The sequence below is a fragment of the Heterodontus francisci genome, chromosome 29 (assembly GCF_036365525.1).
Source record: "Heterodontus francisci isolate sHetFra1 chromosome 29, sHetFra1.hap1, whole genome shotgun sequence".
Lineage (NCBI taxonomy): Eukaryota > Metazoa > Chordata > Chondrichthyes > Heterodontiformes > Heterodontidae > Heterodontus > Heterodontus francisci.
This window is the reverse complement of record NC_090399.1, coordinates 22,362,366-22,506,544: the sequence shown is the minus strand read 5'-3', so window position 1 is coordinate 22,506,544 and position 144,179 is coordinate 22,362,366. Positions and strand designations below refer to the sequence as shown.

The 144,179-nt window shown below is 44.8% G+C and overlaps 1 protein-coding gene, 1 long non-coding RNA gene and 1 pseudogene across 7 annotated transcripts; all 3 read right to left on the bottom strand.

Annotated features, from left to right (window-relative positions):
* Positions 1–14,114: 14,114 nt before the first annotated feature.
* On the bottom strand, positions 14,115–20,211 carry LOC137346188 (uncharacterized). The gene is made up of 2 exons (XR_010968674.1): positions 18,848–20,211; positions 14,115–16,663 (listed from the first exon to the last, which is right to left on the bottom strand). It is a non-coding gene; the product is annotated as an uncharacterized lncRNA (long non-coding RNA).
* Positions 19,757–19,865, bottom strand: LOC137346354 (U2 spliceosomal RNA; annotated as a pseudogene).
* A 31,922-nt stretch (positions 20,212–52,133) lies between the features above and the next one.
* LOC137346187 (hepatic and glial cell adhesion molecule-like) lies at positions 52,134–134,189 on the bottom strand. 6 transcript variants are annotated; one of them, XM_068009577.1, is made up of 8 exons: positions 133,713–134,189; positions 119,465–119,657; positions 119,176–119,363; positions 82,579–82,878; positions 76,016–76,285; positions 73,564–73,656; positions 59,481–59,542; positions 52,134–53,828 (listed from the first exon to the last, which is right to left on the bottom strand). In XM_068009577.1, the coding sequence occupies exons 4-7, from the start codon at positions 82,856–82,858 to the stop codon at positions 59,499–59,501; spliced, it is 687 nt and encodes a 228-aa protein (XP_067865678.1). In that variant the 5' UTR covers positions 82,859–82,878; positions 119,176–119,363; positions 119,465–119,657; positions 133,713–134,189; the 3' UTR covers positions 52,134–53,828; positions 59,481–59,498. The 6 variants fall into 6 exon arrangements, with proteins under 6 accessions (XP_067865678.1, XP_067865679.1, XP_067865680.1 ...); XM_068009578.1 differs by having other exon boundaries at positions 119,176–119,314; XM_068009579.1 differs by lacking the exons at positions 119,465–119,657; positions 133,713–134,189 and having other exon boundaries at positions 119,176–119,373.
* Positions 134,190–144,179: the final 9,990 nt, after the last annotated feature.

Sequence of the window (144,179 nt, the reverse complement as noted above, 5' to 3'; positions counted from 1 at the left end):
CAGGATTGGTCTATTATTGCTGCACCAATTGAAGTAGGAGTCACAGGCATTTAAGACTTCTTCAACGTTTGGTGATGTTTCATCAATACATTGTCTTGCGATTATATCATCAGGTACAGCACCAATTAAATAGAATAATGTATTCACTTGCTCTGTTTTGGGCTCACTGTCCAACTTCAGTGCAATTCTATATCTGAGGAATCTTTTCCTCCATAGTACCCAGTTTTGAGTCTGATTGGAACCCTCATGACTTTTGAAACTCTCTGGAACTCCCAATTTTTGATCCATTTTTATTTATTTTATTTTTTATTTATTTAGAGATGCAGCACTGAAACAGGCCCTTCAGCCCAGCAAGTCTGTGCCGACCATCAACCACCCATTTATACTAATCCTACACTCCTACCACATCCCCATCTTCCCTATATTCCCCTACCACCTACCTATACTAGGGGCAATTTATAATGGCCAATCTACCTATCAACCTGCAAGACTTTGGCTGTGGGAGGAAACCACTAGGTGGCGCAGTATTAGCACAGCTTCTTCCACTGAAATGTCACTGTTTGCGACGTTAAGGCAGCTGCCAGGATTGAAGATGGCGCTGCTCAATTCATCACGGAAAAACAACTTAACCCAAAAGTCCCCTCTATCGGTCCCTCCTGCGCCCATCTTCTCACCATTGACTCCCCACTGCCTTCCCTTAAGCACTCGCTACATAAGAACATAAGAAATAGGAGCAGGAGTCAGCCATTCGGCCCCTCAAGCCTGCCTTGCCATTCAATAAGATCATGGCTGAATTGCTCCAGACCTCGTGCCAGCTCCTCATAGCCCTCAACTCCCCGAGATTTCAAAAATCTATCTACCTCCTCTTTAAATACTTTTAGTGATCTAGCCTTCACAACTCTCTGGGGTAGAGAATTCCAGACATTGACTACCCTCTGAGAAAAGAAATTACTTTGCATCTCAGTTTTAAAGTAGTGTTCGCTTATTCTGTAACTATGTCCCCTAGTTCGAGATTTTCCCACTTGTGGAAACATCTTCTCAACATCTACCCTGTCAAGCCCCCCCAGAATCTTGTACGTTTCAATAAGATCACCCCTTACTCTTCTAAACTCTAACGAATAAAGGCCTAACCTGTTTAACCATTCTTCATAAGTCAACCCCTTCATCCCAGGAATCAGCCGAGTGAATCTCTTTTGAACTGCCTCCAATGCCAGTATATCCTTTCTTAAATATGGGGATCAAAACTGTACACAGTACTCCAGGTGCGGCCTCACCAACACCCTGTACAGTTGTAAAAAGACTTGCCTATTTTTAAACTCCAACCCCCTAGCAATAAAGGCCAAAATTCCATTTGCCTTCTTAATTACTTGCTGCACCTGCATGCTAACTTTTTCTGTTTCATGCACAAGAACACCCAGATCCCTCTGTGCTGCACTTTTTTGAAGTCTCTCTCCATTTAAATAATAGTCTGCCTTTTGATTCTTCCTACCAAAGTTCATGACCTCACACTTTCCTACATTAAACTCCATCTGCCCAAGTTTTTGTCCACTCATTCAACTTTTCTATATCCTCTTGCAGATTCCTTATGTCCTATCACAACATGCCCTCCCACTTATTTTTGTATCGTCAGCAAATTTGGATATATTACACTCTGCCCCTCCTCCAAGTCATTAATATAGATAGTAAATAATTGAGGCCCTAGGACTGATCCTTGTGGCACTCCACTAGTTACAACTTTACAACCTGAAAAATACTCATTAATCCCGACTCTCTGCCTTCTGTGAGTTAACGAATCCTCAATCCATGCTAATACATTACCCCCAATACCGTGAGCTTCTTTCTTGTGCAATAATCTTTTATGTGGCACCTTATCGAATGCCTTCTGGAAATCTAAAGACACAACATCTACCAGTTTCCCTTTATCAACTCTGCTTGTTATATTCTCAAAGAACTCTTAACAAATTTGTCAAACATGATTTCTCTTTCACAAAACCACATTGACTCTGTTTGATTGCGTTAAGCATTTCTAAATGTTCTGCTATTTCTTTCTTAATAATGGACTGTAGCATTTTCCCAACGACCGATGTTAGGCCTCGCCATTTGCCCCCCTCCCTCAGCCACTCGCTGCAGACCTCGCTTGTGCTCCCCCCTCCTTCCCCTCCACTCGGCCGATTGTTCTCCACTGCTCACTTCCCCCCCACCCCCCGCCACCCTGCTCTCCAGCCTCTACCCCCTCTCTTCCCCCCCACCCTCCTCCAGACACTAGCTCCAGGCCGCATCACTTCCCTCCTCTCGGCCACTCACTCCCATGTTCCATCGTTCTCCATGTGCCGCCCGCAGAAGCAAGGTGGGCCGCGAGGGGTGATGAGGCGCGTAAGAGCGAGTGACCGAGAGGAGGGAAGCGGCGCAGCCTAGAGCTAGCGAATGGATGGAGGGGGGTGGTGAAGAGAGGAGCGGGGAACAATCAGCCGAGGAGAATGAGAGAGAGCAGTGGCGAGGTCTGGAGTGACCGGCTGTGTGTGTGTGGGGGGTTGGGAAGTGGTCAATGGGGAGAAGAGAGGGGGAGAAACTGGTGAGGCATGGAGCCAAGGGGGAGAGCAGCCAGTGGGGCAGAAGAGAGTTACTGAGTGGGGGGAAGCAGGCAGGGAGAAGGCAAGTATTGAGAATCAAGCTCCAGCCTCAAAGTGACTCATTCAGCCGCTCGATGATCACGTTACACGATGAGTTGGCATTACGCAATGACGTTTCCCCGCACATGCACCAATTAGTCCTGGCAAGACATAGACTGCGCATACGCAGCATCTCATTGAGAGCAGGAGACCGTTTGTCCATGTGCGCAGCTTGGAACACTCTGATGATGTCGATGGACCGCTGCGTTGTTAGGAGTCACTTTGTTTTTTTAACCAGTATTTCTTGATCATTAACACAATGACTCACCCGATCGCTTGCTTTTCAGCCACACTTCTGTTCTATGGAGCTTTTCTTTTCCTTCTAAGTTATGTAGTTTGTTTTTTTCTCTTCAGCTACTTGTTTTAAAAGTTTCTTCTCTTCTGGCTGAAGGATGATTGTTGCTTCAAATTTTCTCTTCTGCTCACCGTATTTTATATTTGGTTCTTTATGCTGCCACAGTATAGAGTCTAGCCAGAGAGGTTCTTAAACTGTTGTGTTTAAACATTAATCTTTGCTGTACAGTAACAATATACACTCCACAGTAGCCTCTGTGTCTCATTCAAAAGCCACACTATAACTGTTCTGGAGTCTCTCTCCCACATGATCTCTTACCTCATCCTGGTGGGCAGTAATCTTTACATTCTCTCAAGATTAATCCTTTGATACCCTTATACTACAGTGACCTTTCACAGTTCCTTTTCCAAATTTTGTGGGAGTCTAGATTGATTAGCCCCATCCAGGTTTATATATTTATTTATTTTAGAGATACAGCACTGAAACAGGCCCTTCAGCCCACCGAGTCTGTGCCGACCAACAACCACCCATTTATACTAACCCTACAGTAATCCCATATTCCCTATCACCTACCTATACTAGGGGCAATTTACAACGGCCAATTTACCTATCACCTGCAAGTCTTTGGATGTGGGAGGAAACCGGAGCACCCGGCGAAAACCCACGCAGACACAGGGAGAACTTGCAAACTCCACACTGGCGGTACCCAGAATCGAACCTGGGTCCCTGGAGCTGAGGCTACAGTGCTAACCACTGCGCCACTGTGCCAACCATTTATTGTTGTAAGATATTCATCCTGAGGAGGGTTTAGACAATCACCTTCTTTGTTTCAAGAGAAACCCATTCAATTCAGGAATGTCTCCTGATGGTTTCAGGATGGGCGTTGATGACACCTCTTAGTATCATTTTGTCATTTCAGACAGTGAGTCAGTTCTCGAATACACAGGTTAGGTCAGCTGACCTTCGGCGGCCATCTTTGCAGCCTATGTCCACTTTTAATTTCCACTGTGGTTCATTTAAAATAAAAGGAAATTTCAGTTCCAGAAAATTCTATGCTGGGCAGAGTCCACGTTTAAAGTTTTGAATGGGACATGCCTTTACTGGGCATGACAAAAGCATTCTTCAGCTGAAGGCATTCACGAGGGATTTGGATTATTATCTGTAAAAGAAGAATGTGTGGGGCTACAGGGAGAAGGACACAGTGTAGTGAAGCTTGAGGAGGGACAGGGCAGCTCAGAGAGCAACCTTCTGATTTCCGTGTTTATTTGCAAATGTGCAGACTACAGAAGATGCTGTCCAATTTACTCCTGAGTAACAGTGAGTACTGATAGCCTGTAACATAATTCTTAATGTAAATCTCAGACCATTAATGATTCTGTTTGTTGACCTCTGTCTGTATGTGCAATGCAATGAACGGGCAGCAGAGGGAAGTGCTGAGTGATTAGCTGGAAGCTTTTCTGAACCCTTGTTTGATGTTTTAATCTCACTGTGTTCTGAGCCTGAAACCACACTGGAAAAAGCTTGTCTGGGATTTAACATTTCATCTCTCCTGACATACACAGACATTGGCTCAAGATTTTCTCGACCATTTATTTTCAATTAAACCTGTACACAAAGACAACCAACAGATAGAGTAAAACTTGATTATAAATTATAAATGAAATATTTGTTGAGTCTTTTAACTGTTGAAGGAAAGCTGCAGAATCATTAGAGTTGCAAAAGTTGAATTTAGTGAATTATTAATAAGAATATATTACTCCAAAATCTGTAGATATCACAAAACTTGGAAGTATTGTGATCTGTGAGGAGAATAGTGATAAACTTCAAGAAGACATAGGCTGGTGGAATGGGTGGATACGTGGCAGATTAACTTTAATGCAGAGAAGTGTGGAGTGACACATTTTGGTAGGAAGAATGAAGCGAGGCAATATAAAACAAAGGGTACAATTCAAAATGGAATATAGGAACAGAGAGACCTGGGCATATATGTGCACAAATCGGTGAAGGTGGCAGGGCAGGTTAAGAAAGTGGTTAAAAAGACATTCAGGACCTGGGCTTTATAAATAAAGGCATGCGGTTCGGATGGAATTTCTCATTGGTGCCAGACACCAAAATCTCCCTCAGGAACCTCGGCCCCACAACCTGAGCCGTCTCTCAGAAATCCCCTCTGAGCCTTCCACTCTGTGTGGAGGGGTTTCCTGTATGGTCTGCTCTTGCACACCTCCACGTCTTTGTCCTCGTCGTTCATCGGGACATGTCATGGTGTTCCATCCTGCAATCTGGAGAAAGTGGGGGTCCCCAGTGGGAGGCTGTTGACTCTGGAATCTCCCTTTGTCCATTGGGGATTTGGTATGGAAGGTGTTTCATGCAGCAGTCCCATGCAATACATTTCTGCAGCCTGGAAGAGTCTGTGTTTCACATCTATGCAGTATGTGAGAGGTTGCAGCCCTCTTCCAATATTTGAGGGGGTTGCTCCTCAATTTCTCTCTGCATTTCAGTCCCACCTTCCAGATCTTTGGCCACGCAGTGAGGAGGGGAGTGTGTAGATGGAGGACCTCCTCGTGGCATTGCTCCTGGGTATGTCCAAGGTGGCCATCAACAGGTCCAGGCTGCGGGCAGTTGAGGTGGTCATAAGAACATAAGAAATAGGAGCAGGAGCAGACCATTCAGCCCTTCAAACCTGCTCCACCATTCAATGGCAGACCTGTGTTGCAAGAGGTTTTTTTTATTGAAAGCTTAGCATTCTGTGTGATTTGTTTTTAAACTGAGAAAAACAATTTTTCTGTGAACATTGTATGCTGAACCTTGGTGTTTGAACTGAGTAGGACAGACTGCAAGGCACCTGTTTCCATGCATCATAGCAGGGGAATGACAGGTCACATGACTTGACTGTTAGGGTTTCAGTTTCACTTTTGCATTGTGAAAGACCAATGAGCTGGATGGCAGCAAGCAATGAAATCTGGCTGGGACCTGCTTGCAGACCAGAGAAAAGACCTCTCCGTGAAAAGGAAGACTTGCATCTCTTGGAAAGAAATCCTACATTTGAGGTGTCGCTGTGGTCTGCCTGGAGAGAGATAAAGACCCCTGGAGAGGGAAAAGACTCAGGAAAAGAGGAGTTGCTACCATCTGTGGAGGAAGACTGCTTTTCAGAGAAGAAGCCCCTGCATTTGAAAGGTAGCAGATTCCTATTTCCTCCAGACTCTGAAGAATCCCTTCCTCAAGAGTGATTCCTGTTGCCTCTTGTGTTTTGGGAGATATTGAAATCTCAAGAAAGCTTCTATTGCATGACTGCTACTTCAAAACAAGCAAACCTGTTGCTACACCCTTTGCTGAAAGAACTGTGTGATGCCTGTTGCAGACAAATTGCCTTGAAAGCCTACCCATCACAGACTGCTCATCAACTTTGCCTGGAGAAACTCTGAGTGGCATCTAACTATTCAACTCTGGGACACCTCACCTTACCAGAAACATCCTACCAGAAAGTGACAAACTCAATCATTTTATTTTTTCCTTTTTATTCTTAAGAAAAAGCTATAAACCAAAACATCCTTTTGCCCTGCTTAACCTTATTTTTGAATGTATATGTGTGCGCATGAGGGTTAGGAAGAATAAGAAGTATTAAAAGAATCTTGTCACATATAGAGTTATCTCGTTATTGTTTAAGACTTAGTTTATCAATAAATAGTTAATTTTGTTGTTGTTTAACGAAACCTGGTTTGGTATGCTTTATTCTGGGGGACAAAATAGAGTGCTTAATTTGGCTATTTTCCAGTAGATGGCGCACTATACTAATTTGTTTTTAATTCATTCATGGGATGTAGGCGTCGCAGGCCAGCATTTATTGCCTATCCCTAATTGCCCTTGAACTGAGTGGCTTGCTAGGCCATTTTGAGGGCATGTAAGAGTCAACCACATTGCCAGACCAGGTAAGGACCGCAGATTTCATTCCCTAAAGGACATTAATGAAGCAGATGGGTTTTTTTTACAACAATCGACAATGGTTTCATCGCCATCATTAGACAAGCTTTTAATTCCAGATTTTTTTAAATTAATTGAATTTACTTGTGCTTGCTTTAATTTTTCTTCTATAAGGCAAAGGATTCAGTCATATGTTTGAATGAGAGTATTAAAATCTCAATCCCAATCCATGAAATTTACTATCAATTTTCAGAGCTGTTATGTTTGTGTATAGTGCAGGATTGCATACGCTGTGAAAAATGTAAACCATCTTTAATCAGAGGGAAGAGGAAATGCTTTTGTTTGAATGATTTTTAAAGAGATACTTCCTTGTGCAGTGCAAGCACAACAGACAAATTGAAGCAGATCAGGGTTAACTAGAATGATTACCTAAATGCTTCCTATTTTAGAAACTGGAAAATACAATGCAGATGCAGGAATTATGAATATATTCAATGACCCAGCCTCCACTGTGCACTGGGGAAGAGAATTCCAAAGATTTAACAACCCTCTGAGAGAAGAAAATTCCTCTTCATCTCTGTCTTAAAAGGGAGGCCATTTATTTTGAAACTGTGCCCCCTTGTTCTAAATTCCCCCACCAAGGGAAACATTCCCTCAGCCTCGACCCTGTCAAGCCCCCTCAGCCTCGACCCTGTCAAGCCCCCTCAGAATCTTACATGTTTCAATAAGATCACCTCATTCTTCTAAACTCCAATGAGTATATTTCCAACCTGCTGAACCTTTCCTCATAAGACAACCCCTCATTCCAGGAATCAGCATAGTGAATCTTCTCTGATCTGCCTCCAATGCAAGTTGATCCCTCCTTACTGTACGCATACACTGGGCATGATCTCACTAATGTCCTGTACAGTTGTAATAAGACTTCCCTACTTTCATACTCCAACCCTTTGCAATAAAGGCCAACATTCCATTTGCCTTTCTAATTACTTGCTGTACCTGCAATGCTAACCTTTTGTGATTCATGTACAAGGATGCTCAGAATCTCTGTACGACAGGATTCTGCAGTCTCCCTTCATTGAAGTAACATTCTGTTTGTCTATTCCTGCCAAAGTGAACAACCTCACATTTTCCCACATTATAATCCAGCTGCCATATTTTTGCCCACTCACTATCTATATCTCTTTGTGTCCTCCTCACAACTTGGCCTAACTGCCTGCCTCTCTTCCGCAGCCACGCTTATGCCCGAGCAAGGGAAAACTTTGTGTTTGCAGTACACTCCAGGCTTTCCATGACCAGTGGGCACTGGGGGGGACTGAAGTGCATCATCACTCTGGGAATGCCACTTTTTGGTGCTTTCTTTCTGTTACAGTAGATTATTAGGGCCCCTTTCAAAAGGGACATTTAGTTCCTCTTTATTGACAACCTTCTGGTTGGTTCAAATAAGCTATAATAGATGCATAGAGTACAAAAGCAAGAAAATGTGCAGTGGCGCAGTGGTTAGCACCGCAGCCTCACAGCTCTAGGGACCCGGGTTCGATTCTGGCTACTGCCTGTGTGGAGTTTGCAAGTTCTCCCTGTGTCTGCGTGGGTTTTCTCCGGGTGCTCTGGTTTCCTCCCACAAGCCAAAAGACTTGCAGGTTGATAGGTAAATTGGCCATTATAAATTGTCACTAGTATAGCTAGGTGGTAGGGAAATATAGGGACAGGTGGGGATGTTTGGTAGGAATATGGGATTAGTGTAGGATTAGTATAAATGGGTGGTTGATGTTTGGCACAGACTCGGTGGGCCGAAGGGCCTGTTTCAGTGCTGTATAATCTAATCTAAAAAAAAAATTATGTTGAATCTTTATAAAATACTGTTTTAGCCTCAGCTGGCGAAGTGTGTCCAATTCTGAATCCGCGCTTTAGGAAGATATGAAGGCTTTCGTGAGGGTGCAAAAAAGGTTCACAAGAATGGTTCCAGGGATGCGAGACTTCGATTATGTAAATTAGAGAAACTAGTGTTGTCTCCTTATAGAAGAGAAGGTTAAGAGGAGATTTAATCAGGGTGTTCAAAATCATGAGGGGTCAGAACAGAGTAGATGGATAGAAACTGTTCCCATTGGCTGAAGGATCCAGAACCAGAGGACACTGAGATATGGAGGGTGAATGGCAAAAGAAGCAATGGTGACATGAGGAGAAACTTTCTCATGTAGCAAGTGGTTAGGATCTGGAATGCACTACCTGACAATGTGGTGGAGGCAGAATCAATTGTGGTCTTCAAAAGAGAATTGGATAAGCACCTGGAGAAACCCGCACTACCCAGAGTACGGTGGATTCCGGGACATTGAGTAAATTTAAGGAGGAGATAGACAGATTTTAAATTTGTAATGGGTTGAAGGGTTATGGAGAACGGGCAGGAAAGTGGAGTTGAGGCTGAAATGAGACCATCCATAATCGTATTGAATGGCGGAGCAGGCTCGAGGGGCTGAATCGCCTACTCCTGCTCATAGTTCTTATGAAAAGAAATTGCAGGGCTGTGGGGAAAGGGCAGGGAAGTGGAACTAGCTGAGTTGCTCTCTCAGAGAGCTGGCATGGACATGACAGGCTGAATGGCCTCCTTTGTGCTGTAACTATTCTATGATTTTGGTTGAACTGATCTCAAGCACCAACAGAGCCAAGATCGAATATATTACACCAGCTCCCTGACTCCTAAATGATGAGACAGCAGGCGGCTGGCACCAATAAATAAAAGAAGCTTTCTGTGAGCATAATAGGTTTAATTGACTGATGGGGCTTTGAAATTCTCATGCTACACAAAGGATGTAACTAACCACTGAGAACTATTTGACATCACCATGACGAGGAATAATTCAGCTTATGGAAGAGGGGTGGATGATCCAATTGACTGAATTGCTGGGAGTGAAATTTGTCTACACAAGAACACAAGAACAAGGAGCATAAATAGATGATATGGCCCAGGGAGCCTGCTCCACCATTCAAAACAATCATGGCTGATCTTAGGATTCAACTCCACTTACCTGCCCGATCGCCATATTCCTTGATTACCTGAGAGACCAAAAATCTATCTATCCCAGCCTTAAATGTGTTCAACGATGGAGCATCCACGACCCTCTGGGGTAGAGAATTCCAAAGATTCACAACCCTTTGAGTGAAGTAATTTCTCATCATCTCAGTCCTAAATGATCGGCCCCTTATCCTGAGACTGTGCCCCTGTGTTTTAGATTCCCCAACCAGCGGAAATAATCTGTCAGTGTCTACTAATCCAGCCCCTTTAAAATCTCATATCTTTCAACAATTTCACCTCTCATTCTTCTAAACTCCAGAGAATACAGGCCCAAATTACTCAGCCTCTCATCCTAGGACAACCCCCTCATCCCAGGGACCAATCGAGTGAACCTTCGTTGGACAGCCTCCAATGCAAATCTACCCTTTCTTAAATTTTTCTATTTATTTCCAAAATATACTTTATTCATAAAAATCTGTGAAAATTACATTACCAGTTTCAAACAGCACCAAGTCAAAAAATACAAACAGTGCAAAGGTGATCAGTTTCCTATTATACAATCATGAGTTGCCTCACAACCCTCCCATTTCACATTTGTCATGCCAGATACATTTTTACATTATACAGGAGACAGAAATTTTCCGGATACAGTTCGAGGGGTTTCCCATGGATCCAGCCCCTCCGTTCAGCTTGGTGGGGGGACCTAACACTGTGGTCTTTCCCCATTGAGCCTTTGCTGCGGCTGCCCCAAGCTTTAGTGCGTCACTCAGCACGTAGTCCTGGACCTTGGAATGTGCCAGTCTGCAATATTCGGTCGTAGACTACTCTTTGCGCTGGAAGACCAGCAAGTTTCGGGCAGACCAAAGGGCGTCTTTCACCGAATTGATAGTCCTCCAGCAGCAGTTGATATTTGTCTCGGTGTGCGTCCCTGGGAACAGCCCGTAGAGCACAGACTCCTGTGTTACCGAGCTGCTTGGGATGAACCTCGACAAAAACCACTGCATCTCTTTCCACACCTGCTTTGCAAAGACACATTCCAGGAGGAGGTGGGCAACTGTCTCTTCCCCACCACAGCCACCGCGGGGGCATTGCGCGGAGGGTGCGAGACTTTGGGCATGCATGAAGGATGGGGAGGGCCCTTCTCACCACCAGCCAAGCTACATCTTGGTGCTTGTTTGAAAGTTCTGGCGATGAGGCATTCCGCCAAATGACTTTGGCGGTCTGCTCGGGGAACCATCCGACAGGATCCACCGTTTCCTTTTCCCGTAGGGCCTTGAGGACATTCCGTGCAGCCCACTGCCTGATGGATTGGTGGTCAAAGGTGTTTTCCCGCAGAAACTACTCCACGAAGGATAGGTGGTACGGCACGGTCCAACTGCATGGAGCGTTCCGCGGCAATGTGACCAGGCCCATCCTTCGCAACACCGGGGATAGATAGAACCTCAGCACGCAGTGACACTTGGAGTTTGCGTACTGGAGGTCTACACACAGCTTGATGCAGCCGCACACGAAGGTGGTCATCAGGATGAGGGCCACGTTGGGTACATTTTTCCTGCCCTTATCCAGAGATTTGAACATCGTGTCCCTTCGGACCCGGTCCATTTTAGATCCCCAGATGAAGCGGAAAATGGCTTGGGTGACCGCCACAGCGCAGGAGTGGGGTATGGGCCAGACCTGCGCCACGTACAGCAACAACGTGAGCGCCTCGCACCTGATGACCAGGTTCTTACCCACAATGGAGAGAGATCGCTGCCCCCACATGCTCAACTTTTGTTGTAACTTGGCTACTCACTCCTTCCAGGTTTTGGTGCACGCCCCGGCCCTTCCAAACCATATCCCCAGCACCTTCAGGTAGTCTGACCTGACGGTGAAGGGGACAAAGGATCGGTCAGCCCAGTTCCCAAAGAACATGGCCTCGCTCTTGCCGTGGTTAACTTTGGCTCCGAAGGCCAGTTCGAACTGGTCGCAGATGCTCATCAGTCTGCGCACGGACAGCGGATCTGAGCAGAAGACGGCAACGTCATCCATGTACAGGGAGGTTTTCACCTGAGTGCCTCCGCTGCCTGGGATTGTCACCCCTCTTATGCTCACATCCTTCCTAATAGACTCAGCAAAGGGTTCAATACAGCAAACAAACAAGACCGGGGAGAGAGGACAGCCCTGTCTGACTCCAGATTGGATCGGGAAACTTTACGATTCCCACCCATTGATTGAGACTGCGCTACTGATGTTTGTGCAGCGCAGTTTGATCCAATTGCAAATTCCCTCCCCAAACCCCATTTTGGAAAGCACGTCCATCATGTAGGTGTGCGATATCCTGTCAAAAGCCTTCTCCTGGTCCAGGCTGATGAGGCAGTTGTCCACCCTCCTGTCCCGTACATAGGCGATCGTATCCCTGAGTAGCGTGAGACTATCAGAGATCTTCCTGCCGGGTACAGTGCAGGTCTGATCAGGGAGAATCACCAACTCCAGAGCAGACTTGACTCGACTGGCTATGACTTTGGACAGAATCTTGTAGTCCACATTAAGCAGTGAGATGGGCCGCCAATTTCTGATTTCTGCCCTCCCCCCCTTCCGCTTGTAAATGAGGGTGATGATGCCTTTCCTCATGGATTCTGACATGCTGCCGGCCAGGAGCATACTCTCGTATACTTCCAGCAGGTCCGGGCCGACCCAGTCCCACAGGACCGAGTACAACTCGACTGGTAAGCTGTCACTTCCGGGAGCTTTACTCGTCTCGAAGGACTTGACGGCTTTTGTCAGCTTGTCCAGAGTTGGCGGCTTGTCCAGTCTCTCCCTCCTGCTGTCATCTAAGACCTCTGTGATAGATGACAAGAAGGACTGGGAGGCTCTGCGGTCTGTTGGCTTCGCGTCATACAGCCCAGCATAAAAGGATTAGCTGATCCTTAGTATGTCGGACTGCGAAGACGTTACCGAGCCATCCTCTTCCTTCAGGCTGCTGATAACAGAGCTCTCTCCGTGTACCTTTTGGAAGAAGTAACGCGAGCACGTCTCATCCTGCTCGATGGAGCGGACTCTGGACAGGAAGATGATCTTGGAGGCCTCAGTGGCAAAGAGCGAGGTCTGCTGGCTCTTCACCTCTTGGAGGTCCTCCTTGACCTCAACCCCCATTGACTGCAACCGGAGCAGATTTTGCATACTTTTCTGGAGTCGGGACATTTCCCTCCGTCTCTCTCTCGCTCTCTGAACACCTTTGTGGATGAAGAACCTCTTGATGTTCTCCTTAGTCGCTTCCCACCAGTGAACTGGAGACTCAAAGAGGAGTTTCACGGTCCTCCAACCTTTGTAATCCCTTTTGAGTTCCTCAAGGTTCTCTGGGGTCAGCAGTGTAGCATTGAGCTTCCATGTCCCTCTGCCAACCCGCTGGTCGTCCTGTAAGTGACAGTCGGCCAGTAAGAGGCAGTGGTCGGAGAAGAACACCGGCTTGACGTCAGTGGATCCGACTGTGACAGCACGGGACACAAACAGGAAGTCAATCCTGGAACGGGCAGACCCGTCCGATCTTGACCAAGTGCAGGTTTGCTGAAGACGTCGTGCAGTTTGGCATCTTTAACTGTTTCTATTAGGAATTTGGACGTCGCGTCCAGTTTGCTGTCGTCTCTGCCGGATCGTCCAGCCGCATCGATGATGCAGTTGAAGTCACCGCCTAGGATGACCGGCCTGGATGTCGCAGCAGCAGTGGGAGCTGCTGGAAGACGGTCAGCCGCTCGCTGCGTTGTACCGGGGCGTACCGGAGGGTGGATGATGGCTCCACTGGGATTGACCTTCAAGGTCACCTTGACCTGCCGCTTGCTGGTCCAAATCCCAAAGGGGTCCTTGACATCAGTGCTGCTGCCGGCCACCTCGACGTACCTGGCGAGAAAGGTGAGTACATCCACCACCGGAACATGGGGGTTGTAGAGGTGAATCGTCACCACCCGGTCCCGCGGTGACGGAAGCGTGAAGAGTGGCTCCGCTGTGAGGATCGACAGTGGCGCCCGGTCCCCTTTCTCCTTGAACGCCCTCAGGAACTTGATGCATCCCGCCACGTTCCGGAACGTCACGTCGAAGTATCCACTGCTGGGGAAGTCCTGCAGGCAGAAGACGTCTGTAGCTTGAAATCCACAGCAATCAAAGAGGATTTTCTTGATGAAGAAGGTGCGATCGACCGGTGCATCTCCTTCTGTGAGAAACGTAGCCCACTTAATAATAATTTACACCGTCAAACTCTGAAGAAGTAAGTTTATTTAACGTTCTTGCAAGATCGGGTGTCCAACAAGCAGGCACACCGATCAACATATTCAGTTCATGTTTATACAATACAAATCCATTTGTCCACGCCTTTATTTTACATTATTGGTTATAACGTATTATGACACTAAGCTATCCTATGGTTGCTACAGTCTCCTCCTCTGTTTACTTCTCCCCCTACTCTAACTTTCTAGCCCCTAACTCTTGTTTTTGTTTTACCTTATTTGGCTCTCCATTATGTGTTTTAACTTGCAGCTGTCAGCCTTTATCTTAGTGGGGCAGTTTCTTATTCACTATATCCTTTGTTCTAACTCTTGCTGTTTCTCTGTTATCTGCCTAAGCACAATTTTTAAGTGATGTACTGTCCCAAGATCTGTACTTACATACCCTTATCAATTCTCTTTGTCAGTGATGTACTGTCTTAAGGTCTCCACTTACAGACCCTTATCAGTTCACTTTTTCAGTGATTTCATTATGTTGTGCACAAATGACTTCTTGGTAACTTTCCACAAGCTGTAGAAACAACATTTCAGTATTTCTTATTCTCACAATTCCCCCTTTTCTTTTATTTAATTCTTGTTGTTTTCTACATACTGCGGAGGGTTCTCATATGTCCTCTCAAATCCTCTGAGCATTATTTCAGCCGCCTTTTCAATGTCTGTATTTCCGTTGATACTATCCAATTTGTCATTACCTAACAGGTACATACTCTCTTCCTGGCCTCTTTGTATTGACATCTGCTTCGGCAAAGCTGTCTCAATCAATCGCTGTGTCAGCCCTCTTACACAAGGAATAATACAACACCCGATGGCTATTAGTATTCCGACAACCATGATTAGGGAGGTAAAAACCGAGATTATCATGCCTTTCCATTTTCCAAACCAGGATTCAAGCCACCCCGTCAGGGAAGTGTCTGCTCCTGAATTTTCGACCATCTCCTCTGCTAAAGTTGTTAACCCTTGCAGTGCTCGGGTGATTGAACCATCGGGTGCTGTGTTATTTGGGATAAATGTGCAACATTTCCCTCCTAACATTATACACACACCTCCTTTTTCTGCTAAGATCATATCTAGAGCCAGTCGATTTTCCCAAGCCATTCTACTAGTGGCATCTAATTGTTCAGCTGTACCTTTTACCGCATCTCTAGTATAATTTATAAATCTTTATTGGTTGTAATAAAGATAATTTATCCAATCTACATTTTTGTTAATAGTGACCCACCAAAACAAAGACTCGAAACCGGCGGTTATTTGGTTTCGGGCCTTGAATTCATCAGGTACCCCTCTTGGGACCCCTATGAAATCCATGTATACCTGGTCGTCAAAAGAGTTCGCTATCGCTTCCCTTTTACCCCTTTCCCTCGTTATTATCTTTTGTTTCTCAAATGCCAAGGTGAATGGTATTGCCAATTGAACAATTGCGCATGTCCCCTTCCACTGGGAGGGTAGGGTCTGTCTCAGGATTTTCCCTCCGCAATACCACCATAAATCCGCTCTGGGAACATTCAATGATGAGTAGTTCCCTCCCCTGACTCTTCCAGTTACATCCTCAGTCTCTATGCATGACTTCAACTCTCCCATATTTCTGGTTAGCTCCGCACCGTATCGATGTACGCATGATGTGTGATTCACACTGGTGGCTAAAAATGAAGGGGGAGTCCTTGAATCTTCTTTCTCTAGGGGAGGGAACATTATTGACAAGGATATGCAAGTTTGAATACCCCAAGCCGTCTTATCCTGATATAGGGCTAACATGCATTCCATGCCCTTTCGGTCACGCTCCCACCCCAGCGGGAAAGGTACTACTTGAGCTATCGGTCTACCAGATGCACAAGCATAGCAATTGTTTTTGTTCCAACTTTTTAGAGGTAATTTTATCCATTCTACCCAGGCATTTGTGTCCCCGTAACCGGTTTCTATCTCAATTGTCTTTCTCAGGTCCTTTACCTCTATTATTTTTACTACGTTAGGATCGTTATGAGAGGTCCCTTTTAGTTTGTTAGATGGTTTACCAGTCTTATCTATTGTTACCTGAAAACAACATTTTAATTCACCTTTCTTTTTCCCTTCTCTAACTGTTACTCCAAACACCTTGTTGTCTAATTGGAAGTGGGTAATACAAAAACATCCAACCCATTTTATTTCCTGGCTACTTTTGAAAAGAAAGAGAGAAGGCACACAATATTACAGACAGTATTTCCGCGCTCGCGCCGTTATATTAAAAAAAAGGTTCGTTACGCAAAGTCTTTTTAGCTTTATTTTCAATGGTTCTTCTGTTAATTCGGTTGTCCAAGTTCCTTCCTCGGCCGGGGGTTGTATCGGCCCCTTGATTCTTGTGTAGTGGGTCCAACCTCTTTCTGCCGTTCTTATAGCTGTTTCAGTGGTTAGGAGAGTCTGGTATGGTCTTTCCCAGTTCAGTTGTAGTTTAGTCTCTTTCCACGATTTCACCAGAACCCAATCTCCTGGTTGGATCTTGTGCACTGCAAATTCGAGAGGTGGGGTCTGTGCTAACAGGCCTTGCTTCCTGAGGAATGACAATGAGGAAGACAACGCCAGTATATAGTTCTTTAGAAACGAATCTTTAGTTTCTAAGGTTGGCATCTTGCCCCTGGTTCCCATATAGGGTAATCCGAATAGCATTTCATAGCACATCTTTTCTAGGGGCTGTCCGAATTCTGAGTATCGCTATAGGTAAACATTTTGTCCAGGGTAGCCTTGTTTCAAGTATCAGTTTGGACAGGTGTTTCTTAAAGGTCTGATTCATTCTTTCCACCCGCCCTGAAGAGGGAGGGTGCCAAGGGGTATGGAAGTCCCATTGGATTCCCAATCCCCTAACTATTTCTTGTAATAGCTTCGAGGTAAAATGACTTCCTTGGTCTGAAGTGCTGTGGCTGCCACAGCTTGCACACACTCTGGCCATCCCTTTTAGCTATTCCATTGTGGTTTCTGCCACTTAAAATCAAAGCTCAGCAAAGCTACTATTCCTAACTTGGCTAGCTATATTTCCCATTAAGCATAGTGCCATGCCTTTCTGCTCACTTCCACATTCCCCCCCTTTATCATTCTATGATAACCTTCTCTCTCTACTGATCAACTTATATATGATTATTTATATTCACTAGGATTATGTGGATCTATTTACTCAAATCACATTTAAACAGTATAATATAAAAGCAACTATAAAAAAACTCAGCAACTGCTGAATCAGAAGGGTAGGCTGAGCCACCCTCTAACAAGGGGGCATGTATTAGCCTGGTCGGTATGTTTTTCATTCTAACTTTTCCCTAGGATTGTCATGTCTGGGTGATAAGAAGAGTGCTGTTGAAGTATAATGTCTCTCTCTCTCTCTCTCTCTCTCGCTGTACCAGCTGCAAGGCCAAGCTGCCTCTGCAGCCCTGAAGTTATGAAGTCATTTCTGATAAGCTGTCCCTCCTTACAGCACTGAAGCTAGCTTGTTAGCAATACATGACTGATTAATTGTTTCATCTTAAATGTTCCCATGTAATTCTGTTCTTAAAAATTCTAAAATCTAAATTCTGTTTTCACAGTCCCCCCTTTGATTCTTCAAAACATTTTAAAAAATCAATCCCTTGATCCCACCTAGGTGCCTTTAATGGTCTCTATTTGTCTAGAAACAGCCTTCAACACCCAGAGGGGTCGCACTCAATACGTCGCCTGCTTGTGCCATAAGAGGGGCCTGCGGTAACTCTGTAAAGGCATAAGTTTTGCAGGGGCTTCAACTACTTGTTTACAACAATGCCTTTTACTATCAGATTTCTAAGGTCTTTCATCTGGCCCCTCTGGCCGATATTATTGTTCTGCCACTGCGGGTCTTGATTAGGGTATTTCTGTTCAGCTGGTTCGTTTCCCCCTACCCCAGGAGGGTTTTCTCTTTCCCAAATTTTCAGGGGTCTTCTACGAGGACTTTCATTTCCTTTTTAAACACTCTTACCTCTCCTGACTTTAATGGTGCACTAACAAATCCAATTTCATTATTTCCTATTGGTACCTCTCTCAAGGTCATCATTGTCTTAGGAGACTCTCTGTCTCTATCGTCGTCGTTATCGTCGGGTTTAGGGGTGGTCCTTCTTGCTGTCCTTAGATCATATTTGGGTCTTTTTCTCCTTGGTTTTTGACTCTAAATCCCAATACTCCAACATCCGTCCCAATGGACTTTCTGGAGGGATGTTGCCGGCAGACTTTCCTTGTCTCCCATCGTCTTCCTTTTTAGACGATTTATTTCCCATGGTTAACTGAAGGGTCTTGTACCCTACGGTATTCACCTCCTAGCTGAAGGGTCTTATACCTTACGGTATTCACCTCCTAACTGAAGGGTCTTATACTGCCCCACAGTATTCACCTCCTAACTGAAGGGTCTTGTACCCTACGGTACTCACCTCCTAGCTGAAGGGTCTTATACTGCAGTACTGAGAAGGTCTTATCCTACAGTTAACCAGTATTCACCTCCTAACTGAAGGGTCTTATACCTTACGGTATTCACCTCCTAGCTGAAGGGTCTTATACTGCCCCACAGTATTCACCTCCTAACTGAAGGGTCTTGTACCCTACGGTATTCACCTCCTAGCTGAAGGGTCTTATACTGCAGGACTGTAAAATTCACTCCTCAAGGACTTTTGGTACTTAGAAGGTCTTATCCTACAGTTAACCATAAGTCACCAAGATAATACTTAAAAGTCATTTTTCTTACCTTGGTCCGTGCACGGAGTTGCCTGACTTCACGTGTGTACCTGCCGCACTAAATACTCGTTCAGAGTGACTTCCCTAGGATCATTTTCAGTCGATTACTCGGGTCCGCTACCAACGAGAGAAACAAGACCGTTTTTAAATTAACGGGACGCGTCTTCTCGTCTGTCGTCGGCCGCGGTCCCGGCAATGATGAAGAGATCCCGGACGAGCCCCCAATTGTGAGAAACGTAGCCCACTTGATAATAATTTACACCAAGTCAAACTCTGAAGAAGTAAGTTTATTTAACGTTCTTGCAAGATCGGGTGTCCAACAAGCAGGCACACCGATCAACATATTCAGTTCATGTTTATACTATACAAATCCATTTGTCCACGCCTTTATTTTACATTATTGGTTATAACGTATTATGACACTAACCTATCCTATGGTTGCTACAGTCTCCTCCTCTGTTTACTTCTCCCCCTACTCTAACTTTCTAGCCCCTAACTCTTGTTTTTGTTTTACCTTATTTGGCTCTCCATTATGTGTTTTAACTTGCAGCTGTCAGCCTTTATCTTAGTGGGGCAGTTTCTTATTCACTACATCCTTTGTTCTAACTCTTGCTGTTTCTCTGTCATCTGCCTAAGCACAATTTTTAAGTGATGTACTGTCCCAAGATCTGTACTTACATACCCTTATCAATTCTCTTTGTCAGTGATGGACTGTCTTAAGGTCTCCACTGACATATCCTTATCAGTTCTCTTTGTCAGTGATTTCATTATGTTGTGCACAAATGACTTCTTGGTAACTTTCCACAAGCTGTAGAAACAACATTTCAGTATTTCTTATTCTCACACTTCCTTGTCCTTCACGACGGTGTTGCGCACTCACAGGCCTGAAGCTCGAAGATTGGTTCTGGCCATTTTACTCAAAGCCTACCCAGGATCAAAAGGCAATGATGATGGTCTCTTCTCAACCAATTAAGCACTGATAAGAACAGATACTACACTTGATCTTAGCCAAAAGGCCGAGAATCTTATATCTTTCAATAATTTCACCTCTCATTCTTCTAAACTCCAGAGAATACAGGCCCAAATTACTCAGCCTCTCATCCTAGGACAACCCCCTCATCCCAGGGACCAATCGAGTGAACCTTCGTTGTACAGCCTCCAATGCAAATCTATCCTTTCTTAAATGTGGAGACCAAACATGCACATAGTACTCCCGATGTGTCCAATCTGTACATCAACAGCATCAGAGGGCCTCGTGGCTGCCCACTTTTCACTGCGCCTGATTCTTTTTCCAATGAACTCACCTGAAAAGCAAATTGGGCAGTGTAAAACACACTGCCAATTCACTGTGAGCTAGTTTCATGCTACTGGTGTAGATCAATATCCCTGCCTACCCACCCCACCCCCTCCTGTGTGTTTGTTCAGACAGAGGCCCTGTTTACCTACAAAATAACAACTGGTAGCAAGCTAGCTCCTGCTAATTGTCAGCCTTGGCTTAGTGTTGCATATTTACTTGAAGGTTGTGGATTCATATCTTAGCAGATATTAGAAAGTAAACAAGAACTTACATTTACTTAGTGTCTTTCACAAGGTCAGGACATCCCAAAGCACTTTATGGCCAAAGAAATACTTTTTATGAAGGGTAGTTATCGTTATCCTGTCGGAAACGTGGCCAGCAATTTGTGCACAGCAAGCACCACCAAACAGCAATGCAATATTGACCAGATAATCATTTGTTTTTTTATGATAAGTTGTGAAATAAATGCTGCAACTTTGCTGCTCTTCCTCAAAATTGTACTGTGGGATCTTCTTTTACCTCAAGTTTTACCTCTCCTCTAAGAGACAGCACCTCCGATAGTGCAGCCCTCCCTCAGTACTGCACTGGGAGTGTCAGCCCAGATTACGCATTTAAATTGCTGGAGTGGCACTTAAACTCACAACATTCTGACTCGGAGCAGAAGTGCTACCCACTGAGCCACAACTGACTCCAATCTCAACACAAAGTGGAAGAGGAATCCCTTCACTAATGGGGACACAGTATGGCTGATAAAGAAAAGATCATAATTTTGAAAAATAATAATAAATAGTATAGCTGCCCTGGTGACTATGTAGTACTTGTGGAGCTGATAAGCAGAATGTGTCTGTTTTGTTCCTGTTCTAACTGAAACCCCATGTTGTCACGAGAGGCCCTGTTGGGGTGGCCTCTTTAGATGCAGAACTAACTGGCTCAAACCATATGGTCTGCAGCAGTTTAGAAACCAACCGCTTTTGAGCATTGTGGTTTCAAGGCTGCTAATTCTATAACTGGATGTGTGGATGGGATACTGCTGGCTTGACTGCAGCCTCACTGCTTCTTAAAGGGACAACGCTGGTTCTCTGGGTATATAACACAGAGTCTGGTGTGGTCATGAATGGCACAGCCAGTTACATCCTTCCTGAGAGCGTAGAGTTAGCCTCAATGCCCTGGAGTTAGGAAGCAAGCCACTCCTGATTGCCATCCAGTGGTCCATGGATATGCACAGATTGTGGAGAAATGACAGGATTCGCTGTGCTGCCCCTCCCTGTGGCTATTTGGTGATATACTGGGAGGGGTGGGGTATAAGATGGGAGGAATTTTGTGTAGAGCTTGAACACTGCGTCAGTTGGGCCGAATGGCGCGTTTCTGTGCTGTAAATTCTATGTCACTCCGTGCCCCAGGGACGGTTCACGGCCCAGGGTGAGGAAGGCACAGCAGGAGGGGAAACACAGTTAAAAGCAGATATTTATGAAGTTCTTGGTGGGGAATAATGACTGTTGTGAATGTCAGAGAATTAGTTAATTCATTAGTTCAGCTTCTGGCTGACATTGGCAGCGTCATATAAACATCACGTGATGGGAAATTCCGGGATTAGATTAGATTGAGCATTTAGCGGTTTGCTCATTTCCTAGTTTTCCTGTCAGCCAGCAGAAAGCAGATTATATAAGGAAAGTGTTCTTTGTTATAACCCCAATCGGAGGCATTAACTTCTGCACCATACTGTTTAATATAGCTTTGTTAGAATCTTCATTGAAGGAACAAACACTGTGCTTGATAAGCATTTAAATATTGCTCTCACCTCCCGGGAAGCAGAGGAATATGGATCTGCTCAAAAACACAGTGCGTACAAAGTGTTAACCCACCAATTCCAGACACATCCGAGCCTCATGCAATTTCAGTGTAACCCCCCCCCCCCCCCACCCCACTCCCCACATACTCCGGGGGAGATTAGCAGCATCCTGCCACTCAAAGCAACAAAGCAGGAAGTGAAAATCAAGGGAAGTATCAGTATTAGCAGGAGTTGCAGTTAGAGGAGGAACACACAGGCTTGGGGGAAGTGAAAATGGATATGAGCGAGGATGCTAATCAGGCAGCTGTTTTATAACACCCCCAATTTTCATTTCCATTGCGGTGAACAGAATTGAATATTCGGTGGTTAGAATGTGGAAATCGCTGCCTGGGAGGAGCCTCGTGTGGAGCATTAACACTGACATAGACCAGTTGGGCCAAATGGCCCATTTCTGTTCTGTAAAATATAAAACAAGTGACTCATGCAACTCGGCCTATTTTATATCCCAATGAGTCTCCCAATTTCACCCAACAATCTGCTTATCAGGTCTAAAATGTAAAATGAGACTTTGGGGGAGGTGGTGGCACAGTGGTAATGTCACCAAACTAATAATCCAAAACCCAAGCTAATGCTTTGGAGAACACCACAACAGATGGTGAAATTTGAATTCAATTAATAATTCTGGAATTAAAAGGCTAGTGTAATGCTGACTATGAAACTATTGTGGATGGTTGTAAAAACTCATCTGGTTCACTAATGTCCTTTAAGGAAGGAAATCTGCTTTCCTTGCCTAGTCCATTTTAAAATGATGCTCTTTAACGCGCGACCAGCCATACTGCCTCGATTACTCCAGTGGAGGGAGGACTCCTGCTCCCAATGCCTCTGTTTGAGAACAAGAACGAGGGGACATGATCTTAAAATTAGAGCTCCATCATTTAGGAGTGAAATCAGGAAGCAATTCTTCACACAAAGGCCTGATGAACTCACTCTCACTAAAGGCTGTGAATGCTGGGGGTCAATCAGAGCTTGAGATAGACAGAGTTTTGTTGGGTAAGAGTATCAAGGGATGTGGGGTTAAGGTGCAGGTCAGTCATGATATGTGTGACAGGTACGAGCCGCTGAATGGCCTTCTCCTTATCTGGATTTTGATATGAGTGTAATCTCTGTTAGTAGTTATATTTCACTGTATTGGGGAAGCAGCAACAATCGACCGTGCACAGAACTCCGTGTCCTGGGCTGTGATGACTGGATAAAATAGAAGCAAAGCATTTCCTTTGTGGTGAGTGAAAGCACACCTCACCTTCCTGTCCTCTCCTCCCCTCCCCCACACCTCACCTTCCCGTCCTCTCCTCCCCTCTCCCACACCTCACCTTCCTGTCCTCTCCTCCCCTCCCCCACACCTCACCTTCCCGTCCTCTCCTCCCCTCCCCCACACCTCACCTTCCTGTCCTCTCCTCCCCTCTCCCACACCTCACCTTCCTGTCCTCTCCTCCCCTCCCCCACACCTCACCTTCCCGTCCTCTCCTCCCCTCACCTTCCCGTCCTCTCCTCCCCTCCCCCACACCTCACCTTCCCGTCCTCTCCTCCCCTCTCCCACACCTCACCTTCCCGTCCTCTCCTCCCCTCCCCCACACCTCACCTTCCCGTCCTCTCCTCCCCTCTCCCACACCTCACCTTCCCGTCCTCTCCTCCCCTCCCCCACACCTCACCTTCCCGTCCTCTCCTCCCCTCCCCCACACCTCACCTTCCCGTCCTCTCCTCCCCTCTCCCACACCTCACCTTCCCGTTCTCTCCTCCCCTCCCCTCCCCCACACCTCACCTTCCCGTTCTCTCCTCCCCTCCCCTCCCCCACACCTCACCTTCCCGTCCTCTCCTCCCCTCCCCCACACCTCACCTTCCCGTCCTCTCCCCTCCCCCACACCTCACCTTCCCGTCCTCTCCCCTCCCCCACACCTCACCTTCCCGTCCTCTCCTCCCCTCCCCCACACCTCACCTTCCTGTCCTCTCCTCCCCTCCCCCACACCTCACCTTCCCGTCCTCTCCTCCCCTCCCCCACACCTCACCTTCCTGTCCTCTCCTCCCCTCCCCCACACCTCACCTTCCCGTCCTCTCCTCCCCTCCCCCACACCTCACCTTCCTGTCCTCTCCTCCCCTCCCCCACACCTCACCTTCCCGTCCTCTCCTCCCCTCCCCCACACCTCACCTTCCCATCCTCTCCTCCCCTCCCCCACACCTCACCTTCCGTCCTTTCCTGCCCTCCCCCACACCTCACCTTGACGTCCTCTCCTCCCCTCCCCCACACCTCACCTTCCCAATCCTCTCCTCCCCTCTCCCACACCTCACCTTCCCGTCCTCCCCTCCCCTCCCCCACACCTCACTTTCCCGTCCTCTCCTCCCCTCCCCCACACCTCACCTTGACGTCCTCTCCTACCCTCCCCCACACCTCACCTTCCCAATCCTCTCCTCCCCTCTCCCACACCTCACCTTCCCGTCCTCTCCTCCCCTCGCCCACACCTCACCTTCCTGTCCTCTCCTCCCCCACACCTCACCTTCCCGTCCTCTCCTCCCCTCCCCCACATCTCACCCACCTCCATCCTCTCCTCCCCTCCCCTCCCCCACATCTCACCCACCTCCATCCTCTCCTCCCCTCCCCTCCCCCACATCTCACCCACCTCCATCCTCTCCTCCCCCACACCTCACCTCACCTCCCCTTCCGCTCCTCCCCTCCCCTTCCGCTCCTCCCCTCCCACCACACCTCACCTACCGCCATCTTCTCCTCTCCTCCCCTACACCTCACCTCCAGGTCCACTCCTCCCCTCCCCCCCCACCTCACCTACCGCTATCCTCTCCTCCCCTCCCCCCACACCGCACCTCCCACTCCTCTCCTCCCCCACACCTCATCAACTGCCACCCTCTCCTCCCCTCCCCCCACACCTCACCTCCCACTCCTCTCCTCCCCTCCCCACACACCTCACCTCCCACTCCTCCCCCCCCCCCCCACACACCTCACCTACCGCCATCTTCTCCTCTTCTCCCCTACACCTCACCTCCAGGTCCACTCCTCCCCTCCCCTCCACCACACCTACCGCTATCCTCTCCTCCCCTACACCTCACCTCACCGTCCTCTCCTCTCCCCACACCTCACCTCTCTGTCCTCTCCTCCCCTCCCCCCAAACCTCACCTCCCCATCCCATCCTCTCCTCTCCCACACCTCATCAACCGCCACCCTCTCCTCCCCTCCCCCCACACCTCACCTCCCACTCCTCTCCTACCCCACACCTCATCAACTGCCACCCTCTCCTCCCCTCCCCCCACACCTCACCTCCCACTCCTCTCCTCTCCTCCCCACACACCTCACCTCCCACTCCTCTCCTCTCCTCCCCACACACCTCACCTCCCACTCCTCTCCTCTCCTCCCCACACACCTCACCTCCCACTCCTCTCCTCCCCCCACACCTCACCTCCCCCTCCTCTCCTCCACCACACCTCAACTACCGCCACCCTCTCCTCCCCTCCTCACACCTCACCTCACCTCCCCGTCCTCTCCTCCCCTCCCCCACACTTTACCTCCCTGTCCTCTCCTCCCCTCCCCCACACCTCACCTCCCACTGCCCACTTCTCCACTCCCCAACACCTCACCTCCCCATCCTCTCCTCACCTCCTGCTACAACTCAGCTCCGGCACACCTCACCTACTGCCACCCTCTCCTCCCCTCCCCCCACACCTCAGCTCCCACGACCTCTCTCCCCACATCACATCCCCCCTCCCCCCACATCACCTCCCGTTCCTCCACACCTCATCTCCCACCGCCCTCTCCTCCCTTCCCCAACACCTCACCTGCCTCGCCCTATCCTCCCCTCCCTCTACCTCATCTCTACCCACTCTCTCCTCCCCTCCCCCACACCTCCCCGCCCCACCCTTTCCTCTCCTCACCTCACCTCCCCCCACACTTCACCTGTCCCCATCCTCCCCTCACCTCTCCCCCACAACTCACCTCCCTTGCCTACACCCCCTCCCCCACAATTCACCTCCCCCTGCCCACTCCCCCTCCCCCCAATCCTCACCTTCCTTCAACCTCTCCTCACCTCCTTCTACTTTCCCAACTCATCCCTTCTCCTCACCCTTTACCCACCTCCTCCCCTCTCCTCACCTCCCTGCAATGATCGCAGGGCTGACAACCTCAGGACGTCCCAAAGCATTTTATAGTAATTAAGCACTTGATGCCTCATCCCTATCCCAATGTTTGGCTGTCAATGTGTGCCCATGTTTTAGAGATGTTGGTTGAGGGAGAAATATTAACCAGGAAGCGAGAGATGACTCCTCTACTCTTCTTCAAATTTCATCATGGGCTCTAAGCTCCAGCTAATGCTCTCTCTAAAACTCACACAGCTGAGCATGCGCTCAGCAGCAGGAAGGAAACCCAACCCCCTCCACTCACCAGTGCTTTTTAAAAGCATCATTAACTACTTACAATCAACTTCTGATTTATTTCTTCTGGCTGTTCCTTTATTTATTTAGAGATACAGCACTGAAACAGGCCCTTCGGCCAACCGAGTCTGTGCCCAACCAAAAACCACCCATTTATACTAATCCGACATTAATCTCATATTCCCTACCACATCCTCACCATTCTCCTACCACCAACCTACACTAGGGGCAATTTACAATGGCCAATTTACCAATCAACCTGCTGTGGGAGGAAACCGGAGCACCCAGCAAAAACCCACACGGTCACAGGGAGAACTTGCAAACTCAACACAGGCAGGACCCAGAACTGAACCTGGGTCACTGGAGCTGTGAGGCTGTGGTGCTAACCACTGCGCCACTGTGCCGCCCTTTGTTTCTATGTGCTTGCTGCTTTCCACAGTTATTTCAAGTTGCAAAAGCCGACAGACAGTCATCTTTTTTTTTTATTCATTCACGGGATGTGGGCGTCACTGGCCAGGCCAGCATTTATTGCCCATCCCTAATTGCCCTTGAGAAGGTGGTGGTGAGCTGCCTTCTTGAACCGCTGCAGTCCATGTGGGGTAGGTACACACACAGTGCTGTTAGGAAGGGAGTTCCAGGATTAAAACCCAGCGACAGTGAAGGAATGGCGATATAGTTCCAAGTCAGGGTGGTGTGTGACTTGGAGGGGAACTTGCAGGTAGTGGTGTTCCCATGTATTTACTGCCCTTGTCCTTCTAGTTGATTGAGATCGCGGGTTTGGAAGGTGCTGTCGAAGGAGCCTTGGTGCATTGCTGCAGTGCATCTTGTAGATGGTACACACTGCTGCCACTGTGCGTCGGTGCTGGAGGGAGAGAATGTTTGTAGATGGGGTACCAATCAAGCGGGCTGCTTTGTCCTGGATGGTGTCGAGCTTCTTGAGTGTTGTTAGAGCTGCACCCATCCAGGCAAGTGGAGAGTATTCCATCACACTCCTGACTTGTGCCTTGTAGATGGTGGACAGGCTTTGGGGAGTCAGGTGGTGAGTTACTCGCTGCAGGATTCCTGGCCTCTGACCTGCTCTTGTAGCCACGGCCTTTATATGGCTACTCCAGTTCAGTTTCTGGTCAATGGTAGCCCCTAGGATGTTGAAAGTGGGGGATTCAGCGATGGTAATGCCGTTGAATGTCAAGGGGAGATGGTTAGATTCTCTTTTGTTGGAGATGGTCATTGCCTGGCACTTGTGTGGCGCGAATGTTACTTGCCATTTATCAGCCCAAGCCTGGATATTGTCCAGGTCGTGCTGCATTTCTACACAGACTGCTTCAGTATCTGAGGAGTTGCGAATGGTGCTGAACATTGCGCAATCATCAGCGAACATCCCCACTTCTGACCTTATGATTGAAGGAAGGTCATTGATGAAGCAGCTGAAGATGGTTGGGCCTAGGACACTACCCTGAGGTACTGCTGCAGTGATGTCCTGGAGCTCAGGTGATTGACCTCCAACATCCACAACCATCTTCCTTTGCGCTAGGTATGACTCCAGCCAGCGGAGGGTTTTTCCCCTGATTCCCATTGACCTCAGTTTTGCTAGGGCTCCTTGATGCCATACTCGGTCAAATGCTGCCTTGATGTCAAGGGCAGTCACTCTCACCTCACCTCTTGAGTTCAGCTCTTTTGTCCATGTTTGAACCAAGGCTGTAATGAGGTCAGGAGCTGAGTGGCCCTGGCGGAACCCAAACTGAGCATCACTGAGCAGGTTGTTGCTAAGCAAGTGCCGCTTGATGGCACTGTTGATGACACCTTCCATCACTTTACTGATGATTGAGAGTAGGCTGATGGGGCGGTAGTTGGCCGGGTTGGATTTGTCCTGCTTTTTGTGTACAGGACATACCTGGGCAATTTTCCACATTGCAGGGTAGATGCCAGTGTTGTAGCTGTACTGGAACAGCTTGGCTAGGGGCGCAGCAAGTTCTGGAGCACAGGTCTTCAGTACTATTGCCGGAATATTGTCAGGGCCCATAGCTTTTGCAGTATCCAGTGCCTTCAGTCGTTTCTTGATATCACGTGGAGTGAATCGAATTGGCTGAAGTTTGGCATCTGTGATGCTGGGGACTTCAGGAGGAGGCCGAGATGGATCATCAACTCGGCACTTCTGGCTGAAGATTGTTGCAAATGCTTCAGCCTTATCTTTCGCACTGATGTGCTGGGCTCCCCCATCATTGAGGATGGGGATATTTGTGGAGCCACCTCCTCCAGTTAGTTGTTTAATTGTCCACCACCATTCACGGCTGGATGTGGCAGGACTGCAGAGCTTAGATCTGATCCGTTGGTTATGGGATCGCTTAGCTCTGTCTATCGCATGCTGCTTACGCAGTCTGGCATGCAAGAAGTTCTGGGTTGTAGCTTCACCAGGTTGACACCTCATTTTGAGGTATGCCTGGTGCTGCTCCTGGCATGCCCTCCTGCACTCTTCATTGAACCAGGGTTGGTCTCCTGGCTTGATGGTAATGGTAGAGTGGGGGATATGCCAGGCCATGACGTTACAGATTGTGGTTGAGTACAATTCTGCTGCTGCTGATGGCCCACAGCGCCTCATGGATGCCCAGTTTTGCATTGCTAGATCCGTTCGAAATCTATCCCATTCAGCACGGTGATAGTGCCACACAACACGATGGACGGTATCCTCAATGTGAAGGCAGGACTTCGTCTCCACAAGGACTGTGCGGTGGTCACTCCTACCAATACTGTCATGGACAGAAGCACCTGCGGCAGGCAGATTGGTGAGGACGAGGTCGAGTATGTTCTTCCCTCGTGTTGGTTCCCCCACCACCTGCCACAGACCCAGTCTAGCAGCCATGTCCTTTAGGACTCAGCCAGCTCAGTCAGTAGTGGTGCTACCGAGCCACTCATGGTGATGGACATTGAAGTCCCCCACCCAGAGTACATTTTGTGCCCTTGCCACCCTCAGCGCTGCCTCCAAGTGGTGTTCAACATGGAGGAGTACTGAGTCATCAGCTGAGGGAGGGCGGTAGGTGGTAATCAGTTGCCCATATTTAACCTGATGCCATGAGACTTCATGAGGTCCGGAGTCGATGTTGAGGACTCCCAGGGCAACTCCCTCCCTACTGTATACCACTGTGCCACCACCTCTGCTGGGTCTGTCTTGCCGGTGGGACAGGACATACCCGGGGATGGTGATGGCAGTGTCTGGGACATTGTCTGTTAGGTATGATTCCGTGAGTATGACTATGACAGGCTGTTGCTTGACTAGTCTGTGGGACAGCTCTCCCAACTTTGGCACAAGCCCCCAGATGTTAGTAAGGAGGACTTTGCAGGGTCGACAGGGCTGGGTTTGCCATTGTCGTTTCCTGTGCCTCGGTCGATGCCGGGTCATCCGTCCGGTTTCATTCCTTTTTATGGACTTCGTAGCAGTTAGGCACAACTGAGTGGCTTGCATCTGACAGATGCTGAAGGACTTTTTGCTGACTTCAAAGCTTCTGCACAAACTAGTTGCTCCCATTTAGGAGTGCACGAGTTGGCTTTCCTCTTGGAATACAGCATGACCCTCAGAATGAACAGAGGACACACAGAGCAGGACAAGTTGCTGGAAGAGTGTGGAGGAAGGGAGAGAAGGGCTCTCAGCAGGGGACCATATCCACCCAGGGTGTTCAAGGAGCAATAAGTTGAAGCCTCTTCGACAGCACTTTCTGTGGTCTCTGCCACTTAGAAGGACAAGGGCAGCAGATGCATGGTAACACCACCACCTGCAAGTTCCCCTCCAAGCCACACACCATCCTGACTTGGAACTATATCACTGTTCCTTCAGTGTCGTGGGGTCAAAATCCTGGTTCTGATGAAGGCTCACAGACCTGAAACGTTAACTTTGCTTCTCTCTCCACAGGTGCTGCCAGACCTGCTGAGTTTTTCCAGCACTTTTTGCTTTTGTTTCAGATTTCCAGCATCTGCAGTATTTTGCTTTTATCAAAATCCTGGCACTCTAATCCTAACAGCACTATGGGTGTACCTACCCCACATGGACTATAGCAGTTCAAGAAAGCAGATCACCACCACCACCTTCTCAAGGGCAGTTCAGGATGGACAATAAATGCTGGCCTGGCCAGTGATGCCCACATCCCATGACTGAACAAAAAAAACAAAAAAAAAGTGTCATCATCCTGGTTTTTTTTCTCCTCGGGAAATATGTTGTGTGTCTTTAAGACAGCAAAGGATCAGTACTGCTTTAAGAATAAGCAGCCCTCAGGAGTTACCGAGAAGGTGCATTCTCGTTGCCTTAGATACAGCCATTCAGAGACTGTGAGTCAAAAAGTGCATGAGAAACATAGAAACAGAGAAATAAGGAGCAGGAGTAGGCCATTCGGCCCGTCGAGCCTACTCTGCCATTCATTATGATCATGGCTGATCATCCAACTCAGTAACCTCTTCCCTCTTTCTCCCCCATATCCTCTGATCCCTTTAGACCCAAGAGCTATATCTAACTCCTTCCTGAAAACATACAATGTTTTGGCCTCAACTGCTTTCTATGGTAGTGAATTCCACAGGTTCACCACTCTCTGGGTGAAGAAATTTCTCCTCATCTAAGTCCTGAAGGATTTACCCCGTATCCTTAGAGCATGATCTCTGGTTCTGGACTCCCCCATCATCGAGAACATCCTTTCTGCATCTACCCTGTCAAGTCCTGTTAGAATTTTAGAGGTTCCTATAAGATCCCCCCTCACTCATCTGAACTCCAGCGAATACAATCCTAACCGACTCAAATCTCTCCTCATACGTCAGTCCCGCCATCCCAGGAATCAGTCTGGTAAACCTTCGCTGCACTCCCTCTATAGCAAGAACATCCTTCCTCAGATAAGGAGACCAAAACTGCACACAATATTCCAGGTGTGGCCTCACCAAGGCCCTGTATAATTGCAGCAAGACATCCCTGCTCCTGTACTCGACTCCTCTCGCAATGAAGGCCAACATACCATTTGCCTTTTTTACCGCCTGTTGCACCTGCATGCTTACCTTCAGCGACTGGTGTATGAGAACACCCAAGTCTCCTTGCATATTCCCCTCTCTCAGTTTATAGCCGTTCAGATAATAATCTGCCTTCCTGTTTTTGCTACCAAAGTGGAGAACCTCACATTAATCCACATTATACTGCATCTGCCATGCATTTGCCCACTCACTTAACTTGTCCAAATCACCCTGAAGCCTCTCTGCATCCTCCTCACAACTCACCCTCCCACCCAGTTTTGTGCCATTTGCAAATTTGGAGATATTACATGTAGTTCCCTCATCTAAATCATTAATATATATTGTGAATAGCTGGGGTCCTAGCACCGATCCCTGCGGTACCCCACTAGTCACTGCCTGCCATTCGCAAAAAAGACCCGTTTAATCCTACTCTTTGTTTCCTGTCTGTCAACCAATTTTCTGTCCATCACAATACACTATCCCCAATCCCATGCGCTTTAATTTTACACGCTAATCTCTTATGTGGGACTTTGTCAGAAGCCTTCTGAAAGTCCAAATAAACCATATCCACTGGCTGTCCCTCATCAACTCTATAATAGTTACATCCTCGAAGAATTCTGGTAGATTTGTCAAGCATGATTTCCCTTTTGTAAATCCATGCTGACTCGCTCTGATTCCACCACTATTCTCCAAGGGCTCTGCTATAAAATCTTTGATAATGGACTCTAAAATTTTCCCCACTACTGACGTCAGACTGACTGGTCTATTATTCCATGTTTTCTCTCTACCTTTTTAAATAGTGGGGTTACATTAGCTACCCTCTAATCTGTAGGAACTGTACCAGAGTCTATAGAATCTTGGAAGATGACCACCAATGCATCCACTATTTTTAGCACCACTTCCTTAAGTACTCTGGGATGTAGATTATCGGGCCCTGGGGATTTATCGGCCTTCAATCCCATCAATTTCTCCAACACCATTTCTCTACTAATACTGATTTCCTTCAGTTCCTCCCTCTCACTAAACCCTGTTTTTTCCAACATTTCTGGTATGATATTTGTGTCCGCTTTTGTGAAGACAGAAACAAAGTATGCATTTAGTTGGTCAGCCATTTCTTTGTTCCCCATAATAAATTCCCCTGTTTCTGACTGTAAGGGACCTACATTTGTTTTCACCAATCTTTTTCTCTTCACATACCTATAGAAACTTTTTACAGTCAGTTTTTATGTTCCCCGCAAGCTTGCTCTCGTACTCTATTTTCCCCTTCTTAATCAATCCCTTGGTTCTCCTTTGCTGAATTCTAAACTGCTCCCAAACCTCAGGTCTGTTGTTTTTTCTGGCGCATTTGTATGCCTCTTCCTTGGATCTAATGCTATCTCTAATTTCCCTTGTAAGCCATGGTTTGGTTACCTTTCCCGTTTTACTTTTGCGCCAGACAGGAATAAACAATTGTTGCAGTTCATCAATGCGCTCTTTGAATGTTTGCCATTGCCTATCCACGGTCATCCCTTTAAGTAACGTTTCCCAATCCATCATAGCTAACTCGCACCTCATACCTTCGTAGTTTCCTTTATTAAGTTTCAGGACCCATTCTCATTGCTTTGGACTCAGCCATTCGGAGACTGCGATTCATAGGGTGCATTCTCATTGCCTTGGATACAGCCACTGGGACAGAGCATCAAGAGATACATTTGTTGCAATAATCTTTTGAACTGGCTTTTTAGTTGAAAACAGATTGTTCCAGCTGGACACATAGACAGTTGTATGTTCACACCTGAAAGCAGTGCTCTCAGACCAATTTAAAGTGAAGGAAGAGAATTTAGTCTGTTTATTTATTACTATCTCTCAAAATTCTAAAAAACGTCAAGCCAAAACAGAGATCTCTGATAATCTAAACTAAAAGAAGGAAAGTGAGACTGTGACAATCTTTTTATCGGGGGGCTTTGACTGGAGCAATCGGTCATAACATATTAATTGGGGGCTCATTCGAGATTTAAATCACATATTAATTGGGTTTCTTGGGATTTGAATCATCTCTTAATTGGGGGCTTGCTCGCAGTTAAATCATATTTAATTCAGTGGCTCGCGTCTGGGATCAGGATAAGACTAATCTGGGCGTCTCGCATTTGGAATCATAGTAATTACCCATCTCTGGGATAACATATTTATATTGGGGTCCTGCCTTTTGGCATCATATTAATTGCTCTCGAGTCTGGGATCATATCCATTGGAAACTCGATTGTTGGGATCTAAATCTAATGCTAATTACAAAGAAATAAAAGAACCAGGTCTCTTATATAATAAGGTACAGTCTATACCATTTTAATGGCTTTAGTGGTTGCAGTAGAGTTTTTGGGAAAGCAGAATGTTTCTCTGAGTTACTTGATACTTTAACTAAGAACAAATTAAAAGAATTGGCAGCAAAATTGGGGTTGGAATAGAAATCGGATGCCAAAAACGCAGGGATGATTGACATAACGGTCAAACATGTGGAATTAGTAGAAGAAGATAATGATGATGATACAGATGAAGACCAATACGAGGAACAGGGAAGGGAATATGAGAGACAAAAAAGTAGTAGGTCCGAGAGTAATGCAGAGGAATTGGCTAGGATTCAGTTAGAAATGAAAAAAACTGGAGCTTCAACAGTAAAAGGAAAAAGCAATAGCAATAAGAAAACTTGAATTGGAGGAAAGGGAGAAAGGCAGAGCATTTCGGAGAGAAAGTGAAAGAGAAGAGAGGGAACTAAAGTCAAAAGAGATGGAACTAAGACAAAGAGATAATCTTAATTCCAGGGAAAATTTGCATCAGGAAGAATCTGAATTTAGCACAGGACACAGTAAAAAGTTGTTTCAATTTAGATAGGCTCTTCCTAAGTTTGAGGAAAGGGATGTAGAGGCATTTTTCATATCTTTTTCAAAAATAGCCAAATGGGTGAAATGGCCAAAAGAAAGTTGGACATTGCTCATGCAGGGCAGACTGGTAGGCAGAGTTCATGAAGCTTATGCCATGATTTCTGAAGAGGCTTCTGCAGATTATCAGATGGCAAAAACGGCTATTCTCGCTGCATATGAGTTAGTCCCTCAGTTTCCATCAGAAGCTTAGGAACTTACGGAGATTGGCTGGGCAGACATATTTAGAATTTGAGAGGCTGAAGCACATGAATTTTGACCATTGGATACAGGCTTTAAAGATAGAAACCACATATGAGAACCTTCCAGAATTGATTCTCTTAGAAGAGTTTAAAAACACCATTCCTTCAGAGGTGAGAAGTCATATAGATAACCTGAAAGTTTTGAAAGCTAGGCAAGCAGCAGAAATTGCTGATGATTTTCAGCTTGTGAATAAGCAAGCCTATTTTGTCCTTCACCCACATAAACCCGAGAAGGATAGAAAGTGGGAGAATGAAAGGAAGGCACGTAGCCGGGGACAAGAAGTAACAGCTACGAATGCCCCAGGATCAGCTCCTCAGGTCAGAAAGGAAGGTGCTGAGGGTAGAAGTGAGGTTCGCAAGCCAAAGTGTTATCATTGCAACAAAACGGATCATCTTCGTTCAGAGTGCTGGAAACCCATTGGACTTGTTGGGGTACGCAAAGTTAGTGCAGAGGAAAAGACTCTGACTGAGAGGATAGCAGACCAGGCTATAGCTTTAACGACAGCTGTGAAGGTGAAACCAGATACTAAAACTAAAGGGAGTGTAGAGGTTAGAAACATAGACAATAGGAGCAGGAGTAGGCCATTCGGCACTTCAGGCCTGCTCCGCCATTCAAAAAAGATCATGGCTGATCGGCTAATTCAGTACCCTGTTCCTGCTTTCTCCCCATATTCCTTGATTCCTTTGGCATTAAGAAATCTATCTCTTTCTTGAAGAGATTTAATAACTTGGCCTCCACTGCCTTCTGCGGTAGAGAATTCCACAGGTTCACCACCCTCTGAGTGAAGAAATTTCTCATCTCAGTTCTAAATGACATACCCCGTATCCTGAGACTGTGACCCCTTATTCCAGCCATCGGGAACATCCTCCCTGTATCTAGCCTGTCTAGTCCTGTTAGAATTTTATAGGTTTCTAATAGATCCCCTCTCATTCTTCTAAACTCCAGTGAATATTGGCCCAGTCGACCCAATTGCTTCTCATACGTCAATCCTGCCATCTCAGGAATCAGCCTAGTTAATCTGCTTTGAACTCCCTCCATGGCAAGAACATGCTTCCTCAGATAAGGAGAGCAAAACTGCACACAATACTTCGATTTGGCCTCATCAAGGCCCTGTATAATTGCAGTAAGACATCCTTGCTCCTGTACTCAAATCCTCTTGCAATAAAGGCCAACATACTATTCGCCTTCCTAACTGCTTGCTGCACCTGAATGTTTGCTTTCAGCGAGCGACTGGTGTACAAGGACACCCAGGTCTCGTTGCACCTCCCCCTTTCCCAATCTATCACCATTCAGATAATAATCTGCCTTTCTGTTTTTTACAACCAAAGTGGATAACCTGACATTTATCCATGTTATACTACATCTGCCATGCATTTGCCCACTCACCCAACTTGTCCAAATCACATTGGAGCCTCTTTGCATCCTCCTCATAGCTCACATTCCCACCCCACCCCCACTCCCCCAGCCTTTATGTTGTCTGCAAACTTGGAAATGTTGCATTTAGTTCCCTCACCCAAGTCATTAATATTTATTGTGAATAGCTGGGGCCCAAGTACTGGTCTCACCTTTCCCAGAACCGATCCCAATGTCCCAGGAATCTGAATCCCTCCCCGCTACACCATTTCTCCAGCCATGTATTCATCTGATATCTCCTGTTATTTCTGCTCTCACTAGCACGTGGCACTGGTAGTAATCCTGAGATTACTAACTTTGAGGTCCTGCTTTTTAATTTACATCCTAACTCCCTATATTCAGCTTGTAGGACCTCATCCCTTTTTTTAAACTTATGTCGTTGGTACCGATATGTACCACGACAACTGGCTGCTTGCCCTCCCCCCTTCGAATGCCCTGCAGCCACTCAGAGACATCCTTAATCCTAGCACCAGGGAGGCAACATACCATCCTACAGTCTCTTTTGTGGCCGCAGAAATGCCTGTCTGTTTCCCTTACGATTGAATCCCCTATCACTATCGCCCTGCCATTCTTCTTCCACCCCTCCTGTGCAGCAGAGCCACCCATTGTGCCATGAACTTGGCTCTTGCTGCTTTCCCCTGAGCCATCTCCCCCAACAACATCCAAAGCGGTACATCTGTTAGAGAGGGGGATGGCCACAGGAGACTCCTGCACTACCTGCCTTCTTCTACTCCGCCTGGTGGTCACTCATTCCCTTTCTGCATTTGCAGCATTTACCTGCAGTGTGACCACCTCGCTAAACGTGCTATCCACGATGATCTCAGCATCGCACAAGCTCCACAGTGAATCCACCCGCAGCTCCAGCTCCGTTATGCAGGTAGCCAGTAGTTGCAGATGGATACACTTCCTGTACACATGGTCGTCAGGGACACTGGAACCATCCCTGATTTCCCACATAGCACAGGAGGAGCATATCACGGGTGCTACCTCTCCTGCCATGACTTACCTTTAGATTACTTAGTTACTCCCTTTAATTAAAAAATACTAATTACGCTAGGGGCCTCATGCTACTCAAAACACTACCAACTACAATCTAAAGTCCTTACCTTTACTTTAGAAGTCAATGGGCTGCAGTAGTATAAATAGTAGAAAAACTCACCTGAACCTACTTACCATTCAGCTGCTTCCCTGCACCTTGCTTCCCCTAGTCAGTAAAATCCCTCACACACAACTCACAGCCTCACTGTGTCCAAACAGCACTATTCTAAATAGTAATTATTAATAAATTACACTAATTAAAACAAAACCTTAGTAGTACTAACCTTATCACTGACAAGATAGCTATTTGAGGGTTTTAAAAAAGAACTTTCTCCCCCCTGATTTTTAAGCTATTTACAGGTAATAACAAAGAACAAAGAAGAGTACAGCACAGGAACAGGCCATTCGGCCCTCCAAGCCTGCGCCGATCTTGATGCCTGCCTAAACTAACACCTTCTGCACTTCCGGGGCCCATATCCCTCTATTCCCTTCCTATTCATATATTTGTCAAGGTGTCTCTTAAACGTCGCTATCGTATCCACTTCCACCACCTCCCCTGGCAGCAAGTTCCAGGCACTCACCACCCTCTGTGTAAAAAACTTGCCTCGCACATCCCCTCTAAACTTTGCCCCTCGCACCTTAAACCTATGTCCCCTAGTAACTGACTCTTCCACCCTGGGAAAAAGCTTCTGACTATCCACTCTGTCCATGCCGCTCATAACTTTGTAAACCTCTATCATGTCGCCCCTCCACCTCCGTCGTTCCAGTGAAAACAATCCGAGTTTTTCCAACCTCTCCTCATAGCTAATGCCCTCCAGACCAGGCAACATCCTGGTAAACCTCCTCTGTACCCTCTCCAAAGCCTCCACCTCCTTCTGGTAGTGTGACAACCAGAATTGCACGCAATATTCTAAGTGTGGCCTAAGGTTCTGTACAGCTGCAACATGACTTGCCAATTTTTATACTCTATGCCCCGACCGATGAAGGCAAGCATGCCGTATGCCTTCTTGACTACCTTATCCACCTGCGTTGCCACTTTCAGTGACCTGTGGACTTGTACGCCCAGATCTCTCTGCCTGTCAATACTCCTAAGGGTTCTGCATTTACTGTATACCTCCCACCTGCATTAGACCTTCCAAAATGCATTACCTCACATTTGTCCGGATTAAACTCCATCTGCCATTTCTCCGCCCAAGTCTCCAACTGATCTATATCCTGCTGTATCCTCTGACAATCCTCATCATTATCCGCAACTCCACCAACCTTTGTGTCGGCCTCAAACTTACTAATCAGACCAGCTACATTTTCCTCCAAATCATTTATATATACTACAAACAGCAAAAGTCCCAGCACTGATCCCTGCGGAACACCATTAGTCACATCCCTCCATTCAGAAAAACACCCATCCACTGATACCCTCTGTCTTCTATGACCGAGCCAGTTCTGTATCCATCTTGCCAGCTCACCTCTGATCCCGTGTGACTTCACCTTTTGCACCAGTCTGCCATGCGGGACCTTGCCAAAGGCTTTACTGCCAGAAGCAGCACTAGGCATCCTCAAAATGAGGTGCCAACCTGGTGAAGCTACAATGCAGGACTATCTGCATGCCAAACTGTGTACGCAGCATGCGATAGACAGAGCTAAGCGATCCCATAACCAACGGATCAGATCTAAGCTCTGCAGTCCTGCCACATCCAGTCTTGAATGGTGGTGGACAATTAAACAACTAACTGGAGGAGGTGGCTCCACAAATATCCCCATCCTCAATGATGGGGGAGCCCAGCACATCAGTGCGAAAGATAAGGCTGAAGCATTTGCAACAATCTTCAGCCAGTAGTGCCGAGTTGATGATCCATCTCGGCCTCTTCCTGAAGTCCCCAGCAACACAGATGCCAAATTTCAGCCAATTCAATTCACTCCACGTGATGGCAAGAAACCATTGAAGCACTGGATACTGCAAAGGCTATGGGCCCTGACAATATTCCGGCAATAGTACTGAAGACCTGTGCTTCAGAACTTGCCGCGCCCCTGGCCAAGCTTTTCCAGTACAGCTACAACACTGGCATCTACCCTCAATGTGTAAAATTGCCCAGGTATGTCCTGTACACAAAAAGCAGGACAAATCCAACCCGGCCAACTACCGCCCCATTAACCTCCTCTCAATCATCAGTAAAGTGATGGAAGGTGTCATCAACAGTGGCATCAAGCGGCACTTGCTTTGCAATAACCTGCTCAGTGACGTTCAGTTTGGGTTCCGCCAGGGCCACTCAGCTCCTGACCTCATTACAGCCTTGGTTCAGACATGGACAAAAGAACTGAACTCAAGAGCTGAGGTAAGAGTGAATTCCCTTGACATCAAGGCTGCATTTGACAGAGTATGGCATCAAGGAGCCCTAGCAAAACTGAGGTCAATGGGAATCAGGGGGAAAACCCTCCGCTGGCTGGAGTCATACCTAGTGCAAAGGAAGATGGTTGTGGTTGTTGGAGGTCAATCATCTCAGCTCCAGGACATCACTGCAGGAGTTCCTCAGGGTAGTGTCCGAGGCCCAACCATCTTCAGCTGCTTCATCAATGACCTTCCTTTAATCATAAGGTCAGAAGTGGGGATGTTCGCTGATGAATGCACAATGTTCAGCACCATTCGTGACTCCTCAGATACTGAAGCAGTCCGTGTAGAAATGCAGCAAGACCTGGACAATATCCAGGCCTGGGCTGATAAATGGCAAGTAACATTCGTGCCACACAAGTGCCAGGCAATGACTATCTCCAACAAGAGAGAATCTAACCATCTCCCCTTGACATTCAATGGCATTACCATCGCTGAATCCCCCACTATTAACATCCTAGGGGCTACCATTGACCAGAAACTGAACTGGACTAGCCATATAAATACCGTGGCTACAAGAGCAGGTCAGAGGCTAAGAATCCTGCGGCGAGTAACTCACCTCCTGATTCCCCAAAGCCTGTCCACCATCTACAAGGCACAAGTCAGGAGTGTGATGAAATACTCTCCACTTATCAGGATGGGTGCAGCTCCAACAACACTCAAGAAGCTCGACACCATCCAGGACAAAGCGGCCCGCTTGATTGGCACCCTATCTACAAACATTCACTCCCTCCACCACCAACGCACAGTGGCAGCAGTGTGTACCATCTACAAGATGCACTGCAGCAATGCACCAAGGCTCCTTAGACAGCACCTTCCAAACCCGCGACCTATACTAACTAGAAGGACAAGGGCAGCAAATGCATAGGAACACCACCACCTGCAAGTTCCCCTCCAAGTCATACACCATCCTGACTTGGAACTATATCGCCATTCCTTCACTGTCGCTGGGTCAAAATCCTGGAACTCCCTTCCTAGCAGCACTGTGGGTGTTCCTACCCCACATGGACTGCAGCGGTTCAAGAAAGCAGCTCACCACCACCTTCTCAAGGGCAATTAGGGATGGGCAATAAATGCTGGCCTGGCCAGTGACACCCACATCCCATGAATGAATAAAAAAAAAGTACTGCAGATGATGCAAATCTGAAATAAAGACAGAAAATGCTGGAAATACTCGGCAGCTCTGGCAGCATCTGTGGAGAGAGAGAAACAGACTTAATGTTTCAGGTCGATGACCTTTTATCAGAACCACGATGCTGAGAGGGTGTTTCTCCTGGCTGGAGAGTCTTGTACTTGGGTTCATAGTATCAGGATCTGGGATTGGCCATTTAAGTTGAGATGAGAAATTTCCTCACTGAGGGTTGTGAATCTTTGGAATTCTCTATCCCAGAGGGCTGTGGATGCTCCATTGATCAGTATATTCAAGACTGAGATTTTTGAACTCTAAGGGAATCAAGCTATATGGAGATCGGGTGAGAAAGTGGAGTTGAACTCTAAGATCTTATTAAATGGTAGACAAGCTTGAATGGCCATATGGCTTATTCCTGCTCCTTTTTATGTTCCTATATTCTTATTTTTTTCTCCCTGAACCTCAACGAGGAACATGTGTCTGTCGTCTGTGCTTCAGTAAAGACATTCTCACTGAAATCTACCACCTGCTGCAGCCACAGCTGCAACCTCAGAGCAGGGCAAGGACCATATTGACAGTGACTGTGAAGATGAACTTTGATACATCTGGTTCCTTCCAGGCTGGAGATGGAGATACTTTGCAATATTTTGCAGTTTATTGTCCACTGTTGCCTGAGTGAGGTCACTGATGCTCTATCCAAAAAGAGCTACCAAGATTTAATTCTCTCTTGCTGGAGACAAGCAGGCAAAGTGAGAAAATTGTTTGAGTGCCATTGACTGCAAGTATGCCAATTTGCGGGCACCACATGACAACTGCACCCCAGACTCCTAATCTCCTCCCCAACTCCTAACCGTCTGTTGGTTGAGGGAGAAATATTGACCAGGAGACTAGATACAACTCCTCTACACTTCTTCAAAATAGTGTCATGGACTCAATGCTCCAGCTAATGCCCTCTTTTAACCTCACAGAGCTGAACATGCATTCAGTAACAGGAAGAAACCACACCACCACCACTTCTCCTTACCCCGCCCCTACCAGCACTATTTAAAGAAATTATTAACAACTTTTCTGGTTGGTATCTTCTGGTTGTTGCTATGATTCTATAAGTGTTTGCTGCTTTCCACGGTTGCTTTGAGTTGCAAAAGTTGACAGCGAGTGGTGTGGTAGGTGCTGAAGACTTAGCTAGTTTCAAGACGTCTGCACAAACCAGTTGCTTGCAGAAGTGGGTGCACGAGTAGGCTTTCCCCTTGGAATACAGAATGACTTGAAGAATGAACAGAGGACAAGCAGAGCAGGATAAATTGCTGGAAGATGGAGGAAGAAGAAGAGAGAGCAGGGCTCTCAGCAGGAGGCCATATCCACCCAGGGTGTTCAAGGAGCAATACGTTTGAAGGGGACACAAAGGAAGGAAGAGGGGTAGCAGTATTAAGGAGAACATTATCACGCTGGAGAGAGAGGATGCCCTTGAGAGGGCAAGGACAGAATATAATTAGTTAGAGATAAGAAACAATAGAAGTACCATTACATTGCTGGGTGTACTCTATGTTACCAATTAGTGCGAAGGATATAGGGCAACAAATTTGCATGGAAATTACAGAGAAGTGCAAGAATTATAGAGTAGTTATCATGGGGGACTTTAATTATCCCAATATGGACTGAGATAGTAACAGTATAAAGGGCAGAGAGGGGAAAAAGTTTTGAGAATGTGTTCAGGAAAGTTTTCTATATCAGTATTTTTCCAGTACAATTAGGAAGGAGGCATTGCTGAATCTGGTTCTGGGAAATGAAGTGGGTCAAATGGATCAAATGTCAGTAGGGGAACATTTAGGGGACAGTGATCATAGTATCATAAGGTTTAGGTTGGCTATAGAAAAGAACAAGGTGCAATCCAGAGTAAAAACAATTAATTGGGGAAGGGCCAACTTCAGTGGATTGAGAATGGATCTGGCCCAGGTAAATTGGAATCAAAGATTGACAGGCAAAACTGTAACAGAACAAGGGCTGCCTTTAAAAAGGAGATAGTTCAGGTACAGTCAAGGTACGTTCCCACGATGGGGAAAGGTAGGGCAAACAGTTCCAGAGCTCCCTGGAAGACAAATGAGACAGAATAAGATGCAGCTGAAAAAGATGCGTATGATAGATGTCAGTTGGATAATAAAACTGAGAACAGCTGAATATAGGTCAGAGGGGAAGTGAAAATAAATAAGAGAAGCAAAGAGAGAGTATGAGAAGAGACTCGCAGCTAACATAAAAGGGAATCTAAAAGTCTTCTATAGACATATAAAAAATAAAAAGGTGGTAAAAGTAGGAGTGGGACTGTTTAGGGACCTAAAAGGGTTTTGCACATGGAGGCAGGGGGCATGTCTGACTTACTTTGCATCTGTCTTTATCAAGGAAGAAGATGCTGCCCAAGTCATGGTGAAAGAGGAGGTAATTGAGACACTGGATGGCCTAAAAATTGATAAAGAGAAGGTATTAGGTAGGCTGGCTGTACTTAAAGCTGATAAGTCACCAGGACCTGATGAGATATATTCAAGGATGCAGAGGGAAGGGTGGAAATTGTGGAGTCACTGACCATAATCTTCCAATCCTCCTTAGATACAGGGGTGGTGCCAGAGGACTGGAGAATTGCAGACATTACACCCATGTTCAAAAAACAGTCTAAGGATAAACTACAGGCCAGCTAATTTAACCTCAGTGGTGGGAAAGCTTTGAGAAACAATAATCTGGAACAACATTAACAGTCACTTGGACAAATGTGGATTAATTAAGGAAAGTCAGCATGGATTTGTTAAGGGCAAATCATACTTCATTAAGTTGTTTGAGTTTTTTGATGAGGTAACAGAAAGGGTTGATGAAGGTAATGTGGTTGATGTGTTGTACATGGACTTCCAAAAGGCATTTGATAAAGTGCCACATAACAGGCTTGTCAGCAAAGTTAGAGCCCATGGAATAAAAGAGACAGTGACAGCATGGAAACAAAATTGCCTTAGTGACGGGAAAGAGAGGATAGTGGAGTAGAAGTTGTTTTTCAGACTAGGGGAAGGTATATAGTGGGATTCCCCAGGCGTCAGTGCTAGGACCCCTGCTATTCCTTATATATATTAATGACCTAGTCCTGGGTATACAGGACACGATTTCAAAATTTGCAGATGACACAAAATTTGGAAATATTGTGAACTGTGAGGAGGATAGTAATAAATTTCAAGACAACATAGGCTGTTGGAATGGAGGAATAAGAGAAGTCTGAAGTGATTAATTTCGGTAGGCAGAATGAGGAAAGGCAATATAAAATAAAAGGTGCAATTCTAAAGCAGCTGCAGGGGCAGAGGCACCTGGGGGTATAAGTGCAGATATATCATTGAATGAGGCAGGGAAAATTGAGAATTGCAGTTACTAAAGCATATGGTATCCCAAGCTTTATGAATAGGGGCATAGAGTACAAAAGCAAGGAAGTTAGGATAAATCTATACAAGACCTATATTCGGCCTGAACTGCTGTATTGTGCCCAACTTTGGGAAGCACGCTTCAGGAAGGATGCAAATGCATTAGAGAAGGTGCAGTAAAGATTCACAACAATGGTTCCAGGGATGAGGAACTTCACTTATGTAGATAGATTGGAGAAGCTGAGGCTGTTCACCTTGGACAAGAGATTATAGGAGATTTGATAGAGGTGTTCAAAATCATGAGGGATCGGGACAGAATAGTTAAGGAGAAACTGTTCCATTGGCAGAAGGATCGAGAACCAGAGGACACTGATATAAGGTGATTGGCAAAAGAAGCATTGGCGACATAAGGGATTTTTTTTAATACAGCAAATGGTTCGGATCTAGAATGCACTACCTGAGAGTGTGGTGGAGGCAGATTCAATCATGGCTTTCAAAATGGAATTGAATAATTATCTAAAGAGAAAGAAAATTGCAGGGCTACAGGAAAAAAGCAGGGGAGTGGGACTAGGTGAGTTGCTCTTGCAGAGAACCAGCACGGACACGACAGGCCGAATGGCTTCCTTGGCTTAACCATTCTATGATTCTGTGAAAGAGTGTTCAAGTGAATATAGATTGATTAAGTGAGTGGGCTGGAAGGTGGCAGATGGAGTATAATGTGGGGAAATATGAGGTTATTCACTTTGGTAGGAAGAATAGAAAAAGCAGAATATTATTTAAATGGTGATAAGCTATCAAATGTTGCTGTTCAGAGGGATTTGGGTGTCCATATACACGAAACACAGAAAGTTAACATGCAGCTACAGTATTAAGAAGGCACTTATTACAAGAGTAAAGAAATCTTGCTGCAACTGTATGGTGCATTGGTGAGACCACACCAGGAGTACTGTGCACAGCTTTGGTCACTTTACCTCAGGAAGGATATGCTTGGTTAGAGGGGATGCAATGAAGGCTCACTAGATTAACTCCTGGGATGAGAGATTGAGTAGAATGGGCCAATACGCTCAGGAGTTTAGAAGAATGAGAGATGATCTTATTGAAACATGTGAGATGCTGAGAGGCTGATTCCCCTGGCTGGAGAGTCTAGAACTAGGGCACAAAGTGGTTGGGGTTGGTCATCTCAGACTGAGATGAGGAGCAATTTCCTCACTCAGAGGGTTGTGTCTTTAGTATTCTCTACCCGAGAGGTCCTTGGATGCTCAGTTGATGAGAATATTCAAGACTGATATTGATAGATTTTTGGACTCTTAAGAGAATCAAGGGATATGGAGAGCAGGCAGGAAAGTGGAGTTGAGGTCAAAGATCAGCCACAATCTTATTAAATTGCAGAGCAGGCTCAAGGGGTCGTATGGCCTATTTTTATGTTCTCCTACCTGAGAAACAGCAAGGAACAATGTGTAAGACATCACTATTTCAGTAAGGACATCCTCGCCGAAATCTGCCACCCGCTACAGCCACAACTGCAACCTTAGAGCAGGCAAGGACCACATTATCAATGACTGTGAAGGTGATCGTGCCGATGAAGATTTATGCGGTTGGAGATATTTGGAACATCTCAATTTGCCATCCACTGTTGTATAATGGAGGTCACTTAGGCTCTCTATTCAATGACAGCTGAATACATTTCATTCTCTCTTGTGTTATGCCCAGTACACGCATGTCCTATTCGTAACTTTAAACATGGATTATATTCAATACAGCATCTTCTGGAACTGAATTTTCCTTTTGTTTTAAATGAACTACAATGGAGATTAAAAGTGGACAAGGACTCCAAAGATGGCCACCGAAGGTCAGCTAACTTTCAGCATGTGTATTCAAGGACTTACTCACTGCCTGAAAGGACAACAGAATGCCTTCCAGGCTAAGTGGTGTCATCAATGCCCATTCTGAAACCATCAGGAGACGTTCCTGAATTGAAACGGTTTCTCCTGAAACAAAGAAGGTCTTAGTCCTTCTTAGAATAAATGTCAAAGGACAATGAACAGGATGAGGCAAATCAACCTGGGCCCCCACTGTATTTGGAAAAGGAACTGTGAGAAGTCACGTGGTGCGGCAGCCATGTTAAAATCTTTAAAATACAGACTGCGGACAAAGCAGCAAGCATACAAGGCAGTACCATCGTGCCTTAAAAGAACTGGAAGCTGTAACATCCGAACCTGTTCCTTCTCAAGTCCACCAGGACAGAAAACCAGCCCCTCAGTAATAAGTCTACAAGCAACTAACCTCGTGACCTGCTGAAAATCCCCCTCTTCGAGAGAATCTTGCAACAACTTTGATATACGATTCCAGCTATCGAATCCACCTAACTTCACTTCAGGAGTGAGAACGCCTTGTTCACCAGGCCCTGCAACACATGCCTTTTCCCCGAGGCGAGCCAAATCACGTGATTTATGAACTATTCCTTTGCTTGTAATTTGTAAAAGTGCACTATCCTTTTTAACGACTTTCTTTCTCAAGTGTGAGCAGTGAGTGAGTGATGTCACGTTATATTTTTGGGTTGAACATGTGAATAAATATAATCCTCTTCATATAAACCCAGGAAAAACATGCTGCTGGTTATTTAAATTGTCCACACACTCAGGGGTTGAGAAACACACCCATCTTCCTTGCCAAAAACATACTGATTACAGACAGTAAAGGGAAAAGAACTGGGGTTTCAGTTCTCTCTTAATTCTGTCCGTAACACTTGCCAGAGACAAGCAGCCTGAGTGAGAACCTGGTTTCGCTAGGATTACAAAAAATCCTGTGATGCAGTGTGTCACTGACGACACATCACTATGCAGCTTTGCCCTATATCAAGATGGAAAGGTATTCCATTCCCTCAGCGTCAACCTGGTGTGTGACCGTAGGCAGTAAATCATGCAGGTCAATGCCTGGTATCCTGGCAACAATCATGATGCTTCCACCCTGTGGCTGTCTGCTGTACCAGATGCATTTGAGCCACCACGACAAATCAGAGGATGGCTACTGTGTGACAAGAGTTATCCTCTGATGAGATGGCTGATAAATCCAGTGCACAACCCATGCATGCATTTATCAAAAGCCATAATGTCCCTTGGGTTTTGTGTGGACCCCTGAGGCGGGGTCGGAGGCAGTGGAGTAAAGAGTATTGAAATGGGTGGCACACAGGGCAGGGGAGCAGAGGAACTGTTGCCTCCCCATTGCTAAGTGATCTTCCGGGGGTGGGATATGCTGACTGCAGCGTTCCCGCTCAGAGGTCAATTGAGGCTCTTAAGTGGCCTATTAATGACCAATTAAGGACCTCTTGCTGCTGCTGCTGGGATCTTATCAACTGCCAGGGAGGGCGCCACTGCATGGGGAGGACACCTTGTAACATGAGGCAACCTCCCTGCGTGCTTTGGGGCGGGGGGGGGGGGAGGTCCCCCCTCTGTGGGCAATTTGTGGCCCACGAAGAACCACCTCCGGGAACCACTTTAACCCCCCTGGACACTCCTCACCCTGGACTGCACGTCCACCACCCCCCCCCCCCCAACCTCACCACTGCCTTCTGGACTTGCCCCAGCGACATCGCCTCACCTACCTCTGGTATGGGGCCTGGGTCTAAGGCCTCTGCAGTACCGGCAGCGGCCACCACTCCCGGTGGAGCTGCCGATACTGCTGAGATGCCAGCTCTCTGATTGGCTGGCAGCTCCTGAAGGTGGATCCCCATCTTTAAAGGGACAGGGATCCTGGCACAGGAAACTTAGAAGTTAAAAGACCAGAGGTTTGCAGTGGGGGAGTGTGGAAAAGCCGAAAAGGGGACTCCCCATCACCTCCCCCACCCTCTTTTTGGCCCGGCCCCAGGAGTCCCGTCTCCAGCACAAAATCAAGCCGGAAATGTGATAGAACATTGACATGCGCAAACATGAATCTGCTGCCTGGACCACTCTGGGGGAGTCCTGCAGAGCAGGTATCAAGATCCATGGTAGCCTGCTGCAAGCTGCGCAGCCTCATCATTATGAAGGACAGCCCTTACCACCAGCAAAATGGCGAGCAGCTAAGGAGCAGGAGCAGAGCATGAGGAGGAGGAGGAGCAAGGGAAAAGGCAACCTAGATAGTCCCTTTCAGCCTGACTGTCCACGAAGAACTGATCTGAGTGCGATACCAGTAATCAGAATCCCAATTCCCCATTCACCAACAATACTGTACCTTCCTGTCACTAACCATCAGTGTCGGCTTGATCTCAATGCAAAAAGCTACAACAAAATAAGCATTCCAAACCAAATTTATAAATGAAACCACGCCATATTACATACAATCATCAACCAATCACCCTTGTGTATTCCCTCAGTCTATAATCCATGAGCCTCTGCCTGTCTTAGTGCTCCTATGCAGTGCTACCCCAGTGGCTACAGCATGGTTGGTGGGGGCTGCTGACTTTCTGTGGAGAAGACTGCAATAGCCTTGGAGGATGACCTTGAGCAACTCTGGGCCTCGGAGGCCCAGCTGCGGACTGCACCATCTTGGCCTGGGCGGCAGCAGTCTTGGCTAGATGGCTGACCAACAACAACAAGGCCACTAGTGGAATCGCAGGAGTGGGAGCACAAATACTACTTTCCTGAGAGAGGACAGCAGGTTCGTGCTCCATAGAACCACTGCCACTACACTAGGGTGGTGTCTCAGCAATCCCAGTAATCTGTTGGAGGACAGGTTGCTGGACTGCTGTGATGTCCTGCAAGCCCCTTTGTGTACTAACATCCACAATCATAATGTCAGCAGTGTGAACTTGCATGGCAGCAAGCTCAACTTCCACTGCAGCACATAGACATTGGGTGGCTCCAGCTTGTGCTGCAATGGAAGCCGAGACATCGGCCATCGGATTCTGTCCAAGTGTGCGAATGGAGGTGGCCACTACTTGCATGCTGGAAAGGATGGGCTCCAATCTTCGCACAAAGCTGTGTGCCAAGTTGGTGCTGGACTCCCCATGCTCCTTAACTTTAACTGCAGGCTTTCTAGCAGGCTTCTCAATGCATAATTTTGTTATGCATAACCATTAACCTCCTTATGTGGGCTATCCCATCAAAAGGCTCATCTGAGTCCTCTGTAGTGGAGGCCATGTTTTAAAAAAAAATCAATTTGCAAAAAATGACATGAGGAAAAATGGTTAAAGTCTGGAATATGCTGCCTGAGAACATGATGGAGGCAGGTTCAATTGAAGCATTCAAAAGTGAATTGGACAGTTATTTGAAAAGGAAGAATGTGCAGGGATATGGGGAGAAGGCAGGGAAACGGAACTGAGGAGTTGCTGTTTCAGAGAGCCAGTGTGGACACAACGGATAGAACGGCCTCCTTCTGCACTGTAACGATTCTGTGATTCTGTATGTGACCTCACGCTCCGGTGAGTTAGTACCTAAGCTATCCTTTCCCCGTGCTCTGGCTGCAGCCCACTCATGCCATGCCTCACCATGTGCAGATCCTGCCTCTATGCTATCCTCACATGGCGTCAGCATCAGAACTGGTGGCCGCAAGTGTGAAATTAAGTGACGGTGCTGTGCCTTCATCATCACTGTCTTCTTGCTCTTCCTCTACCTGGCCAGGTTGCATCTCGTGGGCATCTGAAAGGAAAAAGGGTGAGGTTATGGTGCAGGCTGGAGGGAAATGAAGAAGTGCTTGGTTACAGCATTTGCAGTTGTAAATTAGAACAAATTGTGGGATGAGAGGGATGGGGGATGGGAGGATTAGATATGAGGATGCCATCCTCTTCGGTTTCAGCCCCGATGGTGGCCATGTACTCAGCAATGGTGGTCACGATAATGGCCAGCACTGTCTCCTCCATTGGGGTCAGAAGATACATGCACACCTGTACCACTCCAGTTAGTTCTTGCTGCGTCCGGTTATGCACCACTCTATCCTGCAAGAGAGAGGGAAGTGTGTCAGCGAGTCTGGTGCAATGTGTTTGGGTCATGTGGCTGCCATGGTCAAATAGCTGGCAGCGTGTGAAAGCTGAGAGATGTGGGTGTGAGGCTTGTAGCAGTGCTAAGTGTGTGAGGGTGAGGTGCAGCTATGAATGTTACTTATGAGTACTGAATGATAGAGATTGGCAGCTGAGCGATCGGAGTATGGAGGTTAGTGGTGCACTTGCCAGAATATGGCATTTGAAGAGGCATTCATTGACCTTGTGTGAAGTCATTCAATTTCTTGCAACACTGCACCCAGTTCCTCTGAGCTTGACTCCCGGCATTGGTTTCCATGGCTCTCTGCTCCTTACCTTCTGAGAGTGTGTCTGGAGGGCATCCTGGACCCTGTGGGTAAAGGACATCTCTTGTACTTTCCACCTCCTTTACCAAGGCTTGCAGTGCAGCTGAAAACCTTGGAGTCCATTCGTCCATGTTGTGCAATTTTACACTTGAGATTCACTTGCTGCACAATGCCAGCAGCTCCCCTTTAAGAGGTGCAGGGTAGCTTTAAGGAGTACAGGCTGGCTTTAACTGCTGTTAGCAAGTTCCGATTTTCAGCCTCCTACTAATCTATGCAGCTGGTCAACAGCACGGTTAGTTTAGTTCAGTTTTTTATGAATTTAGAGATACAGCAATGAAACAGGCCCTTCGGCCCACCGAGTCTGTGCCGACCATCAACCACCCATTTATACTAATCCTACACTAATTCCATATTCCTACCACATCCCCACCTGTCCTATATTTCCCTACCACCTACCTATACTAGGGGCAATTTATAAGGGCCAATTAACCTATCAACCTGCAAGTCTTTTGGCATGTGGGAGGAAACCGGAGCACCCGGAGGAAACCCACGCAGACACAGGGAGAACTTGCAAACTCCACACAGGCAGTACCCAGAATTGAACCTGGGTCACTGGAGCTGTGAGGCTGCAATGCTAACCACTGCGCCACTAGTCCTGCATGCAGGCAGAAATTCAAATGAGCAGCACTCCCAACCGTGCTGTGGGTGTACCCATCCCACACGGACTGCAGCAGTTCAAGAAGTCAGCACACCACCACCTTCTCAAAGGCAATAAATACTGGCCCAGCCAACGACTCCCACATCCCATGAACGAATTTTTAAAAAGACAGCATGAAGTTGGCATGCTGCCTCCATTATATTGAACAGTTGCAAGTTTATTCAGTTTTAACTATTCTGATCAATGGCAGAAGAATATTTTTAAGTGAAGTATTACAAAAGCTTTTGGTCGTTCAAACTTCCAAAAAAAATACTGTTGATTTACTTTGCATTTTCCAGCATTTGCATTATCCTGAATTTATCAGTTTAATCCCTGCACCTGTTTTCAGGGGCTATCCAATTTAGCCGCTTCATGTTCCAACAACCTTCTCTATTAATAAATTCACCCTACCTCTCTCTTTGTTCTTTTGGTGATATGACTAAATGTAAATTCTCTCGTTATTTATTCACAGCTCAATGGAAATAATTTTTGTAATTATCTTATAGGATTTCCCCTGCACTGACTGTGTTGTCATGAAATTATTTCTTCTGTGTGGTTCTCCTGTTTGTATTCTGGTGTCAGTATGTAATATGACTCTGAAATTTGCATCGTCTCTGGGAGACCAGTGATCAGTATACCAGCTGAGGAGATATTCTGCATCTTATTTGCAATTGCAGAGGTCGTTATCTGGTACATTTCCCAGGTCTAGTGGCACTTAGTAATTCAGTGAATAATGAGTCCTTTTTTGTTCCTAGTGTGTGTTTTCTGTGTGTCTGTGTCTATATATATTGGATTTGGAAATATAGTTGTTGTTCCTTCATCATCGCCACATCCAAAGCCTGCAACTCCCTACCCACAAGCACTGTAGGAGCACCCTCTCAAGCACAATAGTGATTCAAGGGTAATGAGGGATGGGCAATAAATGCTGGCCTTGTCAGTAACGTAGTTATGTCCACATCTCCTAAATGAATAAATAAAAATCTTTTTTGTCACCAAGCCACTTAAGAAGATTTGAGGACGGAGGATCAAAAATGTTGATCAAAGAGGTAGATTTTAAAGGTGTGCCTTAAAGGAGGAGCGAGAAGTAGAAAGGTGGAAAGGCTTTGGGAGTGAATTCCAAAGCTTAGAAGTGCGGCAGAGCAAGTAAAATCGAGGATGCTAAAGAAGCCAGAATTGGAGGAACTCGGGAGACGTCAAAGGCTTGTATAGCTGGGGGAGATTAAGAGATAGCGAGAGAGGGAGAGGTGAAGTCATGGAGGGATTTCAAAACAAGGATGAAAATGTCAAAATTGAGTCCTTGCCAGATTGGGAGCGAAAAGGTTGTAATAACAGGAGCAGTGCAATTAATGACAGGAGTTTAATTATCACACAACACAAAAAACATTATAAATAAATACAATACATATATGAACAGGCTTCAAAAAGCACCTGAATCTCAACATCCATTTATACTAAATTGTTGTACAAAGCCTTGCAGAACTGCAATCATTTCTGGGCACTGCACCTCAGGATTATACATTGACCTTGCAGGCAGTAAAGCACTAATTCGCCAGAATGTTACTGAAGTTAAAAGGGTTAAATTATCAGGAAAGGTTGCATGAAGCTTGGCTTGTATCCCTTAAGAAGTAATGGAGGTATAGAGTGGGGGAAGGGAATGGGTAGCAGGGTGCAGATATGAGGGGGAGAGGAGGGCAGGATGTAGATAAAAGGGAGAACAAAAAGGAGAGCAGGATGTAGATATAAGGGGGGAGGGGAATAGGAGGAGATATAAGCAGGGGAAGAGGAGAAGAGCAGGATGCAGATAAGAGGGAGCAGGAAACTAGAGGGATAATGCAATCTACATCATGTCCTGTCTGAACTCAATAGTATCATTGTGGTATGTTGTCTGAACCCACGAGTGTTAGTGTTGTATGTTAATCTGAACGTGGGAGTATTAGTGCTGTAAGTTATCTGAACTCAGGTGTGTTAGTCCTTTACATTATCTGAACTCAGGAGTATTAATGCTGTACGTTATCTAAACTCGGGAGTGTTAGTGCGGTATGTTTTCTGAACTCAATGGCGTGAACAGAGTGTTCTGATGAAAGGTCACGGACTTGAAATGTTAGCTCTGTTTCTCTCTCCACACATGCTGCCAGACCTGCTGAGCATTTCTAGCATTTTCTGATATTACTGTGAACACTCTGCATTGTCTGAATTCGAGTGTGTTAATACTGTGCTGATCTGAACTTGTGTCAACTTTCGGCAGTGTATGAAACTGGGACTGTACACAGTGTGTGTTGCCTGAACAGAGTAGTACTGCTGCAGCAAAAGTAAAAAGTGGCTGGAAATACTCAGCAGGTCTGACAGCATCTCTGGAGAGAGAAGCAAAGTTAACGTTTCAGGTCTAGTGGTACTGCTGAGTTGGTGGGTCAAAGAACACATCTCCGCCTTGTATGGACTTTGGTGTGCAGAGAATTCGAATATAATACAGTCCACAACTGGAGGAGATAAAGTGACACATTCCAGGATTGGTAGTGTCACCACTTTTCTTCATTAATTGTTAACAGTGGTATAACAAAACACAGCCAAAGCTGAAAGGATCTGATAGGGTAGACGCAAAGAATCTATCTCCGAAGGTTGGGGAATCATGAATGAGGGGTCAGAAGAGAAATCAGGAAGCACTTTTTCACAGAAAAAATTAGTCGAAATCTCGTACTCTTTCCCCAAGAGAGTGTGGGGAGAAATTGGAGCTTTCAATAAGGAGATTGATAGATTTTTTTTTAGGTTATTAAGGGATATGGAGCTAAGGTGGGTGGATGGAGTTAAGATACAAAGCAGCCATGATCTAACTACATAGTGGAACAGGCCCAATAACCTCCTCATTCAAAAGCAAATTACTGTGGATGCTGGAAATTGGAATTTAAGTGCCAGTAATGTAGGAAATGCTCAGCAGTCAGGCAGCATCTGTGGAGACAGCATTTACGCGTCCAGCCCGATTATTGTTTATTTTCCCGACGCATCCAATAGTGACAGTCCAATATTCTGAAAACTTTGGCAATCTGTTGGTGAAACACAGCATTCCTTGAGTTACTTTTATTTTTCCAGTTATTCTGCTTTACATATTGGGCCTAGAAGCATGCAATAGACATAGCTAAGCGATCCCACAACAAACAGATCAGATCAAAGCTCTGCAATCCTGCCTCATCAAGAGGTGAATTTTACGCCACCCCATAATATGGGATAAATGGAGCAGGAGGCTCCAACCCGCTCCCGCCTCCGCCACCACTTTATGCAGGGTGGCGGCAGCGGAAAACAGCCCACCTGGCACTTAAGGGCCTTCGCCCACTTCCATACTGATTTTACGCATGGCAAGCCAGTGTCCTGGACCCGAGAGAAGCTGCCTGACAAAACCAGGTGGCTCCCGAAAGTCCCAGGGGGTGCCCTCATGATCGGGCACCTTGTACCCAATGGAGGGCCGCCCCCACGACCCCAACTGCCCCCAAGAGCCAACACGCCCGCCCCCCCCACCCCGTCCACCCAACTGACCACCCTTGCCTCGCGCTCAGCCTACCGATTACACCCAGCAAGGCAACCAAAACTTACTTGCCATCTATGCTCCACGGCATCTTGACTTCTAGCTGGGCTGTAGTCCCAGCAATGGCCACCATCCAGGTGGCACTGCTGAATCTAGGAGCTGCCGGCCCACTGATTGGCCAGCAGCTCCATTAGGCAGGACTTTCTACCTCAAGTGGGTGGAAGTCCCGATTCAGAACAATTGAAGCCCAGTGACCTGCAAACTATGGGTCGGATCGCCACTTTTGAGTCGGTGGCCAGCTCCCGTCTGTCTCGGGTAAAACCCCGGCCCAAGTCATGAAGGTGATGGACAATTCAACAACTAACAGGAGGAGGAGGCTTCACAAATATCCCCATCCTCAATGTTGGGGGAGCCCAGCACATCAGTGCAAAAGATAAGGCTTAAAGCATTTGCAACCATCTTTGGCTGGAAGTGCCAAATGGATGATTAATGTCAGCCTCCTCCTGAACTCCCCAGCATCACAGATGCCAGTCTTCAGCCAATTCAATCCACTCCAGTAGATATCAAAAATTGGCTGAAGGCACTCTTCTTCTTCTTTGGCCTCCTTGTCTCGGGAGACAATGGGTAAGCGCCTGGAGGTGGTCAGTGGTGTGTGGAGCAGCGCCTGGAGTGGCTATGAAGGCCAATTCTAGAGTGACAGACTCTTCCACAGGTGCTGCAGAAAAAATTGTTTGTCGGGGCTGTTACACAGTTGGCTCTCCCCTTGCGCTTCTGTCTTTTCTCCTGCCAACTGCTAAGTCTCTTCGACTCTCCACACTTTAGCCCCGCCTTTATGGCTGCCCACCAGCTCTGGCGATCACTAGCAACTGACTCCCACGACTTGTGATCAATGTCACAGGACTTCATGTCGCGTTTGCAGATGTCTTTAAAGCGGAGACATGGACGGCCGGTGGGTCTGATACCAGTGGCGAGCTCACTGTACAATGTGTCCTTGGGGATCCTGCCATCTTCCATGCTGCTCACATGGCCAAGCCATCTCAAGCGCCGCTGACTCAGCAGGGTGTATAAGCTGGGGATGTTGGCCGCCTCGAGGACTTCTGTGTTGGAGACACGGTCCTGCCACCTGATGCCAAGGATTCTCCGGAGGTAGCGAAGATGATGGAATGAATTGAGATGTCGCTCTTGGCTGACATACGTTGTCCAGGCCTCGCTGCCATAGAGCAAGGTACTGAGGACACAGGCTTGATACACTCGGACTTTTGTATTCCGTGTCAGTGTGCCATTTTCCCACACTCTCTTGGCCAGTCTGGACATAGCAGTGGAAGCCTTTCCCATGCGCCTGTTGATTTCTGCATCAAGAGACAGGTTACTGGTGATAGGTGAGCCTAGGTAGGTGAACTCTTGAACCACTTCCAGAGCGTGGTCGCCAATATTGATGGATGGAGCATTTCTGACATCCTGTCCCATGATGTTCGTTTTCTTGAGGCTGATGGTTAGGCCAAATTCGTTGCAGGCAGCTACAAGCCTGTCGATGAGACTCTGCAGACACACTTCGGTGTGAGATGTTAATGCAGCATCGTCAGCAAAGAGGAGTTCCCTGATGAGGACTTTCCAAACTTTGGTCTTCGCTCTTAGACGGACAAGGCTGAACAACCTACCACCTGATCTTGTGTGGAGGAAAATTCCTTCTTCTGAAGACTTGAACGCATGTGAGAGCAGCAGGGAGAAGAAAATCCCAAACAATGTAGGTGTGAGAACACAGCCCTGTTTCACACCACTCAGGATAAGAAAGGGGTCTGATGAGGCGCCGCTATGCTGAATTGTGCCTTTCATATTGTCATGGAATGAGGTGATGATACATAGTAGCTTTGGTGGACATCCGATCTTTTCTAGTAGTCTGAAGAGACCACATCTGCTGACGAGGTCAAAGGCTTTGGTGAGATCAATGAAAGCAACGTAGAGGGGCATCTGTTGTTCGCGGCATTTCTCCTGTAGCTGGTGAAGGGAGAACAGCATGTCAATGGTCGATCTCTCTGCTCGAAAGCCACACTGTGCCTCAGAGTAGACACGCTCAGCCAGCTTCTGGAGCCTGTTTAAAGCGACTCAAGTGAAGACTTTCCCCACTATGCTGAGCAGGGAGATTCCACGGCTGAAGGTACTGCAAACTGCAAAAGCTATGGGTCCTGGCAGCATTCCGGCAATAGTACTGAAGACGCGTACCGCAGAACTAGCTGCACCCCTAGACAAGCTCTTCCAGTACAGCTACAATACTGGCATCTACCCAACAATGTAAATATTGCCCAGGTATGTCCTGCACACAAAAAGCAGGACAGGTCCAAACTGGCTACCTACTGCCCCATCATTCTTCTCTCAATCATCAGTAAAGTGATACAACGGGTCGTCAACAGTGCTATCAAGCAGCACTCAAACAACAACAACCTGCTCACTGATGCTCAGTTTGGTTCAGCCAGGGCCACACAGCTCCTGACTGCATTAGAGACTTGGTCCAGACATGGACAAAAGAACTAAACTCAAGAGGTGAGATGAGACTGATTGTCCTTGCTATCAAGGCAGCATTTGACCAAGTGTGGCATCAAGGAGCCCGAGCAGAACTGAAGTCTGTGCGAAGCAGGTGGAAAACTCTCCATTGGTTGGGGTCATACCTAGCACAAAGGAAGATGGTTGTGGTTGTTGGAAGTCAATCATCTCAGTCCCAGGACATCACTGCAGGAGTTCCTCGGGGTAGTGTCCTAGGCCCAACCATCTTCAGCTGCTTCATCAATGACCTTCCTGCAATCATAAGGTCAGAAGTGGGAATGTTCGTTGATGATTGTATGAAGTTCAGTACTATTTACAACTCCTCAGATACTGAAGCAATTCATGTCCATATGCAGAAGGCCTGGAGAACATTCAGGCTTGGGCTGAGAAGTGGCAAGTAACATTCGTGCCACACATGTGCCAGGCAATGACCATCTCCACAAGAGAGCATCTAACCATCTCCCCTTGAGATTCAATGGCATTACCATCGTTGAATTCCCCCACTATCAACATCCTGGGGGTTACCATTGACCAGAAACTGAACCGAACCAGCCACATAAATACTACAGTTATAACAGCAGGTAAGAGGCTGGAAATTCTGTGGGATGTAACTCACCTCCTGACTCCCCAGTGCCTGTCCACCATCTACAAGGCACAAGTCAGAGTGTAATGGAATACTCTCCACTTGCCTGGATAAGAGCGGCTCCAACAACACTCAGGAAACTCGACACCATTCAGGACAAAGCAGCCTGCTTGATCAGCACCCCATGCACGACCTTAAACATTCACTCCCTTCACCACCGACGCATATTGGCAGCAATGTGTGTCATCAACAAAATGCACTGCAGCAACTCACTACGTCTCCTTCGACCTCTACCAACTAGAAGGACAAGGGCAGCAGGTGAATGGGGACACCACCCCTCCAAGTTCCCCTCCAAGCCACACACCATCCTGACTTGGAACTATATCGCCATTCCTTCACTGTCGCTGGGTCAAAATCCTGGAACTCCCTTCCTAACACCACTGTGGATGTACTTACACCCCCAAGGACTGCAGTGGTTCAAGAAGGCCGCTCACCTCCACCTTCTCAAGGGCATTTAGGAATGGGCAACAAATGCTGGCCTTGCCAGCAATGCCCACATCCCAGGAAATATTTTTTTTAAAAGCTCCCAAGGTTCAGAAAGTGGGTGCAGCATGACAATTATTTAGGATTGGGGGAGGGTGGAAAAGGAGGCAGTATGTATCCTCCGCATGATCTGCTCTCTGGGTGAAGGGACCCTGTTCCTTCTCCAGTTAGCATCGTAGTAACATCAAATCAAGATTTATTCAGTTCAACTCATTTTAAGAACAGTTTATTTTCCTTCCACTTCCGTCAAATGGCAGAAAGCATAATTCAGTGGTTGCATGGGAGGGGAAGTTTCCCATTAGTTCTCGGTTCACAAAAGTTAATTTCACAACATGATAATTGTCAATGCATGTCACGCAACCTCTCTGGCCAAGACAGGGAACAGTATAAACTGTTCAGCCTCATTCCTGCATTCATAAAATTATTCTTAGCAATTTTCTTCAATTTAAAATTTCACAGTTTTTCTTATTTTTCCTGTCCCTTTCTCTCTCTTTATCTGATCTTTTTCCTTCTCTTTATTTCTCTTTCTGCACCCTAATTTGTCTATAATTCATCCTCCTTCCCCATCATTCCTCTGTTTCTTTCACAATCCTTAAATCTCAATGCTTGAGAAGATAGATAGAAGATAGTTTGCCCCATTGTTTACTAAGTTCCCAGATGCCCTGTTGCCCTCACCACTGCACCTTCAGGTTAGCAGCTCATAATTCCAAAGCTTTACCAAAAAAATTATATTTAAGCTGAAGGGTTCAAGAGAAAGTCTAACTAATGGCACATGACAGGAGATGCCACCCCCTCCAGCAAGATTTGGCCTATTATATATTTTTAAAAAAAATTTATTTAGAGATACAGCACTGAAACAGGCCCTTCGGCCCACCGAGTCTGTATCAACCATCAACCACCCATTTATACTAATCCTACATTAATCCCATTACCCTCTCACATCCCCACCTACCTATAACTAGGGGCAATTTATAATGGCCAATTTACCTATCAACCTGCAAGTCATTGGCTGTGGGAGGAAACCAGAGCACCTGGCGACAACGCACGCAGTCACAGGGAGAACTTGCAAACTCCGCACAGGCAGTACCCAGAATTGAACCCAGGTCCCTGGAGCTGTGAGGCTATGGTGCTAACCACTGTGCCGCTTAATTTAATAAAAAGTATTAACTAGTCGTTTCAGAGTTTCCCAGTCCTCGAAATGAGATGTAAAGGTTATCTAACAATATCCTACAATACCTCCACCTGAGAAACAAAAAGGGATACATAACTTTATCCTACAATACTTACACTGAAAGACAAACAGATATCTAACAATATCCTGTATAAAGCCTACTCTGAAAAGCCTTGGCTCCTACCTTCACTGGGCAGATACATAGCCAGGTCCCAAGAAGATGAAAGGGCCAGTGTACCCATTTCCCAGCCTATTAACAACATACTGTTTCACAGGTGAAAACATACTCAATGAGGCAGAGTTTAGTTAAGCCAGCACTGAAAGTGTTAACAGTTACTTGCCATCCTTTACGCATCTCGTCAACTTGCTTGTTTTCTCTGTTCCTCAAGCCCTGGTCTTCTTGCTGAAGGCAAATAAATTATTAATTATAGACTTCACCTCAGCTTCTGTTTTTCTTAAATGAATTTCTTTGTATGAATTTCAGTTTGATTTATCAAGGGAGTGTCTCTCCCGCCACCACCACCGCCCCCCACCACCACCTTTCTCATTGACACCACGTTCAAGAAAAAAAGACAAAAGGTCTTGCATTTATATAGCACTTTGCACCACCTCAGGACATCCCAAAGTGCTTTACAGACAACAAAAAACCTTTTAAATGCAGTCACTGTTGTAATGTAGAAAACACAGCAGCCAATTGACATTCAGCAATGAATTAAATGACCAGGCCATCATTTTTAGTGATGTTGGTGAGGGATAAATGTTTTCCTGAAGAGAGGGGAGAAATCCTCAGCTTTGCTTCAACATAATGCCAATTGATAAGGCAGACAGAAACTCAGTTTAAAGTCTCATCCAATAGACAGCACCTCCGACAATGAAGCCCCCCCTCAGTACTTTACTGTATCGGCCTAGACTCCGCACAAGTCCTTAGAGCAGGATTTGAACAGAGGACTTTCAGACTCTGATACCAGAGTGTTACCCACCAAGCCACAGCTAACAATGTGACCTGACATTGAGCCGTACAGATTAGAGAAGTCTCAGATGGACTCCCTATTTGTTTAAATTGGCTAAGGTTTGAGGCCACAAATGAACAAATCTCAGTGTCTAACAGCTTAGTGAGGAAACTATTCAACCAAGGTGTGAGTATGTGGATTGCAATCCAGTGGCTGCTGACAGCCAACTTATGTATACACAGAGTCAGGGCAGGAAATCAGATGTAGGTGTGAGGCTCTCATGGTCAAACAGTCCACCATCACTCACTGTGTAATCTCACACACATAAAGCCTTACTGGGGTGAGGTACTGCTGGAAGCTCTGTGTGGAACCAGACCTAACTGAGAGTGATTTCTGCAGAGCAGGTGTGGAAAGAGATGCAGTGGCTTTTAAAATAGAAACATAGAAAATAGGAGCAGGAGTAGGCCATTCGGCCCTTCGAGTCTGCTCCGCCATTCATTATGATCATGGTTGATCATCCAACTCAGTAACCTGTTCCTGCTTTCACCCCATATCCTTTGATCCCTTTTGCCCCAAGAGCTATATTTAACTCCTTCTTGAAAACATACAATGTTTTGGCCTCAACTGCTTTCTGTGGTAGCGGATTCCACAGGTTTACCACTTTCTGGGTGAAGAAATTTCTCCTCATCTCAGTCCTGAGAGGTTTACCCCGTATCCTTAGGCTATGACCCCTGGTTCTGGACTCCCCCACCATCGGGAACATGCTTCCTGCATCTATCCTGTCAAGCCCTGTTAGAATTTTAGAGGTTTCTACGAGCTCCCCACTCACTTTTCTGAACTGCAGCGAATATTATCCTAACCGACTCAATCTCTCCTCATACGTCAGTCCCGCCATCCCAGGAATCAGTCTGGTAAACCTTCGCTGCACTCCCTCTATAGCAAGAACATCCTTCCTCAGATAAGGAGACCAAAACTGCACACAATATTCTAGGTGTGGCCTCACCAAGGCCCTGTATATTGCAGCAAGACATCCCTGCTCCTGTACTCGACTCCTCTCGCTATGAAGGCCAACAAACCATTTGCCTTTTTTACTGCCTGTTGCACCTGCATGCTTACCTTCAGCAAATGGTGTACGAGAACACCCATGTCTCATTGCACATCCCCTCGCTTAGTTTATAGCCGTTCAGATAATAATCTGCCTTCCTGTTTTTACTACCAAAGTGGATAACCTCATATTTATCCACATTATACTGCATCTGCCATGCATTAGCCCACTCACTCAACTTGTCCAAATCACCCTGAAGCCTCTCTGCATCCTCCTCACAACTCACCCTCCCACCCAGTTTTGTGTCATCTGCAAATTTGGAGATATTACGTTTAGTTTCCTTACCTAAATCATTAATGCATATTGTGAACAGTTGGGGTCCTAGCACCGATCCCTACAGTACCCCACTAGTCACTGCCTGCTATTCAGAAAAGGATCCGTCTATTCCTACACTTTGTTTCCTGTCTGCCAACCAATTTTCTATCCATCACAATACACTACCCCCAATCCCATGCGCTTTAATTTTACACGCTAATCTCTTATGTGGGACTTTGTTGAAAGCCTTCTGAAAGTTCAAATAAACCACATCCACTGCTCCCCCTCATCAACTCTACTAGTTACATCCTCAAGAATTCTAGTAGATCTGTCAAGCATGATTTCCCTTTCGTAAATCCATGCTGACTGTCCGATTCTACCACTGTTCTTCAAGTGCTCTGCTATAAAATCTTTGATAATGGGCTCTAGAATTTTCCCCACTCCTGATGTCAGGCTGACTGGTCTCTAATTCCCTGTTTTCGCTCTCCCTCCCTTTTTAAATAGTGGGGTTACATTAGCTACCCTCCAATCTGTAGGAACTGTTCCAGAGTCTGTCGAATCTTGAAAGAACACCATCAGTGCATCCACTATTTCTCGGGCCACTTCCTAAGTACTCCGGGATGTAGATTACCAGGCCCTGGGGATTTATCGGCCTTCAATCCCATTAATTTCCCCAACACCATTTCTCTACTCATACTGATTTCCTTCAGTTCCTCTCTCTCACTAAACCCTGTGTTCACCAACATTTCTGGTATGATATTTGTGTCCTCCTTTGTGAAGACAGAACCAAAGTATGCATATAGTCGGTCAGCCATTTCTTTATTCCCCATAATAAATTCCCATTTCTGACTGTAAGGGACTGACATTTGTCTTCACCAATCTTTTTCTCTTCACATACCTATAGAAACATTTACAGTCAGTTTTTATGTACCCCCACAAGATTACACTCGTACTCTATTTTCCCCTTCTTAATCAATCCTTTGGTCCTCCTTTGCTGAATTCTAAACTGCTCCCAATCCTCAGGTCTGTTGTTTTTTCTGGCGAATTTGTATGCCTCTTCCTTGGATCTAATGCTATCTCTAACTTCCCTTGTAAGCCATGGTTTGGCTACCTTTCCCATTTTACTTTTGTGCCAGAAAGGAATAAACAATTGTTGCAATTCATCCATGTGCTCTTTGAACGTTTGCCATTGGCTATCCACCGTCATCCCTTTAAGTAATGTTTTCCAATCCATCATAGCCAACTCACGCTTCATACCTCCGTAGTTTCCTTTACTAAGATTCAGGACCCTAATCTCAGAATCAACTACGTCACTCTCCATCTTGATGAAGAATTCTATCATATTATGGTCACTCATCCCTAAGGGTTCTCGCACAACTAGATTGTCAATTATTCCTCTCTCATTACACAATACCCAGTCTAGGATGGCCTGTTCACCAGTTGGTTCCTCAATGTATTGGTCCAGAAAACCATCCCGTATACACTCCAAGAATTCCTCCTTTACGGCATTGTAACTAATTTGATTTGCCCAATTTATATGCATATTAAATTCACCCATAATTACAGATGTTCCTTTATCGCATGCGTCTCGAATTTCCTGTTTAATGCCATTTCCAACATCACCACTACAGTTTGGGGTCTATATACAACCCCCACTAACATTTTTTGCCCCTTAGTGTTTGTCGAGGTTCATCCCAAGCAGATCTGTAACACAGGAGTCTGCGCTCTATGGTCTGTTCCCAGGGACATATACCAAGATAAACATCGACTGCTGCTGGACAACCATCAACCCGGTGAAAGACGCTCTTTGGTCTGCCCAAACCTGCTGGTCTTCCAGTGCAAAGAGTTGTCCATGACCGAGTTGCAGACTGGCACATTCCAAGGTCCAGGACTACGTGCTGAGGGACGCACTAAAGCTTGAGGCAGACGCTGCAAAGACTCAATGGGGAAAGACCACAGTGTACGATCCTCCCGCCATAATGAACCGAGGGGCTGGAACCTATGCAAAACTCTTCGGGTTGCATGCACAAAAATATGTTTTTGCTGTTTAATGCAAATGTACATTGCATGTATAATAGAAATGGAAGGGTTGTGAGGCAACTCAAGTTCTGTATTGAAGAAAACTGATTTCTTTTCCACTTTCTGGAATGTCAACTTGGAACTGTTTTGAATTGTTTTGTAATGTATCTTTTTTTTTTACATATTTTTATGAATAAAAGATATTTTTGGAAAAAAAATGATTTCTGAAAATTAGAGGGAAAAGTGGAACAAGTAATGATTAAATAGGAGGAGAATAACCCTTCACAATTTCTCCTAGTCAGTGCCCACCCTCCACCTCATTAGGCTTTTAAATTCATTTTTGTACTTGTAAAACTAGCTTTTCGTGTTTTCTGTACTTGGACCCCTAAATTAGAATTAGAACATTACAGCGCAGTACAGGCCCTTCGGCCCTCGATGTTGCGCCGACCTGTGAAACCATCTGACCTACACTATTCCATTTTCATCCATATGTCTATCCAATGACCACTTAAATGCCCTTAAAGTTGGCGAATCTACTACTGCTACAGGCTGGGCGTTCCACGCCCTTACTACTCTCTGAGTAAAGAAACTACCTCTCACATCTGTCCTATATCTATCACCCCTCAACTTGAAGCTATGTCCCCTCGTGTTTGCCATCACCATCCGAGGAAAAAGACTCTCACTATCCACCCTATCTAACCCTCTGATTATCTTATATGTCTCTATTAAGTCACCTCTCCTCCTCCTTCTCTCCAACGAAAACAACCTCAAGTCCCTCAGCCTTTCCTCGTAAGACCTTCCCTCCATACCAGGCAACATCCTCGTAAATCTCCTCTGCACCCTTTCCAAAGCTTCCACATCCTTCCTATAATGCGGTGACCAGAACTGCACGCAATACTCCAGGTGCGGTCTCACCAGAGTTTTGTACAGCTGCAGCATGACCTCGTGGCTCCGAAACTCGATCCCCCTACTAATAAAAGCTAACACACCATATGCCTTCTTAACAGCCCTATTAACCTGGGTAGCAACTTTCAGGGATTTATGTACCTGGACACCAAGATCTCTCTGCTCATCTACACTACCAAGAATCTTCCCATTAGCCCAGTACTCTGCATTCCTGTTACTCCTTCCAAAGTGAATCACCTCACACTTTTCCGCATTAAACTCCATTTGCCATCTCTCAGCCCAGCTCTGCAGCCTATCTATGTCCCTCTGTACCTTACAACATCCTTTGGCACTATCCACAACTCCACCGACTTTCGTGTCATCCGCAAATTTACTAACCCACCCTTCTACACCCTCTTCCAGGTCATTTATAAAAATGACAAACAGTAGTGGCCCCAAAACAGATCCTTGCGGTACACCACTAGTAAATAAACTCCAGGATGAACATTTGCCATCAACCACCACCCTCTGTCTTCTTTCAGCTAGCCAATTTCTGATCCAAAGCTCTAAGTCACCTTCAACCCCATACTTCCGTATTTTCTGCAATAGCCTACCGTGGGGAACCTTATCAAACGCCTTACTGAAATCCATATACACCACATCCACTGCTTTACCCTCATCCACCTGTTTGGTCACCTTCTCGAAAAACTCAATAAGATTTGTGAGGCACGACCTACCCTTCACAAAACCATGCTGACTATCGCTAATGAACTTATTCTTTTCAAGATGATTATAAATCCTATCTCTTATAACCTTTTCCAACATTTTACCCACAACCGAAGTAAGGCTCACAGGTCTATAATTACCAGGGCTGTCTCTACTCCCCTTCTTGAACAAGGGGACAACATTTGCTATCCTCCAGTCTTCCGGCACTATTCCTGTCGACAATGACGACATAAAGATCAAGGACAAAGGCTCTGCAATCTCCTCCCTGGCTTCCCAGAGAATCCTAGGATAAATCTCTCTGGTCATCCACTGACTCTAGAATTTTGGCATTTAGAAACACATGATCCATCTTTCTTAGATCCAATGTAGATTATCTCAAACTTCCCGACATTGAACCCCATTTGTCGCAAGTTTTCCGCTCAATGTCCCTTTTCAAGTTTTTGCTCACATCTACACGGTTTACTATGCCACCTAACCTGGTGTCATTAACAAACTCTATTCTTTCTGTCAGGTCATCTATAAATAAAGTGAAAAGCTGAAACCCAGTACAACTCCCTGGGGCGATACACAACCAGACAGATCCTGCTAATTTGAGTATGTACCTACTACCTTTCTTCTCTGTCTCCTACCTCCTAACTAATTCCCTACTCGTGACAGCAGGTTGCAAAATGCGATATTTAATTCTCTTGCAGATACCAATTTTTATTCCCAGCTGCTCTGCTTCCCAGAATGTGCACTGGACATAGTGCCTCTCTCTAGCTACCAGGGCAGGCTTACTTACTGTCTGCTACATTTATTTGGTAAATTGTGTTGACGAAAACACGCCTGCTATAAGTGCTGTCGTCTGTAATACCTCTGACAAAACAGCTGTCCTCTGTAGCCAGCAGCAGAGAATGCGCCAATATCACTGAAAGCCCCAATTTACGGCCTGCTGATAAAATGTGAAAGTTGTAATCAAACCAATCACTTTTACTGTCAAGCGCTGCAATCCAGTTCCCAGCAATTGGTAATGAAAAAAACGAAACAGAAATAAAGAACTTACATTTACACCCTTAGGCTGTCCCAAAGCACGTCACAAGCCAGTGAAGTACTTCTAAAGTGCTGTCAATGTCTCAGGGAAACACGTCAGCCAATTTGCACCCAGAAAAATCCCACAAAAAGACAATGAAATGATTAATCGGTTAATCCAGTTTTCATGGTGTTGATTGGCCAGGACTTGAGGAGAACTTCCCTGTTTTTCTTTTGGTTAATGTCATGGGATCATTTACATCCACCTAAATGGGCACATAGGTCCTCAGTTTAACCTGTCAAAAGTCAACACCTCTGACAATGCTACACACTCAGTGCTACAGTCAACTGTCAGCCTGGATTGTATGCTAAAGCCCTGTGGAGCTTGAACAGAGCCCCTCATAAAATGTAAGGCAGTTTTTTCTCGTCAGTGTTGACTGGGAAATGATGACCAGCGCCTCCACGCTTCCCAACACTAAGGCAAATCTGGCCCATTAAGATTTTATTAATTTCCATTAAAAAAATCATTTTTTTTTAATACTTCTTCATTGGCTGTGCAGGTGAGTTTACTGTAAACACACTGCTCTCTGTATGTGTGTACATATAAATATGTGTGAATGTGTAGAGTGGGAAAGTCTAAGGGTAGTTTAGAAAGGAATCTTACTATCACTGCACATACTGTTGTGATTAAACACACAAACCTCACTACAAAAGGGATAAACTATGTGGAGAGATGTTCCATCTTTCACAAAGGGGGCTGGACAAAGTAATAAATGTAACAGATAAAATAAAGCTGCAATATTACCCAGACGATTTAAGGCACTGAAAAAGGACAAACTTGTTTTCCTTGAATGGGTTGCAATGATGAAAATCGCATTGATAATAGTTACTCTTATCCAATGCTTGGGTACATGGGAAGTAACAACTTAACTTCCCCATTCGTGAATTGTTAGATCAGTCTGTGGCCTGTATCTATTGGAAACCTCTTCCAATGCAGCAAGGCCCGCAGAACAGAATTTTAGAGCTCCCTTTTTTTTTTAGCTTTTTAACCTGTTGACTCATCAAAGTATCTAAAGTTCACAAGTCCAGCGTCGTTTGAAGAAGTGAAGCATCTGGACCTTACAATGAGTTCAGTTCAGTGAGGAATCACACTTTGAGTCAGCATATTGTGGGTCCAATCATATTCCAATCAAGGCTGACACTCCAGTGCAGTGCTGAAGGAGTGCTCCACGATCAGAGCTACCATCAAACTCTGAGTTAGCACCGATGACCTAAAAATCTTTGATTAATCCCTGTTAGAAGGGAACATCTTTTATTGTTTTACATTTAAATAACTGTTGAACACTAAGCTGATGAACATAAAAGATTCCACAACAATATTTTGAGAAAGAATGAGGGAGTCCTGTAGTATCTTACCCCATCTTTACTTAGATGTCAGCCTTGGCTCATTGAGTAATATTGTGGATGTGGGCAGCGAGAGCAAGGCCAGCACTTATCGACCATCGCTAGTTCCCCTTGAGAAGGTGGGTGGGGATTGTCTTCTTCTTGAACCGCTGCAGTCTGTGTGGTAAAAATGCTCCCACAGTGCTGTTAAGTAGGCAGTTCCAGGCTTTTGACCCAGCGATGAAGGAAAGGAGATATATTTCCCAGTGTAACTTGGAGGGGAATTAGGAGGTTCTGGTGTTTCAATGTACCTGATGCCCTTGATGTTCTAGGTGGAGGAGGTCATGGGTTTGTAAAGAGGTGGCGGCGAGTCACTGCAGTGCGTGCAGTGAATGTAGAAATAGTCCAAGCTATTAAAAAGAAAACAGGTAAAATATGGAACAGTAGGGTTGGGGGAGGGGCAATGAGTTCTGCACAGGTAGCCTTATACTCATAGCTTGAACTATAGATTGAGTCACAATGTGCCCAATACTAGGAGTATGTGATCTTAAGCAGTGAAGGTCAGAAAACTGGGGGGCCAAAGGCAAAGGACGCATCAGATTGTTGACGCTGAATCTCTCTGACCTGAAGGAGCTCTCTTTCAGATGAGAAGTTAAAGCAAGGCCCTGTCTACCTGTCAGGTGGATGTAAAAGATCCTGCAGCACTATTTCAAAGAAGAGTAGAGGAGTTCCTTCCAGTGCCCTGGCCAATATTTATACCTAAACCAAAATATAAAGCAGATCATCAGGTCATTGTCTCATTCCTGTTTGTGGGACCTTGTGTACAAACTGACAAATATTCAGCAAAGAGTTTAACTGTATCACCTGAATACTCATCACACATAAGGACAGAGTTTAACCTCACACATGCCAACTTTCATGACTTTACTGTCTTCTTCTTCTTTGGCCTCCTTATCTCGAGAGACAATGAGTAAGCGCCTGGAGGTGGTCAGTGGTGGGTGGAGCAGTGCCTGGAGTGGCTATAAAGGCCAATTCTAGAGTGACAGGCTCTTCCACAGGTGCTGCAGAAAAATTTGTTTGTCGGGGCTGTTACACAGTTGGCTCTCCCCTTGCACCTCTGTCTTTTTTCCTGCCAACTGCTAAGTCTCTTCGACTCGCCACACTTTAGCCCTGCCTTTATGGCTGCCCGCCAGCTCTGGCGAACGCTGGCAACTGACTCCCACGACTTGTGATCAATGTCACAGAACTTCATGTCGCGTTTGCAGACGTCTTTAAAGCGGAGACATGGACGGCCGGTGGGTCTGATACCAGTGGTGAGCTCGCTGTACAATGTGTCTTTGGGGATCCTGCCATCTTCCATGCGGCTCACATGGCCAAGCCATCTTACTCAGATGCGTGGAGGCTGCTCTTTTGAAACGGGAACAAAAAGTTTCAAATTTAAGTAGAAAATTGTTTTTATACTGCATGAAGCCCACTGTTTGATAGCTGTTGCATTCCACAGCAAACCAGGAATAATTTAGATGAGATTTACTGGTTTTTAAAATCAGGTCTTCTGGCACAATCCTCAGCAAATCCAAGTTTACTTTCAGCTGCAGCCAAGTTGCAAGTATAGACTGGGTGTATTGGGCCCAGTCTTTGTAATACACAGGGTGTTTACTGCCAGCTCCCATTCTCACTGGCTGCTGGAGTTTTAATGTGACAGCAGTAAGATGAGCAGGCAGCTGCAGCCCCAAGCACCGTCCAATTTTTTTTTAAAAAATAGAACATTACAGCGCAGTACAGGCCCTTCGGCCCTCGATGTTGCGCCGACCTGTGAAACCATCTGACCTACACTATTCCATTTTCATCCATATGTCTATCCAATGACCACTTAAATGCCCTTAAAGTTGGCGAGTCTACTACTGTTGCAGGCAGGGCGTTCCACCCCCCTACTACTCTCTGAGTAAAGAAACTACCTCTGACATCTGTCCTATATCTATCACCCCTCAACTTAAAGCTACGTCCCCTCGTGTTTGCCATCACCATCCGAGGAAAAAGACTCTCACTATCCACCCAATCTAACCCTCTGATTATCTTATATGTCTCTATTAAGTCACCTCTCCTCCTCCTTCTCTCCAACGAAAACAACCTCAAGTCCCTCAGCCTTTCCTCGTAAGACCTTCCCTCCATACCAGGCAACATCCTAGTAAATCTCCTCTGCACCCTTTCCAAAGCTTCCACATCCTTCCTATAATGCGGTGACCAGAACTGCACGCAATACTCCAGGTGCGGCCTCACCAGAGTTTTGTACAGCTGCAGCATGACCTCGTGGCTCCGAAACTCGATCCCCCTACTAATAAAAGCTAACACACCATATGCCTTCTTAACAGCCCTATTAACCTGGGTAGCAACTTTCAGGGATTTATGTACCTGGACACCAAGATCTCTCTGTTCATCTACACTACCAAGAATCTTCCCATTAGCCCAGTACTCTGCATTCCTGTTACTCCTTCCAAAGTGAATCACCTCACACTTTTCCGCATTAAACTCCATTTGCCATCTCTCAGCCCAGCTCTGCAGCCTATCTATGTCCCTCTGTACCCTACAACATCCTTCGGCACTATCCACAACTCCACCGACCTTCATGTCACCCGCAAATTTACTAACCCACCCTTCTACACACTCTTCCAGGTCATTTATAAAAATGACAAACAGCAGTGGCCCCAAAACAGATCCTTGCGGTACACCACTAGTAACTAAACTCCAGGATGAATATTTGCCATCAACCACCACCCTCTGTCTTCTTTCAGCGAGCCAATTTCTGATCCAAAGCTCTAAATCACCTTCAACCCCATACTTCCGTATTTTCTGCAATAGCCTACCGTGGGGAACCTTATCAAACGCCTTACTGAAATCCATATACACCACATCCACTGCTTTACCCTCATCCACCTGTTTGGTCACCTTCTCGAAAAACTCAATAAGGTTTGTGAGGCACGACCTACCCTTCACAAAACCGTGCTGACTATCGCTAATGAACTTATTCTTTTCAAGATGATTATAAATCCTGTCTCTTATAACCTTTTCCAACATTTTACCCACAACCGAAGTAAGGCTCACAGGTCTATAATTACCAGGGCTGTCTCTACTCCCCTTCTTGAACAAGGGGACAACATTTGCTATCCTCCAGTCTTCCGGCACTATTCCTGTCGACAATGACGACATAAAGATCATGGACAAAAGCTCTGCAATCTCCTCCCTGGCTTCCCAGAGAATCCTAGGATAAATCCCATCTGGCCCAGGGGACTTATCTATTTTCACACTTTCCAAAATTGCTAACACCTCCTCCTTGTGAACCTCAATCCCATCTAGCCTAGTAGTCTGAATCTCAGTATTTTCCTCGACAATATTTTCTTTCTCTACTGTAAATACTGACGAAAAATATTCATTTAACGCTTCCCCTATCTCCTCCGATTCCACACACAACTTCCCACTACTATCCTTGATTGGCCCTTAATGAATGACTCTTTCTCGGTGAATGCTGTTCAAGACATAAATGGCCTGGGGAACACATTAAAACTGTTTCCTTATGAACAACGTATTGAATACGAATGGGGCTGCAACAGTTAGTAAGCTTTTAGCGGTATGAGGCAGCACTTATCAGGAATATGATGGAAAGAGATACAGATTAAGGAAGGCACTTAGGCTTTTAGCAGAGGATAATTGGGTAGATAACTGGAACGGGGATGGGGTGGCTGGTTGCTATGATTTTAAAAAAAATATTCTTTCATGGGATGTGAGCATCGCTGGAAGGCCAGCATATGCTGTCCATCCCTAATTGCCCTTAAAATGGTGGTGGTGAGCTACCTTCGTGAACCACTGCAGTCCATCTGGTGTCGGTAAACTCATATTGCTGTTAGGGAGTTCCAGGTTTTTGACCCAGCAACAGTGAAGGCACATTGATACTGTTCCAAGATAGGACTGTGAGTGACTTGGAGGAGAACTTGCAGGCGGTGGTGTTCCCATGCATCTGTTGCCCTTGTCCTTCTAGGAGGCAGAGGTCACAGGTTTGGAAGGTGCTGTCGAGGAAGCCTTGGTGAATTGCTGCAGTGCATCTTGTAGATGGTACACACTGTTGCCACTGTGCGTCGGTGGTGTAGGGAGTGAATGTTGAAGGGATGGATGGGGTGCTGATCCAGCTGGCTGCTTTCTCCTGGATGGTCGCAAGCCTCTTGAGTGTTATTGGAGTTGCACCCATCCAGGCAAGTGGAGAGTATTTCATCACCCTCCTGACTTGTGCCTAGTCGTTGGACAGGCTTTGGGGAGTCAGGTGGTGAGTTACACAGTGCAGAATTCCCAGCCTCTGACCTCATCGTGTAGCCACAGTATTTATACAGCTGGTCCCGTTAAGTTTCTGGTCAATGGTAACCCCCAGGATGTTAATTGTGGCAGATTCGGTTATGATAACGCCATTGAACATGAAGGGGAGATGGTTAGATTCTCTTTTGTTGGAGATGGTCATTGCCTGACAATTGTGTGGCGTGAATGTTGCTTGCCATTTATCAGCTTACGGATGAATCTTGTCCAGGTCTTTCTGCAGGTCGACACAGACTACTTTAGTATCTGAAGAGTTGCGAATGGTAATGAACACTTTGCAATCATCAGCGAACATCCCACTTCTGACCTTATGTTGGAGGGAATTGATTAAGCAGCTGAAGATGGTTGGGCCTATCACACTCTTGCCGTGTAGTCCTGGGGCTGAGATATTTGGCCTCCAACAACCACAACCATCTTCCTTTGCGCTTGGTATGACTGCAACCTGTGAAGAGTTTTCCCGCTGATTCCCATTGACCATAGTCCATTTTGCTAGGACTCCTTGATGCCATTCTTGGTGAAATGTTGCCTTGGTGATATGGGGGGAAAAGTGAGGGAGGAATGCAGACAACCTTTTGCACAGTTTGTGTGACTGATGGTACGGTCTTATTTTTGTGCCATAAATTAAATTTTCATATCTAATGGATAGGAACAGCAAAGGATTTTACCCTGTTTTGTTATTTTATTTTGTCCCTCTTGTTTAGCCACATGATGTAAGTCATGTGAGGAGAGAAATTAATTTCCTAGCTCTGGCAGCTGAGTTTTGATCATTTTCATGACCTCCTTCTTTGCTGGCAGTCCGTATTTTATTTAGATTTACAATATTTAGAAATGTAGTAAGAAACTGGAGCACAAGAACTCACTTTATCCATCTAGTCAGGTCCAGTTTTGTGTTGCAAGTTATTTTCCTGTTGTACAAGTTTGAGATGTTTTTATTGATTTCTTCAATTTTGTGTTTGCGAACTGATGGTGATCATTGAGAACAAAAGGTTTTTGTAACGGAGAGAGAATTTTATTCGTAAAATCATAATATTATGGTACAGAAGCATGTAATTTGGCTTGCTCCAATGTTACAGATTCTTTTTTAAAGTTGGCCCTCTTACGTGCTGTTCAAAAGATGAGTTAAATACAAAAAGTATACGTTGTGTAAAGTAATCTTTCAAGTGATCTTAGGAAGCTATAATTAGAAGGCATAAATTGAACTCCACTGCTCTGAGTTGTAATTTTACTTAGGTCATATGAGTCTCCTCCCACCTATTTCATCAAACTGTTAGTATATCCTTCTATGCATTTCTCGATCCTGAAAGGGGGGGTAGAAGCAGATGTAATGGTAACCTTCAGGAAAACATTTACAGGGCTGTGGCGAAAGAGCGGGAGACTGTGACTAATTAGATAGCTCTAAGAAAGAACCGGTAAAGGCAAGATGGGCCGAATAGCCTCCTCCTATGCTATGCCACATCATTCTACTGTGGTGAGAGAGCAAATCCTTCACGTGCACAGGAACAACGGGTGGGATATTTTAAAACTTTTTCAAAAAGCATTTTCAGATGCAGTAATATCACTTCGTTAAAGTGATCTGACCCGTTAGGGATTAAATAAACCGCTAATGGTATATTGGTTTATGTTTGGGGAAAAAAACAAGATTTTTATAACTAATCTCTTGATTTTTTTTAAAGAGCTTTTCTCTTAGTTTATGAGACAATGGTTGGCATGTTTGTAACTGGATCACTGAATACTCACCACACCCGAGAACAGGATACAACAGGAACACCATCATACATACAATAGCAGCTGGAATTAATCCGAATCGAGCTCTGGGATTGGATTCATGACCTAAAAAAAAATGAAACAATTTGTCCTTGAAATAATCCATGTCAGACAGGAATATATTTTATCAATTATAATTGATGTGGATTTGGTGGATGTAAAACATTCAATGGCACGAGTTTGAAAAAGAGCAGGGTCATTCTCCTATATCTGACCACAGAAAGTTCAACTGCACTTAAGTGTCAGCGGTTAACTCGCTCATCTCTGAATCAGAAGATCGTGCGTTCAAATTCTACTCCAGAGTATTATAAACAAAATCTAGGCCAATGCATCCAGAGCAGTACTGAAGGAGTGCTATATTGTTGGAGATGATATGTTAAGTTTAAGCTCGGTTTGCCCCCTCAAGTGCACATAAAAGATACACAACTTCATTTTGAAGAGCAGGGGAGTTCTCCCGGCCAATTGTTATGCCTCAACCAACATCAATAAAAATCAAATTATCTGGTCATTATCTTATTGTTGTTTGTGGCCCCTTGCTATGCGTAAATTTGCTGCCGTGTATCCTACATTAAAACAGCGACTACACTTCAGAAGTACTTCACTGGCTGTAAAGCCTTTTGGGAAGTCCTTTGGTTACGAAAGGCACTATATAAATGCAATTTATGAAGGTACCAGAGGGCGCATGTTGTCTCTGAAACATTATGCCAGCACCAATCAGCTGGGAAGGGGAGAAAGAAAACGGCAGGACCTCAGATCAATGTCTGACCAATGAAATTATGGGGCAGTCATAATGGCGCCGTAATGACTACCCGGATTTCAAAATGCATTAAGGAGCAAAACAAGACACTTCATTACAAGGAATACAATCTTGTTCCTAAATATAAACCAAGGTACAAAACCTTGATTTGACCACTATGAGAGTACTATGCACAGTTCTGGTATTCATATTATAAATATATTTCTAAAGATGGATGGTAGGCCATCACCTATCAGGAAAGATTGAATATGCTGGGGCTCTTTTCTCTAGAAAAGAGAAGACTGAAGGGTGATGTGATGTCTTAAAGATGATAAAGGGTTTTGTCAAGGTAGATGTAAAAAAGATGTTTTCATTTGTAGGTGACATCAAAACAACAGGCCAAAAATATAAGATACTCAAATTGAATAGGGAATTCAGAAGAAATTTCCTCACCGAGGTTTGAATGTGAAAGGGCACGTTAGTTGGCAACGCAACCTCGAGGTAGTGCACTACTTGCACATGCTCAAATGCAGTGTCATTGGCTGAAACATAGGAACATAGGTTCAGGAGTAGGCTATTCAGCCCATTGAGCCTGCTCCGCCATTCAATACAATCATGGCTGATCATTCTCTATTGATCTATCTCTTAGCTTAGTAACCCAGTTCGCTTCAGCTAGCTCAGCTTTCATGCCCACATAGTTGCCCTTATTTAAGTTTAAAATACAAATCTTAGACCCACTCTTCTCTCTTTCAAACTGGATGTAAAATTCAATCATAAACGTGACCATCAACGATGTCTCAGGCAGCTGCCTGTAATAAAGATGGTGCTGCTCCATCATACACACAGATGTGAATAAACTCTGCATTGGCAAATAAAGTCTGTTGAAAAAGCACAAACCACCCTCCCCCGACCCCTAATGGCCACTTCTCCTCCCCACTCCCTCCACCCAACTGTTCACCGCTCGTTCTTCCAGTCACCCAATCTCCCCTGCCGCTCATTCCCCACCCCCACCCCTGGTTGGTCATTTGATGTGTCGTGACGTCAACGCACGCATACGCAGATTAATGCTGGCAAGTCTTCACGCATTCAGACATCAGTGATTGCTCTGCGCATGCACAGGTGGCATCGTCAGGACACACTGTGAATGTGAAACTTACTAAAGCCCGGTATAAAATTAAAACCCGACCCGGGCCCAACCCGACCACAGCCAACCCGAACCAAACCCGATCCCATGCCCTTTAATTTGTTTTCATGCCCGACCCGACCTGAATATCCTTCATCCAATCCGGTAGCAGGCTATTCCTGCAGCTGGAGTTGTGGGGAATCATGGGTATGCCTGATCCTGTGACTTCCCAGAAGCAGTGTCCAGCCTGACCCAACCCGAGCCTGAATGCTGGATTCGGAATTGCGACCCGACCCAAACCCAACACACGTAGTCGGGTCCAGTAGCCAGGCTTTAAAACTCACTACCATATGGATTGGTTGAGCTGAATAGTATAGGTGCATTTAGGGGGAAGATAAATAAACACGAGTGATAAAGGAAGAAAAAATATGCCAATGGGGTTAGATGAAGAGGAATGGAAGGAGGCTCATGTGGAACATAAACCTGGCATAGACAGATGGGCCAAATAGCTTGTTTCTATGTAATTCTAGCCTCAGTGTAATTCGATGGTACTCTGACAGACTTACCATTGACGAACAGCAGGTAGGTGGTGTTGTTTTGACTGACTGGGTTTGCGACAGTGCAGGTATAAGAACCAGAGTCCGATTTCTGTGCATTCCTAATGAGTAAAGTTCTGTTTCCATCTGACAGCCAGTAACGCTGGTCAGCTGGGAGTGTGACTCCTCCTCTGGTCCACAGAATGGAACTGGCTCTCCCTCTCTGCACCGCACAGCTCAGCACAACTGTGTGGTTCTCAAGGCTGAAGTAACTGGAGATGGAGGGTATGGAGAGAGGATCTGCAGAAAGACACAAACAGAGGATTTTTCAGTGAATGAATGAATGCACCAATTTGCAGTTGCACAGCATCTTTCATAACCTCAGGATGTGCTAAAGTATTTTACAGCTAATGAAGTATATTTACGAACAAACATACTAACATACAAATTAGGAGCAGAAGTAGGCCATTTGGCCCCTTGAGCCTGCTCTGTCATTCAATAAGATCATGGCTGATCTGTTTGTGTTCGAATTCCACACTCCCATCCACCCCTGAATAACCTTCGATTCTCTTGCCTATCAAAGATCCATCTCAGCCTTTAAAATATTCAGTGACCCCGCCTCTACCACATTCTGAGGCAGTGAGTTCCAAAGTCGCACAACCCTGAGAAAAATTGCTCCTCATGTCCGTCCTAAATGGGCGACCCCTAATTTTAAAACTGTTCCCCTTGCTCACCCACAAGAAGTGCTATCACTGTTTTATTGTAGAAAATGTGGTAGCCAATCTGCACACAAGCTCCCACAAACAGTAATCAGAAAATCCGGTTTAGGTGGTTGTTGAGGGATAAATATTGGCCAGGACACTGGAGAGAAATCCCCTGCTCTTTTCTGAAGAGAGCAAGTGAGGCATCAGTTTAATGTCTTACCAAAAGAGAAATGCTGCAGGTCAGAGAGATTCAGCATCAACTCTCTGACTCATCCTTTGCCTTTCTCCCCTAGGTTTGCTTACCTCCGCTGCTTAAGACCACATGCTCTTCGTACTGGGCACACTGTGACTCGATCTATAAATTCGAGCTATAAAGACTATCTCTGCGGAGCACATTGCCTCACATTGCCCAACTCTCCCTGTTCTGTGTTCTACTTGTTCTCTTTTTTAACAACTGGGACTATTCCCACATTCACAGGACACACTACTGAAATCTGCCACCGCTTCATTATAAACCCATGACTCCACCACTTAGAAAGTCAAGTCTAAATACTCGTTAACAGATAAAAGGTCAGGTGTCATAATAACTCCATTATGACACTGACAGGTCATATGAAGCTACGTTTAGTCTCGTAGTTTACCTATGGTTCGAAAAGCAGAGCCAGATGGTGGTTGGTGCTCAACGATCCTTGATCTCCCTCTCCCCATTTAATATTCTTCCTGTTTCCATTCCAAATTAAGGCTGATCAACATTCCCATATTGAAGGAAATTGATTCCATGCTTTTATATTTATTCTGTTGTTTTGATCATTAGAGAGTGACCTCTATGCATTGGTGGGTTAACATTGAGAAAACTGTCTCCCTTATCCTGTCAGCTGATGGGCAGATGCAGATTTTCATGCAGCCATGATTCTACTGCTGGAACATTTTACTATGTAAATGCAGGAAGCCAAAAGTACAGATTCATTGTCCTATCAGAACGGCAAAAGCACCAAATATAAAAGCACGCCTAGTTGCAAATGAGACCTGATGGCAGCATCAAGACTCCAGAAAAACTAGGTGTCCAGTGCTACCGGATCTCCAGACGATGAGACTATGTGAAAATGCCATCAATGGCGCTCCATCCCCATCAATATAAACCATCATAGAAACAGAAAGACTTATGTGCAGATAGAATTTGTTTGCTGCTGGAATGTGTGCATCAGGCTTAGCTTGCTATATGATACACTGCCAAATGAGATTATTCAAAATTCACAAATATTCCCACTTCAGAGGACATTCGAACAGTTAGAATCTGTAACATTGCCACTCTGCTGGGATAAAACTGAATGTGACTTTGATCAGTAGTTCCACAAATTATTGTTAATCTCTCAGCACATAATCCACGACATACTGCTCTCACCCAGCAAAAACTCTTTATTCCTTCATGCTGTCATAAAAGACCCCAAATGCCCATGTGTCATGAGCTGCTGTGATTTCCACCTCCCAATAAGAGCAACCAGGGTTAACTCGCGCAGAGCAGAGCACCTGAAGGCACAATAGATAAGAAAATAAGTTGTGAAGAGGATATCAGGAGGCTACAAAGGGATATAGATAGGTTAAATGAGTTGGCAAATGGAGTATAATGTGGGAAAATGTAAAATTGCCCATTTTGACAGGAAGAATTAAAAGGACGCATATTATCTAAATGGTGAGAAATTACAGAACTTTGAGATGCAGATGGATCTGGGTGTCCCAAGTGCATGAATCATAAAAGATTAGTATTCAGGTACAGCATGTAATTAGGAAAGCTAATGGAATGTTAGCATTAATTGCAAGGGGAATTGAATACAAAAGTAGGGAGGTTATGCTTCAGTTATACAGGATATGAGAGAGGCCACATCTGGAGTACTGTGTGTAGTATTGGTTTCCTTATTTAAGGAATAATGTAAATACATTGGAAGAAGTTCAGAGAAGGTTTAGACTAATACCTGGAATGGGTGGGTTGTCTTGAGGAAAGGTTGGACAGGCTAGGCTTCTACCCGGTGGAGTTTGGAAGAGTAAAAGGCAACCTCATTGAAACATAATGCACAGTTTTGGTCTCCTTATCTAAAAAAGGATATACTTGCCATAGAGGGAGTGCAATGGAGGTTCACCAGACCAATCCCTGGGATAGCAGGATTGTGTTATGAAGAGAGATTGCAGAAACTGGGTCTGTAGTCTCTAGAGTATCGCAAAATGAGAGGTGATCTCATTGAAACTTACAAAATTCTTACAGGGCGTGACAGGGTGGATGTGAATAAGATGTTTCCCTGGCTGGTGACTCTGGAACAAGGGGACACAGTCTCAGCATAAGGAGCAAGCCATTTAAGACTGAGATGAGGAGGAATTTCTTTACTCAGTGGTTGCTGAATCTGTGGAATTCTCTACCCCAGAGAGCTGTGGAAGCTCAATCATTGAGCATGTTCAAGACAGAAATCAATACATTTTTGAATACTAATGCCATCATAGGAAATGGGGATAGTGGGAAAAAATGGCATAGAGGTAGATGATCAGTCATGATCTGTATGAATGGCTGAGCAGGTTTAGTTTAGTTTAGAGATACAGCACTGAAACAGGCCCTTCGGCCCACCGAGTCTGTGCCGACCATCAACCACCCATTTATACTAATCCTACACTAATCCCATATTCCTACCACATCCCCACCTGTCCCTATATTTCCCTACCACCTACCTATACTAGGGGCAATGTATAATGGCCAATTAACCTATCAACCTGCAAGTCTTTGGCATGTGGGAGGAAACCGGAGCACCCGGAGGAAACCCACGCAGACACAGGGAGAACTTGCAAACTCCACACAGGCAGTACCCAGAATTGAACCCGGGTCGCTGGAGCTGTGAGGCTGCGGTGCTAACCACTGCGCCACTGTGCCAAATGGCCTACTCCTATTTCCTATGATCCTTTTTAAGATTCTGACAGGTCTCAACAGGGTGTATGTGGAAAGGATGTTTCCTCTTGTGGGAGAATCTAGAACTAAGGGTCATTGTTTAAAAATAAGGGGTCGCCCATTTAAGACAGAGATGAGGAGAATTTTTTCTCTGAGGGCTGAGAGTCTTTGGAACTCTCTTTCTCAAAAGGTGGTGGAAGCAGAGTATTTGAATATTTTTAAGGCCGATAGATTCTTGATAAGCCAAGGGGATGAAAGGTTATTGGGGGTAGGTGGGAATGTGGATTTGAAGTTACAAATTAGAACAGCCAAGATCTGTTGAATGGTAGAGCAGGCTCGAGGGGCTGAGTGGCCTACTCCTGCTCCTTGTTCGTATGTTTGTAAGTTTGCACTCTCAGCAGTTACATCTTTTTCCCATTGGTCCAATAGGGCTGCTGTACTGAGATCCAGATGTTATCCTCTTACTGTCTGTCAGAATGTCACCACCCTGAGCGGTATCGTGATATCTGTCCAAATATGGTTGCCTTCTGTCTTTTACAAAAAAGTTGTTAGGAAAATTTATATCCTATTCAGTAATGGTAATACTGCAATTTTTTACACAATTAATATATGCTGTGCCTTTAACAATAGAAGCAGGATACTTACTCATAAAGAAATAATGAGTGCAGTTTTGTAGGAAGCAGTTGGGGAAGAGTGCAGTATAAAAAGGTTAGCGGCAGATTCACAGCCTTGCAAAACTGCTCTCTGTAATCAGGTTGTAGATCATCAAACAGAGTCAGCAACTCAGTTTAACCAGACAGAAAATGCTGGAAAATGGGTAGTAGTAGCTACAGGCTTATTTTCATTTCAATTCTAACCCCTTGTAAAAGGTGCAGAGATTGTGCTGGAGTCAGCCAAATGCAACAGGGATTCAACAACTGGAAATAGCTTTAATGTTTTCCCCAAGGAGGTAGAAGCTTGTGAGAAATCAGACACTTCAGAGGCCTCTAATTATACTGAGAAATCACATCTCTCACCATTTGGCATGTTTGGTGTCATGATTTTTCCCTCTACCCAGGCAGTGACTATTGCCAGCAAGAATGCATCAAATGCAGCCCCATCACAGAGAACAAGTTCTTCCCTATTTAGGTTAATCCCTTAAATCCATTGAGTAATGTTGCAGCTTTATTTGAGCTGTCACATTTATTACTCTGTCCAGTCCCCTTTACAAAAGTTACAGCATTTCTCCGCACAGCTCGACCTGTTCTCAATGAGATTTGTTTGTTTAATCTTAGGCTTTAATTTAAACTGGATAAAATATATGTAGGGTGAAAATTAGAGGCTCACAAAACACTGCCATGTGTGTAAACTAGTTGTCCTGTTAAAGCTACCCTTACACATCCCCCCACCCCACAAATATTCATCTACATATAACGTGTTTACATTAAACTCACCTGCACAGCTAGTGAAGAAACACATAAATCAACTTGAACTTAATAAATTCGCATGGGGCAGGATTTCCATAGCAAAAGTGCAGGACCTGGTGACAAAATTAAGCACAAGTTGGCCCCCATTTATTACCCAGCTCTTACACCCAAAACTGAAGAGGAAAATTTGCCTTATAGTTCACAAAGCATTCAGTTCAGGCCCTACTACAGGGTTTCAGCACATAATCCAGGCCTATACTTGACTGCTGCACTAAGAGAGTGCAGCATTGTCAGAGGTGTTGAATTTTGGGTGAACATAAAAGATCCCATGACATTAATCAAAAGAAAAGCAGGGTAGTTTTCCTCGTGTCCTGGCCAATCAACACCATGAAAACTGGATTAACCAGTTATTCGTCACATTTGCTGATTATGGGATCTTGCTGTGCACAAATTGGATGCCATGCTTCCCTATATTACAATAGTGACAGTACTTACGTATTTCACTGGCTTGTGAAGAACGTTGGGTGCCTTGAGGATGTGAAATGTGCTGTATAATTGTAAGCTCTTGATTTCTTTCTTTCTACGATTCTGTCTTTATTGTTGATTGTACCAGTTATGTGAAGATTTTTGGGAACTGGATTGCAGTGCTTGACAGTACAGGGCACTTGGTTTGATTACAGCTTTCATGTTTAACCACGTTTAGGCCCAAGTTCAGACCTTCGGCAGTATTGGCACAATCTCCACTGCTGAACAAAGAGGACAGCTGTTTTGGCAGAGATATTACAGTCCCCAGCATTTATAACATATACTTTTAACACGATTTATCTGCTGCAAGTAGCAGATGGGAAAACCAGTTATGACAACAGCAACACTCCGATAACTGGAAAGGGGCATGAGTCCAACGCATGCTCTGGGAAGCAAGGAGGCTGTGAAAGGAAATTGATACCTGCAAGAGGTTTAAACATTGGACTCTGAGGCATCTCTTTGAAGAATGGAGGCAGAAAGCTGTTGAAGCTGTGCATCAACTAAAGACTTCAAAACTGACAATGCTAGATTTTTGTTAGGTAAGGGAATTAAGTATTATAGAACCAAGACGAGTAAATAAAGCTAAGTCCAGATCAGCCATGATCTAATTGAATGGCGGAACAGGCTGGAGGGGCTGAATGGCCACATCCTGTTCCTATGTTCTTTTGTTCCAAAGTGCCTGGAAATAGCCAGTCAGCAAAACAGCTGACTGTTTTGAGATTCAAGGTCCAAGTATGTGATCTGATGCACTATGTAACAGGACCAATTGGATCTACTGCGTCAGAAACAGCTTAATGTGTTGCAAGCAGCACCTTTGCAATTAGCTTCAGTGGAAATGACAAATGGTTCATGCCATGGTTTTGCAGTCCTGACAATCACTGCCATATGCTGAGATAACAAAGCAGACTCGCATGGCAACTAATGTGTCTGCTGAACAATATAAACAAATATATATGTTATGCAAACACCTCCACACAGACTCACCATGCCACGGTTTCTATGTAAATAAACACAAATGAAACAGGTACTTACCAAACACTGTAAGAGTTAGAATTCTGGTCCTGTTCGGTTCTAAGTCCACAGTCATTTTGTATCTGCCAGTGTCCGTCTCATGTAAATCTTTTAATAATAAGGATCCGTTTGATTTGCTAAATTCAATTCGATTCTGATACTGATCATGTATGAGTTGATAGGTTCCACCGTAATCTAAAATGGGAACAGTCCTACTGGAATCAGAGAATTCCCAGTGGAGATAACTAAATCCTTTATCAGTTCCAGGGAACAGAATGGAGGAACCTGTAGCAGTCACCATGCTGTCTTTCACCACCTGTGCTAAAATATAAATTAGTAAATCAGAACAGTTTATACAATGTAAGAGGAGAGATTTAACATTATACAATTTTTTTAGAAAAAATAGTCAGGGGAAAAAACATCAACAGACACTTGTAGAGGTTAATTAAGGATAGCCAGCACGGATTTGTAAATGGCAGATCATGCTTGACTAATCTAATTGAATTTTTTGGTGAAGTAGCAGAGAAGATTGATGAAGGGAATGTGATGGATGTTGCCTATATGGATTTTAAGAAAGGCTGGTTAAAAAAATTAAAATTGAGGCTCATGGAATAGGAGGGTCAGCATCCAACTGGATAAAAATTTGGCTTAAGGACAGTTGTAAATGATTGCTTTTCAGACTAGAGGATGGTAGACTGCGGTGGGACCTTTTTTTTTGGACCTTAGAATACAGAGTAGAAATTTAAAATTTGCCAACAATAGCAAACTTGCAGTGGCAAACAGAGGATGATATGAATCACCTGCAAAAGGACGTGGATAGGCTAACAGAATAGGCAGATAACTGACAGATAGAATTTAATATAGACAAGTGTGAGGTGATGTATTTTGGTAGAAGGGATAGGGTGAAGAAATATACACTTAATGGCGCAGTTCCAAAGAGTATACAGGAACAAATGGACCTGGGGGTGCATGTGCATCTATCTTTGAAGGTGGCAAGACATATTAAGAAAGAGTGGTTAGCAAAGCATATGGTATCTTGGGCTTCATAAACAGTGTCATAGAGCACAAAAGGAAGGTTATGCTAGGCCTTTATGAAACTCTAGTTAGGCACCAACTGGATATTGCATCCAGTTCTGGTCACAACACTTTAGGGAGGATATGAGGGTCCTTGACAGGGTGCAGAGGTGATCTACCAGAATGGTTCCAGGGATAGGAAAATTTTAGTTACAAGGATAGGTTGGAAAAGCTGAGATTCTTCTCTCTGGAGCAAAGGAGATTAAGGGAGATTTGATAGAGGTGGACAAGATTATGACAGGCTTGGATAAGTTAGGAAAGGAAAAAAATTGTTCCCATTAACTGATGTTACAAGGACTAGAAGGCACAGAGTGAAGATTTTGGGCAAGAGATGCAGGGGGAATGTGAGGAATTTTTTTTTTCCGCAGCGATTGGTAATGACCTGGAACTCACTGCCCACAAGGAAGGTGGAAATGGAGACAATCAATGATTTCAAAAAGGAAATTGGATAGCCACTCAAGGGAAATAAACTTGCAGGGCAACGGGGATCAAGCAGGCGAGTGGGACTGATTGGATTGTTGCATGGAGAGCTGGCATGGACTCAATGGCCCGAATGGCCTCCTTCTATGCCATAAATAACTATGACAAACAGTAGATGTGGTCAAAAAACTCAACTTCTCCCCTTGGCAACCAATGATGCTAACATTCCCCCTTCTCAGTTGGTAGCACTCTTGTTTCTGTATCACAAGATTCTAAGATCAAGGCTCACTTGAGAGCTTGAATATAAAAATCAAGACTGACTCTCCAGTGCAGTACTGAGAGAGAAATGTACTGCCAGAGGTGCTGTCTTTTGGATGAGATGTTAAATCAAAGCCCCACATGCTTGCTCAGGTGGATGTCAAAAATCCCATGGCATTATTTTGAAGAAGAGCAGGGGAGTTATCCCTGGTGTCCTGGCCAATATTTATCCCTCAAATCGACAAAAAAAAAAAAAAACAGCTTATCTGGTCATTATCACATTGCTGTTTGTAGGAGTTTGCTGTGAGCACACTGGTTGCTGCATTTCCTACATTATAAAAGTGACTACTTCAAGAAGTGAGTATTGATGAAAACAGACATTTTGGCGAAGTTTTTCATCTTGCACTCATTAGAACAATTCACAAGAATGCCAATGTAAGGGAAAGCAACAAATTTATACCTAATGAGAAGACAGTGTTGATTGGTTGGCAAGTGGACTCGGATTGGTAGAGGCGTTGCCATGGAGAATGCACCAGTTTATGGTGACTGACAGTTAACTGCCAAACTTTGTTTGAAATTTAAACCAGGCAGCTTGTCTCTGATTGGTCAAAACATTGCCCTGAGGAATGAACCAGCGAATGGGTGTTGTCGTGGTCCTGTGGTTAATTTTCTCCTGGAATATTTAAGAACCAGCAAGCTTCAGGAGTTATAGGAAGGTGCATTTTCATTACCTTAGAAACAGCCATTTGGAGTCTGCGATTCAAAGGGTGCATTCTCGTTACCATAGATACAGCCTCTGGGAGTGAGTATCAAGCGATACATTTGTTACTATTCAATTTTGAACTGGCTTTTTTTAGTTGAAGACAGTTTGTTCTAACAGAACACAGACACAGAGGACATACAGACAGACAGCTGTGGTGTTTAGCACCTGAAAAAGAGCTCTCAATTGTTTAAACTGAAGGAAAGGATTTTAGTCTGTTTAATTATTATCTTTCCAAGTTCTAAAAATAAGTCAAGCCAAAACGGAGATCTGATCTGAACTGAAGGAAGGGAAGTTAGTGTGTGACAATCTTTTATCCCTCAAAAACTCTAAAGTCAGCCTGATTCTATTGAAAGTGTTTGCAAGTGGTTAATAGTTGAAATTCGCTGGAGAAGGAAAGCATCACCTACTGCTGGAGTTAGATTATGAACTGTTCTACTATGGAAGAACCTTTTTTCAGCACCGGACGGCTGTGAGGATTTCAAGCAACATCAGACTGTAAATTTGCAAGGACTCTAATTTTTTTCTATTTTAAATGTGGTTTATATCTTCATAGTGTTTACGAATTTAGTTCTAATTAAATAGTTAATTTGTTGATTTAAAGACACCTGGTTTGGTTGGCCTCTTTTGGAGGTTAACAGATGGTACAATTTGGCTGGGTCTTTCGTTAATTTGGAAAGTTTTAAATGCACTGTTAATTCAATCCCGTCACTCCACAGATTGCCTAACAGTGCGTTTCTCCCATCACAATCAGAATCATATACTTTGACTGGGGGCTTTGACTGGAGCGGTCTGTGGTAACATATTTATTGGGGGCTCATCTGGGATTTGAACAACATATTAATTGGGGGCTCGCTCGAGATTTGAATCACACATTAATTGGGTTTCTGGATTTGAATCAGATCTTAATTGGGGGCTCGCTCACAGTTGAATCATAATTAATTTGGTGGCTCATGTCTTGGATCATAATCAGACTAATCTGGAGGGCTCACATTTGGAATCATAGTAATTACTTGTCTCTGGGATAACATATTTAAATTGGGGTTTTGCAATTGGTATCAGATTAATTGCTGTCGAGTCTGGGATCAAAATTTGACACTAATTACAAAGAAATTAAAAGAACCAGGTCTCTTGTATAATAAGGTACAGTCTATACCATTGTTATGGCATTAGTGGTTGTAGCAGAGTTTTTGGGAAAGCATCATGTTTCCCTGAGTGACTTGATAACTTTAACTAAGAACAAATTAAAAGAATGGGCAGCAAAACTGGGGTTGAAATTGAAATCAGGTGCTAAAAAAGCAGAGATAATTGACATAATAGCCGAACATCTGGAATTGGTAGAATGACGACAATAGAGATGAACAATACGAGGAACAAGGTAGTAGGTCTGAGAGTGATGCAGTGGCATTGGCTAGGATTCAGTTAGAAACGAGAAAACTTGAGGCAGAAAAGGAATTAAGAAAACTTGAATGGAAAAAAAAAAGCAATAGCAATAAGAAAACGAACTTCAGAGAGAGTGAAAGATGAGAGGGAATTTAAATTTAAAAAAAGAGATGGAACTAAGACAAAGGGGTAGTCTTAAATCCAGGGAAAATTCGGGTCAGGAAGAGTGTGAATTTAGATCAGGACCCACCAAGAAGTTGTTTAAATTTATACAGTCTCTTCCAAAGTTCGAGGAAAGGGACGGAGAAGCATTTTTCATATCTTTTGAAAAAATAGCCAAACAAATGAAATGGCCGAAAGAAAGCTGGACATTGCTCATGCAGGGCAGGCTGGTAGGCAGAGCTCATGAAGCTTATGCCATGCTTTCTGAAGCGGCTTCTGCAGAATATGAGATGGCAAAAAAGGCTATTCTCACTGCGTATGAGTTAGTCCCTGAAGCTTACCGTCAGAAGTTTAGGAACTTACGGAGATTGACTGGGCAGACATATTTAGAATTTGAGAGGCTGAAACAAATGAATTTTGACCGTTGGATACAGGCATTACAGATAGAAACCACATATGAGAACCTTCAAGAATTGATTCCATTAGAAGAGTTTAAAAACTCCATTCCTTCAAGTAGTGAGAACTCATATAGATAACCTGAAAGTTCCGAAAACCGGGCAAGCAGCAGAGATTTCTGATGATTTTGAGCTTGTGAATAAGCCAATCTATTTTGTCCGTCACCCCCATAAACCCGAGAAGGATAGAAAGTGGGAGAGTGAAAGGAATGCAAGTAGCCGGGGACAAGAAGGAATGCCCCAGGATCACCTCCTCAGATCAGAAAGGAAGGTGGAGGTTAGAAGTGAGAAGTGTTATCATTGCAACAAAATGGGTCATCTTCTTTCAGAGCGCTGGAAATTGTGAGGTAACCCCATAGGACGTGCTGGGGTACACAAAGTTAGTGCAGAGGAAAAGACTCTGACTGAGAGCATAGCAGACTAGGCTACAGCTTTGACGACAGCTGCGAATGTGAAACCAGATACTAAAACTAAGAGGAGTGTAGAGGTTAAGAATAAAATACCTGAGAGTTATACTGATTTTTTGTCAAAGGGGAGAGTAACTCCGTATCCTGTAAGTGAGGCAGAAGGTGTTAGTTTAGGCAGGCTTCAAGATCGGTGCAGGCTTGGAGGGCCGAATGGCCTGTTCCTGTGCTGTACTGTTCTTTGTTCTTTGAAAACCTATCATTATACTCAGGGACACAAGAGCAATCCAAACACTCTTGCTGGGGAAAGATATGAGGTTTCCACCAGAGAGCGCCTTGAACGCTAAAGTTTTAGTAAATGGAATTGGCGGGGAGTATATACCCATACCTTTGTATAATGTATGCCTAGAAAGTGACTTAATATCTGAAATAGTAACTGTAGGTGTTGTCCACAGTTTACCAGTAAAGGGAATTGATCTACTCCTAGGAAACTATTTGTTTGGATCAAAAGTATCAGTTTCTCCTATAGTTACAGAGGAACCAAGTGAAATTAAGGAAATGGAACAATTTCAGGAACAAGGTCCTGGAATATTTCCTGCGCATGTAAGTTACCCAAGCAATGGTTAAACATTGTCGGAGGTAAAAGGTGCACCAGAAATAGACAGACAGTCAAGTATCTGAAATCTTATTTGGAGATTTAGACAATCCAAATGAGATACTTAACAGATAATCAATCATTGCAGCACAGCAAGCTGATCCAGAGATCTACCAAATAACACAGACGGTTCTGTCAGAAGCTGAGGTGAAAGGTGTTCCGGAAGGCTATTATATGGCAAACGGGGTTTTGAGGAGGAAATAGAGACCACCTCATAGACCTGCCGCCAAAGACTGGACAGTTGTTGAACAGATAGTGGTACCACCTAAATATCACCAAGGATTATTAAGGTTAGCACACGACATACCTTTTTCAAGAGATAGGGGAATTCAGAAGACCAAGTCACACATAAGGAAACATTATTACTGGCCAGGTCTTACAAAGGATGTCAGACAATTTTGTAGGGCACGCCACACCTATCAAACAGTGGGAAAACCAGGGGATGACGTATTAGTTTGTTACCGTCACAGGGAGAACCAGTGAAAGCACGGTTCAGTGGCCCATATAGAGTGATCAAAAGTGTGGGTAAGGTAGATTACTTGATTGACACCCCTGATCGCTGGAAGAACCACAAGTTGTGTCACATTAATATGCTCAAACCATATTACCGCAGGGAGGAGGATAAGCCAGTACAAGTATGTCAGGTAATCGGGACTGTGGAGAAGGAAAAGGATAGTGAGGATACGGCAGAGGAAATTCTCAGATTGAACCTCCAACTAACCAATCAGTGCATGCAGAATGGCTAGGAAAATTAAACAATAGGCTTTTACACTTAAGAGGCAAAACAGCATGAAGTCCTAACCAGACAGATGTGTTGGAAGAATACGGTCAAATTCCTTTGACACCCCAGGGTAAGAAAAAAATCAGCTCCTGTTACACTGGACAGGGTTTTCCAGTGTCAAATGATGCCACATAGGTTAAGGGGCACTTGAGAAACTTCTCAGAATAGTAAACCCAGTAGTGGTCAGTGCTCCTAGCTGTGCAGCTCACCTGGCTAAGATAATGAACAATAGGGATACTTGGAAGGAAAACATGAAACAACTGGAAGACTATGCTTGTAAAATTGAGATGAGTTAATTTGGAACAACCTTTTGAAAATTTAAAGTTGAAATGTTCTGGTGGAACTTGTTGCTGTAGTCTAAACATTTTTTTTAGAAATGTGCATATCTGTAAATGTGTGAAAAAAAAGTTAGCGTTTTTTCAATTTGTCTTTTTTAACCCATTGTATGAAACACATTTCAGGAATGGCGTTTCATTCTGCTCGGGGCAGAAGTGTCATGGTAGGGTAGTCTTTTTTTCCGGGTATATGCGGTTTGCCTTTAAGGCTTGCAAAGGATCAGTATTGCTTTAAGAACCAGCAAGCTTCAGGAGTTATAGGCAGGTACATTCTTGTTCCCTTAGAAACAGCCATTTGGAAGCTGCGATTCAAAGGGTGCATTCTCGTTACCATAGATACAGCCACTGGGAGTGAGTATCAAGCGATACATTTGTTCAATTCAATTTTGAACTGGCTTTTTAGTTGAAGACAGTTTGTTCTAACAGAACACAGACACAGAGAACATACAGACAGACAGCTGTGGTGTTCAGCACCTGAAAAAGAGCTCTCAATCATTTAAACTGAAGGAATAGGATTTTAATCTATTTAATTATTATCTCTCCAAGTTCTTAAAAAAAAAAGTCAAGCCAAAACGGAGATCTCTGATAATTTGAACTGAAGGAAGGGAAGTTAAACTGTGACAATCTTTTATCCCTCAAAAACTCTAAAGTCAGATAAATTCTATTGAAAGTGTTTGCAAGTCGTTAGTTGTTGAAATTCGCTGGAGAAGGAAAACATCACCTACTGCTGGAGTTAGACTACGGACTGTTCTACTGTAGAACCTTTTTTCTGCCACAGACGGCTGTGAGGACTTCAAGCAACATTCTGTGAGGACTTCAAGCAACATTGGACTGTAAATTTGCAAGGACTCTAATTTTTTCTATTTTAAATGTTGTTTTATCTTCATAGTGTTTAAAAATTTAGTTCTTCTAATTAAAGAGTTAATTTGATGATTTTAAAGACGCCTGGTTTGGTTCGCCTCATTCGGGAGTTAATACATGGTACAATCTGGCTGTGTCTTTCTTTAATTTGGAAAGTTTAAAATGATATGTTAGGCGATCTGTGGAGGACGGGATTGAATTAACAGTGTGTTTCTCCCACCACAATCAGAATTGTATATTTTGATTGGTGGCTTTGATTGGAGCAGTCGGTTGTAACACCGTCACTTATTTTGTTTAATTGAAACAGGCCCAATGTGTGAGCAAGGAAGTTATGTTGAACTTGTGTAAGACACTAGTTCAGCCTCAGCTGGAGTATTGCATCCAATTCTGGGCGCAGCACTTGAGGAAAGAATTGACAGCATTGGAGACAGTACAGAAAAGATTCACGCGAATGGTTCCAGGGATGAGGAATTTCAGTTCTGAAGATAGATTGGAGAAGTTAGGACTGTTTTCCTTGGAGAAGAGAAGGCTGAGAGGTGATTTGATAGAGGTATTCAAAATCATGAGGGGTCTGGACAGAGTAGATAGAGAGAAACTGTTCCCCCTCATGAAAGGATCGAGAACAAGAGGGCACAGATTTAAAGTATCTGGTAAGAGAAGCAAAAGTGACATGAGGAAAAATGTGGTGGAGGCAGGTTCAATTGAAGCATTCTAAAGGGAATTAGACAGTTATTTTAAAAGGAAGAATGTGCAGGGTTATGGGAGATGGCAGAGGAATGGAACTGAAGGAGTTGCTCTTTCAGAGAGCCAGTGCAGACACGATGGGCCAAATGGCCTCCTTCTGCGCTGTAATGATTCTATGCTTCTGTGTACGTCAAGAAGTAGTTTATTGGCTGTAACGTGCTTTGGATGTTCGGTGGTTGTGAAAGGTGCTATTAAATGCAAGTCTTTCTTTTTTCACTCTTTAAACTGGATTAGTCTCTCCTTGGGAGACATCAGCTTTTCTCTAGTGCTCAGAAATGTTGATCCAATATAGTTAACATTAATATTAACTATAACTTTAGGCAATGCCAGTGGACATACAGCTGCTTCAGTATTAGACAGAGGCATCCAACAGCAAGAGCACCATCAGAACCCATTGTTGTGTGACTAAGTATCTGAAATACAACAGGAAACAAATAGAAATTTACAGCATGTATATCAGCCCCTGAAGGAGATAGTTGGGCTGTACAGTACATAAGACGGCCATTTAGGTCATCATGACTGCGCTGTGTCTTTGAAGGAACTATGCAAATTAATCCCACTCCCTTGACCTGCTTTGTAGCCCTGTACATTTTCCTTTTCACTATATGTCCAATTCCCCTTTGAAAGTTACTATTGAATCTGCTTCCTCCATCCTTCAGACAGTGAGATCTAGATGATACTTCACTCATCTCCACCTCCAATTCTTTTGACAATTGCTTCAAATTTGTGTCCTCTGGTTACAATCTTCTTGCTCGTGGAAGTAGTTTCTTCCTGACTACTCTATGAAAATTCCTCGTGATTTTGAACACCTCTATTAAATCTCCCCGACACTTTCTCTGCTCTAAGCAGAATAATCCCAACTTCTCTAGTCTTTCCACATGGCTGAAGGACTTCAGCCCTGGTACCATTCTTATAAATCCCCTCTGTAAGGTCAACCACCAGCAGTAGATAGAAATAGTGTAGAAATCTGCAGGAAGACTAATTGCCTGCAATGGATCTAAATGCACTATTTACTGACACAAACATAACTTTGTGTAGGACAATCCATCCATGTCAGCATGGAAAAAAGGAATAAAGAACAGGGATGCAATTACGATGTTACTCCATAACCAGATTACCAGTACAAATTAGGACGCAAGACCCAAAGTATTCCAACCCCAACCTCTCCTCACAAAAAAAACAAATTGGCTGTGAGGAAATATTGTTATGATCGTCTAGTCATGGTTTGTATTAATATTTAAGAGGTCACTTTTAGTTTTGGGGGAATTAAATGTGTAGCTGTAAGATAATTGATATCCAAAATTCAAAAAGGTTCCAGGACCACTCAAGCGATTTTATTTGAAAGATCTTTCCACGTGTCCTTACAAGGACAAAGTTAGAGACGACAGAGCCATAAAACAACAGGAGCTTATTTATTTGGGGCACTGTAGGAAGACAGTCTGGAAGGAATTGTCCTGTCATTGTTATCAGTACTAATTATTCATCTGGGTATCCAAAATCAAAGCGATGTTTTGGAGTTGGAAGTAATTAGCTTAAATTGTGAACTGGGACATCCCATGCTGCCATGGCGATAGATGATTCAGGGAGATGCCTGTTGGTCAGGTGTTTTTATCTCTGTGCTCTCCCATAGAATGTCTGTTAGCTTGGAAAGCTGCTGGACTCAGGTGCAGAAAGGCCAGAAGAAACCAAGGGTGTTTCTGATTTGAGTAAGGCCCATGCTCAAGCTGGGAAGTCTCGATATGTGAGCTATTGAAAAAGAGCTGGAGGGTTGCCTAGCCAAATGCTAGAGGGAGAATCCCCAGGAGATCTCAGACCTTGAAAAATATCTGAGAAGCTAAGGAAAATCGACGTGAATTCCTAAGAAATGCAGTACATTTGGATTGGTCCCAGGAGAAATAAATGAACCACCAAGACCCTGTAAAGTATAGGGAAACTCTTTAGGTAGAAGTCAAATGGGGGTGTTCTGTTGAGAGTTAGAGTTTAAAGTATGCATCTTCATGTTCCATTAAGATTTTAAGTTTAAAGCATGTGATTTCAAATTGTAATGTTAAGTTAGTAGTATTTTGCTTTAACTTGTAGAGAAAAGTTTTTGTTTAAAAATGTGAAATCTTGTTGCGTGATTCTTTCAGTAATAACTAGGAGTTTGAATTTCTTTATGTTACTGGCCTCTAACAGGGTTGCAACAATATGTACTAGATATATTGTACTGCATTCTTTATATTAATACATATTGATTGTAATAGAATTGAGTCAAACAGATCTTATCTGACAGAAGTTATAAGATAAAACTAGAGGGCATAGGTTTAAGGTGAGAGGGAGGAGGTTTAAAGGGGATCAAAAGGGTAAATTTTTCACACAAAGAATTGTGCGTATCTGGAATGAGTTGCCTGAGGAGGTAGTGGAGGCAGGAACAGTAGCGACATTTAAGAGGCATCTGGACAGGTACTTGAATGAGCAAGGCTTAGAGGGATATGGAATTAATGCAGGCAGGTGGGATTAGTATAGATAGGCATTATGGTCGGCATGGACGCGGTGGGCCGAAGGGCCTGTTTCTATGCTGTACGACTCTATGACTCTATATCAAATGTTGAAGCTGCAGGCTGACAAGTCTCCAGTCCTGATGGACTTCATCCTAGGGCCTTAAAAGCAGTGGCTAGTGAGACAGTTGATGCATTGGTTTTATCTAAAAAGGGAGGTAGAGAGAAAACAGGAAATTATAGGAGTGTCAGCCTGATGTCGGTAGTGGGGAAAATTCTGGAGTCCATTATCAAAGATTTTATAGCAGAGCACTTAGAGAACAGTGGTAGAAACAGGCAGAGTCAGCAAGGATTTACGAAAGGGAAAACATGCTTGACAAATCTACTAGAACTCTTTGACGATGTAACCAGTAGAGTTGATGAGGGGGGTCAGTGGATGTGGTTTATTTGGACTTTCAGAAGGCTTTCGACAAAGTTCCACATATGAGATTAGCAGGCAAAATTAAAGCACATGGGATTGGGCGTAGTGTATTGCGATGGATAGAAAATTGGTTGGTGGACAGGAAACAAAGAGTAGGGATAAATGGGTCTTTTTCCGAATGGCAGGCAGTGATTAGTGGGGTACCACAGGGATCGGTGCTAGGACCCCAGCTATTCACAATATACATTAATGATTTAGATGAGGGAACTAAATGTAATATCCAAATTTGCAGATGACACAAAACTGGGTGGGAGAGTGAATTGTGAGGAGGATGCAGAGAGGCTTCAGGGTGATTTGGACAAGTTGAGTGAGTGGGCTAATGCATGGCAGATGCAGTATAATGTGGATTAATGTGAGGTTATCCACTTTGGTAGCAAAAACAGGAAGGCAGATTATCTGAACAGCTATAAACTGAGAGGGGAATATGCAACAAGACCTGGGTGTTCTCGTACACCAGTCGCTGAAGGTAAGCATGCAGGTGCAACAGGCGGTAAAAATGACAAACGGTATGTTGGCCTTCATAGCGAGAGGATTCGAGTACAGGAGCAGGGATGTCTTACTGCAATTATACAGGGCCTTGGTGAGACCACACCTGCAATATGGTGTGCAGTTTTGATCTTATCTGAGGAAGGATGTTCTTGCTATAGAGGGAGAGCAGCGAAGGTTTACCAGACTGATTCCTGGGATGGCGGGACTGACGTATGAGGAGAGATTCAGTCGGTTAGGATTACATTTGCTGGAGTTCAGAAGAGTGAGGGGGGATCTCATAGAAACCTCTAAAATTCTAACAGGACTTGACAGGGTAGACGCATGAAAGATGTTCCCAATGGCGGGGGAGTCCAGAACCAGGGGTCATAGTCGAAGGATACGGCGGAAACCTTTCAGGACTGAGATGAGGAGAAATTTCTTTACCCAGAGAGTGGTGAGCCTGTGGAATTCGCTACCACAGAAAGCTGCTGAGGGCAAAACATTGTATGTTTTCAAGGAGTTAGATATAGCTCTTGGGTCTAAAGGGATCAAAGGGTATGGGGCGAAAGCAGGAACAGGCTACTGAGTTGGATGATCAGCCATGATCATAATGAATGGCGGAGTAGGCACGACAGGCTGAATGGCCTACTCCTGCTCCTATTTTCTATGTTTAATTTTCCAAAATTCCCTCTATTCGGGGAAGGTTCCATTAGATTGGAAAATAGCCAAAATACCTCATTTATTGAAAAAGGGAGGGAGATAGAAAGCAGGAAATTACAGGCCACTTAGCTTAACATCTGTCATAGGGAAAATGTTAGAAGCTATTATTATTAAAGATGTTATAGCAGGGCATTTAGAAAAAAAAATCATGGTAATCAGGCAGAGTCAACATGGTTTTGTGAAAGGGAAATCATGCTTAACCAATTTATTGGAGTTCTCTGAAGAAGTAACATGTACTGTGGATAAAGGGGAACTGGTGAATATACTGTACTTCGATTTCCAGAAGGCATTTGATAAGGCGCCACACATTCAAGGTTATTACAGAAAATAAAAGCTCACGATGTAGGGGGTAACATTTTGGCATGGATAGAAGATTGGCCAGCTAACAAGAAACAGAGAGGAGGCATAAATGGATCATTTTCTGCTTGGCAAGATATAACGAGTGGTGTGCCGCAGGGATCAGTGCTGGGACCTCAACCTTTTTGCAATTTATTATAAATGACTTGGATGAAGGGACCAAAAGTATAGTTGCTAAATTTGCTGATGACACAAAGATAGGTAGGAAAGTAAGTTGTGAAGAGGACATAAGGAGGCTACAAAGGGACACAGATAGTGTTAGGAGCAGGTGAGAAAGGGGTCCAGGGGTTTCCTCTCAGCTTTTGCCTGGTTTGGCCATAACAGGGTTTAATTTTTAAAACTCCGTGTTTTCAGCTTCCCCCTCTGTGAATCCTTGTTCACTGCTCTCGAATTGCAATGACAAAGAAATCAACCAGACAGGTTTCCTTAGATTTAAACAAGAAATGTGTAAGTTAATTAACCTTAAAACTCTTAATTCGGTTAAAGCTACTAGAAATACATGATGACATTAGCATGCACACACAATAAACACACAGGCAAATAGGGGTAGAGGAGGAGAATGAGGGGGAGAGCGAGAGAGAGATGGGGGGGTGGGGGGAGGTGGGGGGGAGACACCTTCCTTCTCTGTTGCCTTCAAATTGCAATCTCTTTTCCAACAATTCCGAGCACAATTCAAAACTCCAGATTGGCCAGCAGGTTAGTCATGTGACTAACCCCTTATTTGGAACAACTGGATTTTAAAGCTCTCAGTGGGGGCGTGTAGTGTTGCAGTGCTGTTTCTTACACAGACAAGATGTAGATCACCATTGTACACTGATTCTCTCAATTGAATCAGTGAGCAGTTCCCACTGCCTTTTTTTTTCCCCAACTGTCTTTTAGAATGCAAAACGAGCAGTCATGTTTCCATCCACTGTACTTTTAAACCGAGCTATTTCTTCAGTCCAGTAACCATTTAGAATTAATGTTCCATATGACAAAATTAACATGTCTCATTTTGGCAGGTGTGGTTTTCATGACCAGCAGTTAAGTGAGTGGCAAAGATCTGGCCAACGAAGTATAATATGGGAAAATGTCAAATTGTCCATTTTGGCAAGAAGAATAAAAAAGCATATTATCAATACATGCAGTTTTTCTTTACCATGTTGGATGGAAGATGAAAAGAAAGTTCAGTTTTTTCAAAGCCATGTGGATTAACACAAATTAACCATCCACAAAAAAAAAGAACTTGGGCAGAAACTATTTCAAATGTGCAGGAGCCACGATTTGGTGTTGCATTCGGGAGGGTTACAAGTAAGGGGACGGCACAGTGGCGCAGTGGTTAGCACCGCAGCCTCACAGCTCCAGCGACCCGGGTTCAATTCTGGGTACTGCCTGTGCAGAGTTTGCAAGCTCTCCCTGTGTCTGTGTGGGTTTTCGCCGGGTGCTCCGGTTTCCTCCCACAGCTGAAGACTTGCAGGTTGATAGGTAAATTGTCCCTCGTATAGGTAGGGGATGTGGTAGGAATATGGAATTAGTGCAGGATTAGTATAAATGGGTGGTTGATCGTCGGCACAGACTTGGTGGACCGAAGGGCCTGTTTCAGTGTTGTATAAATAATAAGCACTCGGTTAGCCTGTCTCAGAAAACACCTCACACCCATTGTGTTCGAAAGCCTCTGGTCTCAAGCACTGAAATGAGCCTTGCCTTGTTGCTCTGCATACAGAGTGATAAAAACAGAGCCACACCAGTCAGTCTTTTAAACCAAAGCTCTGAGAGCAAGCATTGGTTAGAATCAGAGGAAGAGTGCAAGAAGGTAGTTTGTAGATACTTTATTTAAGTCAAGCAAGATAACACACTGAGTGTGCTCACTGTTTTTATAATATTACATGAATATAGGTTGGACTGATTGAATGGAATGAGCTTTTGGCTCAGTGGTAGCATGCCAACCTCTGAATTAAAGGTGCAGTGGTCAGGTCCTACTCCAGACAAAGGCAGTGAGCAGAGCCGGAACTCAGACTCTGAATTCTGGATTGACATCCAGTTGAATATTCTGTAGTGATCACTTGGTCATGGTTGTGTTAATTTTCTAAAGGTCACTTTTAATTTGGGAATTGATTTTTTTTTTAAATACAAGACAAATGAAAGCACTTGGTGTGAGAAGCTAACAAACAAACCTGGAGTGGTTGCAAGTCAGAGTAGCCCATGCTTATTTAGTAAGGTATCATGAAATCCCAATATGCCAAAGGGGAAATATTAATTTCATACTTTTAACGGAAAAATCTTACAAGTAACAAAAAAAACTGGCAGCCAAGATGGCCACTGCAATTTATATTTGAAACACCAAAAGATCAAACTAGAGATGACAAGTCTCAACCAGCCTAGCCAGAACAATTAGATACTCTCAGTGATTAAATTACCTAGAATGGCCTGATCAACACAGTCATCAAAGCCATCTACACTCACTGATTTTGAAAGAGCCAACCCCTTTCTAAGTGTGACTGGCGATCTTGAGGCATGTTGCACCTTGAATCTCAGTGAAGATTCCAGAAAAACCTCATTGAAAAAAATAACTCCTTGACAGAGTCACGCTACTAGCCGGAATTTTACGCTGGGCAGACGGGAGCCGGACTCCGACATAAATGTCGGTGCTAAACCTGCTTCCGCCCAGCTTGGGGATCCGTCCTGTATTTTACAGATCCCAGGCTTTAACTGTCTCCAGGCAGGACTTCCAACCACTTGAGGGAGAAGGTCCCGCCTCAGTGAGCTGTCGGGCAATCAGCAGGCGGGCAGCTCTTAGTGTCAGCAGCGGTGGCCACTGTTGGGACTGTAGCCCAGCCAACCGAGGAGGATACCAAGGAGCCGGGACTGAAGGTAAGTTTGAGATGCCTCACCAGGGGAATCAGTCGTGCCCTGGTGAGGCTAGGGTGGTCGTTTGGGAGGGGGGGGGGGGGGGGGGTGGCGGGCGTCTTTCATCCCCGGGTTGGGAGGTGGGGGCGGCCCTCAATCAGGCACCCTGTGTCCGATTGCCAGGCACCACACACCCCCCCCACCTGTGTGCTGAAAGGCCAGCAGCTATAGCTGGATGGCCTTTCACGTCCCCAGCACACCCACTTGCTGAGGTAAAATACCGGTGGAGGCGGGTGAGGGCCCTTAAGTGGCCACTTAAGAGTCTTGATTGGCCTCGGGCGGGCGGGCCGCTTCTCACCATCCCACTCCCCTGCCGGACCTCCGTAAACTTGGTCGGAGGCGGAATCGGGGCAGTTAGGCCTCCCGGCACCTGCCGCTTAATTTTACACCGCCCCCACGCCACTATCTGACCCGCTGGGGTGGCGTAAAATTCCAGCCACTGCCTATGCAGCTCTGGAGAAACTGTCAGTTTTGGTCGCACATAAAGCAAACAGCTGTAACTGAAAAGCCTTCAACAAAGCAGTTCTCCCTTTCTCTGCCTCCCTAGCAAGAATCAAGATCCAGCTGTGACTGGGAACCCCCTCAAGCCGACAGACCACCACAACCTGCAACCAGGGGATGAGAATCAACCCTTCTTCTGCCTTCAGAATTCCTGAGCAATGCAAACCCGTCACCGTGCACATGGCCCAGCGAGGACTTCAGGAATACAATTTCAACTGAGGACTATTGAACTCACAATCTGTATTTAACTTCCATTTATTCCGAACTGTAATCAAACAACAAAATCCATTTTCCCTCTGTAATCTATTTGTTTGTGTGTGTGACTCTCGCGTGAATGTATGTGTTAATGTGTCGCATATTTTTAACTAGGTTAGAGTGTTGAGTAATAAACTTACATCTTTCATGATTAAGTTTAGTTTAGTTTAGAGATACAACACTGAAACAGGCCCTTCGGCCCACCGAGTCTGTGCCGACCATCAACCACCCATTTACACTAATCCTACACTAATCCCATATTCCTACCACAGCCCCACCTGTCCCTATATTTCCCTAGCACCTACCTATACTAGGGGCAATTTATAATGGCCAATTTACCTACCAACCTGCAAGTCTTTTTGGCTTGTGGGAGGAAACTGGAGCACCCGGAGTAAACCCACGCAGGCACAGGGAGAACTTGCAAACTCCACACAGGCAGTACCCAGAATTGAACCCGGGTCGCTGGAGCTGTGAGGCTGCGGTGCTAACCACTGCGCCACTCAAGAAAATCTCTATGATTGCAAAAGAACCAGATTAGAGGAATAAGAGTAGGCGCTCACTGAGGTGGTAAGTTCAACCACTGTGTAACAAAGGGATAAACCCTGTTGCGGTTAAATGAGAAAATGGGTGAAAGGGCAGCCTGAGACCCCCTCCTCACCTGCCGATAATAAAGGGGATAATGGGAGATGTGGAGTTGATGTGTTTGCAGCGATCTCAGTCACGGGTTTAAATATGATTTTGCAGAGCAGAGAGATTTGGAGTTGGAAATAATTAACTTAAATTGCTATTTGGGATATTCCACATGCACCACATTGCTAGAGAGAGGCCTTTTGGGTCATGCGTTTTGTGATCTGTGTGCCTGTTCACACAGTCAGTCAATCAAGTCACAGGCTTTTGGAAAGTGTTGGCTTGAAGGATATCAAAGTGAAATCTCAAGAGCTGTGGTACACTTTGGACTGATCCCAGGAGAAGTAAACAAACTGCCAAGATCCTGTAGGGTATAGGGAAATTCTTAGAAGTGGAAGTAACAGTCAAACAAGGGTGTCCGTTGAGATTTAGGCCGTAATTTTATGCTGGGCAGATGGGAGCCGGACTACGACGTAAAGGTCAGTGCCGATCTTGCTCCCGCCCAGCCTGGGGATCCGTCCCGTAATTTACGGATCCCCAGGCTTTAATTGGCCCGAGGCGGGACTTCCACCCACTTGAGGGGAGGAGGTCCCGGCTCAGTGAGCTGCTGGCCAATCAGCGGGCCGGCAGCTCTTCGTCTCAGCAGCGCCACCGGGAGCGGTGGCCACTGCTAAGACTGCAGCCCAACCGACCAAGGAGGAACGCAATGGAACCAGGACAGAAGGTAAGTTCAGGCAGCCTCACCAGGGGAATCAGTCGTGCCCTGGTGAGGCTAGGGTGGTCGTTTGGGAGGGGGGGGGGGTTTCTGGGAACGTCTTGGATCCCGACTGCCAGGACCCCCACACCCCTGGGGTGGGGAAAGGCCGGCAGCTATAGCTGGGCGGCCTTTCACGTCCCCGGCACACCCGCTTGCCACGGCTAAAATACCCGCAGAGGCGGGCGAGGGCCCTTAAGTGGCCACTTAAGGGTCTTGATTGGCCTCAGGCGGGTGAGCCGCTTCTCAACACCGCACCCCACCCCCCACCGGACCTCCGTAAACTTGCTCAGAGGTGGAATCAGGACGGTTAGGCCTCCCCGGAGCCTGCCGCTCAATTTTACGCCGCCCCCATACCACCATCCGACCCGCTGGGCGGCGTAAAATTCCGGCCTTAGAGTTTAAAGTATGCGACGTCATGTTCTATTATGATTTTAAGTTCAAAATATAAATGTTTCCAAATTGTAGTGTTCGGATAACAGTGTTTTGCTTTGTTTAACTCTTGCATAGTAAAGTTTTTGTTTAAAACATGAAATCTTGCAGTGTAATTGTTTCAGTAATAACTGGGAATTCGACATTCTCTTTTTAAAAATTAATGGTCCCTAACAGTAACAAACTGGGGGCTCGTCCAGGATTTTGGATCCACAGACTGGAGATGGGGATGCTGGGATTTGCTAAAGTTCAAGTAAACAAGATTTCATGGTTACTTTTACTGCATTTATTGGGAAGCAGAATAGTTTTGTCGATTGCTAGGACTTTTCTGGTGGGAAGCTTTATCCCTGAGTGTTTTGCAACAAACAAAGGTTAATTTGATGGCATTAGCAGAAGACTTGAAGATAGAGTTAAAAGTAGGGGCAAAAATAAAAAAGCAGAAATAGAGAGACTTTAGCACAGCATTTGGAATTTGAAGAGGAAAACCCATGTACAACACAGATTGAGTTAGCTAGGATTCAGGTGCAAATAAAGAAACTTGAAAATGGAAAATTAAATGATGCAACTCGAATTGGAGATGGAGAAAAGCAAAAACTTTAATTAGAGGTTCAAAGACAAAGGGAAGCAAAACAATCTGAATTGAAAGGAGAAAGGCTTTGTTTAAGTGGGCAAGGAATAACTGGTAGTTTGGACGATGATTCAAGTTCAATCCAGATGCAGGTTTAAAAAGGAGTATTCATCCGGTACCTAAATTCAGTGAGGAGAGGGTTGAAAGCTATTTTGTCTCATTTGAGAAGATTGCTACAAGATTAGCTTGGCCATGAGAAACATGGACCAGTCTTTTGCAAAGTGTTTAATAAGAAAAGCATTGGATGTTTATTAAAGTCTTTCAGAGGAATACTGTGCAGACAGTTAAAAACATGGTACTGAACGCATACGAGTTGCTTCCAGAAACTTACTGATTAAAATTTCAAAATTTGACAAAGAGACAGAAGCAAACTTTTGTAGAATTTATTCGAGAAAAAGAAATAACTTTTGACCGTTGATATCAATGAAACCTGAACAAAATTTTGGAAATGAGAGAGAGGTGTTGTTAATGGAGGAATTTAACAATCGTTAAAGGTATTAGGACACACCTAGGAGTCTGTAAAGCTTTTCTGTAAAGACGTTTGTTTTAGCTAAAGGCTATGATTTATCCCCTAAGGGGATAGATCACCTTTGTTTGCAAATCCACACAGAAGTTGGAGAAACAGACCAAATGCAGAACCAGTTTCTAAGTACAAAGAAGGAGATAGCAGAAATAAAAAGACAGACACCTCTCAAAGCAGTTTACAAAGAAAAATATCACAAAGACCAACATGTATTCATTGTCATAAGGTTAGACATGTAAAAGTAGAGTGTTGGATGCTAAAACTGAAAGCTGTAGCTTCAGTGAGGGTGGGTAAATTTTCTTCAAAGGATACTGCACCAAAGAGTGAGACTGGCGAGAAACCAGTACCATCCAATATATTTACAGTGGGTGCATATAGGGATGTTAAAGATTATGAGGGTTTTATACTTGAGTGGGAAGTCACTCCATTTTTGTCTAAGGAAAGACCCAGAAAATCCTAAGATACTTATTCAGCTCTGAGCTGAACATTAGGAAAAGATTTAGACTGTTCTTCAAAGAGTTTGCTGAATAAAAATGTATTGACATGGAGTATGGATGGAGGTTGTGTGTCCATCCCATTGTGTAGGGCGGCGCAGTGGTTAGCACCGCAGCCTCACAGCTCCAGGGACCCGGGTTCGATTCCGGGTACTGCCTGTGTGGAGTTTGCAAGTTCTCCCTGTGTCTGCGTGGGTTTTCTCCGGGTGCTCCGGTTTCCTCCCACAAGCCAAAAGACTTGCAGGTTGATAGGTAAATTGGCCATTATAAATTGTCACTAGTATAGGTAGGTGGTAGGGAAAATATAGGGACAGGTGGTGATGTTTGGTAGGAATATGGGATTAGTGTAGGATTAGTATAAATGGGTGGTTGATGTTCAGCACAGACTCGGTGGGCCGAAGGGCCTGTTTCAGTGCTGTATCTCTAATCTAATCTAAAAAAAAATCTAATCTTAAACTGTGATTTGTTGGGGGGGTTGGGTGTCTTAATTACCTGTTAGGTTGATTTTATATTCAGAAATGATCTTGCGGGGGAGATATGGTTGTGCCGATTCTGGAATGGTGGGCTGGTATGAGAACAGTATCTGTGGGTAAAGACCCTCCCGTATTTATAATCTCCTTGAGCCACAGAATAAATTAAACAGAGACATAGATGTATCCACACCATTAAATGGACTTTGCAGAGGCAGAAAAAGTACCTAAAGAATTTGAAATGAGAAGTTCTCCCTAACTTCAGACTAACCTCAAACGGTTAATGAGTCCCGACACTAAATCAAAAGTTCTTGCCAATGCTGATACAACACAAGGTACAGCAGCAGGAACCCATGCAAATCAACAGATTACAAAAGGTAATTTGAACCCCCAAAGTGAATGGGATATTATGCATGACAGAATCACAGTATTAGAAAAGAAAGTGGAAGTCCAAAAAGAAGAAGCTATCAACTCCACTCAGTTTTAAACAAGGCTTGTTCTGAGTGGGATCAAGAAAAACTGGTTGATTATAAAATGTTTAAAGATCAAATCAAACAGGGGTATCAAGCATTTTTATTTCAACATCAGGACAATTTGAACAAGCTTCTTAAAGTGGCTAAAGAAACAAAAAGGAGTTGTTTACACTGAAAGAAGCAATTTTAAAAGGGCCATCTCAAAGAGAACCCTGAATGTTTGAGTCTGCAGAATCGACTTAATGATAAAGATCCACATGTAGTTTAGCAGGAAAAAGATGGTTTAACTGTGGAATTAATTGGGACATTCTATCTGAACTTAAACAATGAAGAACCTGGAAATGTGGAAGAGAACAAAGTTCGGGAAGTGACAGTCTTTGAATTAGTCTGTTCAGCTGAGTTTGAAAATGAACATATGGATAACAATCAGGAATCTTCACTTAAAGAACCAAATGGACGGCAATTCACATCTACTGGTATGCCAGTATGTGGACTATCAGAATCATCACTTCCCCGAGATATGGTAAAATTACAATTTTTAAACACAGAAGAAAACTTTTAGAAAACACCACATGGATCATAGTTTCTGGTTATGGATTCAGCAAAGAAATACTGTCGAGATGGATTAGCTTGATTAACAATGGGGAAGGCTGTCATGGATATTACATGTGCTTTAATTTACACCAAGACTAAAATAATTTATAACATGCTATCCACTTAAACAACTACCTTATCACATCACTTTGGTGATGAATTTTCATATTTTTCCTAGGAGGAAGGCGTTAAAAACCATGAATTGGGTGATTGTATTAATATTCTAAAGGTAACTTTTAATTTGGGAATTGATTTTTTTTTTAAACGCAAGACAATTGAAAACACTTTGTTAGAGAAGCTGATAAACAAACCTGGGATGGTTACAAATCAAAAGGAGCCTATGTTTATTTAGTCAGGTTATAATGGGTATACTTGCATTGAAGGTGGTACAGGGAAGGTTCACTAAATTGGTCCCTAGGATGAGGGGGTTGTCCTATGATGAGAGGCTGAGTAAATTGGGCCTGTATTCTCCAGAGTGTAGAAGAATGAAAGATGGTCTCATTCAAACATACACTATTCTAAAGGGCTGGACAGGGTAGACACAGAAATTGTTTCCACTGGTAGGGGAGTCTAAAACACGAGGGCACAGTCTCAGGATAAGGGGCCAATCATTGAGTACTGAGATAAGCTGAAAGTTTATTCAACTGAGACAGGTACAATTCACAGTGTACCAAGAATTATGCTGACAACCAATTTAAGATTGTCAGTTGGGCTCGCAGTGCTGGAAGTAGTGAGAAAGAGGGGAAGGTCCTGTTCCTGGAGGGTAGCAGGAGGAGGAAGCATTTGTGCCTACTGGGAGCTACATGTATCAATACACAAGGCCCTGTTCTTTGCAAGCACAAAGAACATGTGCACGTATTGCACCTGTTTCGGCTGAACAAAATAAGTGACAGCCATTTGCTGGTTCATTCCTCAGAGCAATGCCTTGACCAGAGTCAAGCTGCCTGGTTTAAATTTCAAACAAAGCTTGGCAGTTAACTGTCAGTCACCTGTCATGGTCCTGTAGTTTTTTTTCCAGGAATATGTGGTTTGCATTTAAGGCTTGTAAAGGATCAGGATTGCTTTAAGAACCAGCAAACCTCAGGAGTAAAAGGAAGGTGCATTTTCGTTGCCTTAGAAACAGCCATTTGGAGACTGCGATTCAAAGGGTGCATTCTCGTTACCATAGATACAGCCACTGGGAGTGAGTATTAAGCGATACATTTGTTACAATTCAATTTTGAACTGGCTTTTTAGTTGAAGACAGTTTGTTCCAACAGAACACAGACACAGACAGCTGTGATGTTTAGCACCTGAAAAAGAGCTCTCAACCATCTAAACTGAAGGAATAGGATTTTTGTCTGTTTAATTATTATCTCAAAATTCTAAAAAAAAGTCAAGCCAGAACAGAGATCTCTGGTAATTTAAACTGGAGGAAGGGAAGTTAGACTGTGACAATCTTTTATCCCTCAAAAAATTCTAAAGTCAGTTTGATTCTATTGAAATTGTTTGCAAATCGTTAATTGTTGAAATTCACTGGAGAAGGAAGCAACATTCAGTGAGTACTTCAAGCAACTGTAAATTTGCAAGGACTCTAAATTTTTTCTATTTTAAATGTTTATATCTTCATAGTGTTTAAGAGTTTAATTCTTCTAATTAAAAAGAGTTAATTTGCTGTTAGCCTCATTCAGGGGTTAATAGATGGTACAATTTGGCTGGGTCTTTCTTTAATTTGGAAAGTTTTAAATATGTTAGGTGATCTGTGGAGCGACAGGATTGAACTAACAATGCATTTCTCCTACCACAATCAGAATCGTATATTTTGATTGGGGGCTCTGACAGGAATGGTCGGTCGTAACACAACGTAAACTGGTGTATTCTCCTTGCAATGCCTCTACCAATCAGAGTCCGCTTGCCAAACAATCAGCACTTTCTTCTCTTGCAGTATAAGTTGTTGTTTTCCCTTACATTGGTAATTCTTGCAGATTGTCCTGATGCGTGCAAGACGAAAATCTTCGACAATATGTCTCTATTTTCAGCAATACTCAAGTTCTGTATGACTAACTGACGATAAGTTAGCAGTGTTTTGCTTAGTTGAACACTAGTTCACTCAGGCCAACCACTGAACTGGCCATTGAGCTTCTGGAGAAGTGATTCCAGTGCCTGGACCTGTCGGATGGTACCTTCCAATACCCTCCTACAAAGGTCTCGATCATTATAGTGATCTGCAGCACTCTCCATAACATGCCCCTTATAGAAAGGTGTGGACCTTGAGGATACGGAGGCCCTGGAAGGAGACAGCTCATTGGAGGAGGTGCAGGACGTAGAAGAGGAGGAAGAGAGGCAGAGGGGGTTAATACTGAACAGAGATGCCCCTCCTACACGACGAGGTGGCCTCCTCCTGCCCCCTCCAGGAGTAGGACCTTCCCCTCTTTCTCTCCACTTTCAACATTAGATCCAAGTCAGCATTGATGAAATGAGGGTCTGTCCTGTCCCTACTGCCAAGCCTCCAGCTCCCCGTGATGCCTCATTCCCCTCTAGTGAACTGCAATGCTTTGGCACAAATCGCAGATCTCTTCCTCATGACAACCAGCGGCTTCACTGATGGGTGCCACGGGCGTCTACATGAACCCCACAAATTATCTGACCCACCTCTATTTCCAGCCTGATCAGCGAGAGGCAGCATGGTTATTAGCGAGAGGCAGCATGGTTTTATGAAGGGGAGGTTGTGTCTCAATAACTTGATTGAGTTTTTTGAGGAAGTGATGAAGATGTTTGATGAAGGAAGGGCAGTGGATGTTGTCTACATGGACTTCAGTAAAGCCTTTGACAAGGTCACTCATGGCAGACTGGTACAAAAGGTGAAGTCACACGGGATCAGAGGTGAGCTGGCAAGATGGATACAGAACTGGCTCGGTCATAGAAGACAGAGGGTAGCAATGGAAGGGTGCTTTTCTGAATGGAGGGCTGTGACTAGTGGTGTTCCGCAGGGATCAGTGCTGGGACCTTTGCTGTTTGTAGTATATATAAATGATTTGGAGGAAAATGTAGCTGGTCTGATTAGTAAGTTTGCGGACGACACAAAGGTTGGTGGAGTTGCGGATAGTGATGAGGATTGTCAGAGGATTCAGCAGGATATAGATCGGTTGGAGACTTGGGCGGAGAAATGGCAGATGGAGCTTAATCCGGACAAATGTGAGGTAATGCATTTTGGAAGGTCTAATGCAGGTGGGAAGTATACAGTAAATGGCAGAACCCTTAGGAGTATTGACAGACAGAGAGATCTGGCATACAGGTCCACACGTCACTGAAAGTGGCAACATATGTGGATAAGGTAGTCAAGAAGGCATACGGCATGCTTGCCTTCATCGGTCGGGGCATAGAGTACAAAAATTGGCAAGTCATGCTGTAGCTGTACAGAACCTTGGTTAGGCCACACTTAGAATATTGCGTGCAATTCTGGTCGCCACACTACCAGAAGGATGTGGAGGCTTTGGAGAGGGTACAGAAGAGGTTTACCAGGATGTTGCCTGGTCTGGAGGGCATTAGCTATGAGGAGAGGTTGGATAAACTTGGATTGTTTTCACTGGAACGACGGAGGTGGAGGGGCGACACGATAGAGGTTTACAAAGTTATGAGTGACATGGACAGAGTGGATAGTCAGAAGCTTTTTCCCAGGGTGGAAGAGTCAGTTACTAGGGGATATAGGTTTAAGGTGCGAGGGGCAAAGTTTAGAGGGGATGTGCGAGGCAAGTTCTTTACACAAAGGGTGGTGAGTGCCTGGAACTTGCTGCCTGAGGAGGTGGTGGAAGCAGGTACGATAGTGACGTTTAAGAGGCATCTTGACAAATACATGAATAGGATGGGAATAGAGGGATATGAACCACGGAAGTGCAGAAGGTTTTAGTTTAGACAGGCATCAAGATCGGCGCAGGCTTGGAGGGCCGAATGGCCTGTTCCTGTGCTGTACTGTTCTTTGTTCTTACTGTCTCTAAGTGGACAAGAAACTCGTCTGCATAGAAATTAAGGGATTACCCATTTGAAAATCTAAATCAGATTCCCATTAGAGGATGGTTTCTGACCCAAAACCAGACCTGGCTTCTGTTTCCCACCTCCTAACTAAAATCCAGCCCCAAATGCGCAATTCACACATTGAAATGATGGTAAATTCTAGTGGATATAAAATCAGGCATCCGATCCGCTCAGTTAATCTCTCACTGAATGGGTAAGGTTAAAATTACCCTCTTTACTTTCTTCCATCAATGAGTCCCATCATGAGTCTACTCACTCCGCAGACACCTTTCCAAGTACTTATCACTCAATGTGAAGAAGGGCTTCTTGACCTGTGTAAGAAATTTTCCTTTCGCTCACTACAACCTTCTACCTCTCACCCTCTGGAACAACCTATCTCTGCTGATTAATCTCTCCTGTTCCCTCCAGAAGCTCTGGTTTGAAAAAACTTATTTTCTTGGGCCTCAATCTGAAATCCAGAGCGGAACCCTAAAGGCGGTCACATGTTACCTTTGGCATGTTTCTGGCAGCCATACCGGTGCCAAATGTCGTGCTCTGCACTCCTTTGGACTCGACTAGGAAGGCTGAGAGGGGGGTTTTGACGCTTGGGCAACTCACAACCTCCATACATTCCACTCAGGCATGCGCCATGGAGAGGTCACTTCATAGTCACCTCACAGCGACCAAAACAACACGGAAGGCAACAGTTACGGGTTATAAGTCCAGCTCAATTGGCGCAGAGATTGGGCGCCATGGGTTGCCTTTGTCGGTGGGAGAGGTCATCGCATGTCACTGGACAGCTACCGCCTGCCTCAAGCCGGGCAGCCCCCGGTCAGAAAGGTTCTGTCCTGCCACAGTCCACCTGCTTCAATGGGTGCTTGGAGCTCAGGATCATTGCCCGACAAGTGGACTGTAACACAGCACCAAACAGCACAACAAAAAAAAAAAAGAAAGACGGTACCAGCCCTTCGTTTTACAAGCTGGAACGTCAGAACATTTGTGTCCTGACCTGTCGGAAGACCTTACACAAACCAACGACTCTCGGAAGACCGACCTCATTAACAACGAGCTCAGTGGACTCAATGTGGACATTGCAACACTTCAGGAGACACGCCTCCCTGCGAGCGGATCTCTAAGAGAGCAAGACTTCTACTGGCAGGGTAGGGATCCTGACAAACCAAGACAGCATGAAGTGGGCTTTGCTATCAGAAACTCTTTGCTCAGCATGATAGAGCCACCTTCAAATGGCTCGGAATGCATACTGTCCATCCGACTGCTCACCGCCTCTGGTCCAGTACACCTACTCAGCATCTATGCTCCAACACTCTGCTCCCCACCTGAAGTTAAAGACCAGTTCTACGAGGAAATCCATAACATGAGTAGCATTCCTAATACCGAACATTTGTTCTTGCTGGGGGACTTTAATGCCAGGGTTGGGGCTGACCATAAATCATGGCCCTTCTGCCTTGGGCACTATGGCATTGGAAGGATGAATGAGAATGGACAGAGACTGCTTGAGTTGTGTACCTATCATAACCTTTGCATCACCAATTCGTTCTTTCATACTAAACCCTGTCACCAGGTTTCTTGGAGGCACCCAAGATCACGTCGTTGGCACCAGCTGGACCTCATTGTCACAAGGCGGGCCTCTATAAACAGTGTCCAAATCAGGCACAGCTTCCACAGTGCAGACTGCGACACCGACCACTCTCTGGTGAGCAGCAAAGGTAGACTCAAACCAAAGAAGCTCCAAGCAGAAGGGCCACCCACACACCAACACTAACAGAATTTCTTATCCACAGCTGTTACATAAGTTTCTAAATTCACTTGAAAAAGCCCTTCAAAACACTCCTGCAGAGACAAAATGGGCCCACATCAGAGACGCCATCTATGACTCAGCAATGACCACCTTTGGAAAACACGAGAAGCAGAATGCAGACTGGTTTCAATCTCAATTTGAACAGCTGGAACCTGTCATAGCCGCTAAGCGCACTGCACTGTTGGAACTACAAGAAAACCCCCAACGAGTTAACATCTGTAGCACTTAAAGTAGCCAGAAGCGCTGTACAAAGAAAAGCCAGGTGCTGTACAAATGGCTACTGGCAACACCTATGCAGTCATATTCAGCTGGCCTCCAACACCGGAAACAGTGGAATGAATGATGGCATTAAGAGAGCTTTTGGGCCAGCCATCAAGAAGATCGCCCCCCTCAAGTCTAAATTAGGGGTCATGATCACTGACCAATGCAAGCAAATGGACGGCTGGGTGGAGCATTAGCTAGAACGGTGCTCCAGGGAAAATGTCACTGATTCTGCCCTCAATGCAGCCCAGACTCTGGCAGTCATGGATGAGCTGGATGAACAGCCAACAAAATCGGAACTCAGCGATGCCATTGATTCTCTAGCCAGTGGAAAAGCCCCTGGGGAGGACGGCATTACCCCTGAAATAATCAAGAGTGCCAAGCCTGCTATACTCTCAGCACTCCATGAACTGCTTTGCCTGTGCTGGGATGAGGGAGCAGTACCTCAGGACATGCGCGATGCCAATATCATCACCCTCTACAAGAACAAGGGTGACTGCGGTGACTGCAACAACCACCGTGGAATCTCCCTGCTCAGCATAGTGGGGAAAGTCTTCGCTCAAGTTGCTTTAAACAGCCTCCAGAAGCTGGCTGAGTGTGTCTACCCTGAGGCACAGTGTGGCTTTCGATCAGAGAAATCCACCATTGACATGCTGTTCTCCCTTCGCCAGCTGCAGGAGAAATGCCACGAACAACAGATGCCCCTCTGCGTTGCTTTCATAGATCTCACCAAAGCCTTTGACCTCGTCAGCAGACGTGGTCTCTTCAGACTACCAGCAAAACTACTAAGTATCATGACCTCATTCCATGACAATATGAAAGGCACAATTCAGCATAGCAGCACCTCATCAGACCCCTTTCCTATCCTGAGTGGTGTGAAACAGGGCTGTGTTCTCGCACCTATACTGTTTGGGATCTTCTTCTCACTGCTGCTCTCACATGCGTTCACGTCTTCAGAAGGAATTTTCCTCCACACAAGATCAGGTGGCAGGTTGTTCAACCTTGTCCATCTTAGAGCAAAGACCAAAGTACGGAAAGTCCTCATCAGGGAACTCCTCTTTGCTGACAATGCTGCATTAACATCTCACACTGAAGAGTGTCTGCAGAGACTCATCGACAGGTTTGCAGCTGCCTGCAATGAATTTGGACTAACCATCAGCCTCAAGAAAACGAACATCATGGGACAGGACGTCAGAAATACTCCATCCATCAATATTGGCGACCACGCTCTGGAAGTGGTTCAAGGGTTCACCTACCTAAGCTCAACTATCACCAGCAACTTGTCTCTCGATGCAGAAATCAACAAGCACAGGGGAGAGGCGTCCACTGTTATGTCCAGACTGGCCAAGAGGATGTGGGAAAATGGCGCACTGACACGGAACACAAAAGTCCGAATGTATCAAGCCTGTGTCCTCAGTACCTTGCTCTATGGCAGCGAGGCCTGGACAACATATGTCAGCCAAGAGCGACGTCTCAACTCATTCTATCTTCGCTGCCTCCGGAGAATCCTTGGCATCAGGGGGCAGGACCATATCTCCAGCACAGAAGTCCTCGAGGCGGCCAACATCCCCAGCATATACACCCTACTGAGCCAGCGGCGCTTGAGATGGTTTGGCCATGTGAGCCGCATGGAAGATGACAGGATCCCCAAGGACACATTATCCAGCGAGCTTGTCACTGATACCTGACCCACCGGCCATTCATGTCTCCGCTTTGAAGACATTTGCAAACGTGACATGAAGTCCTGTGACATTGATCACAAGTCGTGGGAGTCAGTTGCCAGTGATCGCCAGAGCTGGCAGACAGCCATAAAGGCGGGGCTAAAGAATGGCAAGTCGAAGAGACTTAGCAGTTGACAGGAAAAAAGACAGAAGCGCAAGGAGAGAGCCAACTGCGTAACAGCCCCGACAACCAATTTTATCTGCAGCACTTTGGAAGAGTCTGTCACTCTAGAAATGGCCTTTATAGCCACTCCAGACGCTGCTCCACAAACACTGACCACCTCCAAGCACTTACTCATTGTCTCTCAAGCAAGGAGGCCAAAGAATTCTGAAACAAAAACACCTCAGCTCCACATTTTTGAAATGACTCAGATTTTCTGTTACTGTTTTGATGGCGAGTCACTGACCTGAAACGTTAACTCTGCTTCTCTCTCCACAGATGTTGCCAGACCTGTTGAGTATTTCCAGCATTTCTTGTTTTTATTTCAGATTTCCAGCATCTGCAGTATTTTATTTTTATTCTCTGTTCCCTCCCTGGGAATCCCCTCACAGTCAATCCTGATTCCAGTAACTGGAACCTGGTTCCACCGGCTGGGAGATATCGAGGGTGAAATTCAACTTCGGGCACAATGTATCAATAAATACACGGATGAATCGGCCGCTAGTTATACACACGGTCCAATATACTTTCATTTGCAGATACGGGGAGCAGAAAGTCGTTCAGGGAGGTGGTGTAACGCGAGCGGAACCATACCAGACGCCCGTCATACCACACCCGATATTCAGCAACGAAATATCAGGCGGACGCCCAATTCCAAATTTTTACCCCAATACTCCTGAAGTTGAATTTTACCCCACATTGCCCCATTTTCGACCCAGTAAACAGCCCAGGTTCCTGTCTAGTACAACAGCGGACCCGACAGATATTTGGAGATGCAACTCGCACAGCGTTGCTGGCAGGGTTTACTTTGTTCCAGGCGGCCTTTTGTTCTTCATTTCAGTGAATCACTCTTTTCCATTTTTTCCTCCCGAATCTCTGTCACCGTCAATCAAGAAAAGTTTAGAGTTGGTTTTACCTGAAACTGAGTCGGTGAGAAGCTGCAAAATGCGCAGAAAACAGAGGAGAAAGGGCGTCATCTGGCTGGAAAACTGGCCGCTTAGACCCAGACTATAAATAACGGAGTGGACGGGAGGGGGCGGAGGAGGAGCTGGAGCTGCATATCGGAAATGTCACTCCATATGTTGGGATTTGGGAGGCGGAGGGAATGAAAGAAGCCGCAAGAGACGGGATTTAACCACAGGGATGAGAATTTTAAATGTGAGGTTTTGGGGATCCACGAGCTAATGTAGGTAAGTAAGGGCGGGGTGATGGGGCAACTGGACTTTTAAATGAGCTGAAATTTAAGGAGGTTGGAGACTGGTGAGGAAATTAATAGAATAGTCGCGTCTGGAAATTGGAGATGACGCAGAGGGGGGAAAAAAGAGATGGATTGAATGGGCTCGGTTCCCGATCAGTCTACAAAATGTTGGAACAATCGCACATAGAGGGAAATCGGGTTTTGTAGAAAAAGAGGAGCATTGTTATAAACAGAGGACAGAATCGTTACAGTGCAGAAGAAGGCCATTCGGCCCACCATGTCCGCACCGGCTCGATGAAAGAGCAACTCCCTCAGTTCCATTCCCCTGCCTTCTCCCAGTAACCCTGCGCATTCTTCCTTTTCATATAACTTTCTACTTCCTTTTTGAATACAGAATCATTACAGGACAGTAGTAGACAATATAAAAGTGTTCAAAGTTAAATTCAGAGTTGTTGTGGCCGGGTGGAGTGAGTTTGAGCTGATTGGCTGGATATTGCTGCATAGGGACTGAGTCTAAACATCTGGGAGTTTTAACACGTTAAACTATTAAGTATTAATCACAAGTAACAAGTTGGTGAGCCTTCTCTTTTATTTTTAAATAAGGTTTATTATGATTGGTGATGATATTACTACTGTTGGTAACATTTTAGTATTGGTAGTGTATATTAATAGTGGGAAGGTAGATTCGTATTGGTAAAATTTAGTATTAGCAGTAGTAAGGTTATTATTGCGATTGGTGGGGTATTCGTATTAGCAGTACCAGGGTTTATTAATAGCAGAGTTTATTTTTAGTAGCAAGGTTTATTATCTAATAGATAGAGAAATGGCAGGGCTGCTCCAACCTCAGGAGATCCGACGTCCTATGCTTTGTGGGAACTCCAGGACACTTCTCGCGTCCCAGATAACCATATATGCTGCAGGAAGTATCATCAGTTACAGCAGCTTCGGCTGTGGAAGTGGAGCAGCAGCTGGTGACACTGTAACGCATTATGAGGATGAGAGTTTTAAGGACAGCACATTTTTAGATGTGATCACCTCACAGCTTAAGAGTACGCAGGGAGAGAGGGAATGGGTGACCGCAAGACAATCAAGAAGAAACATGCAGGTAGTACAGGAGACTCCTGAGTGCAACTCTCTCTCCAACCAGTATTCATTACTGATTACTGAGGAAAGTGATGATTCATCTGGGGAGTGCAGCCAGAACCAAAGCCATGGCACCACGGGTGACTCAGCTGCACTGGGGGACACAAGGAAGACTGGAAGAGTGATAGTGATAGGAGATTCAATAGTGAGGGGAACAGACAGGCGTTTCTGTGGCCACAGACATGAATCCAGGATGGTATGTTGCCTCCCTGGTACCAGGGTCAAGGATGTCACTGAACAGTTGCAGAGCACTCTGAGGGAGGACAGTGAACAGTCAGCAGTCATGGTCCACATTGGTACCAACGACATAGGTAGGAAGAGAGATGTGTTCCTGCAGTCAGAATTTAGGGAGCTAGGTAGGAAATTAGTAACCAGGACCTCAAAAGTAGTAATCTCCAGATTACTCTAAGTGTTATGTGCAAGTGAGTAAAGAAATTGGATGATAAAGCAAGTGAAACTGTGGCTGGAAAGATGGTGCAAGAATGAGGGTTTTAGATTCTTGGGACAGGCTCTGTGGGAGATGGGACATGTAAAGGCCGAATGAGTTGCACCTCAGTAGAGCAGGGACTGAGGTTCTTGTAGGCGATTTTCTAGTGCTGTTTCGGAGGGTTTAAACTAACTGGTCAGGAATGTGGGAAGCAGGAGCAAATATCAGCGAGGAATATGAAGTTGCACAGAATACTGAGAGAGATAGATAGCAGTAGAGTAGGGAATTTTTTTTTATTTGTTCATGGGATGTGGGCGTCACTGATTATGCCAGCATTCATTGCCCATCCCTAATTGCCCTTGAACTGAATAGCTTGCTAGACCAATTCAGAGGGCATTTAAGAGTCAACCACATTGCCGTGGGTCTGGAGTCACATGTAGGCCATACCAGGTAAGGACAGCAGATTTCCTTCCCTAAAGGATATTAGTGAACCAGATGGATTGTTAACAACAATCAACAATGGTTTCATGGTGACTATTAGACTGGCTTTTGAATTCCAAATTTTTATTATTTTTTTTATTTAGAGATACAGCACTGAAACAGGCCCTTCGGCCCACCGAGTCTGTGCCGACCATCAACCAACCATTTATACTAATCCTACACTAATCTCATATTCCTACCACATGCCCACCTGTCCCTATATTCTCCTACCACCTACCTATACTAGGGGCAATTTATAATGGCCAATTTACCTATCAACCTGCAAGTCTTTTGGTGGTGGGAGGAAACCGGAGCACCCGGCGAAAACCCACGCAGACACAGGGAGAACTTGCAAACTCCACACAGGCAGTACCCAGAATTGAACCCAGGTCGCTGGAGCTGTGAGACTGCGGTGCTAACCACTGCGCCACTGTGCCTTCAAATTCCATCATCTGCCGTGGTGGGATTCGAACCCATGTCCCCAGAGCATAAGCCTGGGTCTCTGGGTTACTAGTCTAGTGACATTACCACTATGCCAGCACCTCCCCACGAATAGTAAGTTATGGGGTCAGAGTAAGGGAGAAAGTAATAAAGTGTAAATCAGGGTTAATATGTATGTATGTGAATGCACAAAGTGTGGTTAATAAGATTGGTGAGGTACAGGTGCAGATTCCCATGTGGAAATGTGATGTTGTGGCTATAACAGAGACCTGGCTCAAAGAAGGGCAGGACTGGGTGTTAAATATTCCTAGAGACAAGGTATTCAGGAAAGATAGGAAAGGGAAAAAATGGGGAGGGGTGGCGATATTAATTAAGGAGAGCATTGCAGTGGAGAAAAATTATGTCCCAGACAGTCTAAGGACAGAATCTATTTAGCGAGAGCTAAGGAACATAAAAGGTGCAGCTACATTGCTTTGTGTTGTCTATAAGATACCACCGAGTGGGAAGGATGTGGAGGAACACATTTGCAAGGAAATTACAGAGAGGTGCAAAAATTATAAGGTGGTAATAACGGGGGACTTTAATTATCCAAATGAAGATTGAGATAGGAGTAGTGTAAAGGGCAGATAAGGACAAGAGTTCCTAGAGGGTGTTCAGGAAAATTTTCTACAGTATGTTTCTAGTCTGATGAGAAAGGAGGCACTGCTACACCTGGTTCTTGGGAATGAGATGCACCAAGTGGATCAAGTATCACTTGGAGAACATTTAGGGGACAGTGATCATTGTGTCATAAGGTTTAGGCTGACTATGGAAAAGGTAAAAAAAAACCAATTCTGAGTAAGAATAATTAATTTCAATGGGGTAAGAAAAGAGCTGGGGCAAATACATTGAAGTCAAAAGTTGGCAGGAAAAATGGTAACTGAACAATGGGCGACCTTCAAAGAGCTCATTTGCGCATATTCAAGGTATGTTCTCTCGAAGGGAAAAGGTAGGGTAATCAAATCCAGCAATCCCTGGATGACAAAAGAGATAGAGATTAAGATAAAAAAAGAAAAAGTGTGCTGATGACAGATGACAGATCAAAAATACTATTGACAACCAGGCTGAATATAGAAGGTCCAGAGGGGAAGTGAAAAAGCAAATAAGAGAAGCAAAGAGAGAGCATGAAAAGAGACTGGGAGCTAAAATTATAGGGAATCCCAAAGTTTTCTATAGACATATAAATAGGAAAAGGGTCGTAAAAGGAGGAGTGGGGCTGATTAGGGAACTGAAAGAGGATTTACATATGGAGGCAGAGTGTATAGCTGAATACTTTGCATCTGTCTTTACCAAGGAAGAAGATGCAAACCAGGCAATGGTGAAATAGGAGGTAATTCTGACACTAGATAAGGAAGAGGTATTAGATAGGCTGTCTGTACTTAAAAGTGGATAAAGATCCAGGGCTGGATGAGATGCATCCAAGGATACTGAGGGAAGTGACGGTGGAAATCGCAGAGGTATTGACCATATTTTTCAGTCTTCCTTAGATTCGGGGGTGATGCCAGAGGACATAAAAATTGCAAACGTTACACCCTTGTTCATGAAAGCCCAGCAACTACAGGCCAGTCAGTTTAACTTCAGTGGTGGGGAAACTTGCAGAAAGAATAATCCAGGACAAAATTAATAGTCATATGGAGAAATGCAGATTAATTAAAGAAAACCAGCAGGCATTTCTTAAGGGAAAATCATGTTTAACTATCTGGAGTTTTTTGAGGAGGTAACAGAGAGTGTTGATGAGTGCAATGCAGTTGATGTGGTGTACATGGACTTTCAAAAGGTGTTTGATACAGTTCCACACAACAGCCGTGTAATCAAAGTTATAGCTCATGGATTAAAAGAAATGGTAGCAACAGTGATACAGAATTGGCTGAGTGACAGGAAACAAAGAGTAGTGATTAATGGATGTTTTTTGGGCTGAAGGAAGGTTTGTAGTGGAGGGGTCAGTGTTGGGACCCTTGCTTTTCCTGATATATATTAATGACCTAGACCTTGGTGTACGGGCATAATGCAAAGTTTGCAAATGATACAAAACTTGGAAGCATTGTGAACTGTGAGAACGATAGTGTAGAACTTCAAAAGTGCAATGCAGTTGATGTGGTGTACATTTTGGTAGGAAGAACATGAAGAGACAATATAAAATAAAGGTTACAATTCTAAAGGGATTGCAGGAGCAGAGGGACCTGGGTGTATATATGCATAAGTCATTGAAGGTGGCAGGATAGGTTGAGAGAACAGTTAATAAAGCATACAGTATCCTGGATATCATTAATAGGGGCATAGAGTACAAGAGTAAGGAAGTAATGTTGAACTTATATAAGGCACTTGTTCAGCCTCAGCTGGAGTATTGCCTTCAGTTCTGGGCGCTGCACTTTAGGAAAGACCTGAGGACATTGGAGAGAGTACAGAAAAGATTCACAAGAATGGTTCTGAAGATAGATTGGAGACGTTAGGACTGTTTTCCTTGGAGAAGAGAAGGCTGAGAGGTGATTTGACAGAGGTATTCAAAATCATGAGGGGCTGGACAGAGTAGATAGAGAGAAACTGTTCCCACTCATGAAAGGATCAAGAATGAGAGGGCACAGATTTAAAGTAATTAGTAAGAGAAGAAAAGTGAGATGAGGAAAAACCTTTTCACGCAGCAAGTTGTTAAGGTCTGGAGTGCACTGCCTGAGGGTGTGGTGTTGGCAGGTTCAACTGAAGCATTCAAAATGGAATTAGACTGTCACATGACAAGGAAGAATGTGCAGGGTTACGGGGAGAAGTTAGGGGACACACAGTGGGCCGAATGGCCTCTTTCTGCACTGTAACAATTCTGTGATTCTGTGAGTTTTTGAGCTTTGGAGACAATTGTGGAGAGAGAGTGGATCCATTGGAGGGGCAGCTGTGTCAGTGGCAGTGCTGGTGGAGATTATCGAGTGGAATCAGAGGGCAGAGAAGAAGAGCTGAGAATTAATGTAAGAATATTGATAGGTTTTTACATTGTTCTAACATAAAACAGCCAATAAAATAGAATTGCTTTAAACTCTGCTGGCAAATGCAACAAATGCTGTCTTATCAGGGATGCCCATGTCCCATGGAATGAGCAAAAGAAAATTTTGTCTTGTCCCGTCAATGTCACTGATAACTTTGGTGAAGGATAAGTTGCAGGGTGGAAAATATTGCACTATAAGGATAGGGACAACTGAGATTATTCAATAATTAAAGCTAGTTGTATACTATCGAGCTAAAAGGGGCGTTAGGTTAAAACACATGTGTTATTCTGTCCAAAGGGTGAAAACAGGCACTAAGCGGGCAGACATCGACAGGTTTTGCCCTCAAGCACTGATTAGATGGAACATTTATGGAGCAGTATATGTGGGCTTGTCACGCCCAGTTCCACTGAAGGTATGAAGAGCTCCGGCTGACGCACAGCAGCAGGTTTTAGGGTGATGCAGGGACTGAAGTTTCACTGGCATGACACTGGAGGTCCTAGTGGAGAAGGTCCAGAGAAGGAGGAATCTCTCATACCTGAAGGAGGGAAGGATGCCACTTTACCCTTCAGTCATTCCTTCCTACAGCAGCTGGTGCTGCTCTGCCTGTCCTTATGTCCTCATCTCATTCCTCCTGCAGACCAAGGCAGATAGCATGATCAAGCACTCTCTTTGTCCTTCATAAAAACAGAAATTGTTGTAAATACTCAGCAGCTCTGGCAGCATCTGCAGAGACAGAAACAAAGTTAATATTTTGTGTCAATGACTTTTCATCAGAACCCCCTTCTCCTGGTGACTCCTATAAGGTGGAGTAGCACAGCACTTACCATGTTTAGGGGAAGTCCTCCGAATTTCCAGAATAAATGTTGCTAGAGTGTAGGGGAAGTTTTAGCAAAATGCCCCTTTGTGTGTTGAGAGACCTTCTTCACAGCTCCAACAGCAAGAGAACATGAAATGGCAAATATCCCTTAATTAGTGCTTGAAATCCATATCAATGCTGTGTCAATCCAAAGCTGGTCGCTATAAGAAGAGGGTGATCAATCAAACACTTCTCTCAAAATTGCCCTGCAGTCTTTCAGGGCCGATACAGGCATGTTCTATTCATAACTTTAAACTTTGGCTATGTTCAAGATTGCATCTTCTGGAACTGAATTTTCCTCATATTTTAAATGAACTGCAATGGACATTACAAGTGGACAAGGGCTGCAAAGATGGATGTGTATTCGGCCTGTGTATTCAAAAACTGACTCACTTTCTCGAAAGGACAAAGGAATACCTTCCAGACTAAGAGTGTCATCACCGCCCATCCTGAAACCATCAGGAGACATTTCTAAATTGAAAAGGTTTCTCCTGAAACAAAGAAAGTGATTGTCTTAACCCCCGCCCCTCGGGATGAATTTCTTACAACAATAAACTGTGTTGGGGCTAATCAGCCTAGACCCCCACCGTATTTGTCAAAGGAACTGTGAGGTCACATAAGGGGCTGCCATGTTGGTCTCTTTTTTAAAAATCTTTAAAATACTGACTGCAGGAAAAAGCAGCAAGCAGACAAGGCAGTACCATCGTGCCTTAAAAGAACTGGAAGCTGCAACACCTTAAGGTCTCTGAACCTGTTCCTTTACAAGTCCACCAGTACAGAAAACCAGCCTCTCAGTAATAAGTCTACAAGCAACTAACTTTGTAACCTGCTGAAAATCCACCTCTTCGAGAGAATCCTGCAACAACTTCGATATACGATTCCAGCTATCGAATCCACCTAACTTCACTTCAGGAGTGAAAATGCTGAATTCACCAGGCCCTGCAATGCATGCCTTTTCCCCATGACGAGCCAAATCACATGACTCATGAAGTATTCTTTGCTTGTATGTTATAAAAGTATATTATCTTTTTTAACAGCTTTATTTCTCAAGTGTGTGCGCGTGTGAGTGGTGAGTGAGTGGCATAGCGTTAGACTTTTGGGTTGAACATGTGAATAAAAATAATCCTCATTATATAAACCCAGGAAAAGCGTGCTGCTGGTTATTTGAATTGTCCATTCACACAGGGGTTAAGAAACACGCACATCTTCCTTGCCAAAAACACATTGATTTTTTAAAAATTAGTTTGTGGGAAATAGGCATTGCTGGCTAGGTGACACCCACATCCCACGAGAAGGTGGTAGTGAGCTGCCTTCTTGAACCACTGCAGTGCTTGGGGTGTAGGTACATGCAAAGTGCTGTTAGGAAGGAAGTTCCAGGATTTTGACCCAGTGACAGTGCAGGAGCAGCGATACGGTTCTAAGTCAGGATGTTGTGTGGCTTGGAGGGGAACTTGCAGGTGGTGGTGTTCCCATGCATTTTCTGTCCTTGTCCTTCTAGGTGGTAGAGGTCATGGGTCTGGAAGGTGTTGTCGAAGAAGACTTGTTGAGTTGCTGCAGTGCATCTTGTAGATGGTACACACTGCTGCCACTGTGCATTGGTGGTGGAGGGAGAGAATGTTTGTGGATGGGGTGCCAATCAAGTGGGCTGCTTTGTCCGGATGGTGTCGAGCTTCTTGAGTGTTGTTGGAGCTGCACTCAGCCAGGCAAGTGGAGAGTATTCTATCACATTCCTGACTTGTGCCTTGTAGATGGTGGACAGGCCTTGGGGAGACAGGAGGTGAGTTACTTGCTGCAGAATTCCCAGTCTCTGATCTGCTTTTGTAGCCACAGTATTTATGTGGCTGCTCCAGTTCAGTTTCTGGTCAATGGTGACCCCAGGATTTTGATAGTGGGAGATTCAGTGATGGGTTTTTTTCATTCAGTCATGGGATGTTGGTGTCATTGGCAAGGCCAGCATTTATTGCCCACCACTAATTGCCCTTGAGAAGGTGGTGGTGAACTGCCTTCTTCAGCTGCAGTCCACATAGGGTAGTGTCAGGCAAACCCAACCTGCCAAGACTGAGGAACAACACATTAGTTCACCTCATGAACATTAAAACTTTAAAAATTGCAATCTCTGACTGGAAGGAAATTTACATAGTACAAGACAATGTGGGAAAAAAAAAGTGAGCAGTCCCTGTTTCTCCAATGCACAGAAGTGGTCAAACCAGTTCTTGTCACATGACTAGCTGGCTGGAGTGTTTGGATTTGAACTTCCAACAAAGGATGTTGAAGAAACTGTTCCATATAAGGAGCTAGTCACATGACTAACCTGCTGAGCACCCTGGGAGCTTTTTGAATTTTGAATTCCCAACAAAGGGATTTGGGCAGAACGCCGTGTGCTGATGGACAGAGAACATCTCCCCTCTGCCTGCCTGTTTCCATCTTTTCTCACAACTGAATCTTGTGAAAACACGTGAAACTCAAAGAGAGAACAGTTTCTTATGTGAACAAGGTTTTTAGAAGACTACTGGGCCCCAACGAAATGCCAGACCATATCTTCAATCAAGGACTACTGCGTTCTCAAGAAACAATAACAAGGTATTGCCTCAAACTGTTCTACTTATCTTTTCCTCTGTTCTATCCCTATCTGCATGTTTATATCGCATGTGCATGCTAGCATGGGCATCCTATATCCATGCTTGAACCATATTAGAGAGTAAGTTTAAGGTTTAATAAATTTCTCGTTCTGTTTTTTAAACCAACGAAAGCTTGTTTGTGCTTATTTCTTTACCTTATAATTGGAGACTGTGAACAAGGATTCACAAAAAGGGGAGCTCAAAACACAGTGTATTAAAAATTAAACCCTGTTACAATAAGGCCAGGTAAAGACAGCAAAAGACCCTGAGACATTGCTTACATGGTCGTAACAGAAATTAGATGCTAGCATCCGGATTATTACCCACAGCCAAATGAGTTCAATTGGAAGTGGGAAGTCAAATTGTTCCCAATTAAAAAGAGCAAATTATTACAGGTTTTCTTATGGTTGTGTGTGATTGAATACTAACATGTCTGCAACTGATGTAAGCAGCTCTCCAAGCCAGGATGAAATAACTTGGGATAAGTTAAAAGCACTGTCTATGGATGAGTTGAAGAAAATGGCTGAGTAGTGTGGGATCACTGTACATGGCAAGGCGAGGAAGTCTGAACTCCTAAGGCTAGTGGCCAACCATTTTTCCCTTGAATCTGAAGAGGCAGAAACAGGGTTAGAAGCAGAATCCGACAGGGTAGTGTTAGCAAAGATATAATTGGAACAGAGGAAACTGGAATTTGAGGAAAGAGAGAGGGAGAAAGAGAGAGCCTTTCAAATGGAACATGAAGAAAAACAAAGACAGGAGAGGGAACGAGAGAGAGAGAGAAGAGAGAGAGAGAGAGAAAGGGTATTCTGGAAAGAATCCAACGGGCGAGAGCTGAAGCAGCTTGAATTAGCTAGGGGGCAACAGAGTAACCCGAGTGAACGCATGGCCAATACGGAGGATCAGAATTCAGGCTTGGGTACAAGATTGCTAAAACTCACTCGATTAATTCCAAAATTCAATGTGGAAGATGTTGAAGCGTTTCCCGTGTCCTTCGAGAAACTGGCAAGGCAACAAAAATTGCGAGCGGAGACCTGGTCTCTTTTACTGCTAAGCAAACGAACTGGAAAAGCCCATGAGGTCTATTCCTTGCTGCCAGATGAGAGTTCATCAAACTATGAACTGACCAAAAATGCTATCTTCAGGGCATATGAATTAGTATCCGAAGCCTACCGCCAGAAGTTTAGAACCCTCAAAAAGCAAGCCAATCAAACCTAGCTGGAGTTTGAAAGAAGTAAACAGCTGGCTTTTGACCAGTGGCTGAGGGTCACTGAGCCACTCAGAGAAGTAATCCTGTTAGAAGAATTTAAAAACTCTCTCCCATCTCAATAAAAACTCATGTCGAGGAGCAGCAGGTTCAGGGCAAGCAGCCGTTCTGGCTGATGAATTTTCTTTAATTTATAAGTCGGTTTCCCAGGGCGAACCTTTTCTAATCACCCTACATAGCTGAAAAGGAGAAAGGGTGGGAAGGTGATATCTGCCAGGCAGTCCTGGAAGAGAAAGGAAAGCAGGAGACACAGGGGGCACTTCTCCAGCCAAAAAGGAAGATGCTGTGAGCAAGAGTGAGACCCGGAGACCTGTGTGCTTTCACTGTAACAAGGCAGGGCATTTAAAAGCTGACTAAGGAAACAAAAGGGGAAACCGGTAGGATTAATCAGGGCACACCCGCTCAGTGAAGACTGATGGAAAACAGTGGCTGTGGCTTTGACTGCAGTAAGGGTGCAACCCAGGAAGCTTACCACGGCCAGTGCAAGAAAAGTTAATAGGATTCCTGAAGGTATCACTGTTTTGTATCAGAAGGGAAAGTAACTCCATATCCCTCGAGTGGGGCAAGCAAGCCCATAGTGATTCTCAGGGACACAGGGGCCACCAGATCCCTTTTACTGGGAAAAGGCCTGACCTTTCCCCCAGAGAGTACAGAGAACACCAGAATGGTGGTGAATGGTATTAGAGGGCGGCATATGTCTGTACCTGGAGCACCTGGAGTGCGACCTAGTTTCAGGATCCGTGACCATAGGTATTGTCCCTAGTTTGCCTGTGGACAGGGTTGACCTGCTCCTAGGTAATGATCTGGCAGGGGTGAAGGTGGTAGCCCCCCTAGTAGTGATAAAAAGACTGCAGGAGGTCAGAAAGACAGGAGATGGTCCCCTGCAGAGTCCCTGAATGTGTAGTGATCAAATCAGCTCCCCCAGAGGAGACGGCACTGACACTGCAGGCAAATGACCAAGAGCTCTGCCTGGCCGAGAGTTTCTTTGTAAAGTTAGGAGACTCAGGGAATGAATTAAATAGATTTTCCCTAGGTGAGGCTCAGCGAGCCAACCCAGTATTGTGAAGGCTAACGCAGGCTGCCCAATCTGAAAGTGAAGCATAAAGAGTCCCTGACTGCTACTTTTTAAAGAATGATGTACTGATGAGGAAATAGAGTTCTCCTCATAGACCTGAGGGCCAGGAGTGGACAGTAGTCCACCAGTGAGTGGTGCCACAGAGGTACAGGGGAGAAATATTAAGAAGGGCCCAAGGGACCACAGTGGCTGTACATGCCGGTATATGAAAGACCAAAACCCGCATAAGGCATTGCACACCTGGTTGTAACAGGTAGGTGCACCCACAGTGCTATCAGGAAGGGTGTTCTAGGATTTTGACCCAGCGACAGTGAAGGAACGGCGATATAGTTCCAAGTCAGGATTGTGTGTGGCTTGGAGGGGAACTTGCATGGTGTTCCCATGCATCTGCTGCCCTTGTCATTCTAGGTGGTAGAGGGCGCAGGTTTGGAAGGTGCTGTAGAAAGAGTCTTGGTGAGTTGCTGCAGTGCATCTTGTAGATGGTACACACTTGTGTCACTGTGCATCAGTGGTGGAGGGAAGGAATGTTTGTGGGTGGGGTGAAATTTAAGTGGGCTACTTTGTCCTGGATGGTGTCGAGTTTCTTGAGTGCTGTTGGAGCTGCACCCATCCAGGCAAGTGGAGAGTATTCCATCACACTCCTGACTTGTGCCTCATAGCTGGTGGACAGGCTCTGGGGAGTCAAGAGGTGAGTTATTCACCACACGATTCCTAGCCTCTGACCTGCTCTTGTAGCCACAGTATTTATACAACTGGTCCAGCTAAGTTTCTGGTCTCACCAAAGCCCTGTATAACTGCAGTAAGACATCCTTGTTCTTGTACTCAAATCCTCTTGCAATGAAGGCCAACATACCATTCGCCTTCCTAACTGCTTGCTGCAACTGAATGCTTGCTTTCAGCGACTGGTGTACAAGGACACCCAGGTCTTGTTGCACCTTCCCCTTTCCCAATCTATCACCATTCATATAATAATCTGCCTTTCTGTTTTTACAACCAAAGTGGATAACCTCACATTTATCCACATTATACTGCATCTGCCATGCATTTGCCCACTCACCCAACTTGTCCAAATCACATTCATCTCTGCAAGGTCTATGTGGTGTATCTGTGAAACGTAGATTGGTGAGAAAGAGGTCCAGTAGGTTTTTCCCTCTTGTTGCTTCACTCACTATGTGGTGCAGACTCAGTCTAGCAGCTATGTCCTTTAGAACTCGGCCAACTCAGTCAGTAGTGGTGCTACCGAACCACTCTTGGTGAGGGACATTGAAGTCCCCCACCCAGAGTACATTTTGTGCCCTTGCCACCCTCAGTGCTTCTTCCAATTAGTGTTCAACATGTTGAAGCACTGATTCATCAGCTGAGCAGGGGGCGGTAGTGATAATCAGCAGGAGGTTTCCTTGCCCATGTTTGACTTGATGCCATGAGACTTCATGCGTCTGTAGTCAATGTTGAAGATTCCCAGGGCAACTCCCTCCTGACTGTACCACTGTGCGGCTACCTCTGGTGGGTCTGTCCTGCTGTGGGACAGGACATACCCGGGGATGGTGATGCCTGGGACATTGCCCGTAAGGTATGTTTCCGTGAGTATGACTATGACAGGCTGTTGCTTGACTAGTCTGTGGGACAGCTCTCCCAATTTTGGCACAAGCTCCCAGATGCTAGTAAGAAGGACTTTGCGGGGTCGACAGGACTGGGTTTGTTGTTGTAATTTCTGGTGCCTAGGTCTATGCCTGGTGGTTTGTCCGGTTTCATTCCTTTTCTTAGACTTTGTGGAGTTTGAAAAAACTGAGTGGTTTGCTAGGACATTTCAGAGGGCATTTATGAATCAATCTCATTGCTGTGGATCTAGAGTCACATCTCGGCCAGATCCAGTGAAGATGGCAGATGTCCTTCCTTAAAGGGCATTAGTGAAGTAGGTGGATTTTTGCAACAATTGACATGGTTTCATGGTCACCATTAGACTAGCTTTTAACTCCATATTTATCAACTGAATTCAAAGTTCACCATTTACCATGTTGGGAATCAAACCCATGTCCCCAGAGCATTAGTCTGGGCCTCTGGGTTACTACTCCAGTGACATTACCACGACACGACCGCCTCCTCCCCTGGAGTTTCAATTCTTTCTCAATTCTGTCCGTAACAAGCCTCTTAAATGAGTGGCAGCAGATATTTTAAGTGGCAATCAGCTACTTAATGATCCTCCAGCAGCCATTCCTAATACAAGCTTCAAATACTTTACTTGTGCCAAAAACAAAAGACTTGCATTTATATAGTGCTTTACACAACCACCAGACATCTCAAAGCACTTTACAGCCAATAAAGTGCTTTTTTAAAGTGTAGTCACTGTTACAATGCAGGATACACAGCAGCCTGTATGCACACAGCAAACTCCCACAAACAGCAATGTGATAGTTACCAGATAATCTGTTTCTGTAATGTTGGTTGAGGGATAAATATTTACCAGGATACCAGGGATAGCTCCCCTGCTCTTCTTTGAAATAATGCCATGGTATCTTTAACATCCATCCAAGCAAGCGGATGGGGCCTTGTTTTAATGTTGCATCCAAAAGATGGCACCACTGGCAGAACAGCACTGGAGTATCAGCATTGATCTTTGCACTCAAGTCCTGCAGTGGGAGTGGAAGGCAGAATGTTGTAACTGAGAGGTCAGACTGCTGCCAACTGAGCCACAGCTGCCACACAACACACACTAAACTGGTATTTCAGTTCAAGACCCCCATCTTGTCCACCTTGTCAGGTTGTTAGTCCCTGAACAGACTGCCAAAAATCTCTCCATAGGTTTTTAAAACACAGGCCTGTAAGAAGAGGACTGGGGATTGTAAGAGAAGGAGATTGCTGCAGTCTAAAAGGCAGTGGATTCCTATTGCTATACAGTATTGCATAAAAGGTTAAGCAATTAAGTAGCGCTCTCGCCTCTGAATGCAATAGTTTTGGCAACAGGAAATGCAGTAATAGGAAGTAACAGTATGGTGAGACATGGGAGGTGACCCCTCAATCCTGTCTCACAATATGTTTTTTTTTCCAAAAATATACTTTATTCACAAAAATTTGTAAAAAATACATTACAAAACAGTTCAAATTTGACATTTCGGAAAGTACAGTAGCAACCTGATTCCTTCGATGCAGAACATGTGTTGCCTCACAACTCTTTCCATTCCATGTTACATGCAATGTACATTTGCATTACACAGCAAAAACCATATTTGGTGCATACTGCCTGAGGGGTTTTACCTGGGTTCCAGCCCCTCGGTTCACTGTGGCAGGAGGACCTTACACAGTGGCCTTTCCCCATTGAGCCTTTGCAACCACCATCTGTAACCTCATGGCTCGGCTTCTCCCCCACTCTACCATTACCATCAAGCCAGGAGACCAACCCTGGTTCAATGAAGAGTGCAGGAGGGCAAGCCAGGAGCAGCACCAGGCATAACTTAAAATGAGGTGTCAACCTGGTGAAGCTACAACCCAGGACTACTTGCATGCCAAACTGCGTAAACAGCATGTGATAGACAGAGCTAAGTGATTCCATAATCAACGGATCAGATCTAAGCTCTGCAGTCCTGCCACATCCAGCCGAGAATGGTGGTGGACAATTAAACAACTAACTGGAGGAGGTGGCTCCACAAATATCCCCATCCTCAATGATGGGGGAGCCCAGCACATCAGTGCAAAAGATAAGGCTGAAACATTTGCAACAATCTTCAGCCAGAAGTGCCGAGTTGATGATCCATCTCGGCCTCCTCCTGAAGTACCCAGCATCACAGATGCCAGACTTCAGCCAATTGGATTCACTCCGCGTGATATCAGGAAACGACTGAAGGCACTGGATACTGCAAAAGCTATGGGCCCTGACAATATTCCGGCAATAGTACTGAAGACCTGTGCCCCAGAACTTGCTGCGCCCCTAGCCAAGCTGTTCCAGTACAGCTACAACACTGGCACCTACCCTGCAATGTGGAAAATTGCCCAGGTATGTCCTGTACACAAGAAGCAGGACAAATCCAACCCGGCCAACTACCGCCCCATTAGCCTACTCTCAATCATCAGTAAAGTGATGGAAGGTGTCATCAACAGTGCCATCAAGCGGCACTTGCTTAGCAACAACCTGCTCAGTGACGCTCAGTTTGGGTTCCACCAGGGCCACTCAGCTCCTGACCTCATTACAGCCTTGGTTCAAACATGGACAAAAGAGCTGAACTCAAGAGGTGAGGTGAGAGTGACTGCGCTTGACATCAAGGCAGCATTTGACCGAGTATGGCATCAAGGAGCCCTAGCAAAACTGAGGTCAATGGGAATCGGGGGGAAAACCCTCCGCTGGCTGGAGTCGTACCTAGCACAAAGGAAGATGGTTGTGGTTGTTGGAGGTCAATCACCAGGACATCACTGCAGGAGTTCCTCAGGGTAGTGTCCTAGGCCCAACCATCTTCATCTGCTTCATCAATGACCTTCCTTCAATCATAAGGTCAGAAGTGGGGATGTTCGCTGATGATTGCACAATGTTCAGCACCATTCGTGACTCCTCAGATACTGAAGCAGTCCGTGTAGAAATGCAGCAAGACCTGGACAATATCCAGGCTTGGGCTGCTAAGTGACAATTAACATTCGCGCCACACAAGTGCCTGGCAATGACCACCTCCAACAAGAGAGAATCTAACCATTTCCCCTTGACATTCAACGGCATTACCATCACTGAATCCCTCACTATCAACATCCTTGGGGCTACCATTGACCAGAAACTGAACTGGAGTAGCGATATAAATACCGTGGCCACAAGAGCAGGTCAGAGACTCGGAATCCTGAGACGAGTAACTCACCTCCTGACTCCCCAAAGCCTGTCCACCATCTGCAAGGCACAGGTCAGGAGTGTGATGGAATACTCTCCACTTGCCTGGATGGGTGCAGCTCTAACAACACTCAAGAAGCTCTACACCATCCAGGACAAAGCAGCCCGCTTGATTGGCACCCCATCTACAAACATTCACTCCCTCCACCACCGATGCACAGTGGCAGCAGTGTATCCCATCTACAAGATGCATTGCAGCAATGCACCAGGGCTCCTTAGACAGCACCTTCCAAACCTGCGGCCTCGACCAACTAGAAGGACAAGAGCAGCACATACATGGTAACACCAGCACCGGCAGGTTCCCCTCCAAGTCACACACCATCCTGACCTGGAACTATATCGGCGTTCCTTCACTGTCGCTGGGTCAAAATCCTTGAACTCCCTTCCTAACAGCGCTGTGGGTGTACCCACCCCAGATGGACTGCAGCGGTTCAAGAAGGCAGCTCACCACCACCTTCTCAAGGGCAATTAGGGATGGGCAATAAATGCTGGCCTGGCCAGTGAAGCCCACATCCCATGATATTAAAAAAAAATGGCTGCCCCAAGCTTTAGTGCGTCCCTAAGCACGTCCTGGACCTTGGTATATGCCAGTCTGCAACACTCTGTCATGAACAACTCTTTTCACTGGAAGACTGGCAAGTTTTGGGCAGACCAAAGAATGTTTATCACCTGATTGATGGTCCTGCAGCAGCAGCAGTTGATGTTTATTTCAGTGTACATCCCTGAGAACAGCCCATAGACCACATAGTCCTGTGATACAGAGCTGCTCAGGTTGAACTTCGACAAAAAACACTGCATCTCTTTCCACACCTGCTTTCCAGAAGGAGATGGATGACAGTCTCTTCCCCACCAAAGCCACCTCGAGGGCAGCATGTGGAGGCAGTGAGACTCTGAGCGTGCAGGAAGGATCTGCCGGGGAGGGCACTTCTCACTACCAGCCAAGCTACATCTTGGAGCTTGTTTGACAATTCTGGCGATGAGGCATTCTGCCAAATGACTAACAGTCTGCTCAGGAAACCATCCGACAGGATACACCATCTCATTTTCCCATATGGCCTTGAGAACATTCTGTGCAGACCACTGCCTGATGGATTTGTGGTCAAAGGTTTCTGCACAAACTTTTCCACGAAGGACAGGTGTTACAGCACGATCCAACTGAATGGAGTGTTCCGCGGCAATGTGGCCAGACCCATCCTTCGCAACACTGGGGATAGATAGAATCTCAGCACGTAGCGACACTTTGTGTTTGCGTACTGAGGTTCTACGCACAGTTTGATGCAGCCGCAGACAAAGATCCCCCTCAGGATGAGGACGACATTGGATATGCACAATATGTTGAAAGATCCAGTGTTTCACACACTCGATAATGTGGAATCCAGCAGCAACTGGATTGCTTGGAATGTGCCAGGTTCATAATGAATGGCGGAGCAGGTTCAAAGGGCCAAATGGCCTACTCCTGCTCCTATTTTCCAGGTTTCTATGTTTCTATCCTGAATTTAAAGAGGCTGATCCAGAGCTTAGGTGATGTGTGCTTGTGACTCCAGGTACCATGAAGACACAAACATATGAATTAGGAGCATAAGTAGGGCATTCGGCCCCTCTAGCCTGCTCCACCATTCAATAAGATCATAGCTGATCTGTTTGTGTCTCGAATTCCACGCTCCCATCTTCCCCCAGTCACTCCCTCCAGGGGAGATATAAGTATTTTATTAAATTTATGGCATAGCTAGTTAAACTAATTAATATAACTACAAATAATTGTTGAGTGATATTTCTAAACTTGAAACCTAATTAGTTAAATAAAACACAATAAAGATGACAAGGCAGGTGATGTTTTGCAGCTGTAGCATGTGAGAGTTGATGGACACCCGTGTGATCCACAGCAACCACATCTGCAGTAAGTATCTGCAGCTCGAGGAAACTTGACTCAGAGTTGATGAACTGGAGTCTGAGCTTCGGACACTGCAATGCATCAGAGAGGGGGAAAGATACCCGGACACTTTGTTCCAGGAGGCAGGCACCACTTAGATTAGGTACTTCACATCATGGTCAGAGACAGGAGGGCATGGCTAAGAGTGAGACAAGTATGGGAATCCAGATGGTAGCAATGGAGCAATGAACAAGTATTTTTTTATCTGTCTTCACGGAAGAAGACACAAAAAGCATCCCAAAAATAGTTGAAATCAAGAAGCAAAAGGGAAGGAGGAACTTAAAACAATCACTATGATTGGAGAAAAGGTACTGGAAAAACTAAGCAAAGCTATACTTAACGATTAGGTTGACAAGTCTGCTGGACCTGATGACCAGTATCCTAAGGTCTTAAAAGAAGTGGCTGTAGAGATATTGGATGCATTGGTTGTAATCTTGCAACATTCCCCAGATTCTGTAAAGGTCCCAGCTGATTGGAAAACTGCAAATGTAATACCTTCATTCAAGAAAGGAGAGAGATAGAAAGGAGGAAACTATAGGCCAGTTAGCCTAACATCTGTCATTGGGAAAATGCTAGAATGCTAAGGAAGTCATAGCAGGACATTTAGAGAAATCAGAATACGCTCAAGCAGAGTCATCATGGTTTTATGAAAGGGAACTCATATTTGACAAATTTATTAGAGTTCTTTGAGGATATAACAAACAGGGCGGATGAAGGGGAACCAGTAGATGTCGTGTATTTGAATTTCCAAAAGGCATTTGATAAGAGGGTATGACACAAGATAGGGGCTCATAGTGTTGGGGGTTTATATCAGCATGGATAGAAGGATAACAGGAAAGACAGAGTCAGGATAAATGGGGCACTTTTTAGGTAAACTACAAATATTGGAGTGCCACAGGGATCAGTGCAGGGTGTGATGGAATCTCGGTATATTAGGCTCAATGAGGTAGAATTTAGAAATAGTTAAAATATTATATCTTTTAGAATTAAAGATTGAATAAATGGTCAGGTTTTCATGAATTGCTGACATTCCCCTTGAAGAAGGTAGAGTTAAGATATTTCAAGGTCCCTGTTATGAACCAGAAACAAGTTGGGAAATCCATTTGTGTCTCTGTTGTCAGGGGCTTGGACAATAAACACACACATTGAAATATCCTGTGTTAAGGCCTGGCTCGGGTATAAATTTAAAACCCAACCCAGGCCCAACCTGACCACAGCTCACCCGAACCCGACCTGAGCCCGAGTCCTTTAATTTCTTTCGCGCCTGACCCAACCCGACCTGACACAAATATCCTTCATGCAGGCTATTCCTGCAGCTGGAGTTGTGGGGAATCACGGGTAAGCCTGATCCCATGACTTCCCGGAAGCAGCACGGTCCAGCCCGACCTGACCCGATTCCAAACGCTGGACTCGGAATTTCAACCTGACCCGACCCAAACCCGACACACATCGTCGGATCTAGCCAGGTTCGGGTTGGGTAGGCAGGCTTTATCCTGTGTGACCTCAGTAAGAAGTAGCAACAAATGTAATTGGTTTGTGGGTTTGTGTAGACAGATTGGCCCTGGTTGCTTTGGGGTGCCATGGAAAAGGCAATTTTTGATAATGAAACAATAAATGGAATGGACTTACAGGAACAAGAGAGGTCAAGTAAACACAATTATAAAAATTTTGATCAGATAAATGCTCACAACTTCAAATTCCAGTAAAACATTAAATGAAGATGGTAATTAAAGATATGGATTTTAAAAGCAAGATAAACACACATGGGAAGGTCACATATATATGCAAAAAGTTAGATGACACTTCAGAAACAGTATAAACATGAGAGATTTTGAAGCAAAGATTAGAAGTGTTGAATCTTCAACAATGCTTCTCAACTACAGGGCAGTTAAGGTAAAAAGTATATTTTAAATTTTGATGGATATTCTAAGATATTTTTGCTGTAACATTAGTGAAGTTAAACTTTTTGATTCTATGTTCGAAATAAAATTATGTGTTACATCTTTTAGTAATATTAGATATTGTGATATACTATCCACTTAGAAGTGTATTGCATATTAAATTCTTTAATAAATCTATAAAAGTTAATAAATCGTCTCCTGTAGCATTCTGTGTACAACTACAAAGAACCTCCTCTCTGTGTCTCTTTAAGTGGAGAGATACGTATTGAAGAGAGTTCCCAGACCCTTATAATATCTGGGATATTTATGACAGCCATAATTGTTTAAAAAAGGCTATCGAAGGATGGTAATATTCACTGTTAGTTTTCTTTCTTTGAGGGAAAGCTAATACAATTCTTTGGACCCAAATAAATGTCTATGAGAATTTGTCTGGTTTGAACTTGATTCAAGGAGATTCATAGGGATATACTCCTGATTTGGTTTAGTACCTATAAGGGGTTAAAGTCATAAATCACTTCAAGGGGGCTTCAACTATTTATGATCTATATTAATGACATTCAAACCTACCTTTGCATGGAATCCATTTTGCACTCCCCAAATGGCTTGTCCCTTCCTGGGAACAAATTTTGGCTAGCCAATTGATTCTGCAATCCTTTTCAAAAACAAAACTGGAAGTCCTTCTATGTCTAGTCCCATCTGGGTTGCCAATTGGTGAAGTCTCAGACTAGACTTTGCCTACTAAGGTAGGCAGATGACCAATATATTTTGTTAATCAAGCAATAGTTTATTAAGTAAGCAAAACTATACTTAACGACAGACGGTAGTTAGTCAGCAACGTTCAGTCCTTGATCCCCGAAGCCGCACAGGTGACTTTGTCTTCAGATTGTTCTCTTCTTCCTTCTTCTGTAACCATACTGCAATTTACTCTGCTGCTCAGTGCTTCAGAGCAATTTCTTTTACTTCCTTGATTCAGCAGCCTCTCTACCATATTTGGTCATGATTCTCTAGATTACCACCATTTGATTGAGAAGCCCCGCTATATTATCTAACTGTGAACCTGCTTGACCTTTGGCAGGTCATGCATTGATCATACTTCATCCTGGCCACCCCTTAACCGCACATTATGACACCTGTTTCCTTTTACAATGCGTTGCTGCGTCACAATTTCTCAATTGTTCAGCCCGTTAATGAGGCACTAGCCTCTGGGCAAGCTATTTTTAACTATGTTTGCATGCAAAAAGATAAAAATTAATTATAGTAGAAGGCACAAGAACATGCTTGCTTAAAACAACTGATAGATGCTTCTTCACCCTTAAACTACAGCACTTGGTGGTTTAACAGCTCTCTTTGTCTGGCACTATTTTTGCAGACATGTCAGCAGCTATATCTCACCATGTCTGTTGTGGTTTTTCTTTAGAATGACAGAATGCATCTTGAGACATGACCTAATTAGTAATTTACAGAGTGCTTAGCCAAGCTCAAAATTCTTAATGCTTTCCAGCCTTTGCTTTTGAACAGAATGCAGGTATCAAACCCATGAACCCTCTATCTTACAGGGCATTGGTGAGACTACACCTAGAGTATTGTGTACAGTCTTGGTCTCCTTACGTAAGGAAGGAAATACCTGCATTGGAAGAAGTTCAGAGAAGTTTCGCTAGGCTGATTCCTGGGATGAATGGGTTGTCTTATGAGGAAAGGCTGAGCAGGCTGGGCCTATACTCATTGGAGTTTAGAAGAATGAGAGGTGATCTTATTGAGACATATACAACTCTGAGGGGGCTTGACAGGGTAGATACTGAGAGGATGTTTCCCCTCATGGGGAAATCTAGAACTAGAGGGCACATTTTCAAAATAAGGGGTGCCCCTTTTAAAATGGAGGTGAAGAACCATAGAACCATAGAAAAATTACAGCTCTGAAGGAGGCCATTCATGTCCGTGCTGGCCGAATAAACTAGTAGGAGGAATTTCTTCTCTCATGTCGTAGTTAATCTTTGGAATTCTCTTCCCCAGAGAGCAGTACAGTCTGGGTCATTGAATATATTCAAGGCTGAGTTAGATTTTTGATCTACAAAGGAGTCAAAGGTTATGGGGGTGTCAGCAGGAAAGTGGAGTTAAGGCCACAATCAGATCAATGTTGATCTTATTGAATGGCAGAGCAGGCTCAAGGAGTCAAATGGCCTACTCCTGCTACTATTTCTTATGAAACTTTGATCTTATGTAAAAGAAGAGGTGGTAATATTATCTTTAATCAAAATTTGTGGTTGAGACTTGCGAGGCTATCCAACCTAGGTGCATCGATCATTTAAGTGTAATACAGGAAACTTTGCTGTATACAGGTGTGCAGAAAGCTGACTGAATCTGGCCAGCATGCATTGCAAGGCCAAAAGGGCTTTGAGCTAAAGTAACCTGTTATCAGCTGTTTCATTAAAGATAAACAAATTCACAAGTAAAAAACACTTTAAGACAATGGAATGTTTAGCAAAAAGCAAAAAAGTCAGGAAAATCATAGAATGTTAACAGCATAGAAAGAAGCCACTTGGCCCATCGTGTCTGTGCCGGCTGAAAAACGATCCACCCATTCTGATCCCACCTTCCAGCATTTGGTCCATAGCCCTGCAGATCATGGCACTTGAGGTTCACATCCAGACTCCTTTTGAATGAGTTGAAGGTTTCTGCCTCAACTACCCTTTCAGGCAGTGAGTTCCAGAACTCCACCACCCTCTGGGTGAAAAAAAATGTTTCCTCATTTCCCCTCTAATTTTTTTTGACCAATCACTTTAAATCTCTGTCTCCTAGTCACTGACCTCTCTGCTAAGGTAAATAGGCACTTCACCTCCATTCTAACCAGGCCCCTCAAAATGTTGTACAGTTCAATAGATCTCCCCTCAGCCTTTTCTGTTCCAAGGAGAACAATCCCACCCTATCTGGCACAGTGGCGCCGTGGTTAGCACCGCAGCCTCACAACTCCAGGGACCCCGGGTTCAATTTTGGGTCCTGCCTTGTGGAGTTTGCAAGTTCTCCCTGTGACTGTGTGGGTTTTGGCCAGGTGCTCTGGTTTCCTCCCACTGCCAAAGACTTGCAGGTGATATGAAAATTGGCCATTGTAAATTGCCCCCAGTGTAGGTAGGTGGTAGGGAATATGGGATTACTGTAGGGTTAGTATAAATAGGTGGTTCTTGGGTGGCACAGACTCGGTGGGCCGATGGGCCTGTTTCAGTGCTGTAGCTCTAAATAAATAAATATACAATCTTTCCTCATAGCTGCATTTTTCCAGTCCTGGCAACATCCTCATAAATCTCTTCTGTACTCTTTCTGCTGCAATTACATTCTTTTTGTAATGAGGTGACCATAAATGCACACAGTACTCAAGTTGAGGCCTAACCAATGAATGATACAGTTCCAGCATAACCTTCCTGCTCTTGTATTCGATACCTCAGCTAATAAGAGTTGAAACCAATAAACAGACATACTTCAAAGCTTTGGTGCTGAGTTAAAACTTTGGAAAAGATTCATGGAGCTGTAGTGTCTGGAAACATGAAGCTAAGAGACTGATCATGTTCTAAAAATGCTAATTCAGCTAGCTTAAATGGTGCACAGAGTGCTGTGAAAAGCTGTGAGGAAGTGACGAACTGAGGCTGCTTGATGAGTTTGCCTTCTTTTAAAATGCAGGGAAACTAGCTCCACAAAAAGCTATGTTTTTTTAAATTTGCTTTATCAGATAAACTCTGTCTTTTATTCTCCAAACAACAGCTTATAAGAAGTCTTTAATTTAAGGGACTTGGAGTGTTTAGTTGTCCTGTGGATTTAAAATGAATGTGTGACCAGAAAAGGAAGCTACAATTGTGTTTCCTGATAAAGATCTTAAAGGCACCAGTAACATCCATGAGAGGTGAAGCCTTGCTGAAGGAAATGTAAGCATATGCTCATCATCAAGGCTGTTTCTGATATTATAGTCTGAACAAAGAATTAAATGCCTCATTGGACAATTGTAGCTTAAGGTGGGTTTTGATTGAACAGTATGACGCTGTCAATGGAACATTCTACCCAACTTGGGAAAGAAAGGTATAAAAATCATTGCAAATGGTGATTCAGTACTCTAGCCAAGTAACTTGGTCAGTTGCTGAAGAGTATGATTGACAGGAGGTGACCGCTCGCTGAGTGTTTGTATGTATAACTCCTTGTAATGTATTTGTGACTCACAGGTCTTTAGTATTGTTAAATAGTATTTCTATCAAACCTAGTAAAGACATCAGTGTTTAATTTGGGCTTTGAGTGTTGTGTCATTATTTCTCGTATTTTGCATATTTGAACAGTAGAGTAACCTATAAAGGGGTAGAAGGTTACATCTTATTGTAATACTTTACAAAGTATTACAAAGAAACTAATCTATGCCAGTGTTCATGCTCCAGACAAGGGTCCTCTCACCTACTTCATCTAACCCTATCAGCACATCCTAGTATTTCTGTTTCCCTCACGTGTTTATGTAGCTTCCCCTTAAATGCTATTTGAGTCAACCATTCCCTGTGGTAGTGATTTCCACATTCTAACTACTCTCTGGATAAGAAGTTTCTCCTGAGTTCCCAAATGGATTTATTAGTGACTATATTATATTTATGCCTCTTGTTTTCATCTGTCTTGACTGTACATTTTGTATACCCTGCCCACATTATCTTGTTTGGGATGAGATTTATGTGCAATGCCAAATATGTTGGAACAATAAAAAAAAGTCAACAGATTTGTAGAACATATGGCCAGATCAACAGTATATAGGTCTGCGCAGGTTATCCTGAAGCCTCTGTAAATCAACAGTGCTGTAATAATTACCTCTAATCGAGGAAAATCTGAACCTGCTTTAGAATACTTGGGCCAGCTGTTCAAATGTTTGATTGTAACACAAGCCAAGCTGGAACACTGCCAAAGTCTCCAAGTACCACATCAAAATAACTTTAAGGTTCATTTTTAATTTTATTTAAATCAATATCAAGCTCACACTAAAGCGTCAGTACTATTAAATAGATTTCTCACTGTTTTTTTGGCACTATGCTATAAAAATCTCACTCTTGTTTATTTGAAAAGAACCAGTGAACAATATGTACAGATTTGTTTTAAAGAACCTCCTTCTCTCACTGCATGTTCCATCGAGCATTCAATTTCAGTCTTGTCTTTGTTGCTGTAACCGAGCATGTGACTTGAGTGTTTGAAGCTGTGGTAACTTGAGTTCAAGATGAGTAAGGTAACCTCGGCGGGGGTTTTATCCTGTTGACAATTTCTTCAAGCTTTCATATAAAACTCCTGCCTGATAATTTGCTTTTTTCCAATAAGACTTTTTGTTAGCTTGTCTCTGATCTTGCTTCCTTTTCGCTGTTGAAATGTTGCAATCTTACTTTTTTGTGGAGCGCTATGTAACTTTTTCATCAGACTCAGCGACGTCCAGTCTAAGATTTTAAGGTACATAGAAAGATTTGCATAGAATGTGTCACAAAAGGTTTTATTTTTGTACTAAAATCTTGGACTTCTATGTGTTTAAAAAAAATGAAAAAATGTTTTTTGCTCAGTGAAAGGCACCTGCAAAAGTAATTGGAATTCCTGCAATGTTTTGAAAGGAGGTTCAGAGCAAGGGTTGAACTTTATGGGTGTTTTGAAAGGAAGTTAAACCTGTAAAAGGACAGGAAAGTCACAGGGGTGTGACCATTCTTCAGAGCAGCCTTTGAACCGGGGGAGACACTGTATCTGGACATGTGACTATCTTCGGGAATGTTATTTTTTCACATTGGATCCTTTAAAAGCCTGTGAATTGGACAAAGGGAAGGCATTTGAAATCTTTGCTTGACCTGCCTGGAGCCAGAGAGAAAAAAACACAGAAAAGTGTTACCTCTTTCTCTTGCATCTCTTGAAAATGACCTGCGGAATTCTCTACCGTAGAAGGCAGTGGAGGCCAAGTCATTCAATATATTCAAGAAGGAGATAGATATATTTCTTAATGCCAAAGGGAACAAGGGACATTGAGAGAAAGCGGGAACAGGGTCCTGAATTAGACATTCAGCTATGATTTATTTTGAATGGCAGAACAAGCCCGAAGGGCCGAGGCCTACTCCTGTTCCTATTTTCTTTGTTTCTATGAATCCTGCATTTGAAAGGTGGCAGATTCCTGTTGTCTCTGGTCTCTGAAGAATTTCTGCATCCAGTGAGATTCCTGCTGCCTCCTGTGTGCTAAGAAATACTGAAATCTGATGACTTCTTCTACTGCTAGTCTGCTGCTTCAAAACCCAAGAAGATTTGTTGCTACACCCCTGATGTGACGCCTACTGCAGTTACATTGTTGCGAACATCTTCCCATCACAGACTGTTCATCAACCTTGCCTGGAGAGACTTCGAGTGGCATCCGACTATTTGACTCTGGGACAACTCACTGTACCAAAGACATCCTACCAGAACGTGAAACTCAATTATTTTTCATTATTCCTTCTATTCCTGAGAAACAGCTGCAATGCAAGGCACCCTTCACAGGCTTCCACTTGCAAAAACAACCCTCGACCATCACCCTCTCCCTCCTGCCACTAAGCCAATTTTGGATCCAATTTGCCAAATTGCCCTGGATACCATGGGCTCTTACCTTCTGAACCAATCTCCCATGCAGGACCTTATCAAAAGCCTTACTGAAGTCCATGTAGATGACATCAACAGCTTTACCCTCATCTACACTCTAGTCACCTCCTCGAAAAATTCAATCAAATTTATTTAGAGATACAGCACTGAAACAGGCCCTTCCGCACACCGAGTCTGTGCCATACATCAACCACCCATTTATACTAATCCTACACTCCTACCACATCCCCACCTGTCCCTATATTCCCCTACCACTTACCTATACTAGGGGCAATTTATCATGGCCAATTTACCTATCAACCTGCAAGTCTTTGGCTGTGGGAGGAAACCGGAGCACCCGGCGAACACCCACGCAGACACAGGGAGAACTTGCAAACACCAGGCAGTACCCAGAATTGAACTCGTGTCGCTGGAGCTGTGAGGCTAATTCGTTAGACACGATCTCCCCCTGACAAAGACATGCTGGCTTTCCCTGATCAATCCCTACCTCTCCAAGTGGGGATTAATCCTGTATCTACCCATCACAGACTGTCAATCAACCTTACCTGGAGAGACTTTGAATGGCATCTGACTATTTAACTCTGGGACACCTCACCGTACCGAAAACATCCTACCAGAATGTGAACCTTTTTTATTATTCCTTCTATTCCTAAGAAACAACTGTAATGCAAAACACGCTATTGAAACCAGTTCACTGTTTCTCTTAGAATGTATGTGTGTGTGCATGAGGGTTAATGGACTAAGGAGGTTTCTCATACATATAGATTTATCTCGTTAGTAGTTAAGACCTATTATTTCTTTTCTAATCAATAGTTAATGTTGTTTAAGGAAACCTGGTTTGGTGCACTTTATTCTGGGGAGAAACAGAGTGTTTACTTTGGCTAGTCTTCGGTAAGTGGGAGACTTTAATTGATAAGATATGGTCTGCGGGACTGAATTAACAGTGCATTACTCCCGCCTTGGTCATAATGAAAGATTTATGGGGCCATCATGTCTGGCTGGCATGTCACTGAAAGGAGGTAAATATGAGACTGACTCACAGTGTGCTTTATGCTAAAAATACAATAACCACTAAAATATTTACCTTACACTTTCTTGTTCCCTATCTCTGTAATCATTTTCAACCTTACAAACCTTTGAAGAACTCTGCATTCCTCCAACTTCGACTAGTGATGTCTTCAGCAAAAGTGGCTCTGAGCTCTGGAATTCCCTCCTTAAATCTTCCCCCCATCTCTCACGTAAAGATGTTCCATAAAGCTCACTTTTTTGACCAAGCTTTTGGCCAACTGTCCTAATGGCTGAGATTTTACCAGCAGCAACAAAGTTCTGACACTGGGACCGAAAACTACTGGCTTGGCTGCGCAGGTGGTGGGGTGGGGATGGGCGGGGGAGCAGAATCGTGAAGGTGATGGCTGGAATTTTATGCCCCCAAACAAGCGGGATGGTGGCGGACAGGGGTTAGGGGGGCATACAATTGAGTGAGAGATGGCAGGAGGGAGGTGGTGTTCCGACACCCTCCCACCCCCTGCCCCCCAGCTGCAATTATATGCAGGGCAGCGGTGGCAGGAAATGCCCCACCCACCCCAGGCCAATCAAGGCCCTTAAGTGGCCAATTAACTGGCACTTAAGGGCCTCCGCCCATGACCACAGGTATTTTACTGTTGGTTGGCGGGCAGTAGAGGTCTCAAAAAGCTGGCCTGATGAAACCAGGCAGCCTTCTTGCGGGCTGGAGGGGTGGCGGCGCTTCCTGACCAGGCACTCTGTGGAGGTCAGCAGCCATGGGGTTCTCCCCTGTACCTGGTTGCAGTACCAAAAGAGGATCAATGACCTGATGCGTTCTGGCAAGGTGAGTGCAGTGCATAATATTAAGCTTGCAGCCTTAAATGTGACTGAAGATGAATATGAGATTGGAAAAGAGTTGCCTATCTTTTTAGTGGAAATGCCAAGGCAACAGCATTGGCTGTTAGATGTGTATTAGCCTCTCTAGCAGGAAGTGCCAGGCAGAGGTGACTGCTGCACAGCCAATACTGATTAAGGTTTCAGCAGGATATAGATCAACTGGGAAAGTGGGCAAGGGAGTGGCAAATGGAATTTAACGCAGACAAGTGTGAAGCGATGCATTTTGGGAAGTTAAACCAGGGCAGGACATATACAGTGAATGGCAGGGCCCTGGGGAGTGTTATTGAGCAGAGAGACCTTGGGGTGCAAGTACATAGTTCCCTGAAAGTGGCAACACAGGTAGACTGGATGGTGAAGAAGGCATATGGCATGCTTGCCTTCATCGGCCGAGGCATTAAGTACAAGAGTTGGGATGTCATGTTACAGTTGTACCTAACGTTGGTTAGTCCGCATTTGAAGTACCGTGTGCAGTTCTAGTCGCCGCACTACAGGAAAGATGTGATTAAGCTAGAGAGGATGCAGAAAAGATTCACAAGGATGTTGCCTGGTTTGGAGGGCTTGAGTTATAAAGAGAGATTAGATAGGCTGCGTCTGTTTTCGCTGGAGCGAAGGAGGCTGAGAGGGGACATGATAGAGGTATATAAAATGATGAGAGGCATAGATAGGGTAGAGAGCCAGAGTCTGTTTCCCATGGTAGGGGTGACTAAAAACTAGAGGGCAGAGATTTAAGGTGAGAGGGAGGAGGTTTAAAGGGGATCAAAAGGGTAAATCTTTCACACAAAAAATAGTGGGTATCAGGAATGAGCTGCCAGAGAAGGTGGTGGAGGCAGGAACAGTAGTAAAATTTAAGAGGCATCTGGACAGCTACTTGAATGAGTAAGGCATAGAGGGATATGGAATTAATGCAGGCAGGTGGGATTAGTATAGATAGGCATTATGGTCGGCATGGACGCGGTGGGCCGAAGGGCCTGTTTCTATGCTGTACGACTCTATGACTCTATCCGTGTGGTACCATGATGGACAGTTAGGCTGCCGCCAACATAGGCATCATGCAGGTTTTTGATGGGTGATTAAAAGTGAACATAGGAACAGAAGTAAGCCATTCAGCCCATCAAGTCTGCTACACCATTCAATTAGATCATAGCTGATCATTTACCTCAACACCACTTTCCCCATATCCCTTGATGTTATTAGTATTCAGAAATCTATTGATTTCTGTCATAGAGTTGTACAGCATAGAAGCAGGCCCTTTGGCTCAACAAGTCCACACTGACCATCAGCCACCCATTTATACTAATCCTACATTAATCCCATTTCCCTCTCACATCCCTACAATTCTTACACCACCATACCTAGACTAGGGGCAATTTACAATGGCCAATTTTACCTATCAACCCACAAGTCTTTGGCATGTGGGAGTAAATCAGAGCACCCAGAGGAAACCCATGCAGTCACAGGGAGAATTTGCAAACTCCAGACAGGCAGTACCCAGAACCGAACCCAGGTTGCTGGAGCTGTGAGGTTGTGGTGCCACTGTGCTTCCCTTCATTAAATAAAGAGACCAAAACTGTACACAATTCTCCAGGTGCAGTCTCACCAAGGCTCTATACAATTGAAGCAAGACTTCTTTACTCCTATACTCAATACCCGTTGCATGAAGGCCAACATACCATTTGTCTTTCTAATTGCTTGCTGCAATGGAAATGTATTTGCTTGCAGGAGAAGGGAAAGATCAAGAACCAAGGCAGCGTGCCCTACATGGCCATCCTCATAGAGGCACCAGAGACCTTCTGGTAAGCACAAAGCATAGTGCTCATCTGTGCACCATCTATGGTGCTCCAGATAATGGGTAGTTATTAGGATGTGTGGAAAGTGCATTGCCCTCACACCACTCTTCTCTCTCTTGCAGGTCATGGACAAAAGCGGTCAACTGCCAAACCTGCGTGTCAGCCCTCCACCTCCATGGAGGAGGAGACCTCAGAGGGTGCATCATCACATCATTCCCCACAACCTCCACCAGAGCAGATACTCTCATGTCGGTGGGTACTCATGAGCGAATAGTAACAGGAGCACAATCTGGTGAGCACAACACAGAAGTGACCAAGCAGCTGACAGAGGCATTGACAGTTGAGCCCACTCATATTCGGAGGACAGTGGAAGGGCCCAACGGTGTCAGCTTCAGGCTGATAACATGCCTCTGGAGTCATCAACAAGGTGGCAGATGCTGCAGTATGAGGTGTTTAAACATCCAGCAGAGATTCTAGAGCAGAGTTGTCCAACATTTTCACATGGGGGAGGGGGGGCTACATGACAATTTTTGTCTTACATGGGGGCTGGTGAGACAATTTCTGACAGATAAAGGCATTAACAATGTATCTTATTATTCATCAAAACAACAATAAATGTACATTTTTGTGAAGAAGCTTGAAATGAGAAGACTAATTTAATGACTTACTTTCTCTTCACTATGTTGGACACCAGCTTTGTGCGATACCTGGCATTTTGGTGCTTGCACAAGTAGTCAATGTT

What these genes read in the sequence shown, in the direction of transcription:
- LOC137346187 (XM_068009575.1), bottom strand. Translation starts at nt 112,251, where the DNA reads ATGCTGGAAATACTCAACAGGTCTGGCAACATCTGTGGAGAGAGAAGC. An exon ending in TCTAACTCTTACAGTGTTTG is followed by an intron (nt 76,286 to 82,578) that starts GTAAGTACCTGT and finishes GTCTTTCTGCAG; the next exon opens with ATCCTCTCTCCATACCCTCC. An exon ending in GTATCCTGTTCTCGGGTGTG is followed by an intron (nt 59,543 to 73,563) that starts GTGAGTATTCAG and finishes ATTTGCCTTCAG; the next exon opens with CAAGAAGACCAGGGCTTGAG.